This window comes from Microcebus murinus, chromosome 18 (genome assembly GCF_040939455.1).
Source record: "Microcebus murinus isolate Inina chromosome 18, M.murinus_Inina_mat1.0, whole genome shotgun sequence".
Lineage (NCBI taxonomy): Eukaryota > Metazoa > Chordata > Mammalia > Primates > Cheirogaleidae > Microcebus > Microcebus murinus.
Window position 1 is genome coordinate 26,369,169 of NC_134121.1, and position 141,471 is coordinate 26,510,639.

At 55.5% G+C, this 141,471-nt stretch overlaps 1 protein-coding gene across 1 annotated transcript; it reads left to right on the top strand.

Annotated features, from left to right (window-relative positions):
• The first annotated feature begins 64,008 nt into the window (after nucleotides 1–64,008).
• TMEM132E (transmembrane protein 132E) lies at nucleotides 64,009–120,417 on the top strand. Its single transcript, XM_012790760.2, has 9 exons — nucleotides 64,009–65,561; nucleotides 107,549–108,482; nucleotides 110,199–110,345; nucleotides 110,656–110,848; nucleotides 111,548–111,691; nucleotides 114,066–114,271; nucleotides 116,106–116,397; nucleotides 117,276–117,467; nucleotides 118,293–120,417. Exons 1-9 carry the CDS (start codon nucleotides 65,495–65,497, stop codon nucleotides 119,346–119,348), a joined length of 3,231 nt encoding a protein of 1,076 aa, XP_012646214.1. The 5' UTR covers nucleotides 64,009–65,494; the 3' UTR covers nucleotides 119,349–120,417.
• The last annotated feature ends 21,054 nt before the right edge of the window (nucleotides 120,418–141,471 follow it).

The following is a 141,471-nucleotide window of genomic DNA, read 5'->3' on the forward strand; positions in this document are numbered from 1 at the left end:
GGTTAGGGGGAGACACCGGTGCTGAGCACCCACCTGCACCCCCACACCCTCCCACGGCTTGTCCCCTGCCTCTGTGTGGTCCTCACTGCCATGGGGCTAGGGGGACATCAGGGGAACCAGGGAGCCCCAGAGCCATGGCAGGGGTGGGAAATAAGGGAAAGAGATAGAAAGAAAAGCTGCATCAGAGAAAGAGAGACAGTGCCTCTTTGGAGGTCGCCTGTCCCTGCAGAAGTGGGGAGACATAGGATTATGGAGGTGCCACAGAGCACCAAGTCAGGGCAGCAGGCACCTGTGTCCCAGTCCTTTAGACGGCAGCCGGAGCCATAAAGGCTCCTAGAGGCAAATTATCCCCCCATGCGGCAGCCTGGCCCCCAGCAGAGACAGAGCCAAGCAGGAGCCGATTACTGCTGACAAGCCGGGTTTTTTTTTTTTTTTTTAAGCCTTTCTCTCATCCTCACTCTCTTAAAGATCCATTCCTGCCACCAGCCGGTGTGGTCTCCAAGGGGAAGCTCAGAATTCCCAAACACCCACAATAATCACCTTGTTTTTATTTCATCTGGGGGATGAGCACCGCGGCTGAGCGAGCCTGCAGGCTCCCCATGGAGCCCGGGACCTGGGGAGATGGGGTCAAGGGACACACGTCTCCTCCTCCTTCTCCCAGACTTGGAATTCTCTCGTTTCCTACCCACTTTCTGGATCCCAGAACCGCCATCTCCACGTCGCGCTGGTCCCTTCCCAACCCCGACCCCCAGATTGACCCAGTCCTCAGCGACCCTGGCCTTCGACATTCAGCTGCTCCGGGCCTGGAGAGTGTTTTAATTCTACACGCCCTGCTTGTCTTCATAAACAAGCCCTGTTGGCTTCCCAAGGGCCTTCCCTGCACAGAGCCTCGCATGACTTCTGTTCGGAGCTGGGAGGGACCTCAACTGTCAGCCCACACCCCAGGCCGGGCTTCCCTAGCCTTCGGAGGCGCAGCCTTCGGAGAGCTCTCAGTTCTTGGGAAAAATGACAGCTGTGTGGGCCCACCCGGCTCCTCTGGCAGCCCAGAAAAGGCTTCATGGAAGGGTGGGAGGGGCGGGAGGGCTGGGAAGATTGAGGAGCCCCAGCAAACCTGGGGTGGGGGAAGTGGAGGGTCCAAGACTGTTTCACAAGCAGAAATTAACCAGCTCTTACCCTGTTGCAATAAAATTCTCTGCTGGTATCTTCCACCCATCGGTCTTCGTTCTGCCCCCCCTGGGGCCTCTGCAGCAAGTTTCTGTTCTTTCTAATATGTGAAGATGGTACGAAAACTCCCCAGCCTTTTCTCTCCCCCAAATTCCAGTTCCTTCTACTTAGCCCCAGATGGCTCCGGGTTCAGACGCTTCACCACCCACCTCTAGTTTGTCAAAATCCACCTCCAAGTGCAGTGCCTAGAACCAGACAAGGGTGTCTGTCCCACACAGGGTGGGTTATCACCTCCTTTGCTGCGAGCACCATACCTCTATAAATGCTGCCTAAGAGTTTTCTAATTGTTAGCCAAAGTTTAGACTGAGCCCCAGCCACTGACCCCAGTCACAGGACAGGGAAGAAAACTCCCCAGAAGTCAGATATTCAAGGAGCCCTAAAGTGAGAGGAGAAATCCCAAAATGCTAAGGTTGGCTTTGGCACACGCCTCCTTCCTCACCCCCGTTTCTACTCCTGCCCGCTGTCACCCAGACCGCCCCACCCACCCCTGCCTCTTCTCATCCCATGTCAAATAACAGCATGACCTTGGGCGCGTCACTTTGCCTCTCCAAAGCTCTCTTTCTTCATCTGAAAACGCGGCAATAATCTCCGAGCTGCTTACTTTGCAGGGCCTGCGTGAGACTCGACTGAGATAATTAATGGATGAGAAAGCACTTTGAAAGCTATTCAACACTGCTCAAATGAAAGGCATTATTTATTTCTTTATTCATGTATTTATTAATCTTGCATATGACCCTGCGCTGAGAATTCCACAAAGGGAAAGAAACAAGAATAGCTCATGACTGCCCAGAGCTTAAATCCCAGAAAGGCAGACCCAGGGGGACCTTGGAGAGCAGCAAGGACAGCCTCTTTAGCGGGGAAACTGAGACCCAGAGAATAGTAATAACCAATATTTGCCAAGCTGTTTCTAAGCACTTTTGAGGTATTAACTTATTTAAGCCTCCAAAATCCCATGAAGCAGGAACTATGATTACCCTGTTTAGAAGATGAGGAAACTGAGGCTCCGAAAAGTGCAGTGACTTGTCCCAGATCACGCAAAATGAGAATTCAAGCCTGGACCGGCTTAATCCAGAGTGCACGCCCGCGGCGCCGTGCAGCGTCACCCAGCGTGTGGAGCAGAGGCTGCGGGCCAGGCTCCTTCCGTTCCAGCTGTCCCCACACTGAACACCAGACTGGCCGCAGAATAGGTGGGGCCAGGGAGCAGCGCAGAGTGGCCCCGTCCCGGAAGACCCCCCGTCACCCTGCGTGCCCAGCGAGCCCAGTGTGCGTGTGGCTCAGCTCGGCAGCAGGAGCAGAGATGGGCGGCCTGGAGCGAGCGGTATTAGGCCCAGCAAGCAGCAAAGAGGCTGCTAGAAACAGGGAGAAGCTGGAGAGTAGAAAACAGGCTCCCCAGAGACAGGGACACCAAGAGGGGCACGTGAGGTGGCAGGGGGTGACGGGGCAGACATGGAGCTGCTCTCTGTCACCCTTGGGCACCCACGTAATACACTCTCCCGATGCCTCTTCTATCAGTACTGCGCTGCGCTGGAGGAGGGGTGGGGAGGGGAAAGGGTTAAAAGTCACCCCTTGCCAACAACAGCATTCCTTGTGCTTGGCCAGGGACCTCCCTGGGCCTCAGTGTCTGCACCTGTAAAATGGGGACAGGTGGAGGTTCGAGGTACAGTTTCAAACAGCCCTTCTCAGACTCCGGTGTGCCTCACGAGCGTTCACCTGGGGACCTCGTTGCCAGCAGACTCTGATTCAGCGGGGCTCGGGTAGGCTGAGTGTCTGCATGACTCGCAAACGCCCAGGTGCTGCTGCTGGTGCCGCCACAGCTGGGGGAACACGAGTTTTCAACCCCTCACCTGTGCTTAGCAAACGGTGTCAGCTTCCTGGGGATGGGGCACTGGCAGGGTGCAGCTAGGGGGGTGTGGGGCCCAGGATGTCCCTGGGGACTCCAAGGCTCCAGGGAAATCACGCTGCTTGAGACTTCTCCCTTCTGCCCAGCCCGGCAGCTTTTAAATGTGACAGTACTTTATTAAGGGGTGCGGTCCCACAACCCCAGCCTTTTTATGTCATACAAACCAGCTTGCCAAGAACCTCAAAGGTGGCCTCAAAGGGACCTCATCCCCAAGAAATGTTAGCTTTGAGAGTAAAGGAGGCAGAATAGAGGGTCCCTAAAGGATAACCAGATGGGAAGGGGGAAGGGCAGGGCTCCCCACCTCCCCTAGGCCTGGGGGAAGGTGAGTCGAGGCATCACAGACCGGGTGGTCAACCCCGGGGCTCGGCCCTTGGGCCTCTGCTCACTCTTTGAGACGGGATGCCCCGAACGTGGGCTGAGCCTGTCCCTACCTGCTATGGGGCCCAAGAGAGAATCTAGGCCTGCTTCTGAGTCCCTGCCACCAACCCCCGGTGTGACCTGGGCCCAGGCGCCTCCCCTCTGGGGGCCCAGGGACACTCGAGGGGGATTCGGTGGTTTCTGACCTGCTCCGAGCCCTCACTAAGTCGTAGAGAGGAGGCCGGAGAGGGGAGCGTGCACGCAGGGGTGCAGTGGGGGCATGGGGACAGAGAGCCCAGACATCCGAAGAGAAAAGGTCCACTGGTAAACTTCCAAATGGAATGACTTGGTGAGGAAACGGCACACAGCACCATAACAATTAAAGTAACTTACTATGAAATGCCATCCTGTTTTGTTTTATGCTAGTCCCAAGCCACCCCCCTCCCCCAAGCCAACCTAAGTCAAGAACAGCAACAGCTGCGGTAAGAGCAGAGGGAAGAAGGAGGGCGTGTCCTCTCCTCAGCACCAGCGTGGGGCTGGTCAACCCCACCTGTCTCCACCAAACCAGGCAGGACCTGGCCGGACACCCAGGTGGCCAGAGAACCGGGGCACTAGCGCCCTCTGTTGGGTGAAGCTGGACACGGCTTAGCCCAGGAGAGACCCCAGAGATGGGGTCCCCGCCAGGCCAGGGCTGGGTGGGGTCCAGCCTCTTAGAAGGTTCTAAACCGAGTCAGCTGCCCATCCCATGCCCTGAAATCACAGGCACCTCTAGAAAGGGACGCAGGACTCAGGAGCCACGGGCAGAGTAGAAAAGAACCAAAAAGACCTGGGTTCCGATTCTGCCCTCTCTCTCACCAACTGGGAAGTGGGGCAAGTTGATTCAACTTTCTGAACCTCAGTTATTTTATTCCGTCTGTAAAATGGGGATAATTCCACTTGACTCGTAGGCGTATTGGGAGGATTAAATGGGGTCATCCATGTCCGGTATCCTCAGTGCCACCAAGAACTCCAGGTCCCTGAAACAGAGCCTGGCACTCTGGCAGGAGGCTGCCTGTCCCATCACTCTGCCTCTACGTCCCTCCCTGCACTCACAGCCTACCTCCTCCCCACCTGCTCTGCCTGGAGCACGAGGCCCAACCACAATGACAATGACAATAATAAACATTGCCCAACTCTTCGTAGACACACTGCCTTATTAAGGCTTCACAATGGTCCCAATCGATGTACATCCGGTGAGCAAACAGAGAATCTGAGACACTGCCGGGTCACACAGCAGCAAGCCAGGAGGCCTGGGCCCGCTCCGAAGCTCATGTCTGCAGCTGTGTCCCTGCACTTCCTCTGCTGCCGTGGAAAACCAGGGCTCCCAACCCGTATCTCAGCTCTGCCACTGGAAAACCGTGTGACTTGGGCAAGCTACTCCCCTCCCAGGCCTCAGTTTCCCCATCCATCCTGAGGGAGGTGGACAAGATGATCACTAGGGCCATTCTGGCTCTGGTGTTCTCTGATTCTAGTGAGTGGATGGGGAGCAGCAAGGACAGGGTGACACGCAGCAAAGTCCCCACATAACCCCACATAACTGCAGCGAGATGGGAATCTCTGATCTGGCTTTGGATGTAAATTTCTCAAACGCAGGTTCTCTCTCTTTCTCTTCCCACTTGCTGTGGCTCCCTGGGGCTTCTGTGATCAAAGTGCCTTTCTGCAAGTCTCCCAGGGCTGGCATGGCCTTGGAGGAGGGGAGGAGACCGTCAGACACACTCCAGCTGAGCCGAGAGGACTCACAGGGAGACCTCCAAGACACTGCCTGCTGGCTCGGCCCCAGGACGACCCCTGGTCACCACCCCTGGCCTGGGGAAGGTCTCAGCAGGAGAAGGTGCCAGCAGGGGACAACGATGCCAGGTGGGGAAAGGGGTGCAGGAACCCCGACCTTTACAAATGCAGACCATCCTTCTGCCCCTGAGGTTACGAAACCTCTCTGAGCCCCAGTTCTCATTCATGAGATCAAGACAGTCGTCCCTGGCTACCTGCCAGGTTTGCTGTGACGATGATAAGGTGCACGAAAAGCACTTCACAGTGGCCGGTGCATAGGAAAGGCTCACCGAAGAGCCACCCCTACCCTGGCTTCCCCAGCCTTCCTGTCCCCACACTGAGGCTCCAAGCTCCCAATCTCTAAAAGGCAGTAACGTTGTCCACCTCTGAGGGTTGATATAAAAATTATGTAGTGAGCATATGCACGTGAGGCTCAAAAGGCGGAGCTCCCTTCCTCCCCTCCTGAGTCTCAGCTCCTGCGTCTGCAGGGGGTGCCCCTAGCCGCCCCACTCTGCATGCTCAGGGCAGGAACTTTGTGCATTGCTGGAAACAGCACTCAGAACAAGACGTGGCAAGTATGTACGTGCTGAATGAATGCGTGCACGGAGACCCATTGTGCAGACGGGAACATCTAGGCACAGCTTCCGGAGTTCTGGAGTTCTATGTTTGGCCCATTGCAGGATTTACTGTCGGGAGTGGACAGCACCACAGGGGTGCTTGGTAATGTCTGGCCACTCGCAGCTGCCACTGATGGGCCACCAGCTGACCTCCTGGGAGCTGGGCGGGAGAGAGCTGGCAGCGCCAGCCTTCCGCCTCCAAGCATTATTATTGCACAGGGACCAAGAGGGTCGAGGCCTTTCTCTCGCAGCTAAGTGGTTGTGGGCCAGACAGGCAGGAGGGTGGAGGGCCAAGGGAGAGGGCTGTAGATCTCCGCCTCGAGTGTGTGTGGTGGCTGCTGCGGTGGCTGCTCAGACTCCTGGGAGGGCCCATCCCAGGAGATAAGCAGGCCCATATATCCCCGCCACAGCCTCCCGCTCAAGGCCAGCGCCATAAATCCCGGGGTGGAGCCGGCGCTCCCTGGCAGGCGTCTTTCCTCCCGGGGCCCAGCAGCTCTGCACGCAGCCGGCAGGCACCGGAGCCCGTGCAGGAAGCATAATCCGCAGCTCTGCATCCATCGGATCCATCACCAAGCCCAGGGGAGGAGCCTCCCTCCCTCCCGCTCCACGCAGGCTGAGACAACTGCCTGTTCTCACCTCCCTCCGAAGCCGAAGCCGGGAGTTTAATTCTCCCCGGGGACCAGGACTCTCTGGCTTCCTGGAATGCTGCTGCGGCTGCCTGCCCGTGTCCACCCGCTGGGTTGACGCTCCCAACCCCGGGTGCAGGAGAGGCAGCAGTGCTCTGGCACTGCACAGAGGGAGGGCAGGGGCAAGGGAAGAAAGGGGGGCCCGGCCAGGAAGGGGTGGGCAGGGCTGGGGGCCCAGAGCCACAGACTCCTCAGCCGGCAGGCGGCTTGCCCTTGGATTTTCCCATCTGTACAATGGGTCTCCGTGCATGCGTTCATCCACTCCACGAGCATGTCGAGTCCGGTCTCGTTCTGAGTGCTACACCTAGCCGTGCCTGAGCAAGCGCACACGCTGGTGAAGGACACCAAGAGCGTCGAGGTAAACACCTAGAGAAGATGGATTATTTTTGATAATAACAGCTATGAAGAAAATTGGAAGGGTGTCGGAGGAGAGGGGTGGCTGGGGTGGGGGCCCCACATGAGCCAGGCTTCAGGCCAAGTCTGAGGAGGTGGCATTTGAGCGATGGTCTCAGGGGCAAAGAGGAATGGCCGAGCCGGGAGGTGAAGGACGAGCGTTCCGGGCAGAGGCGGGAAAGAGCGTAGCAGCCAGGGCAGGAAGGGAGCCAGGGCCCCCGGAAGGTGGCAGGCGGGTGTCTAGGAAATGAGGCTATGGGGGGAGGCAGGGACAGGCCACACAGGGCCCCGTAGACCACGGACTGCGAAAAGGAATGTGGGTCGTACACGCCATGGGAGGCCATTGGAGGGTTCTGAGCGGGGACATGATCTGATTTAAATCTGACGCTGCTCCCCGCGTCTGCTTTGTAGCGAACAATTCGGAGCAGGCATAGGGGACGCCCTGGGTGAGGGAGGCCACATCGTGGGTATGAATCGTTGACCCAGATGAGCTTAGAAAGGAGGCAGGTGGAGTGCAGCACGAAAAGGGCAGATTCAAGGAAGACGGGCCAAAGAGCCAACGCCACTCCAGCTGTGCCAGGCCAACCTTCCCTTGTCTACTTTACCATTCAGCACACATTTATCTAGCATCTTCTGTATACCAGGCAATGGGGTATCGGACAAGAAGAAGATGTTATCTCTGTCCTCAAGGAGGTCCTGGGCTCGTGGGAGAGACAGACACGGACTGCAAGCGGTTGCCCTACCCAGAGAGATCCGGGAGGGCTTCCCAGAGGAGGTGACTTCCAGCATATACAAGAGAGGCGGTCAGGACAGAAAGGACATATAGTTAGATCCGAGGCCTAGACGCCAGCCCACCCTATCAGTTAGTATCAGTCACCAGCCTGCCTGGAGAGGAACGAGGCTCCCGCTATAGCCGGCACCGACATCCAGATTCCAGGCCCTGGTTCTTGAGTTTTCCAGCCGAGGCCTCAGAAATCGCAGAGCAAAGTCCCTCGCCCTGTGCCCTGGCCCGACTCCTGGCGCACGGGATCTGGGAGCATGAAGCGTGTCCTTTCACACGGCTCTGTTTGGGGGCAACGTGTGAGCACAGGCAGCGTGACTGGCACGGCTCCCACTGTCTGCCCTTGTCTTGAAGTGCAGGTGCTTCAGACTGACCCACCGGGTCGGTACTCCCCGACCCGGCCCTGCCTGCCACGCGCGCTCCTGCCTGCCCTCTTCCCCTCTCACGGCCTGCGCTTCTGCCAGGTGGAAAGGTCTCGAAGCATCTCAGAATTCAGCCCGGAATTCGCTGAGAATTCAAACTCTGAAACGTGGCAGGCTGCGCACTTCAGATGCCCAGCAGGCCCGGCCACCCCACCTCCAGTCCTTCCTCGGTCACTGGGCGCCCTTCTCGTGTGAGCCTAGGACACCCTGCACCCCCAAACAGCGCTGCCACTCGCTCCACGGCCATTGCCTGTCCTCGTGGCCGTCCCCCTCCCTCGGCTAGGAGCTCTGTAGGGGCAACCACTTTGTCCCTTTCACTGTCGAGTTCCCAGCACGGCGCCTGGTACATACGTGTTAGAGAAATGCACAGCTGAGCGTAAGAATGAGCTCCCCCTCACCAGGAGCAACCAAGCACACACCAGGCGTTTCCTGAGCCCCTCCTATGTGCCGGGCACTGCAGAGAGCGCCTTCCCGTCTCTCATTCACAGTAAGGCTGGAGAGTGCTGGCAGTGAGGGAAGAAGCCAGTGCCGGGGCAGTCAGGAGGACAGCCGTCATCCAGGGAGACTTCCTGGAGGAGGCGGCCTTGGAGCTGGGCCTTGAAGGACGGGCAGGAATCTAATAGTTGGGCACAGAGGGAACAAGTGCAGTCAAGGGAAGCAAAGGGAACTGCCTGGGTAAAGCCTAAGGCAGCGCCACACAACCTGCCAGTCCGTGGGCCACACTGGGAGTAGCCTGGTCTCGGTGGAGGGACCAGGACCTGGAAATGGCTCGGTGCCAGGGCATTTGCACAGAGGAAAAGTTGACTCCACAAGGGAGAAGCCACCCTGTGTGCCAGCATCGAGTTCCTGAGAGAACGCAGATGGCAGCTATTTGGAGCTGGGGGCCAGGAGCAGAGTTCGGGCGGGAGCCAGAGTCCCCAAGCCAGAGCCGGACGGAGATGCCCTACGCAGAGGCCACAGGCCCCAGGCAAGATGCAGCTGCCCCTGCGCACCCGGCTCCTCCGCAGGCCTCGGCCACGTCCGTCGCCCCCAGGCCGGGGCAGTGGCATCTGACCTTCCTGCAGTGGACACTCCTTTGACGCGTTCCCACGGGCACATGGCTGCCACGCTGACCTATAACCTCACAAGTCTGCAGACCCGCGCTCTCCCCAGCCCACAGGAAAGCGCCAGTGGGGGCTGGGGACGCGGAAGGGGAACTGAGTCTAAGGCAGTGCGGAGCTGGGAGGCAGGGGGGCTGCAGGGTTAACACCTTGGGGAGGGCAGGCGGTCGGCTGAGACAGGCCAGGGAGGGCAAGGCGGCAGGACATGGTCCTGCTGGGCCAGGGGAGGCCCAGGGAGAGCTCTGGGCACCAGGCAGAGGACACTCCGGGTGTCTCGGCCTCAGTTTCCAGGTTGTGCAGTGAGAAGCTGCTCCTCCGGCCCTGCTTCCTCCCCCGTGGATCCAATGGGGAGGGCTGCAGTGAAGCCCACCGGGCCTGCATGAACGCCAGGCTTGTGCTCATCGCAAGGCGTCTCTGTACGGTGCGGCAGCAGCTTGGAGAAGCACCAGCCTTCCAAAGAGAGAGAGAACAGACACACTGATAATGGCGGCAGAGGAGCTTGGAGAGCATCTGCAGGGCTGTCACCAGGACGGGAGGGGAGGGAGCAGGCTGATGGGGAGAGGGCATGTGCCCGCTGCTCCTGGGGGCTCCCACAGGGCCTCTGGGCTCCTAGCAAGCCTTCCTCTGGAGAGGTCTGCAAAGCATGCAGCATGGGCAAAGCTAGGGAGAAGCTGAGAGCAGGAGATTGCTGGAGCATTTGCATAGGACAGGGTGGGGGACATTGCCCGCCCCAGCCCCACCCCCGACTCCGCCTCTTGCTTGCCCCACGGTGCTCACAACACGTGGGCACCCACCTATTCCCAGGGCACGTGGCTCTGTGCCTCCCCCAGACAGGGAGCAGAGATCTAAGGCCCCCATGCCATGGTGTCTGGTCCACAGATGAAGAAACTGAGGCACAGAGAGATCAAAGAGTCTATCCCACTCCAGAGCTCCGTTCTTAGCTACTGTGTTATTCTGAGGTCCGGAATGGATGACTGAAGCCAGAATGGAGAAACTGGAATATTCCGACCTAAGGGGAAGTCCCCTCCCACAGGGAGAGGCGGTCCTCTGGCTGGACTTAGAAGTGGGGTGCAGCCAGTGTGGGGGTGCAGGGGCATCACAGGCGGCAGACTGTGGTGCGGCAAAGCTGGGCTGGGGGTAGACGAGAGGCAAGTGACCATTCCTAACAGCTGCCATGGATTGACATTGACTAACAGAAAGCGTCCCGCTGAATCCACGCGCAGGTTCATAGAAAGGACTCATTCCCTTTTTGACAGGCACTCAGAGAGGTTAAGTGACTTGCTTCTGATCACACAGCTGGGACGCGGCAAGCCAAGATTTGAGCAAAGCCCTACCTCCCCACCCCTGCCTCGCCACAGTCTACTCTCCCTCTCAAAGCACCTGCTGGCCTTCCTGCCCAGATGGAGGGTGGGCAGGATTTGGGTACATGGCAGGTGGACACCACAGGAGGGTCTGATTCCCGCCCCCAGGGTGAGGACAGCAGGTGGCAGTGCCTCAGAGCCCTTAACAAACACACCCACACGCCCCAGGAGGGCCCCCTCCAAGCAGGGGCTGGAGAGCAGGGACGCCCTGCCCCTGGCGCTGGAACTGCGTGCCCTGACCACCAGCCAGTCATCAAACGTCACTGCGTCTCTGGCCTCTCCGTGCGTGGGAATGCCCGGCAGCATCCACTTTGGCTCACATATCAGTTTTCCGATCTGATAAAAGATGTCTGTGTCCCAGCCACCTGCTAGAGGGGACACATCCTGCATCCAGAAGCTCAGGGGGACGAATGCTGTTCAAAAATCGTCATTCTTCAAATGCGGGTCAGGGGCACAGGGCAGAGCTCGCCCCCTGGTTCTGAGCTGGTGGCAGGTGCGTGAGCTCCACGTGGGGTGGTGACGTCACTCAGCTTCCTCTCCACACCCCCTGCGGCCCCACAGCCGAGCAGCCCCCCAGCTCTGCCCCTTCTCGCCGGGGCCCACCGCCCCTTCTGGGGACCTTGGCATCTGGCTGCATCCATCTCAGCCCCCCACCAGTGTTCCGTGTTCACACACCTGTTACTCGGCTCACAACACCTACTATGTGCCAGGACCTACTATGTGGGGACACCGGTGCGAGGCCCTGCCTACCACAGCGAAAGACACCATTCCTGCCTTCCAGGAGCTCACGGTGTAGTGGAGACGCCATGAGGCTCCACAGACTTGGGAATGAACATTCTAGAAAGGCGTGGTGAGGCTTGGTGGGAGGACAGGGAGGGGCCTCCACTGCAGCAGGAGAGATTCGAGTTCCATCTGGAGGGATGGATAAGAGCAAGCTCCCTGGCCTTTCCCCTACCCAACGAGGCCCAGCGTAGAAAGCCCCCCTTGATGTCCTTGTCCCAAGCCAGTCCCAGTCTGCCCTGTGTTTTCCCCATGTCCTCACAGCACGTGCCTACCCGCTTATTAGAACTCAGCAAATGGCTCCTGCAAGGCCCTTGCCTGTGGCCATGCGGCGCACTGCTCAGGGCCTCCATTCCCGGGGCGGTGGGTGAGAACAGCACCCCCTAGAGTTTTATAGTGCACAGCCTGCACAACTGTACCTGGCGGCCCTGGGGCCATAGGTGGTGTTTTTCCTCGGCATCAGCCCCACCAGCTTTCCCACAGTGGGAAATCAGATTACTTAGTCCTCACCTCTCTCCACCCCGCCGCCCACCCACCACTCAGCTCCTTCCCCACTGCCTCATAGACCCCTCTACTTCCTTCACGCCTGGCCTCAGCTGTCACTGGCTTCTGCCAACACGGCTAGCCGAGTGTACACTGATGGCCGCCATAGCCCTGCTCCGTCTGTGTGCTCAGGATCCTCCTTTGAGTATGGTGGTAAGAACTACGTTGATGCCGGAAATTAGGGCGCGCCAGCACGTGTGCGTGGACTCAGCTGGAAGGGGGAGGGGCGTCGCTGATCACCCGCTGCGTGCCAGCCGGGAGCGCCGTGCGGGCTGCTCCACGCATCCAGACAGAGACTATTTTGAGGAGGAAAAGAAAGAGAAAATTATTTCAGCTTCAGTGTTGAGGATAGAGTGGACGGGGACCGAGCCTGGGGGCATTTGTCGAATGCACACTTGGAATACTTACATGGCGGAACATCTCATGTTCCACTTCCTCCCTCCCCCCCAGCCCTTCTCTAAGCGTCGTGTCCTTTGGTCTAACATGAGCGTGTCTATGCGTGTGGACCGAGGCGGACAAACATAGCACCGGAGCCTGTCATTTGTCCTCTCTGGGCCCAGCGTCCGCCTCCAGGCCGTGCAGGCCACGCGGGAAGGCATCGGAGGCTGGCAAGGAGTTGCTGGGCTTCCCCATGCCGTGCCCCGCGGGGCGCCCGTCCCTCACTAAGCGACCTGCATTAGCTGCTCTCGCAATCGGCCATCACTGCTGCGACCCCAGCTCCTCCCCTCGTTGGAGTTCTCGCCTCAGCTCGACGAGGAAGATGAGGGTGCTGGAGCTGCACCAGCCCCGCCCCGTGCCCATCTCCTCGGACCCCAGCCAGATGGCAAGTGGGGTCCGGGGCCGGCCCTCTGGGAGGCGTCCCGGAAGCACTAACCGGGACACTGGCTCTGCCAAGTCCACTTCCCAGCAAAGAAATAAGCCCGGAGCGTGTGCACGGCTCCCGCAAGGGTGCTGAGGGACTGGACGGTTCGAAGCCATCCAGTGAAATTCCCTATGTAAATACGATTCCCCAGGGGAATTCGTGGCAGCAAGGGAGATGTCGTTCAACTGACTATCTAACAAAGCTGTTTAAAGAGGGAGATAGCAGGGATCATGTTTTATGTATTAGCCGTGAAAAATTCTCTTTAAGATTTGTCTCAGTCATCCTCGGAACGCCGGAGTTCCGATAAAGGGCCAGGCTTGGTGATGTATGTTTTACGAGGACACGCACCTCCTCCGGCCTCCGCTGGCTTCGCCCCACCCCCACCCCCTTCCCTGATCACGTCCTCAAGAGATACATTGGTCCTGCCCATCCCCTAAATGTTCCAAGGCAAACGGAGCATTTGTTTTTCGTGCATGTGTTAATAATTCAAGCGTCACACCAAGTTTTCAGACTGGATTTGCATCCTAGGCCGGATGTAGAAATGTCTGGGTCAAACATAGTTTAAAGAAAAATTTCTTTAATTAGTTTCTTTTGAACACTACACAAAGGCCTGGCTTGATAGCCAGGCGATTTATTGCCATCTTGACATTGCTTCCGTGTTTATCAGTTAAATGGCTCTGTTGAGTTGGAAATAGGACATCTCGCGGGGACCTTGCCTTCATGTGTGCTTGTTATTCTGCTCCTTGCCTGCTTCCTGGGAGGCTCTGGGCATTGTTCTCTCCAGTTTGAAGGTGGAGGGGGTTGGGGACTGGCGGGTGGTCGGCCCAGCCTGGAGATCAAAGTAGTTTGGCCAAGTTCAAGGAACAAAGGGAAACCAGAGTGAGAGTCAGAACTCAAATCTCCCTTTGCAATCCTGACAAGTTGCCTTATAACCCCAGGCTGAGTCTTCTCATCTCTGAAATGGGCACAGTGATGATATACCCTTGACCGCAGGGTGGTTGCAAAGATTAAATGAGATAATGAATATCACACGCCCAGCACGCAGCAAGTGCTCGGTAAACTGTAGCCATTAAGATAATGATAATCATTATTAGTCTCCTCTCAAGGAGTTTCCTGTCTCCATTCCTGAGGTCTCGGCATTAAAACCCTCTCCAAGGCCTTCCTTATGATGCAGAGGAAACCTGGCTCCCCTCTTGAAGGAAAAGACGAAGTTCTGACAATTTATCATCCAGCCCAGAACTCAACTGTTCACGTGCTCACAAATCTCCTGAAGATCTTGCTAAATGGGAATTCTGAATCAGTAGGTCTGGGTAGGGCCTGAGATTCCGCATTTCTAACAGACTCCCAGGTGATGTGACATGCTATGGCTGGGCCAGGGACCACACTCTGAGTAGCAAGGGGTAGCCACAGGGAGCCATTTATTCCTAGGTAGGAGGGTGGTGCAGGAGAGAGGAGCAAGATGTTGGTCTTTTTCTTCCTCCCTTTCTTCCTCCCTCCCTTTCTCCCCTTCCCCACCCTCTGTAGGAGGAAATGCTTCACTTTCACAGCCTCCGCCCAAAGAATGGAGAGCTGAGAAATGACCTAAGCCAGGACAATTCAGCCATTCGATCATCCAGTGGGGCCCTCCTTCCTTACATGTCAGCAAGCAGGGACTGCTGCGTACACATTCTGCGCCCGACCCTGCACACACAAAGAAAGCCAAAGAAGCAAGACTCCCTCCGAGAACCCAAAACCAGAGAGAGAGCCCTGGATGCCTGTAGGACTCTGGGGCAGAGCTTTGCATAGCCATCTTTCGGAAACTCGGGACCAGTAACGAGATCAAAGCCACCAGATAGGTCAGAGTGGATGCTGTTTCCATGGCCACTGACCAAGAGGTCAGGGGGGTGCAAGCTGCTTCCAGGAACCGTGAGAGGCCAGGGCAGGAGAGGAGTCACAGCAACACTGACCGGGACGGTGCTGTCTGGGGGGAGAAGGGGGTGCTGGGGACAGGCAGGCCATGGGCCCCATCCCTGTTCCTCACGTCATCCCTGACCAGAGAGTGACAGCACCTCCTTCCCAGGGTCTCGGGGACTGGTGAGCGAGATCCTGGCACCGCCCCTCTCCTGGGTCTGTGAGCTCCCTTCCCCATCCATCTGAGGGAGCTGGGGATTTAGTCTGCAAGTGACAGGGTGAGCAGCACTGAATCATAGAGGGCTGGCTCTTTTGTTTATTTCCCATGGCGAGCCTGCCTACTCAATAATTCAATTCAACAAGCGCTGCTGCTTAAACCTTCCCTGGTGCTAAGGGCTGTGCAGGGTAGGGGGGAAGGATAGAAAAAGAAAGATTCCGTTCCTGCTCTCAAGGAACTTCCTGTCTTGCCAGAGCGGAAGCTAGATGCCCAGAGAGAGCCCTGCTCCCCGGACGGTGCCTGTCAGCGACACGCGACAGCAGTCACAAGGGCACTCGATCAGCTGCCGGTACGGTGAAGACCAAAACTCAGTTCTATTTGCTCTGCAACATGGTTCAAATTTCCCAGATTTTTATTAAGGAGGAAAACACAAAGATTCTGAGAGGTGTCTGATGAAAAGGCCACAGTATCAGAGACAGCCGAGCGTGGCCTCTGAGATACAGCCGCCACCGGTCCCTGCGTCCCCACTGCATCCACGCACAGGCGTACCCCGATGCCAGGTACATTGAGATCGATGCTGTAATTATGGCACCCAAAGAGCCCGGATGTTTTGGTGACCGTCGCAATCTCACATATTTCATCCTGTTGTCTGCTTGGGTACCCGAGCGCTTGCCGGGTCAGACGTCCTGATGCGGGGCTGGGAAATTCGGTGGCCTCGGTGATAACGGACAGTGACCCACTCCCCCTGGCTGGCTTATTTCGGGGCACCGAGCAGAGTACGGCATCATCCACTGCTTTCCTGTCTCTCCGGGCTGGGTTCTCCGGGAAGGCAGGGCCTGTGTCTTTTATTAGTGGAAATTCTGTGTGTCCAGGGACTGGAAGGTAGATTGATTTTCAAATCAAAAGACAACTAGGCCGGGCGTGGTGGCTCACGCCTGTAATCCTAGCACTTTGGGAGGCCGAGGCGGGTGGATTGCTCAAGGTCAGGAGTTCGAAACCAGCCTGAGCGAGACCCCATCTCTACCAAAAATAGAAATAAATTAATTGACCAACTAAAAATATATATACAAAAAATTAGCCGGGCATGGTGGTGCATGCCTGTAGTCCCAGCTACTCGGGAGGCTGAGGCAGGAGGATTGCTTGAGCCCCGGAGATTGAGGTTGCTGTGAGCCAGGCTGACGCCACGGCACTCACTCTAGCCTGGGCAACAAAGTGAGACTCTGTCTCAAAAAAAAAAAAAAAAGACAACTAAATAACGAAAGGCTCACTGCATCTCGCATTGGCACATGGCTGAGTAGAAGGAGAAAGATAAAAAAGGAAGGGAAGGAAGAGGGAAGGAAAGAGAATGGAGGAGAAATAGATCCCTCCCACTTGGGAAGAACTGCTCCTCTGAGCAGGTGGGAGTGGCGTGTCTATTTACTAGGAGGCTAATGAAGCCGACTCATTCTGGAAAGTTCACAAACCTCTGCCTTTCTCCTCTGTCCCAAGGCTCCCTCCAGTTAAAGATTAAAGTGATCACGACAGTGATGCTGTTTCGTATGAGTCCAGAGGCGCCTGGGGCTCTCAAGCCCCACGCGAGAGGGGCTGGCCTGAGAGCTAGGGTCCCGGCTACAAACCCAGCGCTGAGCCCTCCACGAGGCCAAGCAAGTCATAACCCACTGTGCCTTTCTGAGCCTCAGTTTTCCCATCTGTAAAATGAGCACTAGAACTGTGACCCCTGGGTTTCTAGCTCTGCTCCCCACAGTTGTAAGGGAGACGCCGCAGTGGGTGGAAATGGGGAGGCCCAGGCAGGTGGAGGCCCGGCCCCGCCCACCACTGTCAGAACAGCTTGGCTTTGTCTATACATAGACTGGGCTTCTGCATAAAGCTTCCCTTTGAAGAAAAGGTTTCGAGGCTAAAAATAAATTGAGAATCACTGGATTGGATGCCTTTCCGCTTTGACATTCCACTTCCCGCCCTTGAGTCTAGTTCTCGAATGCCCGCTGCAGGCTGGCACCATGCTGGCCCAAAGGGGTGGCTGGTGAGCAAGGCCCCATCCCACCCCTCAAGACCCACAGTCTCCGAGTGGGGACGATGCAGCCATTCGGGGTGCCACCACCCTTCAAAGCAGCGGCAGGTACGCAGAGAGAGGCAGGAGCCGGCTCCTGAGGGCCCTCACCCGCCCCCAGGCAAGCTGGTATCCAGACCACTGCTACACCGGAAATGACACACAGGACATGAAAAGGACGAGCTTAGGGATTAGAAGGTGGAGATGCCCTGACCGCTGTCTCTGATGCCGGGGATGCAGCCCCACAGGCATGAGGACAAGAGGACATCAAGTGGTCACCACGACGCAGAGGCCTTACCTGAGCTCTTTATTAAGTCTTGTTGAACCTGCAACCTGAGCATTCTTCTCCCCCTTGTACAGATGGGAAAACTGAGGCTCAGAAGCGTGAAGTGACTTTCTCTCTGCCCCTGCTTTCCGCTCTCTAAAGTCAAAGCTCTCCACAGCCTGTACTAAAGATCACCTGGTCTCTCTTGGGCCCCGCTGTGGGGTGCAAAGGGAAGGGCCATTTGTCCAGGGTGGGGATAAAGTGTCACCAAAGGGTCAGCATCCCCATGAGGCCCACAGTAGAAATCAGAAAGAGACCATTTGAGAAGAGGTCAAACTGAGGTGGTGCTCAGCTTCCCCCTTGATGCCCTCTGCTTCCTATACCAGCCTTGGAAATATGAAGTCTTGTACCGGACACATGGCACTTCTCACAGCACAGGGATGGGTAAGGGGGTGTCGCTCCACGTGTCACTAGGGTAATTGGGCCCGGCTGGCCGGCTGAGGCCAATCTCATTTGTCCAGGGCCCAGACAGAATTCCCCAAAAAGGGTGATTTTTCAAGTGCAACACGCTGATCCTCTGCCATGCCCGTCCCTAGACAGAGTTAAGCATTAGGAGTGAAGCTGACCCGAGTTCCAGTGCTGGCTCCTCCACTAATTCCCATTTGACCTTGAGAAAATTATTTATCCCTCTCTGAATTTTGGTTTCTTCCTATAGATAATAGAAATAGGAATATATTGAAGGGCTATTTCTTTCTTTCTTTTTCTTTTTTGGATTAGTGCACGATTTCTAATGTAATCTTTGTTTTCTGCTATCTTCTAATGCTCATAGTTTAAGGGTAAAATCATCATTCAAGACTTTTGAGGGTGGGTACAGTGGTTCGAATCCGTAATCCCAGCACTTTGTGGGACTGAGGTGGGAGGACTGCTTGAGGCCAGAAGTTTGAGACCACCCTGGGCAACATAGCAAGACCTCATCTCTACAAAAATAATAAAAAAAAAACTTATCTAGGTGTGGTGGTACGCACCTGTAGTCCCAAGCTACTGGGGAGGCTGAGGCGGGAGGCTGAAGTAGGAGGCTCGCTTGAGCCCAGGAGTTTGAGGCTGCAGTGAGCTATGATTCTGCCACTGCACTTCAGACTGGGTGACAGAGTGAGACCCTGTCTTCAATTAATAAATAAATATAAAAAGACTTGAAAATCATCTGCCCCTTTCCCACCTCCCATCTCTCACCTCTCTAAGACAAACACAACTCTAACAGCTTCATTGAGATATAATTCACATACCACACAATTCACCCACTTAATGTGCACAATTCGATGGCTTTTAGTATATTTGCAGAGCTATGCATTTGTCACCACCATCAATTTCAGAACATTTTCATTACTGCCCTGAAAACTTCACCCCGCCTGCAGCCATCCACTCCGGGTGTCTCCATCCCCTCCCCCACCCCCGCCCCTGGCAACCCCTAATCCACTTTCCATCTCTATAGATTTGCCTGCTCTGGACTTGCCCATAAATGGAATCATACCATGTGAGGGCTTTTGCGACTGGATTCTTTCATTTAAAATAATATTTCCAAGGTCCACTCGTGTTGCTGCATGTACCGCTACTTCGTTTCTTTTTGAGCCACTTTGTAGCTATCCAGCACCACATTTTATTGGGCCCCTCATCGGCTGGTGGATATTTGGGTTATTTCCGCTTTGGGGCTATCAGGAACAATGCTGTACGAACGTTTGTATACAAGCCTTTGTGTGTGGACAGATGTCTTCATTTCTCTTGGGTGTATACCTAGGAGAAGAAATGCTGGCTCATATGGCAACCTGTGTTTAACCAGCCAAGGAACTGCCGCATGGTTTCCCAAAGCATCTGCACCGTTTTCGTCCCCACCAGCAGTGAATGAGACACGGGGTTGTTCTTACGAGGCTTCACTGGGGCGATGTTTATAAAGCTCCTAGTATGGTGTTTGGCAAGCAGTCAAAGGAAGAGTAGTCCCCCTGTCCCTTTGTCATCTTAATATACCAGTGTCCTTAACACTTCTAACTTTTCCTGACACTTAACCTAAACCCACCTGCTGATCTTATTCTGAATCCGGGACAGAATGCCTCTCTCCAGTTTATTACACATTTGCATAGTGATGGTTCTTTTATGTTGTTGTTTTAGACAGAGCACTCTATTGCCTGGGCTAGAGTGAGTGGCGTGGCATCAGCCTAGCCCAATCCTCCTGCCTCAGCCTCCCGAGTAGCTGGGACTACAGGCATGCACCACCATGCCCGGCTAATTTTTTCTATATATTTTTACTTGGTCAATTCATTTCTTTGTATTTTTAGTAGAGACGGGGGGGGGGGGTCTCACTCTTGCTCAGGCTGGTTTTGAACTCCTGACCTTGAGTGATCCGCCTGCCTTGGCCTCCCAGAGTGCTAGGATTACAGGCGTGAGCCACCGCGCCCAGCCAGTGAAGGTTCTTTTAACCAAGTCAACCCCATGCACCAAGGGGGCACTCCAGGAGCCCCAAACAGCACCTCACTTGCTCATCTTGCCAACATGACTGGGAGGGCCAACCTTGACTTAGCTGCACTCCACACCGGCCGCTCATACTCCTGTTATCTTGTACACCGGCACTGTCCCGGAGCACTTGGAAGCTCACATCCAGATCAGTGTTATCCTGATTTCTTGGCACTAGGGTTCCAACTCAGAGTCCCGGACCTGTAGATAAGGCCCGCTGAACAAAGCTAGAATGGAATTCCACGTATACAATCCCAGCCCTGACTATTTAAGGCTCCCTCCAACACAATAGGAGGCTGCAAAATGCTCTAAGATAAAAGCACATGAAAGATGCAAGAAATCGATACACACAGGAGAACCGTGGCGTGGGAAATTCACTCTCAGGCAGCCTCTTCTCGACTTTGGACCCCGGCACCTTTAGCTGGTTGCCCTCGATAGCTTACCCCAAGTCTCTTAGAATGCCTCCTTTGTAGTAGCTGGGTTTATTATGGTTGAAAGTCATAAAAACCCAACTTGAGAAAGCTGAAGCTAAAAGGGGACCTGTTTGGCTCATTCAATAGAGACGTCTGGGTGTGGGAGGAGGCCACGACTGCAATGAAATCACTGTGCAAGTGCCTCTCTCTGACTTCAATGTCACTGGCCCTTTCCTAGGGTTCTCCATGGGGTTCAGCAGGTCCGACAGAAGGGGGAAGGGTATGTCCCATGCCCCAGATATTTCTAGGCTTAGCAATCTCAGATGACAGGGAAAGTGTTTTATGCCCGAGTGTCTGTATATAAGACCCCAGGGGTAGACTCTTGACAGGTGGAGCTTGGGCCACATGCCCACCCTGAGTTTTGTTTCGAGTGGGGTCATAACCCTGGGGTTGGCAGTTTCACCAGTGCCACATGGAATGGGACAGGGGAAGTTCTCCAGTGATGAGGAGCTGTTTAGGTGATCTTGAATAGACAGACACCACAGGGCTCCTTAATGTGGCTTTTCAACCTTCCCGGCAAGCACCACAGAGCTCCCAGTGCCCAGCTCACGTGGCCTTTAGGTCTCCTTATAATACTATCTCCCACTTATTGAATGCCCAGGACCTGCCGGGCACCCCCCCTGGGTTTTCCCTAATCCCCACAATAGTGCTCCAAGACGGCTGTTCACACCCCATTCTGCAGACAACAAAGCTCGGGCTCAGAGAGGCCAAGGCAGCTGCCCAGAGTCACAAAGCCAGAAAGTGGCTGAGCTGAGATGCAAACCCCATAATCCAAATCGCATGTTCTTTCTCCTAGTCCCCTCTCCCCGCAGCCAGCTGGCGTCCTGCTAGCTGCCTGCGCAGGTGTGTTCTTTCAGCTTCCTGACAATGATGGAAGGCTTTTGAGGGAGGCTGCTCTGCCCGTCTCCTCCCCACATCCCTGGGCAGGTTGTCTCCCACCAGAGGAAGCTGGGACATTCGTTACGAGGCTAACAAGCCTGCGCATCTGTCACTCGTCACAGTGCCCGGCTAGGCTCTGCAGACTCACGCAGAAGGCCTGTCTCCTGCCAAGCGGGGACGGCAGGAGATGTTCCAGCACGGCCAGGCACTGCCCGGGCGCCACAGCAGCCCCACTCCAGCACGGCGATCTCATCCTGGGCGTCTCTGGCTACTAGGACCGTGTCCTCAGACTCCACGCTGACAAACCGACAGCAAGGACTTTGTTTCCAAGTCTCAACAGGCTGTCGAGCAGGTGCGTCCTGGAGCCGGACTGCCCGGGTTGGAATCACAACTGCCCCCGCTTACTAGCTCCACGACCTGGGGCAAGTTATTTCACTCTCTCTGTGCCTCAGTTTCCTCATCTGTAATATTGCCACGAAGTTTATTGTCATGAAGGAAGAGCAGAGGAATACTTGTGAAGTGTTTTAAACAGCGCTTCATAAATGCCAGGCATGGCCATTCCAGTGACTCAGTATACCCTTGACCAGAGGGACCAGGAGGAAGGGGAGGGGTGGCAGCTCCCTGTGCTCCAGGGGAGAATGACTGGGTCTACCTCCTCACAGGGCCAGCTGGGACATCTGAGCCATCACCCAGCTCCGGCTCCACGTTTCTCTGTGCCTGCGACGCTTCACCCTGAAGAGCTGCAGGTCTCTTACCTGCGAAGCAAAGGTAACGCTCCTGCCCTGCCCGCGGGCTACCGCAGCGATGGCTACGCGTGGACCCTAAACCATGACCACACTCGCTCCCCCTGGTAGCATTGCTGGGCGAGCACGTGCATGACAAGCGTAAGCAGGACCTTTGGGGGCCATAAGGAGGTGGGAAAATTGAGACCAGGCTCTGGGCACAGGAGTCTGTGGGGTGGGTCATCATTGTCATCACCATCATCTTCATCATCAGAGCATCAGAGCATTGTTACGGAATGCTTGATCGCCTGTGGTAATTGATGGGACCATTTGAAAATCATTTTTGTGGTCCCTGCCTTTGCCTGCGGACAATTATCCTCTACATCACTGGTTCTCAACTAGGGGTAACTTTGTCCCCCCCAAGGGACTTCGACAATGCGGAGAGACACTTTGGGTTTGTCACAACATGAGGGGGTTGTTACAACTCATAAACAGAGGCCACAGGCGCTGATAAACACTCCGAGACGCACAGCGTAGCCCCGTAGCCAAGAATTATCCAGCTCAAAATGCCAGCAGTGCTGAGTTGACGAGCCCCGCTGCTCACTCTTAATATTTAAAGGGTGGCCGAGGTGCGGCCTCACCTGGGCGCTGGTTTCGGCGCAGGCCTATCGAATGAGAACCTGTACACACAACACAGCTGGAAAGACATGGCCTGAAAAAGACACACGCATAGAGAACACACAGCCACCAAGCCCAACTATTAACCATGTGGGCCAAATGCAGGGCATTTGGGGATGGGAAAACAGAAGACAGACTGCCCGTGGGTGACGGAAGTTTGGATGGATTGGTGGAACACTAACACGAGCCAAGCACCACGGTAGGTATGCTTCACACAGATTATCTCATTTATCTCCCAAACAACCACAGGTGGTATGATGCATCTTACTGATGCTTACCTGGTGAAGACTATGGCGACCATGGCCTTCCTATTTAGACATAGGTAGAACTTTCCAGAATCTACCTACTGCCATGTAACCAGATTATATAAACAAACGTTTCCTAGTGTGCTTGCATGTAAAACCTTATTTAGGGTTGTCATCTGATAATAACTTTTCCTTTCTCACTCAAGTGGAGGCATATTTTTATATGTGCAAAGAATGCAATTTTCTCCTTTGTTTTCTCTTAAAAGATCAATAAACATCTTGTTTGCCTTTAACAAAAGTTGTGTGAATTCTCTATAATCAGCATTTAGTTCCTTTTATTTAGGGGCCATGTCCAAGGTTGACAATAACATTTAGTAACAGTGGGTCTTTATGATCCAAAAACTCCATGGCTGCGGCACAGGGTTGTAATAATAACATCTACTATTTATTAGACACCCGGGTGTTTGGGATCGGCTCTACATCAGCACCTCTCTAATCCACCACACTTGCGCCGTTCATCCTTCTCTATTCCTATTTTTCTGAAGAAACTAAGGCACAGACCTGGTCAAGATTAGACGTGGGGGGAGCCTGCCTGGCCCTGAAGCCCAGGCTCTCTGCCTGCCCCCACCCTGCCTCTTACTCGGATTGGTCCCCAGCACTTCCTGGAATGCTCAAGGTTCTCACTCTAACTATTCTAATTCCACCCCGGAGACCTGTTTGCCCAGGTCCCCTTCTCCCCTCCATCAGCGCGACTCACTTTCCCTCCACCCCTCAGTTACCCCCCCGCCCCGGGCTTGGAAGATGTGGCACAAGGACTTCAGTGCTAAAGGCGATGATTGTTCACCTGGATCAGGGTCCGCTGACTTCTTCTGTAAAGGGTAAGATGGTAAATATTCTAGGCTTTGCAAGATAATACAATCTCCATCGCACTCGCTCAACTCTGGGATCGTAGCAGCAAAGCAGCCAATAGGTACACAAATGGGTAGAGCTGTGTGCCAATAAAACTTTATTGACAAACACAGGTGGCAAGCCATGTTTGGCCCCTAAGCTGCAGTTTCCACCCCCTGCCCTATGTGATCTCTAGGGTTTCTTCCTGCCCTGGTGTTCCGCGCCTTTTGTGGGGGAGAAAGTCCCAGACTAGAGATTGAATAATGGTAGTCTAAGGCCACATCCAGCCCACCGACAGGTTTTGTTCAGCCCAGAGTGGGGTTTCTTAATGATGTTTTAAAACGTATTCGAAAGCCGAGACCAGTATATTGAACCTGCGTGTCACACTCCCCAGCTTCAGTAACTGTCACCGTTATATCAGTCCCATCTCATCCATCCCCTGGCACACATCTTTCTGTTTCTGAAATATTTTAAAGCAAATCTAGACATCACATTATCTCACCCGTAAATACTTCAGTATGTCTCCCTAGCAGATAAAGACTTTTTAAAAACATAACCACAAAACCATTATCACCCTAACAAAATGAAGAATAATCCCTGATTAGCGTCTCGCATGTCGTGCATATTTAAATTTCCCTAATTGTCTCAAAAATGTCTTTTTACAGGTGGTTTGTTTGAATCGGGATCCAAATAAGGTCTACGCACTGTATTCACGCAGAGCTTTTAAATTTTTGAATTAGTTGTCAACATGTGAAAATCTGGATTTCGCATAAACATCGGGTTTTCAGCTTGTCATGGAAAAACCCTGGGAGATCTGGCAACTCTGCAGCCTCATTCCCCGGCTGCGGTAGCACTGGGAAGCCAGCACGTATTCTAGATGGTGGCTTGTATTCTCCCGCCCCCACTGTGCCCCCACATTGTCACCCCTCCAACGACCCCCAAAGGCATCGGACTGTGCCCTTCCTACTTTTGACGTTCCCACCTCCCCTCTGTCCTTGCTTATGGTCACTTGGGCCATTCTCTGGCCCACTTTCCCCTCCACCCACCTCTAGGCTGCCCTTTTATCATTCCTTTTCCTCCTTTAAGGTAGACTTTCGGAGTCTACCTGATGCCAGGAGGAATCGTGTAGTGCAGGTGGGCAGAGAGGAGAGGTTCACCCAGAGTGATCAGCCAGCCCTCCAGTCCCTCAGGGTGGCTGCCTACAGGGCCCCAGGAAAGCCCCCCAGTGCCCCAGCACCCTCCTCGCTGGTTCAGTGGGTGCCTGAAGCTCACAGAGCACAGAGCCCTCACTCCTTGTATAGAAAGAGAACACTCCTGCTTCGAATTTGCTGTGTGACCTTCTATAATCACTCTCCCTCTCTGGGCTCCAGATGCCCCTTCTATACAATGAGGGAGTTAGTTGGGGGCAGGGGGAGGGAAAGCTTGGGGAAGAGAATAGTCCAAGTTGAGTTCCCAGCTGGGCTATGAACAATCTGTAGCTAACAACCTTCTGATGCTGGTGATTCTAGTGGTCATTCATGCCCTCTTCCCCCTTCACCAGGATGGCCAAGGGGGAACAGAGAGGGGGAGAGGATCTGGTATAGACCAAGAGCAAAGCCAGGAGAGGTGCCCCCCCAAGGGCTGAGGAGGAGGAGGAAACAGCACACACCTCTCTTTCCCCCTCCACCTTCTTGGCCCACCCTTGTCTGACTGGGGCACACATCGGTTCCTGATTCTCTTCCCCCTGGGTACTGACGGGTCCTGTCTGGCCATGGCACATGCAGGACATCCACTAGGGCAGGAGGGGGACTAAGGCTGGATCCGAGCCTGTGTGGGTTGTCTGCATGGGACAAGGACCGGACGGTGGCGGTAGACTCCGAGTCTGAAAAGCAAGGCTCAGGCAGTGCCCACCCTGGGGCGTTCCGTCAGGCAGAGGAGTCCAGCTGCAGGGAAACCAGGTGGCAGTCCCAGCCCAGTGGGGGAGTCAAGCACATCAACACACAATTACAAGATAATGTGATAAGTGCTAGAATCAAAGCCTACCTCAGGCACCTTGGGAGCACAGAGGAAATGATCCATTTGTTCATCCAGTTATATGTGCCCACCACCTTATTCCAGAAAGAGTTTCAAGAGGCCAGCAAAGCCCAACAGAGAAAACGAAGTGAAAATGAAGTAAATGAGCAAAGGGATATGGTATAGGAAAAAAAAAAAACAAAAATAAAACCAAGGGCAAAGTTAATACCCATAATATCTGCCAAGAGTTCTTACGTTTTCTCTAGAACTGAGCCACAAATTTGCCTCTGAGCTTCCTAGCAGTCGGTGCAAAAGGAGAAACTCTCGGAGTTGTAAAACTCACAGCGTTCCTGAAAATAAAGCTTGGAAATATCCCCGGAGAAGCTCAAGCAATCCTGAAGCTGGAACCAAAGAGAGAGTTTCTTCTCCAGGGAGTTCTAAAGAAGAGCCCCTAAAACTTGGGGAGGAGTATATGGGGACTCTCTGTACTATATTTGCAACTTTCCTGTAAATCTGAATTTATTCCAAAAATAAATGCTTATGTAAAAAAGAAGACAGGTAGAACCCAATTGTTGCTCCAAGCGTTCCCTCCACACTTGGAGGGGCTCAGACACAGATTGGTGTTATTCACATGTGTGACTCTAGGGGGCGCCATTTACACGGTCACGGCACCTGCACACAGTAGGTTCTCTAGCCGGAAAAGGCCAGCTGATAGAACTCTTGGGTGATCAAAATGGACACTTGGGGGCATCTAGAAAGGGCTGTCTATAATATATAAAGGATGTGGACCCTGAACTGAGGGAGTACCCAACCGGTAATCCCAGATGTTTACGGATATCTTAAACTACCTTGATAGGCATCAATAATTTGACATTTTTGTCTATGTTTGTTGGTTTCTGTAAATGTCGTGTCCTTGGGCAGCGACAAAGTCGCAGAACAGAATATACAGCAGGATTTGCAGAACCATGACAAAGTTTGGGCGAACCATTTTGAATAAGCAATTAGACTCCAACTTAGGCTCTTTTTTTCTTTTTCAAAACTATTAACTTTAAAGTGACACAACAATTTATTTTTGTTTTTTTTTTCAGTAAGAGGATAGCTGCTCATCACCAGAACATTACCCAGGACATCTGACCTTAATCCCACAGGGAAAACAAGACGACAGGCAAGAAATGGCAGGAACAGGAAAGATGTTTATGCTGAATTCTGAATTTTGTCACATACGGACGTTGTCACATATCTGTCTCCTTTGAGTCAGATTCAAAATCCCTAGTTGATCTCCAGACCAATGCAACAAACCACAGCCTCAGTCTGGGCCTGGGCCACACAGGAATCACAGGATTCTTAACTAAGAACATGATTCTTAGTATGAAAATATAATCATTTTGTAAAAATGCGATGGTGCACTGTTTAGCTATGCCTTTGTAGTAGGGATACATCTCCCAGAGATTTCCATGTCCGGCCACCCTCCCCCCTAGAAAAGACCCTGGGTAGTGGGATGAGTGAGAAGTGGTCTCTGTCACAGCCACGCAGTCGATACAACAGCAAGCTTCCCAGGCTCTGCCTGCGGAGATCAAGGAAGCCTTCCCGGAGGAGGTGGCTTTGGGCTGAGCCAAGGATAAGCAGGAGGTTTCCAGCCCAGTAGGGGAGAAGGTGGGGGAAAGGATGGACTTCCAGGCAGTTGGGAAGGCAGAAATACCTTCCATTTGCCCCTTTTGATCCACTGTCTCCCTGCTGCCGGATTCCCACCGGGTTTGGTGCAGGGGGTGCTGAAGATGGTGGTGGTTCCTCTAGCTCAGCCGGCACTGACCTCCTGCTCTAACTTCCAGTGGGGGGACGAGGGGAGGGCGTCCAAGATGGAGCTTACAGTGGACTTTGGTTGGGAAAGGTGGACATGGGGATTCCGGGACACAGACACTCCTGCCGTCCGTGTGGAAGAAGATGCTGGAAGCCTTTCCCAGGTGAGTTGTAAACAAAGAGCCCCAGCTAGCCTGCTCACCAAGCCTCCTAGGCATGCCAGCCTGGAGCCACAAATCCCACCACCCATCCTGACCCACCAGGAGGGTGGAGGTCAGAGGTGGACAGATGTCTACCCGGGGTCCGATCACAGGTCCGAACGGGTCATTTGTTGCATTTGGCATTTCCCCAGAAAGGGCTGGAAGGCTTGTCCAACACAGCAGAGGCCAGAACAGGGCCAGGGACAAGGCCAGAGCCTGTGGTCTCCGAGCAGCTGCTCAGGAACGCTCACATCCTCCTAACCTTGGGCGGGTGGCATCTGTCCAGGCGCTGTCAGGGACAGCGGGTCACAGAAAGATTCAAAGGCCAGGAGAGTGGTGCTCAGACTTTTGTGCACATCGGCACTCAGGGAGCTTGCTGATGACATGAACACCAGGACGGATCAGGGCATTTGTGTGGCTAGCACGCTACCCGGGAGGCTCTGGGGGACACTAGAGTTTGAGTCCGTGGGCCAGGACATTCTGAAATGGGATTAAAGAGTGGACATCTGTTTGGTGGGTGTTTATTATTGCCATTCTACTATTAACATTGTTGAAGAATTGAATTGTATAGCAAGTATTTGTGACAGTCAAGTAACTGAATGATAATAAGTACCAATAATGATAATATCCTATGACTCGTACCTACTGTGTACCGGGTTCATTACATGCATTAAAACATATATCCCTTACTTGGGAGGCTGTAGTGGGAGGATTGCTTGAGCTCAGGAGTTCGAGTTCAGCCTGGGCAATATAGTGAGACCCTGCCTCAAAAAATATATATATATACGTATATATACATATATCTCCTTATATAAGTAAAATGCCATCTATGCAAATGATGGAATATTATTCAGCCGTAAAAATGCAGGAAATTCTAACACACGCTTCAACATGGATGAACCTTGGACACATTATGCTAAGTGAAATCAGCCAGTCATAAAAGCACAAACACTGTATGATTCTACTCATATGATCCCTAGAATAGTCAAATTCATAGCAACAGAAAGTAGAATGGTGGTTACCAAGGCAGGGGGAGGGGGGAGGGGAGTTGCTGTTTAACAGGGACAGAGTTTCAGTTTGGGAAGGTGAAAAAGTTCTGGAGCCGGACGGTGGCGATGACTGCACAAGAATGTGACCGTACTGAATGCCACTGACCTGCACACTTAAAAATGGCCAAGACAGTACATTTTATGTTGTGTATATTTTACTACAATTTGTAAAATTCTTTCAGTAAAGCTAGGCTAGGAAATGAACCGTGAACTTCAGAGTCAGGCAGGTCTGGGCATGAATCCCAGCTGTCTCGGTGATCTTTGGCAAGCACAACTCAACCTCTCTGAACTTCCACTTTCTCTTCTGTGACAAGAGGAGGGGCAAGAACGCACATGTCCTGGAGTGCATAGGATGACAGTCATTCTACGAACATCACCTTAGGTAACTGTCCCCCAGCCACGTGAGGTGGTGGGGAATCGTTAGCCTCCTTTTGCTAAAGAGAAGGTTGAGCCTCAGAGAGGTTGTGTGATGTGTCTAAGGTCACACAGCCAGGAAGTGGAAGAGCCAGGGCTCAAGATATAAATATAACTGTGAGCATAAAACCGGGCTCTGTGTTCCACACGCCTTGATTCTCCAGATGCCTACTGAATCACGTGCAGAATCTCACCTTGGATTGGAAGACTTGGAGGGCACAGACCCGAACGCCCGACGGAGGGACTGCTCTTCAGGTTCTGATGTAAAATGTATTGTTTTTGAGGCCATTACCTAGCATCTCTCGGTTTATGGGCCTCTTTTATATTTACAAGTCCTATGAATGTGCAATTGAAATAGACCAAAAAATGTGCCTCTAGAATCGCACGTGCTCAGAAACCAAAGCAGGATGCACTGGCGAAGGGAGAAGTCGTTCCAAAAGCTGAAGTCTAAATTATGGGACTCAAGTCGAAATCTCAGTTCTCAGAGTAAAGTTCAAAATACACGGAGAACCAGGCAAGACAGCAAGTATTGTTGCCAAGAGAAGGGGATGGGACTTCAGCAGGAGAAAAACAAACCCAGTGAAGTCCTGAGATGCTAAATAGCTGGAGTCTCCCTGCCACCTCCCTGCCAGGGGTACCATGTGGAGCCCCCCGATTCCAGGGGACCCCATTCACATGTACTGCCCGAAAATACTAATGGCACCCCGGTAGGCCATGCTGTGTGCCAGCCTTCTCTGCCTCTGCATCATGAGGATTTCTAAGATCAGACATGGCGAGGGGTCAAGGAGGATGGTGACCAAGGATGTGGGAAGTGTCCCAACTTTCTCAGCACTTGGAGCGCAGATTATAAAAGGTGGAAGGAACATAACCACCATGGATGAAGCACCCTCGCCATGCTAGGCCTTCACCTGTTTGGTCTCCTTTAAGCCTCAGCATCTCCCATTTTAATGACAAGAAGCCCAGAGAGGTTCAGTAACTCGGCCACAGCCACACAGCCGGGGTTGGTGGTGCCCCAAATGAAACCCAGAGCGGTGACTGCCCACCTACCCTGCTTTGTCCAGCTGCAGCTGAGAGGACACTGACCCAATCTGGACATGGATCCAGCCGGGCCAAACCAGGAGGAAAGAGCCACTGGAGGCTGCTGGGAAAAGGAGATTTAGCCTCTGAAAGGCAACATGCAGGCTTTGAGGTGAAACAGAGGGAGGCAGGGACCCAGTTCCTCCAAGCCCTGAGCACTGGGGGAACAGAGTTGAGCAGTGACTGTTGATTAGCATTGGCGAAAGCTAGCCGCTGCCCACTTTGCTGAGTCTCTCTCCTGCAGGTCTCGCTGAGGGACGGCCAGGCTGTCCCCTGGGTCCTGAACATCCTGAGATGGCTCTGCCGGGGCATCGGGGGGACCTGGGGGTATGGACTGCAAAGCTGTCCCAGGCACTTGGGTCCAGAGGGAGCCAGTGAACTCAGCACTGGACAGGAAGGGAAAGGGACTGGATTCTAGTCCTTTCTTGGCCCCCCTTGCACCTGTCTTTGGGCATGTCACCTCCCTCCCCTCTCAGAGACCCAGTTTCTGCCCTCCATACAGGACAAGGAGGTTGACTTTGATGAAATGTCCAAGCTTTTTCTGTCTCAAATATCCTTCAGCCAGACGGGCCAGCATGGCACCTCCTCCAGGGTGGCTTGGTCCGGGTGGCTCGGATGTGTCCCGTGTCCTCCCCACTTGCATGCTCTGGGGCTCAGGCCTCATGGTGAGAAGGACAACAGGAAGGGAGCAAAATTGGCACCTCCCCCCTTCCCAGTACCTCCCTACCTTGCTGAATTTTTAAAAGTGCCTTTACTCAGAATTCATCAAAGATTCATCAGGCTCGGGATTGGCCCAAGTGTCTGCCTGTGGAGCCAAGTGGGGGGTGATGGAGGGAGGGAGGGAGCCAGGAGGCCACAGGCCGTGTGACTATTAGCACTGCACTGTCGCTGCTGCGGGGGGGGGGGGCTCCCCCCAGGCCTGTCTGTGCACCCCTGCAGCCCCGGTGGGGAGGGGCCGAGGCCAGGGCAGTGGCTGCCTGGGGAAGCTTGAGCCCACCCCGGAGGCCTCCCCTTACCTTCCCCAGAGTGGGAGTCAGAGCCGGCCTGTGTCCCTGGCAGGGAGGTGGGGACGATCGGTGCGGAGTGGGTGCGCCCCACGCTCTCTAAAGTGAGCGTTCACAGCTGTGCAGGGGCGCTGGGCGGCAGACAACTGACTGTAAACAGGGGATTCAGCTGTGGGGAGGGTCTGGCAGCGCCAGCCTGGGCAGATGCAGGGGCAAAGGGAGGTCATAGCCCACGAGCTCTGTCCCAGGCTTGCAGCAGCTCCTCCCTCCTCCACCCTGTGCCCTTAGCTGCTGCAGAAGAGTCTGTTTAGGGAACAAGGGCACTGTTCATTTTTAAAAGTTTGCAAATTATTGAACAGTCCACCCTTCCCTTTTGCAGAAGGAGAAACAGGCCCTGCATAGAGAAGTGACTTGCACGAGGCCGTTCAGCCATCAGCGGCAGAGCTGGGACGGGAGCCCAGGGCTTCCGGCTCCCAGGCCAGCAGCTGCACGCCTCTCCATCAGCTTCGCCTTGCTGATGCCTGGTCCCCAGACCAGAGGTCAGCTTGCCTGACCACAGGAGGACATTCTCCAAGTCAGCATGGCCAGGTTGGGTGCGTTGAGTGGATCTTCATTAGATGCCCATGATGGAATGTTCTAGATTGTGTATGTATCCCTTACAGGTGCCCCTGGCTGGAGTTTTTCTGTGAAGCAAAGTGAAGTCCCTCCAGCCCCAATGGATACTTGGGTTTCAAGAGACCTCAGAGCACTGGGTCGTCTGGTCCAACTCTCTGGTTTTTCGGAAGGGGAAATTAAAGCCCAAAGAGTCGTGAGTCAGACTGGCACTAGGCCTCCAGGGGCCGGTTTGCATTCTTTCTGCCATGTCAGGGGTCAGGGCACCTCCCTTTGGGCCTCTGCCCTGCTTCAGAAGTGCCCTCAGGGCCGGGCGGTGGATCTAGCACTCTGGGAGTCTGAGGTGGGAGGATTGCATGAGCTCAGGAGTTGGAGACCAGCCTGAGCAAGAGCAAGACCCTGCCCCTACTAAAAATAGAAAAATTAGCCAGGTGTTGCACAACTGTAGTCCCAGCTACTCAGGAGGCTGAGGCAGGAGGATCACTTGAGCCCAGGAGTTGGAGATTGCAGTGAGCTGTGACAATGACAGTGACATTACTTCACTCCACCCTGGGCGACAGAGTGAGATTCTGCCTCGAAAGAAAGAAAGAAAGAAAGAAAGAAAGAAAGAAAGAAAGAAAGAAAGAAAGAAAGAAAGAAAGAAAGAAAGAAAGAAAGAAAGAAAGAAAGAAAGAAAGAAGGAAGGAAGGAAGGAAGGAAGGAAGGAAGGAAGGAAGGAAGGAAGGAAGGAAGGAAGGAAGGAAGGAAGGAAGGAAGGAAGGAAGGAAGGAAGGAAGGAAGGAAGGAAGGAAGGAAGGAAAGAAAGAGAAAGAAAGAAAGAAAGAAAGAAAGAAAGAAAGAAAGAAAGAAAGAAAGAAAGAAAGAAAGAAAGAAAGAAAGAAGACGTGCTCTCAGCCCCTCCTCCCATGGGAGGAGTGACAAGGCTGGGAAGGAGGGTGGGCCCTTTCGGGGGGTATCAGAGAGGCTTGGCTGGCTTTCAGCACCAGAACACCCACTGAGGACGAAGCCAACACAACAAACCTCGATAATCATGTTTTTAATAATCGCCTGGAGTTTGTTTAACATACAATCATGGCCGGCAATAAATTCAAATTAAAAGCCCAACCGGGAGGCCTACGTTAAGCTGCCTGGTTGGAAATAGAACAGCCAAGGGGGTGGAGGGGGGAGAAGAAGAGGAAGGGTAGGGCCAGGAGGAAGGGAAGAATCCTCTTTAAGGCGAGGATGCAGAGAGGTGGCCTCAAGGAAGCGAGCAGGTGCTGGCCCTGCCCCGGCTCCCGCCCCAACCCTAGCACAGAGCTTGCTTTCTCTTTTTTTTCTTTCTTTCTTTCTTTCTTTTTTTTCTTTTTTTTTTTTTTTTTTGAGTCAGAGTCTCACTCTGTTGCCCGGGCTAGAGTGCCGTGGCATCAGCCTAGCTCACAGCAACCTCAAACTCCTGGGCTCAGGCAATCCTCCTGCCTCAGCCTCCCGAGTAGCTGGGACTATAGGCATGCACCACCATGCCTGGCTAATTTTTTCTATATATTTTTAGTTGTCCAATTAGTTTCTTTCTATTTATAGTAGAGATGGGGTCTCGCTCTTGCTCAGGCTGGTTTTGAACTCCTGACCTTGAGCGATCCTCCCGCCTTGGCCTCCCAGAGTGCTAGGATTACAGGCGTGAGCCACCGGGCCCAGCCATGAGCTTGCTTTCTTAACCCAGAAGGGTTTCTCAACAGTTTGAGCAGAGAAAATTCCAAAACCTCGGAGCTGTGGAAGCGACAATATTTATTCCCTGCCCGTGGGCATGCTAGCTCCACAAGGGCAGGGACCCTCCTGTCCCAGGCGATTCTGTTCCCCAGCCCCTGGCCCCTCACAGGCAATCTGCAAATGTCTATCCGATGGACACCTGAGCAAAGGAGTGAATACAAATGAATGTGCCCACATCCATTTATTCATCCATTTGGGTTTTTGTCTTTTCCTTTCGGATATTTATTGAGCACCCATAGTATTTGGGGAAACAGAAGTGGACAAGAGTCCTGCTATCTGGGAGCTCACTGCCGAGGGACAGATAAAGAGATAGACGACTCCAGCCCCTGGGGTCTGTGCTGCCCTAACGGGCTTGGCCAGGCCAGGGGCGAAGGTCAGGACGAACGAAGGGTTCCAGGAGCACTTTTCTTAAAACTGAGTCCTGAAGGGGAATGAAGTGTTAAGCAGCCTGGCAGGAGCCTGGGCCCAGGTGCGGTGGGTGATACTGAGCAGAGACCAGTGTTGCAGACAAGAGGAACAGCACGCGCAAGGCAGGGAGCGAGAGAGGACGTGGCATGGCCAAACCGCTGAGAAGAGTGCGGTGGGGCCAGGGAGCAGAATTGTGGCCGGAAGAGGAGGAGGGAGGGAGGTGGACAGCTGGCAGGGCCAGATCATAGAGGGCTGTGCAAGCCATGCTGAAGAGTTTGGACTTTCTCCCGAGGGCAAAGGAACTTACGGAAGGGTTTTAAGCAGGAGGGTGACATGACCGGAATCGCAGTTCAGAGAGATCACTCGGGCCGCGGCGTAGAGAATGGATTGGCGGTGAGGGCACCTGGGGCCGGGCAGAGCCGTCAGGGGGCTGCTGCGGGGACCCAGGGAGGGAAAGCCAGGGACAGCCAGCAAGGGCCAGAGGGCCGGGTGACTGAGTAGGCAGTGAGGCAGGGAGGGTGTCCGGTGACTCCCAGAATCTCAGGCAAGTGGGCGATGGCTGGTGGCCGTGCCACCAAGGACAGCAGCAGAGACACTGGGTGAGCAGCAGGGCCTCTCGGGTGGCACTTGCCCCGGTGCCTACCGCTTCCAAGGGAGGACACGGTCCCACAGGTCCCTCCTACCGCAGGCCTGCACGTCTCCCTCCTAACCGAGGCTCAGTTGTGAATCCTGCAGTGGCCGAGCGGCACTGGGCCTTAGAGAAACATCTAGATCAACCCTTCATTTGACAGTCTTGGAAACTGAAGCTCGAGAAGGGTGGAGGCTCACCCAAAATCACCCTGCGAGTTCCTGGCGGAGCTGGTAACAGAGCTCGGGTGTCCCGACAGGGAGCAGAGACACCACAGTGACTGCGTGTTCCAGATGTCCTGGGGTAGCGCCAAGCCCAGACGTGCCTGTTCCCTTTGCCGCACTTGGTCTTGTGGGACCTGTGTCCCCACCGTGGGGTCAGAAAATACTCAAGTGCAGAGCTCTAAGGCCATATTATCTTTTAGATTCTAGCCAGGGGGCGAAGGAAAGAGAGTGGGGTGTCAGGAGATCTGTTTGAGCCCTGCCCCTTCTGCTTGCCCATGCTGGGCAACTTCCTGACCCTCTCTGAGCCTCAGTTTCCTTATCTGGAGCAAGGGAATCAAATGGATTAAATAAGAAATGTACACATGAAAGGCTTTGTGAACTGCAAAGCACTGTGGATAGAACGATGGTTTCTTATTTTCACTGTTAACTCCTTTAACAAATATTTGGCCTGTGCCTGCTCCTCCATTCCAGACATGCCTCAAAACACCACCACGGGGGACACAGAGATGACTGGGACGGCGGCTGCCTGTGGGAACTGTCTGGCTGTCCGCTGGCTCTGGGCTCTGGCGAAGCCAGGACAGAGCTGGGTGCTGGCACGTGTCAGCAGGTGGTCCTTCCTGCCAGGGTCCCTCCCGCTACTGCCTTGTGTCTCACTCACACTGTCTCCTCCACCCAGAGTTCCCACTAGAAGGGGACTCCTCTCAGGCTCCCCAGTACTCATTCAACAAACCTTTAGTGTATGCCAGGTGCCACGATAAGTGTTGGGGTCCCTGCCCTCTGGGAACTTACACTCTGACAGGCCTGGAGGCTCGCAGGCCCCATCTGTAAACAGCTCATGGCACAGCCCTGCTCTAAACCCTCCCATCGAACACCGGCCTCTGTCTCAGGGTCCTGTCCACCATAGTGACCTCATGTGCCAGCACTGCCCCTCCCCCGTGCCACTCCAGCCACTTGTTCTTTGAATTTGCCAACAGTGGACCCACCACAAGGCCTTTGCACTTGCCTTACCCTCCGCCTGGAATGTTCCTCCCCAAATACCCACACAGTTCCCTCCCTCACTTCATTCAAGTCTGCACAAATGTCCCCTCCTCCGTGCCCCCCCCAGCCACCCTCGCTAAAAGAACCCCAATCTCTCTCCATCCTCCCATTCTGCTGTGTGTTTCTTCAAAGCACCTGCTATGACCTCTCTTTTAGATTATTTAGATTAGATTCCATTTGTATTTGTTTATTTGTTTGCCATCTGTGTCTCTTGATGCAATATAAGCTGCCTGGGGTCAGGGATTTGGTTTTGTTCACGGCTCCCACTCAGTAACTACAACAGGGATCAATAAAGATTGATTGATTGAGCGAATGAATGAATGAATGAATGAACGAACCCATGAAGTCAGTACTCGTGGTCTTTGTCCCATGAGACGAGCACCGACCGACTGCATCTCCCTGACTCTCAGATGCACTTTTCAAAAATGTTTGCCCATTTCTGAAATGCAGATACATACATTTGAAGCTTGGTTTCGTTTCCCCCCAAAGCTATTATTAAATCGATGGTGCATCTCACGATCGATGGCATCTTACAACTGAGGAGATGCACAAAGACTCAGAGAGGGCAGAGATTCATCCTCCCCAAGGAGACTTGGTGGAAACTTCCCCAGGCAGAGAATATTTCCCAGAGCTTTAAGGAATGAGTGAGCACTTTCTGCAATGAGATGGTGGAAAGAGCATTCCAGGCAGGGGAAGTAGCCGGTGCAAAGGCACTGGGGTCTGGAGCAGTGGCTGTCTGTTGTCCACAGTCTGGAACAGCCAGAGTGGAAGATGTTGAGGGTGGTGACTAAAGATGACACAAGAGGCCATTTAGAAAGGGCCTTCCCTGCTCCCCCAAGGGATGTGGGCTTTTTCTAGAGGCAGGTGGAGGCCATGGTGTGAGTCGCTCCCCATCTGCTCTCACATCGACCCCATATCAGACCACACTGAAAACCATCCCTATGGATTTAGTAGAAGAGGATGAGTCTTAAATCCAACAGCAAAACTGAAAATGGACGTTTTCCTCCTTTCTCCTAATTATTCAGGTTATTTGCCACTAGCCCCTGCTGCCACTGGGCTTTCAAAAGCTGAGCCCACGGGGCATGGAACTTGCCCTGACATCCCCTAGGAAGCCTGGCGAATGGTAGCAAAGGCTGATCCTCTGCCCACTCGGGAGTGATTTCCCTCCTGTTCTGGAAAGCACAGGCAGAAGGAAGCAGAGGCCCCAGCTCTGTCCTGACAATACCAGCTGCCAGGCACAGTGGCAAGCCCATCACACCCATTATCTTCTCTCCCTGCAAGGTGTGTAATATTATTGTCCCCATTTCACAGGTGAGGAAACTGAGGCTACCATTCCAGCACCTGCAATTGCCTGGCCCATATTAGACACTTTATAAGTATTTGGTTTTCCCATAAACATGAATTGAGCACCTCTTGTGTACAATGCCTTCCACCAGGGCCTGTTCCCAAATGCTCATGCTGGTCCTTCTGCATAGAATCCACTGTCCCCTCCACTGCCTGGACAACTCCACGGATGCTTCGAGATGCTGCTCAGACGCCACCTCTGCTGTAAGGCTTTGTCTGACCTCCCTGAGCAGGACCCAGTACTCTGTTCTTGGCTTCCCTCTCCCCATAGTATGGCATGAGGGGTTCACCTCTCAGCCTCCCCTTCTTCCAGGGCAGACGCTGAGCCTAGTGTACAACCGGGCACATAGTAGGTCTTCAAAACACATTGGTTACGTGTGTGAATGAACGGATGAACAACCGAGTGATCGACAAAGGCGCTGCCCTAAAGGAGAGCAGAGTCTAAAGGGAGGAAGGGAGCCAAGCTGAAATGGGGGTCAGGGAAGGCCAGCTTCGCTTCAGCCAAGCTCTGGAGTGTTCTGGGCTTCCTCCAACCAGGGTCAAAAGAAGGATGAGGGAGGCTTTGAAATGAGCCACAAATGACTTCCAAAGAAGGAGAAAGGGGGGGGGTGGGAATGGCCAGGCCAGCTTGCCTGGGCAGCAGCCACACCTGGGAAGCAAGGGGCAAGGGAGGGGGGCTCATTTTAGCAAGTGGAGCCCACCATTCATGCACCAGCAGAACGGAAGTAATCTTTGGGCTTGCAGTTAATTTGTTCTTGTAATGCACCCGTCTTGCTGTCAGTGATTAAAGTGGGCTTTGCCCATTAGCTCCTAGCACTCAAGAAGGCAGCCGGTTTCCCCGCCCTCGGCCTTAACAAGAAGGGAATGGGTGGGCACTTAGGTGTTCAGAACTGGGGGGCTGTTAACTTGCCAACACACACTAGCTCAGGGGCATGTGTACCCCTGTGGGCGTGCACAGGGAAACTTAACCGCAGGATGTTTTGAACCCAGAGGTACAAGTCCAAGACATTTAAATGTGAATCCCACCAACGTCTGCACACGTGGATGGAAAACTCTCAGTGGTTCCTACATTCATAAAAAGGCCAAGCTGAAAAGAGCCTCCGAGATGGTTCAATCCAGGGCTCTCTTTTGACAAACAAAGGGAAAAGACCAGAGAAGAAAATCAACTTTCTTGAGGCCACACAGCACTTTGATCCCGGAGCCAGGTCTCCCCATAGCCATAGTCTTGGGGGCCTCCTCCAATATGAGCGGGAGTGTCGGTACAGGGCTGGGCACCACAGAGACAGAGCTCCCCGGAGTCCCCCAGGGTCTGTCTTCTTGTCCATTTTCCGCTCCACCAACCCCTCTCCTAAACAGACACCTAATGAAGGCATCACAGCTCAGCTCACAACAGTCATACCCCCGCCATGTGTGCATCACTTTACAGTTTACAAACTGCTGTCCCTCATTAACTCGCAGTCTCGAAGGTAGGCAGAGCTGGTATTACTTTAATCCCCATTTTCCAGATAAGGAAGCCAAGGTTCAGAGACGGTAAGGGATTTGCCCAAGCTCACAGCTTGAAAAGATAAGGCCAAGATTCAAAGCTAGGCCTCCCAAATCCAAATCCCAGTTTCCCCCAAAGCCGCTCTGTGCTTGCTGGGTGCAGAAACCAAGGTTTATTCTCCTAAAATTGCATTTAGAAACACGAACACAAAGAAGCGCACACAGACACCCATCGCCGCAGCACATGTGCCTGAACAAACAAGCGAGGAGGGGACGCGTCCAGGGCAGACGGCCTCCCCGCTCACGCACTCCCCCCCCAACCCAGCCAAGCCTGGCCCCAATCTGCTGACACTCTGGGCACTTAATAAGCAAAAACATCAAGTCACTCAATCAATAAGCTCAGCTGTCAACAACAAGCGAGGGCTGAGCACTCCTAAGAGCTAATAATGCTTTGAGCTATAAACATGGCCATTAGCTGGGCTTCCGCCCTGCCAGGCAGGCTCTGTCGCTATGGGCTGGGGCACCTGCAGCCGGGGACCACAGCATTTCACGGTCGGTTGAACCCACTAGCCTGCCCAGGCTGGGCTCCTGCTGCCACCTCTCTGCCCTGATGTCCTCAGGTACACCTGCCCAGGACACAAGAAGAGGCTGCCAGGCTGAGGAGCTCCAACTGGATCCTTCCAGAATATGTGGAATCCCCAAGGGGTTACCACCTCCAGGAACCCTGACTTTGAAACCTGTCCTGTCTCCACAACCACACAGAGCCAGCCCTGAGAGCTGCCAGTAGCTGATGTTACACACCCAGCCCCTGAGGGGACCCTACTCAGAGAGGATGCCAGACTGTCTGGGCTTGAATTCAGCTTGGCCACTTACCAGCTGTGGGACCCTGGGCAAGTTACTCAACTTCTCTGTGCTTCAGCTGCCTTATCTGTAAAAGGTGATTAACCACCCTTTCCCAAGGTGACCATGAGGCTACTAATGTCATTGTGTGCCCCTAGCAGATTGCCTAGCACATAAAGGATGTCTGAGAAATAACACAGAGGAAAGTGACCACAGAGCCACCTGTGTGGGTGGGAGAAGCCAGCATTGTCGAAAGGGGGAAACCATTGATGCCAAACATGGTCAGGCAGCAAGCAGAGAGTCTGCTCATTTCCAGCACTTTCCTCCAGATGATCTCTGACCTTAAAAATTCTGCGCATCCTGGGCAGGTGGGGGAGGGGAGGGATTAGCAGGCCTGGATGGCACAGGAAGACAGTGGCTGGCCAGGGTGCTAGCCCTGGATTAGGGTGAACACTGAGGCCCCATCACGGATCCTAAATCCGGGTGCTAGATTCCACTACTGGCCTCTCCCTTAAATGAGTCTCAGCCCCAGCAGGGAGTTGCAACATCTGAGGGTTGTCCTTAATTAGTTGTTCCAGCATATAAAATCAGGGAACATGTACTCCCCCAACTTCCCAGAGGAAAATAATATGCCTTCCCAGTAAGTAGAATTATTTGAAAGTGGTGTCAAAACAAAAGGCATTTTTTCCCTCTCTGAAATCTCTCAGCATTTCTGACATTCCAGTGGCTTCCTCTATCTGCCTGCCTGCCTATTTCTCTGTCTCAGTCTCTGTCTGTCTCTTTCTATTCCTTTTTGTCTCTCTTTATCTTTCTGTCTCTCTTTTATCTCTAAGAGGCAGTGTGTATGTGTGTGTGTGCGCGCATATACATGCGTGCATGAATCTTATTTCTCATACGATTATATCTTTTCACCCAGTTCAGAATTCCTTAAAACTTCCAAATAAGAGTTAACACCCCCTAGCTCTCTGGGAGGCCGAGGCGGGCGGATTGCTCAAGGTCAGGAGTTCGAAACTAGCCTGAACAAGAGCTAGACCCCGTCTCTACTATAAATAGAAAGAAATTAATTGGCCAACTAATATATATAGAAAAAATTAGCCGGGGCATGGTGGCACATGCCTGTAGTCCCAGCTACTTGGGAGGCTGAGGCAGCAGGATCGCTTGAGCCCAGGAGTTTGAGGTTGCTGTGAGCTAGGCTGATGCCACGGCACTCACTCTAGCCTGGGCAACAAAGTGAGACCCTGTCTCAAAAAAAAAAAAAAAAAGAGTTAGCACATATGTGCCAAGGTTAATGGGAAAGTGTCCGCTAGGTATGACGGTTCAGGACCATGGACAGAGTTCGGGGGCTGGGACCTCCGACAGCTACTTGTCTGGAGGTCATGGAAGTGGGGGGGGCAGGAGGAAGAATCTGGGGAGAAGCTCCTGGAACTGCAAGGGTGGAAGGGTAGAAGCCTGGATGAGTGTGAAAGGGCAGAGAGGAGAGCAGATGAGGCACCCATGCAAGGAGGCGGGAGTGAGCGTGAAGGGGTGAGGCTGGGCTCAGGCGTGCCTGAGTATAAAAGGGAAGGGAGCGAAATGCAAATGCTCATGAGTGTGTAAGGGAGCTGAGTGGGTGTGAAGATGAGTAAGAGGGGCGTGCAAAGGGGCACAACCCAGAATAGAGCTGTATGGGCTTCAGGCTGCCAAGCATCTCCCTCCTCCCTGACTCCTGGGAGGCGGAGCGAGGCCCAGGGCAGTGGAGGCTGCCAAGCTAAGCCCCAGGGAGCAGCCGCAGAGCTGAGCACCCCACTTGGGGCTCTGCCTGTGGAGGGAAGGCAGGGAAAGGAAGCAGGCCATTCCACCAGGCTGGCGGGTAAATATTTAAAGGGCTGTTTCCACGTGTATAAAAACTTAGTGCATCTGCTAGGCAGTGTTTGCAGAGGCTGGGAGGGGAGAGCTGGACCTGGGCCAGCCGAGAAGCCTGTTTAAACCCTCTAACTCATGGCTCCCCAACCCACACTGCGCCGGCCTTCTGGCTCTCAGAGCCACGCAGGGCACTCTGCCCACTGGCACACATGCTCGCACACACCAGCACCCTGCCTATGGCGACATAACTACACACACACACATGCATGGCTCATTGGTTTCCACACAGATGCACATGCGAACACATGTGCAGCCACAGCACCAGATGCACACAACAGACTCACACCCAGACAAATGCAGATAGCACCCACATGCCAGCTCTCTCTCTGTCTCTCTCTCTCTCACACACACACACACACACACACACACACACACAGGCACATTGTATCACATATCACAACCAGACCGCATAGCTCACATATCATTACAAATGCATCCACACTGGCCCACATATCTCACGTGATAACTCACACACTCAGCCCACATGGTATCACACCCACAAATGTACATATAACTCAAATGCACAGAGACCAATAAACACAGATTAAGCAATATTACAGGTGAGCCACACATCCACAGAAAGTATACAAGATCTCACACAGGGATCTTGTGTGAGATCAAATACAGTCATGCACCACATCGTCATGTTTTGGTCAAAGATGGAATGCACATACAACGGTGGCCCCATAGCATTATAATAAAGCTGAAAAATTCCTATTGCCTAGTGACATCATAGACGTCCTAATGTCATTACTCGAGCGTGATACTGGCGTAAACAAACCTACTACACTGCCAGGCATACAAAACCATCGCACATGCAACTACGTACAATGCATGATACGTGATGATGATAATGAACGACAATGTTACTGGCTTATGCATCTACTACACAGTACTTTTTAGTGTGTATTCCTGCTGAAAGCTTTCCTATAAAACTGCATGCGGTGTTACGCCTGCAGTGGCCTCATACATCTCGTGTTTATCGTGTCTCTTGATTGCATCACTTTCTCTTGTGCTTGATTTACTCTCGGGTTGTTTTGTTCAGCGTGGCCTCTAAGTGTACAAAACCCACAGCTGATATTGCCAGTAAGAGGCCACGTCTAGTGATTGACCTGGAAACAAAATTAGAAGCGATGAAGGACTACGAATGTGGAAAATCAGTGATGGTTGTGGCACACCAGGCATGCAGCAGCAGTCCCCAACCTTTTGGGGCACTTTTTTGGACTGGTTTCATGGAAGATCATTTTTCCATGGACGGGGGGGTGGGGGGGATGGTTTCAGGATGACTCGAGTGCATTGCATTTATTGTGCAGTCAAACCTCTCTGCTAATGATGATCTGTATTTGGAGCGACTCCCCAGCACTAGCATCACCGCCTCAGCTACACCTCAGATCAGCAGGCATTAGAGTCTCATAAGGAGCCACAACCTAGTTCCCTCCCATGCGCAGTTTACAGCAGGGTTTGTGCTCCTATGAGAATCTAATGCCCTTGCTGATCTGACAGGAGGTGGAGCTCAGACAGTGATGCGAGCGACGGGGAGTGGCTGTAAACAGAGATGAAGCTTTGCTTGCCCACTGCTCGCCTCCTGCTGTGCAGCCCAGTTCCTAACAGGCCACAGACAGTCTCCGTCCACGGCCTGGGGGTTGGGGACCACAGCTGAAGAACAAAACCAAAGTGATGGAAGCTATTAAAGCATCTGCTTCATTGAAGGCAATGCGACTAACAAAAATTTGAGAAGGGCCTGTTTCTCTCAGACATGGAGAAACTTCCGATGATCTGAATTAGAGACCAGGCGTATCCCTCTCGGCACCATGATGATCACGGCCAAGCCAAACAGTGTGTTTGCAATGCGGAAATAAAATGCCGGACCCAAATAAGATGTTGAATTTACTGCTAGCTCTGGGTGGTTGAAACTGTTTGAGAGTCATTATTTCTCATATAATGTGAAAGTGAGAGATGAGTCAGAGTCCTGATGTGAAAGCACCTGAAGAATTCTGGGAAACTCTAGATAAGCTGAGTGTGGAGGGAAATTACTTGCCAGAGTAAATCTTCAACGTGGATGAAACCTCCCTCTCTTGGAAACAGATGCCTGAAAGGACCTCCATGCACAAGGAGGCCAATCAATATGAGGCTTCAAGGCTTTTAAGGATAGGATGACAGTCTTGTTTGGGGACAATGTTGCAGGCTACAAATTGAAACCCTTTGTGATCTGGCACAGTGAGAGCACCAGGGCCTTCCAGCATACCAATATGCACACCCTGCCAGTGGACTACAGCAGCAATAAGCAGTCCTGGATGGCACAGCTCCTCTTCCAAGAAGCCCTCTTGAATTGCTATGGCAGCAAAAATGAAGAAGTACCATGTGGAGAGTACCATACCTTTCAAGATTCTTCTTATTATTGATAATGCTCCTGCACATCTGGCTTTCATTGGTGATCTTCATCCCAATATCAAAGCGATGTTTCTTCCTCCAAACACCACCTCTTCGATCTAACCCCTGGATCAAGGATTGATAGCTTCTTTGAAGGCTGCCTATCTGAAGAGGAGCTTTGCCCAAGCTATGGCACAACTGAGGAAGACACTGAGAAGACACCAGTGCAATTCTGGATGTATCACAACGTCTTTGACTACATCAAGAACACTGCATGAGCTTGGAGACAATGTCACCAAGGAGTGTAGAGTGTATGAATGGCATCTGGAGCAAGACACTCAAGAGGTTCATCCATGACTTCAAGGGATTTGTCAAGGATAAGGAGATTACAAAAAATCAACAAGGCCATGGTTGAGATGGCAAACGACTTTAACCTGGGTGTGGATGAGGATGACATTGGGAAGCTCCTAGAGGCAGTTCCTGAGGAACTGACTAACAAGGAGTTGTTGGAACTTAAACGAGAACACACAGCTGAAGAAGAGGCAAGAGAAAAGGAAAGCGCAGGAGAAGAAAAAGAAACACTCCCAAGGAAAGTCACAGTGAAGGGGTTAGCAGAAGCTTTTGCAGACCTCAACCAGCTCCTTAAGAAGTGTTAAAGCAGGGACCGCCACACCAGAAGGTCGTAATTGACAGAGAGAGGTGCTCACGGTGCATCACCTGCTTACAAGCAAATCTATGATGAAAAACTGAAACAAACCAAGCAAACCATCATGCACGCATTTCTGAAAAGAGTAAGATCTCCTCAAGAATTAGCCTCAAGGAGGTGTTCCAGAAGAAGACACTGTTATCGCAGGAGACGACAGCTCCATGCGTGTTATTGCCCCTGGGGACCTTCCAGTGGGACAAGATATGGAGGTGGAAGACAGTGATATTGATGATCCTGACCCTGTGTAGCCCTATGCTAATGTGTGCATTTGTGTCTTTGTTTCCAACAACAACAAAAAAGAAATGAAAATTTTTGAAAAATTGAAAAACACTTATAGAATAAGGATATAAAGAAAGAAAACTATTTTTGTACAGCTGAACATTGTGTTTGTGTTTTAAACTGTGTTATTTACAAAAAGAGTCCAAAAGTTTAAAAAATTAGAAAGATTTTAAGATAAAGTCACAATAATCCAAGGCTAATTTATTATCGAGGAAAGAAAATTTTTTTTATTAATGTAGTGTAGCCTAAGTGTAGAGTATTTATAAAGTGTACAGTAGTGCTCAGTCATGTCCTAGGCCTTCACGTTCACTCATCACTCACTCACTCACTCACTCACCAGAGCAACTTCCAGTCCTGCAAGTTCCATTCATGGTAAATGCCCTGTACAGGTGCATTGTTTTTTATCCTTTGTACCATATTTTTATTGTACCTTTTCTACATTTAGATATGTTTAGATACACGTATATTGTGTTCCAGTTGCCCACAGTCCTCTGTACAATAACATGTACAATAACATGCTGTATAAGTTCGTAGCTTAGGAGCAATAGGCTATTCCATATAGCCTAGGTGTATAGTAGGCTACACCATCTAGGTTTGTGTAAGTACACTCCATAATGTGCGCACAGCAACGAAATCGCCTAATGATGTATTTCTCAGAACAGATCCCCATCATTCATGAAGCAGCACATGACTGTACAGTCTTCAAATAGCATGTCGCTTATACACATACCTACATGTACACACACAGACATTTAACACTTATGCACCTACACAGCTCACACATCATCACAAACACAGTGTATTCATCAAAGGCCTCAGATGCATCGTGCAGCATTGCACACTACCTCTCACATGCAACTCACCACCACCTGGGAGGCTTCAGACTCCCCATAAAATGTACAGGGTAGTGGTTAAGAGACTCCCTCTGAAGTCAGCTGGCCTAGTTCTGCTATTTACCAGATGATCTTGAAGGGGGTCATGAGAATTATAACGAACCTAGAATGGTACCAAGCACATGGTAGGCACTCAATAAACTCTGTCTATAATTATCATACAGTTTCAAATGTTTACTGTTCCCATTTCACAGGCAAGGAAATTGAGGCCCAGAGAGTGATAAGAATGATGATAAAGATGGTGGTGGTAGAAATAATGATAATGATGGTTATGATGGTGATGATGATGATGGTGGTGGTGGTGATGATAGTGACTATGGTGATGAGAATGACATTGATCATTATGATGGCCATGATGGTGGTGGTAATATATATATGACAGCAGATATTTATTTAGCACTTAAAAGAGCCTAGCACTGTTCTAACTGGATTCATGCATATTGTCTCATTTAATTCCCATAACAGCCATACGACATAGACACTATGATTATCTCCATTTTGTAGTTAAGGAAACCAAGGCACATAAATGTTAAATCACTTGCCTCAAGTTGCATAGTGGGTAAGGGTGAAGAATAGGGTCAGCCTCCAGTGTCATTGCAGGTTACATGGGCACTGCCCTGCCACCTTGCTCCCCCTTTTTTCCAACCACCCACATATGAACTCGAGGACCCTTGAGTGATATTTGGGGTTTCTCCCTATGACTGTTACTCTACCTGTCTGCAGAGGCATTTCTCACTGAACTGGGAAGCCCTCTTCTCTGGTTTGCATTCTTTTCTAGGAATCCAGGCCTTACCTTTAGTTCAAGGCAGGGGAACCCAAAAGAAATAGAACCAAGAACCCTGAATTCCATTCCCAGGCCCGTGAGTCAAAGAACCACATGGCCCTGGCCAAGTCCCTCAACTTCTCTGGCTTCCACCCTGCCCATCTGTGAAATGGGAATGACTGCGTCTTCCTCAATGGAGTTGTTTCTAAGACTGGACAGCTTCGGGGCATGAATGGCCTTTGTAAACCGTGAAACTATCTGCAGACATTGACAGCAGCGTCAGGGAGCTGGGAAGCTCACAGAAACCTTGACTCTCAGTTCCTGTGCTCAGAGCAGCACCTGGATCTCTGTTTGGCTTTGTTGGAAACTCCACAAACCCTGGGGTCCTTCTGAAGAAAGTGCTCAGGGAGAGATAGTCCCCCTGCTCTGCCAGCAGGGGCAGAGCCTTAAAAGCAAAATTGCCTACACGACTTTTTCTAGCAATGAGGAAAAGTTACATCTCAGGGTGGGCTCTGTTATACTGCAATAACAAATAATCCCCCAAATCCTACGGGCTAAAAACCGCATTATTTCCGGCTCAAATTAAATTTCATCACCAGTCAGCAGGGGGCTCTGTTCAAGGTCATCACTGGACCCCAGACTGATGGAGCAGCCAACACCATGCGTGTTGCCAGTCACTCCAGAGGGTCTCACTTTGACAACGAAGTGCTTAGCCTGGAAGTGACACATGCAAATTCTGCTCACAAAGTGATGAGTCAAAACTAGCAAAAAACCCCACTCAAGGGGACCAGGTAGAGCAATCCCACCATGTGGGGACAGCTGGAAATAATTGGGTAGCAGCGGTAACGATGATCACAAGGAGGAAAGAGATAGCAGCTATGACCCAACACCAGGCAAGCACTGTTCCCTGCAGCCAGAACTGCTGGGGTGGATCAAGTGCACCCAGTCCTGTGCAACATTCCCTCCCAAGACGACATTTCGGGGAGTGCATGGACTATGGAGTCCTAGGGGTCTGGATGTGGAAGCTCACTTTGCAATCACGCTGTGTAACTGTGGGACAGTTATGAGCCTCAGCATCCTCATCTGTTAAACAGGGTAAACTCCTGCCCAAAAGAATGTTGGAGAGAGAACGTCTATATCATGCCTGCCACCATGCCTGGCACATAGAGGGTACCCCATAAATGGTGGCCATTATTCTCCGAGGGCACAGGCATTGAAGGGACCTACCCTCTCCCCCTGGCCCCAGCCTCTGAACCTGGCCTCAATCTTTCCCACCCCAATTTGTCCCTGCTGTCATCGGGTATCTGCAGCCCTGTCATGCCTTTAGTGAGGCTGGCGGATCCCTTGCTGGGGTTCCCACCCCCATAGAAGGAGAGAGGGGGGTGCTGACTACTTGGCAGATGTGTGATCCAAATAAAGCCTCAATGCCTTGTCTGCATGCTCATTATGAGTCAAACAGTTACCCAAAGGACCTAGAGACTGGAGGGTGAGAAAGAGAAGGTCCAAGTTGCACAGATACCCCCATCCTGAGCCCTGCCTCTGCCCAAACCTCTGGCTGCCTCTGGCCCCAGAATGACTGGTGGGAAGCCCCAAGCTCAGGTGGGTGGAGAAAAAGGTGGGGGGGCTGTCCTTCCCAAGCCCATCCTGTTTCAGCCTCCTCATCTTCTCCCTCTATTCCTTCTCCAAGCACGTGTCTACACCCCCATTGCTCCAACTACCACCGTTAGGTGGGCAGCTCCCAAATCTCTCTCTGGCCCAAACGTCTTTCCCAAGCTCCAGGTTCACATGCCCCTTGTCCTCTGGGCACCTCCATATCCAAGTCCACAGACACCCCAAGTTCAGCCTGTCCAAACCTAACTCACCTTCTCCCCCAGCCCACCCCAACTTGCTCTTCCTCCCACCTTCCCTATGTCAATGCACGAATGTTTGAAGACACTCATTTGTTCAACGCAACTTTAATGCCCACTCCATGGCCAAGAGCTGGGGATACTGAGATGAAAGAAATGGTCTCAGTCTTTGGCAAGGTCTCAGTCTACAGGGAAAGACAGACGAGAACCAAGTGAGTTAATTGCAAGGGCATTTGGGGAGGAAGAGAGAGTGATCTACTCTGCAGGTGAGGCAGAGGGTAGGAATACTTCCCAGAGGAGGCAACCTGAAGGATGCATGTCCTGGAAGAGGTGGGAGGCAGCATTCCAGGCAAAGGGAACAGCAAGTGCAGAGCAGTTCAAGTTCAACAGCACAGAGCATCCGGATAGCACAGTCCTCGGTGGCTAGAGCATCAGTGCAGAACCAGAGGAAAGTAGTGAGTGGGAGAAACTAGGTGCAAAAGTGAGCAGGGGACAAGTGAGAGTCACTTTGCTTGGTCCTAAGAACGGACTCATGGGGGCGTGTTGGCAGGAAGACACGAGCCAGGCTTTCTCACCAGGGAGTGCGGGATCTCTGGGGAATCCCCCAGCAGAGTCCAGGTTCAACTAAACCTCCCAGAAGTGGGAGGCCCTTTCTTTTACCTTACAGAGTATGCCTCCTCTAAACTGGTGCTGGCCGTGACTTTCTCATTTTCCTGGACTCTTCCATGAACATTATTCCTTCTGGAGCCTTGGGTCACCTGCCCTACAGGTGAGGCCACCCCAGGTCCAGCCGGCTGCAACCCAGGCAGACCCGAGGATGCCCCCGCAGTGGGGGGTGCGCACAGATGAGATCGATGGGGGGTGGCGAGTGGCCTAGCTACCTCCATCCAGGTCTAGTGCTGCAGCAGGTCCCCGGGGCCCTTATTCTGGGGGCAATGGGAAGCCATAGCTGGGTTCTAGAGAAGGAGGGGATAAAGCTAGATTTGTGAGTTGAACCGATGATGGGAAGATGCGCTAAGTGCTTGGCAGTGTGGCCAGAACGTTCAAGGGGGAGGCAGCCCTGGCCCTTCTGCCCATAAACTGGAGGCCCTGGGGTGCAGAGTGCACGAATGAGGGCTAGTTGCTAAAGAAAGTCATTTCCCAGACTGGCAGGAGGCAGAGCTCGCCCATTCCCACCTCTTCATGTAGATAAGGAGCGGGAGTCTTGCTCAAGGTCATTGTGTGAGTGCCTGAGCTCAGCTGGAGCCCAATCTCCAGTCCAGTGTGGCAGAGCCTCTGTGGCTGAGAGCTGATAAGGGACCCTTGTAGGAGGGAAGAAGTTATTTCCAACTCTCTGCAAGGAGTGGGGGCCCCCTCCACAGCCTGCTTGTGAATGCAGCCCAAGCCTGTAACCCCTCTGCCTCCCCATCCCATTTCTCTGGGTTTTCTAAAGTCAAGGCCAGAGCAGCCAGATCAGCAGCCCTGCCACTGTGAGGGCCAGGCACAGGGAGGTAGAGTCCCTAACATCCTTGCTAGTGTCTGAACATAAACGTTCTGCAGCCCCCAATTCAAACATGCAGATGTGCGTGTTACACACACACACACACACACACACACACACACACACACACACACACACACACACACGAGCTGCCAGTTCAGCCAAAGCCCTTCGGAAACACTCAAGGCTGCACTGGCTGCCCATGTTTGAGCCAGCCCTCCCTCTAGAACTCCAGCAGGGGGTCCTGAGCAGAGACCACCACACAGATCAGTTGTCCCTGGGTCCTGCTCAAAGGCTTGCTTTTCCTCCCTGGGCTTGTTGCCTCTTAAATCTCCAGTCTGACGTGTCCTCTGTCCCTTTGTTGCCTTCTGTCTCTATTTCTCTCTGTATCTTCCTGGATCTTGATGAGTCTTTCATCTAGGTCTTCCTGGGTCTCTCTGGGTCTCTGCCTTGGTCTGCGTGTGTCTATGTCTCTGTCTCTCCATCTTTTTATATCTTTTTCTCTGTTTCTATGACTGTTTTTCTGTGGTACCAACTAGCAGGGGAGAAAAGGCCTTTAGACGTCATCAGGCCCAAACCTGTACTTCCAGAAATGAGGAAATCGGAGCCCAAGAAGAAGAGACTTGCCATGAGCATATGACTAGTCTTGTCCTACTATGGCTAAAGCCTCTCGTGTTTTATCAAAGCTAGAGTCTTCCTTGACAGTTTGTGCGGATGCCAAGTAGAAAAAGGAAGAGCAGGATAAGGAGGGCAACGTGATTCCACAGCATCCAGGTGCAGTGGGGAGAGCTTTGGACCAGTAGATGAGAACTTGGTTCTGGTAACAGTTTCCCCAGGAACACGCTGTTTACCTCAGGCATGTCACTTGCCCTCTCTGAGCCTCAGTCGCCTCCTCTGTGAAATGGAGATAACTAAGGCAACCATGGCTGCTTCACAGGCTTAGTATTAATTTCTTATTAGAGGAGGGATGTGGACATGCTCTGGAATAAATTGTAAAGCATCCAACAGGAATGGAGGGCAGGACAAGGATGGTGACTGATGACTCGTAATGGTGATGATGCTGGTGACGATAATGATGACAGTGATGATGACGATGGTGATGGTGGTGATGATGGTGATGGTGGTATAGTGGTGATAATAGTCATAATGGTATTTAAGGTAGTGGCAGTGGTGATTGTTGTGGTGGTGATGGTGGGGAGAGTGGTGATGATGACTGACAGGAGTGATAAGGGCAGTGATGAGAGCTGTCATGATGGTGGTGTAAGAGTTGTGATGATGGTGACTATGGTGATGACGATGACGATGGTGATGTTGACAATGATGGTTATGCTTGTGGTGATAGTGGTGATACTGGTGACGCTGGTGATGCTAGTGATGGTGGCAGTGATAGCAGTGATGAAGGTCATGATGGTGACGGTGGTGATGCTGGTGATGATGGTGATGGTGATGATGATGATGGTGATGATGGTGATGGTGATGATGATGATGGTGGTGATGATGGTGATGCTGGTGATGATGGTGATGGTGATGCTGGTGGTGATGGTGGTGATGGTGATGCTGGTGATGCTAGTGATGATGGTGATGGTGATGCTGGTGATGCTGGTGATGATGATGGTGATGGTGGTGATGGTAGTGATGATGGTGATGATTGTAATAGTGGTGGTGATGGTGATGATGGTGATGACAGTGGTGATGATGGTGATGGTTATAGTGGTGATGGTGGTGATGATGGTGATGATGGTGATGGTTATAGTGGTGATGATGGTGATGGTGGTGATGGTGGTGATGATGGTGATGATTGTAATGGTGGTGATGGTGATGATGGTGATGATGGTGGTGATGGTGGTGATGATGGTGATGGTTATAGTGGTGATAGTGATGATGATGGTGATGGTGGTGATGATGGTGATGATTGTAATAGTGGTGGTGATGGTGATGATGGTGATGATGGTGGTGATGGTGGTGGTTGGTGGTGATGATGGTGATGGTGGTGATGGTGGTGATGATGGTGATGGTGGTGGTTGGTGGTGATGGTGGTGATGGTGATGGTTGGTGGTGATGGTGGTGATGATGGTGATGGTTATAGTGGTGATGGTGATGATGATGGTGATGGTGGTGATGGTCTCAATGATGGTGGTAATGAAGGTGACAATGGTGATGGTGGTGGCGAGAGTTGAGATGAGGGTGACAGTAGTGTCAATGGTGATCATGTTCACAATAACAAAATGCAGTGCTCTGGATCCAGCCTTCTGTGACCAACAGCAGTGAGTGTGCTTTGGAGACAGCAACACCCCCTCCACCTCATACCCAGGAACTTCTCCCCACCCCGTAGCAACCTAGGCCTCCCGTCCCACCTTCCCCTTCAAGTCAGCCAAACCTCAGGTCCAGGCTGCAGACCCCTCAGCCTTCCCATCTCCTCCAGCCCCTTCTCTGCAGGTGCCACTCCATGCTGAGCCCGTGTGTGTCACCTCCTCTCTACAGCCGAGGCTCCCCTCCCCTGGCCATGTCCCCAGCCTGTCCTGTCCTCCCACTCGGCCCTACACCCAGACAAGGAGAGCGCACACACTTGCCACAGCTGGAACATACCTAGAATACCTCACATCTCCCGGCCTCGGCCTCCTTCTCCTCAGCAGCGCCCTGCGCTCAGCTCCCGAGACAAGAGGCGGATGGACAGAGCCCTGCCCTCCGCCCGCACACAGCTCTCCCTTGACTCCTGCAACAGGACCACTCTGGGACGTAAGAAGGTTGCTCACAGGGTGGCACCCAGCCTAGGTCTAGGCCTCAGTTTCCCCCTCATGGGAATGACCCCTTCGTCTCTGGAGACTATGAGAAGAGTTTCCTGCTGTGCACAGATGGGGGGGTCAGTGGTTTCTAAACTCTATTAGCACCCTGCCAGTCCTCAGCAGGCTGGAGCCAGAGCAAAGAAGGTGTAGGATGGACAGCGCTCTGTCTGTTTTTTTTAAGCAGCGAGATATTTTAATATTTAAAATTGACAAGCTTTTAAAAAATGTCCACTGTTTTTTTTTTTTGCATATTTTCAAAGCACATTTATTTCTACTGCAGTTTGCCTTCCACAGTCCATGTGGTGATGAGATGCTCACCCAACATTTCTTCCCAGTTTCTTTTTTTTCCTTTTTTAATTTTTTCCAGCATATTATGGGGGTACAAAGGTTAAAGTGCTCTGTCTGTGTCATGGGACAATCGCTCCCTCTCCTTAGCACAGGGAGGGCATCAGGACCAGACAGCAGATCAGAAGGGATTAAGAGCAGGAGGGAAACAGAGCTGTCAGGCAGCACTGAAGGCTGGAGTTTGGAGCCCCAGTATCCTCAACCCAGTAATAGCTCCCATTCATAGTGCCTCAGTTTCCCCTTTATAGGATGCATAGGCTCCAACAGATGCAGAAGCTTATTGGATGTCCTTACAGCAGCAGGGGACAAGAGTTGGCAGCTTCCCATGGCCCTGGCCTCCCCAGGGTCACTCCCAGCCTCCCCCCGCGCCTCCATGCCCTGCAGTGGCTGCATCTTTGACAAGCGCCGCTCAGGGATCAATCACTCGCGGCACAGCCAGGCCCCGGCCCCTGACATTCCAATTAAACACTTCACTCTGACCTTGGTTGCATCATCTCGGCTTGGAATAACGTCATCTATCTTCCCCGGACGGACGGAGCCCGTGGGCCAGGCAGGGGGAACGGGCAACCACCTGTCCCCAGAGCCGGCCTCATCACCACAGGGACACATTTCAATCAAGAGGAGCTGCGGCAGTGGCACTCTCAGGACGGAAAGCCGTCAGCCTTCCCAGGGACAAGCATCCATCTCTGCGGGAGGAGAAAAACAGCCTCGGTCCGCCAAGGGGAGCCCCCTGTGTGTCCCTCTGCCCTTCCCACGAGTCCGCTGTCCGCAGTCAGCCAGGAGTGGGGAAAGGGACCAAGGGCAGGGTGGATGGCATCTGGTTAGAGGTGGGGACAGCTCCCAGCAAGAAGCGACTTTGCCCGATGGGGGACACCCAGCCCTTCCTGAAGCCTCCCCGACTCTGAGCAGGGAGACAGAGCCCCTGCCTGTAGCCTCCTCCAGACTGATGGGAGACAGCCTCGTTTGGGGGAAGTCCCAGGCGGAGCAGGGGTCCTGCCCTTGGGAACCCCTTTTCTGATGGGGAGACACAGCCCTGCCTTCTAGAAAGCCAAGCCTGAGAGACACAGGGAAGACACAGCCCTGTGTCTCCCTGACTGCAGAGACACAGCACCTATTTTGGGATGCTCCATCCAAAGGGGTGACATCATGACATCCCCACACCCGTCCCCCCACCATGGAGGCCGGGGAAACTGAGCCCCTGCATATGGGGCTTCCTAGAGGAACGTTTGTGACCTTTGGCATCAAGCAGACCCGACCTGAGTTCCAATTCCAACGCCATGCCTTCCTTCCTGTGTGCCCTGGAACCAGTGACTCAGCCTCTCTGAGCCTCCTTTCTTTACCTGGGAAAGGGGACCAGACTTGAGCAGGAAGTGAGGACGTGTATGTGGAGCACTGAGAGTGTCTGGCACTGACACCCTCCGTGGGGGCAGCAGACTCTAGGCGAGTCAACTCACAGGCCAGGGAAAGGAAGCAGCCCACGTCCCTCGGGGCAGTGACCAAGTCAGCATCGGGGACCAGGAGTGGGACCCCGACCTGCCACAGCCCTCCGTGGGCCGCCAGATGACGACACAGGGGCCAGGGGCCCAGGAGGCATACTGCAGATGACCCGGGGAGCTGGATGGTGGGCGTAGAGAGCAGGACTCAGCCCCAAAGCAACTCCAGCTTGAAAATTTAGAAATTATCATCCCAGAAGCAACAGAAGAGGTTCCTCGAACGCCCCCACTTCCAAAGAACCATTTCTGAGCTGGCACTGTTTCCTTTGGGGTTATTTTTAGTCTGTTTTCCCAGTAATGATTCTTTTGGGTGGATTTCTGGGTTGTAGCTGCATGCTCTCTGGGAGATGGGAGCGGTATCCATACAAAAAAAAAAAAAAAAGAGGGTTGTTATTCATAGTAATTCAACTGGATTTGTAAAGTTATTATTAAGCATTTGTCACCACAAAAGTCACTTTGATTTGGCTTTCCTGAGAGCTATTCTCCCTGCCCGGTTTTGCTTCCTTGTCTTACATGGGAGGCCAGGCGTGTTTAGGGGGTCTACCCAGAACACGCAGAAGGAAATGGAGATGCCTCTTTGCAGGAAGAGGAGTCAAACCCTTTGAGGCTTGCATCTCAGAGGGAGAACATGATGTGGGTAATAATGATAGCAAACACGCACACAGCTCTTATCACGAGCCACTCGCTGCTCCAGATTGCTTTGCAACACTACAAGGTAGACACTACAAACATCCTCATTTTACAGATGAGGAACTGGGCACAGAGAGGTTAAGTACGTTGCCCAAGGTCACACAGCTAGTAGATAGCAGAGTCGGGTCTTGAACTCAGGCCCTAGGACTTGGGTTCGGAACCACCCACCAGGCAGCCCCTGGTAACCAACTGAGAGGCTCTGAGAGGCTGGTGGTGAGGTTCTATTCTGTTCTGCAAACCAAGAGCATTGCTCCATTTGGCCAGGGGAAGGAAGGGGGATCTCCAAGTGAGGAAAACACCATGCAGATGCCCCTGACTCCCTTTCTCTGTCCCCTGCTGACGGATTTAGACACGGATGTGGGAAGTGCCAGGAAGATCAGCCCTAGAGGGCATTTATAACCACCAGTCCTCTGAGCGAGTGGACTGGACACAGGCTTTGGGAGCGGACAGACCTGGGATCGAATCCCAGCTCTGCCACTTTCTAGCTACGTGAACCTGAGCAGGTGACTCTGCCTCTCTGAGCCTCAGCTTCCTCCTCTCCAAATGGAGGCAATATTTACACACCACCCAAGGTACAGCGAAGATTCAAAGAGGCAATGGGTAGAAAGCACCTGAGACAGCGCAGGACACTGGCATCCAAACTATCACCTCGTTTGCCGTTCCGTCATTCATCCATTCGCTCAGTAAACATTTAGGACCATTCGCTCCGTGCATAGAGCTGTGTTCAACGTTGTGACAGATTTAACGATGAACGAAATGTAATCTTTGTCCTTAAAGATTTTATAAGTGAACAGGGAAGGCTAAAACAGAAAGCAGGTGAATTCTAACTGTGGGGCAGACAGTGATTGATTCCATCTGGGGTGGTTGAATCAGGCCTCGTGGAAGAGCCTGCATGAGGAGCCGGGGACGGAGGGACAGGCGTGCCAGCGGAGAGTGGCATGGCAAAGGGTACCACGGCACAGTTCACTGGCGAGAGCGGCTAAAAGGTGCGGATGGGCTGGAAGGTATGTGGTAAGCCCCACATGCAAATTTGGGGTGATCCTGTAGGCCATGGGGAGCCATGCATGGTTCTATAGCTGGAGGAACACACAGAGGCTGAGAATCAGATGTGGGATGTGGAGTGGGCAACTGAAGCAGGATTGTCAACTTAAGGGAGAGGAAAGAGAACTGGGGTTTTGAGCCCAACTCTGAAATGGGCTCCCCGTGTGAAATCGGGTGAGGCACCCCCTGCTCTGCACCTTGTGTTCCCTACCACGCCCCCCATAACACTTCTGGGTTACCCGGATGGCCTGGCCCATGTGGCCATACAAGTCTTCCCTTCCTCGCAGTGGACCAGGCTTCCTCCCCAGTCCTCGCTGTGCCTGGCTCCCTCCCTCCCCTCCCCAGCAGTCCAGACTGGCACTGCCACCCAGCGCAGGAGCCCTGGGCACTGCCAACCCCAGGAGCCAGGCAGCCATGCAGGAGGCTCTGAGGAGAAACCAGCCCCTGGCTCTTCCCCTTCCACCTGCACCTGGCAGCCAAGTTGGCTCACGAGTGAGAAGTTGAAGAAGTTGTCACATTCCTGCCATTTAGCTGCCGGGCTATGGCAAAGACAGTGTGCCTGCTCACTCTGCCTGTGTTGCTCTCTCTGGCTCTTGCTCTCTCGTTCTCCGGCTCGTGTTTGGCCAGTACTTTGTCCTGGAATTAAGTAAGCTGTGTAGGGGGTGGGGTGGAAAAGAGGGGGGAGAGCAGAGCCCAGCCTGCATGGCCCAAGTCCAAATCCTCCCTTGGCTGGGTGCCCAGGGTGGTCCTAGCTTACTGCCCACGTGGGCCAGAGGGAGGAAGGGAGAGGGACAGCTAGAGTCAGCGCTGGCCATCGGGTGGGGGTTGGAGGGAGCGTGCTGTCTGAAGATGAACTGAGGGTGCAGATTCTAGGGAATTGAGAGCAATAGGCCCTGTAAACAGACAGTTCAGAGGGTGACTCATTTTGCAGAGATGTGGGGTGGGGGCCCATGCACACATGCACATGCTAATGGATGCTTTATAAGCATCCTGGTGTCTTTGGCCCTGAGCAGGGGAAGTCGTGCGACTGAGTGCAGTAACCCCGAGAGTGCACGTCATCACAGGGACAGACCTTTGTCCTGCCCTGCCTGCCTCTCTGGCCCTGTTCCTAGCTCCACCCCAGCTCTCAAATGCCCCAGCCACAGCTGAAACACTCACCATTTCCTGATCACACCCTGTCCTCCCTGCCTCCAGGTTTATAAAAGCTGCCCCTTCTTCCTGCAATGGCCTTCTCTCCTCTCCTTCTTCTCCCCACATCCCCTGGCCCACACCAACTTGTCCTTCCGTCAGCTCAAAAGTCACCTCCCCCAAGAAGCAAGAAGCCTAGGAACCCATGACCTAGGCTGAACTAGATGTCCCTCGCTCCAGCCCCAGGCCCCTGCTCTTCCCTCTTTGCAGCACTCACTGCCACTGTGCATCGTAACCCCGTGCGTCTGCCCACACGACGATAAGCTCCTCCAGGGCAAAGACCACCTTATTCATCCACCAGAGCTCCAGCTGCATAGTAGGTCATTCATAATTCGCTTCTTCAATAACCGCTTAACTAAGTGCCCAACAGATGTCAGGCAAGGGGCGTACGACAGGGATGACACACATAGCACCTGCCTTCCTGGGTCTCCTCTCTATAGAAGGAGACGGGAGAATCAACAGTCTGATAGATGCTTGGATGGAGGAGACACGGACTTACAGGTGCATGGAACAAGGACAGGGGTATGGGCAACGTCAGGGAGAGCTTCAGAGAGGAAGAAATGCCCGAGACGAGGCTGAATGAGTGAATGAGTACAGAAATGCAACTACTAGAACTGGAGTCCAAGGTCTGAGCTAAACCAACATCCACACTGAATCAGGGCTGAACCTCTGAAATAATGACCTAGTGAGCTTCCTTCCTTCCAGGGAAGAGAAGATTGGTTCCCAAGTCCAGAGCAGGGCTGAGCCAGCTGGTGAAACTTCAGGGATAGGCACACAGTGGAGCTGGGAGCCAGGCCCATCCTTGCATGGGGTTACATTCCTGTCTGTGTCCGTAACTGGCTGTGTGACCTTGGGCCCGTCCCTAGCTCTCTCTGGGCCTTGAATTTCTTATCTGTAAGTATAGGAAGGAGGAAGAGACTGATCTATAATGAGAACATGACCCCATTCCACACTGCATTCCTGTGCAACGTTATTTGGAGATAAGATTTACCATGTAATGATGACGGGGTGCTCAAGATACAGAGAGAAACTGAGCAGAAGACAATGTGGTCAGGACGTGAACCCTGATGCCAAAGCCTCTGTTTGTCCATCTTCTCCATGAGGCCATATAACAATTTCACAATGTGTCTGGGATGACTTCACAAGTCAGGGAAGACCCCTGAGCTGAGACATGAAGATGGGCAGGAACAAAGGCTTGGGGAGAGGAATGGACCTGGCATGAAGAGGAGGTAGTGGCAGGGAGACCTGCCTGGCCAAGACACAGGAGTCACGCCGGAGGACAGCAGGCAATGCAGGTGCCTCTGTCCTGCAGAATTCAGCAGCAGGAAGCAGGGGAAGAAATCAGAGCCCTTGGGTCGCAGCCCAAGCCCCACCAGTCATGGCGAGGCAGGCATGGCAGGTGGAGGAGCTCCAGCTTCAGCAGGGAAGAGGGCACAGTAAGTAAGAGCTGGGACAACCAAGTGAAGCACCCGGTGGCCTGGGCAGTGGACTCCCAGGCTCTTGCAAGGTCAGGGGAGTGAGGTGCCAGGCAGGACCCTTACGTGAATGCAGACCCAAGACCCTATTATCAGGACTGGGTAAAATCAAAGGCCCGGCTACTGAAACAAATGACTGTGGATAAATAATCCCATCAGTCTAGTCTGTGCAGCACATATATCAGGCACTGTTCTAGACACTGGGGATACACCGGTGAATGGCTCGTATAGAATCTCGGCCCTTGGGGAGCTTACGTCCTACCAGGGGAGCAAGATAAATGGATACGCTATAAAATAAAATGCCAACTGCTATGAATCAAATTAAAATTGCATAAGAGAACAAAGCAATGGAGGCAGAATGATAGTTGTGTTATTTTATACCAGCTTGCCAGGAAGGGTATCTCTGAGGAAGTGGCAGCTCAGCACTGACCTGGAGGAAGTACAGGAGGGAGACATAACAGGGTTGAGGGGGAAAGCACTCCAGGTGGAGGGAGCAAGCAAGTACAAAGGCCCTGAGGCAGGAACGTGCTTGACATATTGCCACAGGGAGGCCTTTGTGGCACCAGTGTAATAAAATAGAAGGGGGACAGTGGTAAAAAATGAGTTTGGAAAAGCAGCTAGGTGACAAATCCCATAGACGTAGTAGACCATAGTGAACAGTTTGGTGTCAATAATAGTAACTGTCAACATGCACAGAGCGTACCGTTGAGCCCAGTACTGTTGGGCAATCAGCAAAATTTGCTAATAGTTTCAAAGTGCCTGGAGGAGTTGATCTGACTATCTCCATTTAACAGATGAAGAAACTGAGGCTCAGAAAGGTGAGGTGGTTTAAAACAAGGCTGCAGAATGAGAGATGGGGCCAGAATGTGAGTTGACCATATGCTTCCGTTTGTCCTGAATGGTCCACCGAAGGCTGCTCTTCCAAGGTAACTACTAATAGCATCCTCTTTTTACTCTCAAAAGTATCCTGTTTTGGATGATAAATTATATGGTCACTGTTATGAGCTAAATTGTGTCCCTTCGATATTCATATGTTGAAGTCCCAAGCCCAGATAACTCAGAATGCAACCTTATTTGGAGATAAGGTCTTTAAAGAAGCGATTAAGTTGAAATGTGGCCATTATCATGGGGCCCTAATCCAATATGGCTAGCGTCCTTACAAGAAGAGGAAGAGACACCAGAGGTTCGTGAGCACAGAGAAATGAGCATGTGAAGACACAGCAAGAAGGCGTCTATCTGCCGGCCAAGAAAAGAGGTCTCGGGGGAAACCACCCTGCCGGCACCCTGATCTTGGGCTTCCAGGCATCAGTATTACGAGAAATAAATTTCTGTTTCTTAAGCCTTCCAGTCTGTGATATTTTGTTATGACAGCCCAAGCAAACTAATACAGCTGCCTTGCCTTAGAGGACTGAAACCCAGGCATCTGCTCGAGAAAGCCACGTGCTGGCCATTAGGGCACACTGCCCTTAGCTGCTGAGATTCTGAGCTGTGCATCACTATTGGTCCTGGAATCCGAGCTGGGAGCTCAGCCTGCAGGGGGAGGCAAAGTGGTCCAGCTGCAGGGTGGAGGCGTGGTGACTGTTAAAACAGCCGCGGTTGTGCATAACCGTGTATTGAACAAGGTGTGTACCTACCAGCACAGAGGCGTGAGTCTGTGTTGAATGCCTGTTATGCCCGGAGCCCCGTCCCCATAATCATGCCCATCCAGACATGGTAGCTCTGTCATCTATGTGATCCTGGGTCCTTACATACAGCAGTAAAAGTGGCTGGGTAGGTTACATGTCTCAGCTTTGGAATCACATACATCTGGTTTCGAGTTGTGGTTCTGTTACTTTCTAGCTGTGTGACCCTAGGCAACAAACTTAACTTCTCTGAGCCTCAATTTTCTCACCTAGAAAAGGGCAATAATAATAATATCTTCATAACAGGGTTGTAGTGAGGACTCAGATAATGCATGCAAAATGCCCAGCACAGTGACTGGCACATAAAAGGCACTCATTAATGTTAGCAATTAGTATTACTAGGTTCTCCGTATGGGTTTGTGGAAGCTCTTGAACTTCTGCCATTTGGGTCTTATCTGTCTTGTTCAACCTCTGCATTCTAGCACTGAGCACAATGCTTCACACATAATTAGAGCTCAATAAAAAATTCAAAGTATTTAATAAAATGACTGAATTAACAGGCCTGTTTTTACAGCTGTAAAATGAGAGGGCTAGCTCAAGAAATCTCTGAGCTCTGCTCCAGCTGAGACAGACTAGGATCCAGGATGATCCCAGGAATACCTCCTCCTAGTGATGCCCCACATCGGTCTGTCTTATCTTCTGTTGTTGACAGGCATCCTGAAAAACAGGGGCACGATGAAGGACAAGTGTCACCTGGTCCACCATGGGGGCTGGCCGGGCAGAGGAGGAAGTGGGCTCTGGTTTCTATATGGGTTCTCGACGGGCATGTATGCAGGGCACTGGGGCCTGAGACAGAGCCCGACCTGCTGCCCAGCTGCCTGGCAGGTTAGGGCTGTTCCAGGCATCACCCAGGAGCTAGTGAGTGAAATAACCCCCACCACCGGCAATCCTCTGTTCAGAAAGACACTCGGCCCCCAACAGAATGGGAACAGCGGAAAGATGATACTATCACCCCGAGTAGGTAAGGTGCTCACTGGGGACAGAAGAATATACATGTGCCAGGTCCCCTTTCCAGCTGGACTCCACCTGGGTTGCTCCTCTGACCTCCCCTACCCAGGTTGCAGTGGCATTGCCAGCTGGGAATCCATGACTAGGACTCACAGGTGAGGCCAAGGGCAGTCTGTTGGTGTGGTAGGAAGGGCAGAGGGAATGAAGGAACCCCTTTCCAGGTAAATGACATGCAGGATTGGAATAGTTGGAGCAACTGGTTATGTCTGCCTCATGTCAATTGCTTTTCCCCGAGCCCTAGAGTTTGCACTGCCAAGAGTAACAGGTCCGTGGAGCACTGGAGTTGCAATCTTGTGGGTATTTGACTCCCCAGGTGGGCCTTCCCCAGGCAAGGAGGAGGGGGTCGGGTATTTAGGGATCAGAGGACAATCGGACACACTGACCCTGCAGCGGGCTTCCAGTCCACGAAGGGTAATGGACACAGGAGGCTCAGGGAAAACGTGGGGCTGACATTGTAGTCTCTGACAACAGCAGGCTGCTCCTCACCCTTCCAGACCAAGGGCCTAAGTCTTCTCCATAAAATGAGCAAAAGCATGTGATGCCACATAACATCACAGCAGTGATCAATTACAAGCTTAGTGTCTGCCTTCCCTTCTAGAATGCAGGTTCCATGAGGACAAGGGCTAGTTCTGTTTTGCTCGCTGTTGTGCCTACAATGCCTGTGATGCTGGAGATATGCACCATACTGTTGCAAAAGAGAGGGACAGAGACACAGGGAGGAGAAAAGGAGGCCCATTTTCGCATCACTTAAGAGGTATGAGGGGCAGAGAGAAGAACCCAGTGTCTGAGTCCCTGCCCTCCCAACCAGAACACTGTTCTCAGTTTTCTGCTGAGAGAGTAGGCTGAAATTACTGCCCCTCCGTTGTCAACTGGGAACATGTGTGGAGAAGGGAAGCTTGGTCCCCATCCTGGGGGCAGGTGTGTCCTGGGCTCAGAAAGCATCTTATCTCTTCTCTCTAGCCATCCTCAGGCTCCATGTCCTTCCAGTGGGCGCTGGGCAGGGGTGGAAGGCCCTCCCTGCTACCTCCCTCCCCTCCCTGGAGCCCCAGGGAGGTGCGTCTCCCTGTCTCCCCCACGCAGAGCCTGATAGCTGGCTTGCTTCTCAGTGGGATGGTTAATAAGCCCTTGGGTGACATTAATTGCCATCAGGCATTAGGGGCCTAATGAGAATCATCTTCTTTGAAGACTCTAGCATCTTGCAGCCTCAGGGCCTCCAAGAGCCGGGCCAGCTCTCCCCAGGCTGCACCTCCCACCTCCAGACAGATGCGGGGTGGGGGAAGGGCCCCGTGGCTCTTCCTTGCAGGCCCCTGGGCCAAGCAGCCACAGCAGGCAGCCAGGGAGGACGAAGGCTTCCAGGAACAGTTCAAGCCCATTTTCTAAAAACAATCACTTTTCTGAATAAAAAGGAAACTCACAGGATCAAGACGGGTTGAACCCAGTCAGGTAGATGGCAGCCGGGTTCAAGCACCCAGCTGGCCTTGTTCTTGGCCTACCTTGCCCCACACTCCCAATCCGCTTGGGTGCAGAGGTACAGACGGGAGACCCTCAAGATCCACAGCCTCTGCCTTATGGCTATGTCAATGGGATTGAAGGTCCTGGCCCCACAGAGTAGGGTGGGATTGAGATCCGGCCTTTGGGAGCTGGGGTGTGATACCCAGGGATGTTATAAAATAATTGCCATTGATCCAATGCCTGGTTGACAGTTGACTTGTCGGGTCTGATCTAGGTTGCACTCTAATGGAATGGGCCTGGCAGTGGAACTAAGGCCACCCCAGCCACCCATCCCCCCAGTCAGCAGGTGCCTGGGTGAGTGTGCAAGAGGACCAGTTCCCCACCTCCCCCCCCCACGCGCCTTTAAAGGCTTGCAAAACAACCTGTAGGAAGGCACGTCCCCTCCTCTCCGCCTCCCTCCGCCCGCAGCCGAGTGGGTCTCCGCCAGCTGCGCCCCAAACCCAGCCAGCACCAAGCTAAGCCCGAGAGCACCGGTGCGGGCCAGGAAGAGCAGGGCGCTGTAGCTAGGCTGATGCCCATCCGGGTGCCCCAGAGAGCCCCACGTAGACTCTGGGGGTGGGGGTAGGGTGCCCCCTACCCGCGCCTCTGGCAGAGCGGCTGCAAAACACCTCCGGCGCTCGGTGGGGGAGCGTGCATCCTTTGAAAAGGGACCTCGGTGACTGCGGTGGCGTCTACCCTGGAGAAACACAGCCTCCGCGGCCGGCCGGCCCCATTTGGGTCCCGGCGCTAGCCTGCATTGGGGGGTGGGGGAAAAACATAAAACAGGGGCGAGCGAATCGCGAGGTCTGCCCTTGCTCGAGTCTCATTAAGGAGCCGCGCGCGCCCCCAGGCTGGGAATGCGGAATGGACACGTGGACAGAGGAGGGGGAGCTGGGGGTGGGGGGAGTCTCCGTGGCGCGCGAGCCGTGGGCCGCGCGCTCCGGGGCCACGTGACCACGGGGAATCGGGGAGGGGAGGGGAGCGAGCGCGCCGAGCTCGGCGCCCGCTACTGCCCGGGTGGGCGCTGAATCCCGGACGGGGGAGGAGGGCGGGCGAGCGCGAGTGTGTGTGTCTCTCTCTCGAGTCATTTACGGCGGAGCAGCAGGCGCGAGCGCCGAGGAGGCGGCGGCGGCGGCGCGGCTGCTTCGTGCAACTGTGGCTCCCCCCGCCTCCTCTTCGATTTTTTGCTCCTTGATTCTTCTTCTCCCCCCACACACGTCCATGGGGAGCCGGCCCCCCTGCCGGCACCTCCTCTCCTCCCCGCCCCATAGGCACCAGCTGCCGCCTCCCTGGCCGCGGGCTGCGCGGGTGCTGGGCGCCCCGGCCCCTGGCGCCGTGCCCGCGTCTCGCCGCCCGCAGCCCGGAGTGGCGCGGCGATCCGCTCGCCCAAACTGACTCCGAACGAGCGAGAGCCGATGCTCGGCTGCACCGAGACAGCGGGCGAGCGGGCGTCCGGGGGCAGGGCGGGGGCGGCCGGGAGCAGGAGGCGTCGGAGACTGTGAACCCCGGAAAAGTTCAAGGTTTGTGCAGGCTCCCCCCGGGAAGGCGAGGAGCGAGGCGGGGCACTTGCCCCTCTGCTGAGACAGCGAGACTTAAGCGGAGAGAGGGGTGGCGCGGAGCCGCGGCGGGCTGGCCGAGCCCCTCCATCCTACAGCGTTCACGGTCGGGAGGCTGGAGTCGACGGCCGGGGCAGGCAGGGCTCGGCTCGGGGCGCATTAGCCGGCTTTCCCGCGCCCTCGCTTCTCCGAGCCCCATCTCCATGGGGCAGCCCGTGCCGGCCGCGCCACCCTCGCCCCAGCCTCCCAGCCGCTTCCCGGGCAGGCGGCGCTGAGCCCGGGCCCTGGTCGAGACCGGAGAAAGCGGGCTGGAGCCGAGGAGCCAGACCTGCGAGGGGACTAATATCTGGCCGCCCGCCTCGGGCATTCTGTCTGGGCGTCGCCTAGGGTGGTGGCGACCCGTGTCGCCGGTCTCAGCACTACTCGGAAACTTTTCCTTCTCCAGATGGATTAAAGTTGCCTGGATTTTCTGTTTCTTTGCGAAAGAAATCATTCATTTGCACCTGACCTGGGATTTTTATGCTGGGCTGCTGCAGGGCGCTTGGAGGAAGAAAGCGGCGCCTATCCATGTGGGGTTACTACCGAAACCGAGGAAATCGGGGCTTGCGTTGCAAATCTGCACCCCCGAGCGAGTTCGGATTCGAGCTGGGCGGTGGGGCCAGGGGACTCGGCAGTCGGCTGTAGGCAGCCCCCGGGACGCCCGCGGCCACCGGCCGGACCGCACGTGCGGCTCCCCCCTCGCCTCGCAGATCCTGCAGGGGGCACCAGCCGGGGACGTGGAGACTCCTCCCGCCCCGAGCTGCGCCCCCGCCGGCTCCGAGGGTGTAGCCGGAGGCGCCTGGGACGCCCCCTCCCCGCAAAGTGTCCCCGAATTGCACTCCCTGGCCCCCAAAGCCTCAGCAGAGACAGCCTGGCGCCACGGCCGCCCTGAGTTGGATGTGACCGAGCCCAGCCCGGGGCCAAGTCGTCGCGGACTGTTGCCCTCTCGGACCCTCCCGTCCCCGCCTCGGCCATGGCCCCAGGGATGTCGGGCCGCGGTGGCGCCGCCCTGCTCTGCCTCTCGGCGCTGCTCGCCCACGGTAAGTGTCTCCGCGCGGACTCGGGTGAAGATGCGGCGGGCGCCACTGGGGGGGCACAGGGAGGACCGGGGAAAGGAGCATCCCCGACTCGCGGCCGCCGCTCCCGGCTCGGCGTCTCGGGCTGCAGCTCGAGTTACCCCGGCCCTTGAGCCCTCCGGCTGGAGCCGAGGCTGCGAGCCCGCCGAGGGGACCGAGCCCGGCCCAGGAAAAGGGTGGGGGGAGGCGGTGGCTCCAGCGCTCTCCGGCTTATAAAGAAGGGTTCAAACCCAAGAGTCTGGGGGCGTGTCCGCCCACGGAAATCTAGAGGGATCCGCTGGATCGCGTCCCGTCCCCACCCCCGGTCTCTCCCTGCAGCCGGCCCGGCTGGGGGCTCTCTGGGATCCGCGGGGCTCGCCTCTTCCCCCGCCCCTGGCGCGCAGGCCGGTGCGGCGCCGCGCCGCCCGCTGCCTGGCTTCCTGCCGCGGTCCCCGGGAGGGGAAGTGGACTGGCAGGAGCCGGGGGAGCCGCGGCGGCCCGCCCGCCCGCGGTCCTGTGAGCTGCATCTAAATGGCCGGCTCGGCCGAGCCCGGAGGGCGGGGGTCTGGGCACCGCACAGGCCGGGACCGCGGGCGGCGCGCGGAGGGAGCGGGCTCCGCGCTCCCGCGCTCTGCAATCTGTTGCGTCTGCTCCCCAGGCTCGCCCCGGGCTCCGCGGGAGAGGGGGTGGCAGAGAGAGGGGCAGAGGTTGACGCGCTTTGGCTGTGGGACGGCGGGGATACAGGTGGGGGACAGCGGGTCTCTGAACAGCCCCCGGGAGTGGGAACTCAGACCAGACAGGAGGAGGCTGCGGCGGGCCTTCCGCAAGCTGGAGACGCTCCAGGAGGCGAGGGGCGCTGACCGAGCCCGGCGAGAGCGAGCTCCGGGAGAAGAATGGAGAAGCGCTGTCCTCTGCCCCCTCCCAACATGAAGCCAGCAAGGCCTGGGGACACATTTCCCCAACCAGCAAAGGCAGGGGGAGCGTGGGGAGGGTGCCTTCGATGCCCCACGCTGAGGAGTGAGCCTCAGACAGGATGGAGAGGGGCTTAGATGGAGGAGGCAGCGCGCTCCGCGTTCGTGGAAGGACCCTCGATGTGCCATGCTTAGCTTTTGCCCAGATCTGCCCAGTCTCTAAGAGCCTGCCCAAGCCCACCGCCAGGAGCGTGCCCGAGGTCTCTAACCAGCTGTCTCTCCCACCCTGACCAAGGCACATTCTCAAGGTTGAAAGAATAAGAAAAGGGTGGGCTCGTGGGGTCTAGGGTTCTGTGGCTAGGAGGGAGAAGGGGATTGGTGTATGGGTGATTGGTTCTTCCCTGCGTCCCGGCAGGGGGTGACTCCAGGGGGGCTGTTTTGCAGAGACAGCCAACCTCAGTTCTTTATGGGAGGAACCGGCAGGGCAGCGCGCCAGCAGGGGGGCGGGGGTAAGGTGAGGGAAGTGGGAGCAACGCGAACCAGCAATCTCAGCTCCAGTGCAAGACTGCGAATGGGGAGGGGTGGGCTGCTGTGTGCGCCTGGCGCTGCGTGGGCTGCACTTGTGACCCAGCCCTGGCAAGCAGGGAGTTTCCATGCCCAGTAGAAGGAAGGGGGGGGCGCTCAGGCCTGGCTCTAGGTGTGGTTCTTCCCCTCCTCTTGCCTCTTGCTGCCAGAGTTCCCTTCCCCACGCCCAGCATGGCTCACCGCTGGGCAGCTCAAACGCTGTCCTTAGGTCCCCACTGTCCACCTTCCTGATCCCTGAGCCTGGCCTTAAAGATCTTTTCCCCTTCCTCGCCTGCCAGAGGCCTGCCTGTTCCTAAGACCCAGCTCCAGGCAGGCCTCAGTGTCCTGGCTGCGCTTCCCTTGGAGTGTTACCTCGGCCTCCGCTGTCCTTAAGTGCCAGTGCCCTCTCTGTGCCCTGGAGTCCTGGAGCGGTGGAGGCAGAGCCATGGGCTTATTCTTCTGTCTCTCCTCGCAGCCAGTGCCTAGCACATGCAAGCGCCCAGGGCTTGGCCGGGTGATTGATGGAAAAGAGGATATTTGAGGAGGGGGCCTGGGTCCCCTGCTGAGCAGGTGCTCCCCCCACCTGACTGTCAGCTCCCTCTCCAAGACCCCTTGCTGCGTCCTGAAGTCTCTTCCCCATCCCATGCCTCAGCCTCCTCCTCCTCCTCAGGGAAGGGTGCCAGCAGATGCCTAAAGCTCTGTCCCCCCGAGATAAGTAAGGCCAGAATAACAGAAATCCCAGCTCCCGAAAAAACCCATCTCCCCTGGGCCTCGCTCCTTTGGGGCTGCCTGACACCCATCCAGCCACCCCTTCCCCTGTTAGGAAGAGGGTGCAGCTCTTGGTTGGGGATTCTGGGCTCTTCCAAGATGCTGGGGGGTGGAGGAGCAGTTGCAGTTTTCTGTGCCTGGCAGGCTACTGAGGCCTCAGGGCTCTGACCACACAGCCAGACTGGGAGCCAAGTGGCCTGGGTTTGTGTCTGGCTCTGGCGCCATCGGGCAGGGTGACCTTGGCCTGTCTGCCTCGCACTCCCCATCTTCCACAGCAGCGTGGTCTCTGGCCCATCTCCCCTGCCCACTTTCTGCCAGGCCTGCTGGGCAGGGACCGTGCGAGTGGAGCCCCACTATCTCTCGGGGCCCAGCTTGGTCTGTGGGGTGGCAGAGGGGCATGCCTGACCCCCTACGCTGTTCCCAGTTCTTCCAGAGAACAAATGCGAAGGCCATTTTCTTGTATCTTTGCAGAGACGTTTGGCTCCATTTGTGGTTTTAATAGGAGTTGGGGGGGGGCAGAGTGGTGATAATTCTCTTACAGAGCTGATTAATTACATCGGTCAGTGACCCCCACTGGCTCCCCACTCTCTGTAGGATCCAGGGTACACTCTTTGCCCTGGCATCAAGGCCCTTTATGATCTTGTCCCAACCCACATCTTCACCTCCATGGTACTGCCCTCTCGACATTCTCCGCGTCCCTTATGAGAACTCTCTCTTCTCACTTCCCTGCCTTTCCGCTTTTGCACCCGCCAGCCCTTCCATCCGGAATACTCTGCCTTCAGAAATCCTTACCTAGCCTTCGAAGCCTGGTTCAAATATCACCTCCTCCAGGGAGCCTCCCTAGATTAGCCCCTAGCTTCTCACCAGCGGCCAACATGCGCCAACAGAAATATTTGGACTCTTTTGGGGGCTATCTTGGCACGTTACGCTACTTTCCTAGCACTCCTCACAGGCTGCGTATATTTGTGTGTGACAGGTGTGCACAGGCATGTTTGCCCATGTAAGCACCTGACCCCCACGTCCTTGCCTTTGGAGCAGAAGCCATGCCCTCCACAGTTTTGCCTGACACTTCGGGGCTTGACCCATACCAGGCGCTCAGAAGGAATGGATGGGGTGGGAGGACAAAAGGCAGAAGGGGGGCAGGGAGGGAGAGAGGAGAGCAGGCCTACGCCGCGCCCCTTGAGTGGCACTTACAAGATCCACGTGTCTCAGGTGCCATGTCACGACACGGTCGTGCAGTATCCCGTGTCGCTCTGAATACGTGACCTCAAATACATGTGTCCTCACCTCCGTGGTCCCCAGCCCGGCAACCTTGAGTTTCCCCTGTGGGTTGTTGTCCCCCGATCACCCAAGCGCTGGTCCCCTTTGGAGAAGCAGGGGGAGCACAGCAGAAGGGCAGGGGGAGCACCAGGCCTCGGGAGCCCCTCGCCGCCTGCCTCCCCTCTCCCACACCCATCTCCCTTCCGGCCTCGTGGAGCCGTTTGCCACAACACAGCCTTGTTAATGTTTAAGACCAGTAGGTGGGGATGTGTTATAAACTTGGTGGCAGAAAATGAGCTTTATTGGAATCCATTCTGAGGACAGCTGGGTGCTGCGCTGCAGGAGGTGAGGCCGCTGTGGAATCTCAGGGCCGGACCTGGGCGTCCCCCCAGGCCCCTGCTGGGGAGAGGGGTGCTGTCTGGAATGGATAGACCCTGCGCCTGAGGTTGGCAGCCAGTGCTGCTGCTGCTGCTGCTGCAGGCACTGAAACCCAGGGAGGCACCCACGCCCGCCACCAGCGTCTGGCCCAGCTGCCTGGGGCAGGGGAGTGTGTGCTGGGGGCAGGGTGTCACCTAGTCACCCTGCCTATAACGATGTCCGCAGCACTGAAGGAGATCACAAAACCACCGGATCCAGCCCTCCTGTGGATGAGGAGATGCACACGCAGGGGACGGGCCGGGCCAAGGTCACTCTGCAATTTAGTTCTCCCAATCAGGACTAGCACCAGAGCCCAAACGGGGTTCTTGGCTTGGCCGTCTGCCCCGGCCCCTCCGCAGATTCCGCCACATTTACCATCCAGTGTCTCTGCAGCTTCTTCCAGAGACACGCGTGAGGCCCCAAGCCAGCCTCTGGTCCCGCAGCCAGATAATCAGTCGGTCACCAATAGTGCTGCTGAGTTTGCAAACCTCACCAATCACTACAGAAGAAACGGGGAGGGGCTCAAGATCTGACCCCCAGCTTTCTTTCAGGATCTTGACGTCCAGCTGGGGCGATGAGACAAAGGCCCGGGTTCTTAAAAATTCAAAGCAGTTTGGAGTCGCAGAGTGCTCCGGCTACAGGACGCCTGGGTTCCAACCCTGGCTTTGTCATCCGTTTACTGCGTGGCCACAGGACTTTCACCTGCCTCTCTGAGTCTTGATTTCCAAGTGAGCGGGGATGGTGCTCTCCAAGGCCCCTCCTGACTCTTCTGTTCCGTGGCGGAGAGGCCCCTTCTTACCCCTGTGGTCCTCCTCTGCCCACGCCCACGCCCCTCCGCGGACGCCTGCAGCAGATGCTAACAAGTGGATGCCATCCTTCCTCCCTGCTTCCTCCCCGGCGTCCTCCTTCCTCCTTCCTCGCCCGTGCTCGACACAGAATTTTAATAAGAGATTAGTGAACCAGTTGTGTGTGTGTGTGTGTGTGTGTGTATTTTTACGAACATAAATTTCTTTCAAAATGTCCCTTCTCTGTCTTTTTAAATGAAAAGAAGAGTGGGCTTCGGTATTGCCAATGCAGCTGGGTGTGCCGTGTCCGGCAGTCCCCAGGGATGGATAGGCCGGTGTATCACGGAACGCCAACACTCGGTGAGCTACCTCGCCACCGGTCTCTAGGGGACAAATGGACTGCCCAGGGGAGGGGGGCAGACAGGGGACGAGAGCCAGCCAAGCCAGCCGATAGAGTAGTCTGAGGACCAATAAGCTGAGTCCAGAAGTCGTTTTCTCCTTTGGCTCTCTTGTTTGCCCCTTTGAGCTCCTCCTCCTTCCCAGCACGCCTCCTCCCCCACCAGCACACACCTCAGCCCCAGGCCCTCCTGGCTAGCAGACAAACCAGCAGGATGAAGTGGAAAATGAAAGCAATTACCTAGATAATTCAATGCCTGTTGCCGAATGAATGAATGCAAGACTGAATAATTCAGTGCAAAATAATAATAATAAGGATAGAAAAAGATAATTGAAGAAAATCTCTTTTTGCCTAAATTACCTAGATAATTATCTGCCCTTGGGAAGTTCTGCTTTTTATCAGACTTGAATCCTTCCTGCTGTATCCTCACCCACACCTTTCTGGCCCATGAGGATGGGCCATTGATTACTCTCTTCCCTGGAATGACTTTCCCTGTTCAGTTCTAACTGGGGGCAGTAGGCAGGATGTGTGATTGCTGGCAGGATTTTCAGCTTGTCTCTGTTTCCCTGGGCCTGTCTCTCCTGATCCTTGGAGCTGGGAGCATGATGCACCCAGGGTTACCAGGATGGATGAGGTGACTCAAAGAATGGCCCAGGTTCTCAGAGGTAGCCAGGAATGAGCATGGGACCCCGCAGGGCAGTCCCCTGGGCCTGAGAGAACAGGCAGCCACGATACCCCTGCCCTTAACCTTAACGATCCCCCGACCCAGTCCTGGAGGTGGCCAGCTCTTAACAGAATCAGTCACAGTCGCACTGAGTGACAACCTTTCTCTTTTTTTAAAGAAGACAAAGGGGGGAGGAGAAATGGTCCCTGCCCTCGAGCAACATGCAGTATGACAAGGGGGACACAGTCCCATCTTCAGAGAGGCCCCACTCTGATGAGGGAGGCACAGCTCCAGCCCTGAGAGGTGGCCTTTGGTGCCTTGCGTGGTGAGGGGCTAACGGAGAGAGGTGACCACCTTTGCCGGGAGGTTGCAGGACCCCTCCCTCCTTGCCCCTCCAGCCCCAGGGTTGTTGGGGAGCCTGGCTCCGGTCCAGAAGCGTGTGTATTCGTGGTGGCTTGGGACAGGTGATGTGGTGGCCTTGTCACAGTAGGAGAGTGGCGTCGGCGGGGGCTGGGCGCACAGGCACACGCTCACGTGCGCACCTGCTCGGTCACGGTCACGCACGGCTATGCTTGAGAATTCCGTCTCTGCAGTTGAGATCCGCCATCTCATGGGATTCCCAGGTGGCCGCTATAGGAAGGCAGCTTCGTGGTCCCCATTTTCCGGAGGGCACAGCTGAGGCTCAGCAGAGTCCTGTCCACACCCGCTCCTGAAGTCGGGTTTTCTGACCCTGCATATGGAGGTCTTCCCGCCGTACCCCGCTGCTACTCCTGCAGACAGGGAACCAGCACAGATGGGCCAACAGCCACGTGGGCCCATACGCCTGGGCAAGGCCGGGCTGGCCAGGCCCACTGACCCCTGCCATCCCCTCCCCCGACCGGGAGCCCTTCTCTTCCCCCTGCCCTCAGGCTTCTTCCAGTTCCCTTGAATAAGCCCTGCTTCTTTCCATGTTACGATCTTTGTACATGCTGTTCCCTCTGACCAGAATGCTCTTCCACCCATCCCCTGCTCAGCCTTCAAGCCAGAGCGTACCCACCACCTGGAAGCCCGCCCTGATTCTCAGATGAACGAGGACCCGCTACCCCCTGCAGCCCACTGCAGATTTGCCGTGTTTTTGATTACGCACTGCCTGCTTCCCTGCTGGCTGAAAGGGACGGCGGGTGATCTCTTCCCTGTCGCCGTATTCTCAGAGTCTGTCTGGGAGGGGATGTCTGGCATGAAGTAGGCGCTTGATGATTTGCCCGATGGATGGGCGAATGAAGCGCCGTGCACATACCTGCACACACAGGCACCTTCCTTGTCACTCGACAGGTATTCAGTGAGGGCTCACTGTGGCCAGGCACTGTAGTCAGTGAACACAGCAAAAATCCTGGCACCCGTGGAGCCTACATTCTTGTTGGGGGGGGTGCGGCGGGGGGCAAATGCAGACAGTGAATAATATAATAAATACAGTAAATGAGCAAATTATGTACGAGGGCTGTCCGGAAAGTATCCAGCCATGCCACCGTTCTTGCTGTGTTAGCAATGGCTGGATACTTTCTGCACGGTCCTCCTATGTTCCAAGGCAGCAGGTGCTATTAAAAAGCAGGGGAAGGGGGTGGCGGGTGAGGGAGACTGGGCATCCTAAGAGGTGTGTGAGCATCGGGGACGGATGCACGTTATTCACATTATCAAAGGACCGTTTGATAAAGTGTCCTTGAGCAAAGACGGGAGGGTACAACTGGGTGACTATGACAGCTTTCTGGGTGGAGGGGCCAGGCGGGATGGGAGCCCCAGGGGCAGAGGGCTAGGCCATCAGAGGAACTGCAGGGAGGGGGAGGGGCCAGAGCCCAGCCAGGCAGGGGCGGGGAGGGTGGGGAGAGAGGGTGAGAACAAGTGACTTGTAGGGAAACGGTGAAGCCAGGTGCCAGCTGTCTTCATCTGCTCAGGGCATTCGGGACACTGAGCAACCTTCAGTTTCTTTCACAGATTCTGACTTTGTACTAATTATCTACCTGTACAAAAACTCAGCTCCCGGGGTGGCAGGGATCACACGCGCTTGCTTGGCCTGTCTGATTTCACACCACTGTGATCTGGGGAGTGTGACAGCGGCAGGTCTGGAGGCCCCTGTGTTCAGGGTGGCAAAGCCCTATCTCCCCGAGTCCCTGGGTGGTCCCCCCCACAGCCACTCCGGATTACCTGTTGCTTTGACCTCGCTGCCTGTCCCTGCCCTGCTGCAAGTGCCTTAGCTGGGGGTCCCTCCTGCCACTTCCCTGCTGCCACGTGACCACTGCAGCCCACGCCTCTTAGCCAAGGAGGTGACCTGACCCTAGTCGACCTACATCCTCCCCTGCTCTGCCCCTCCTGGGGAGAGACCGGCTACTAAGGCCTTTGTCCAATAGGAAGGAACTCTTGGATTGGAAATAGGAAAAATGGCCATTTTCTCAGCTGCCAACATAGCAGAGAAATGATCTCAATTTTCTGTGGCTGTTCTCGGCAGGAGAAAAACGGCCAGCAGCCAGCCCCATGCATAAGAGGTCTGAAATGCTGGGGACGGGGTGGGGAGAGAAGGAAGGGGACTGGAGCGGTGTGGAGGGCTGGGGTCCCCACTGGGGCACTGCCAGCCCCCCCACCCCACCTGGAAAGTTCTCCCTACCCCCAGCCCCCACTGACCACAGGGCCTGTGTCTGAGCAGCCATTGCACTATCTGGTTACCTCAGTGGTCACTTATTAGCTGAGCACCTGCCATGTGCCACAGCCTGTGCTGGGCACCAGGAATGGTCCCCTGTTCTGTCTGCTTGGTCCTGGCGTTCAGAGCTTTCCTCCTCCACCTTGCGTTCCCCTGCACTCGGCTCTAAAACCAAGCCGCCTGGCATCCTCACTGTCGTGTCTGCACAGGTTGTAATAAAATGCAGAGTCATGACACGCTGGAAGGGATACAGAGTGTTCTGGAGGGAGGGGGCAAATCTCCAGACTGTTAGAGGGGTCAGGGGAGGCTTCACGGAGGAGGCACCACCTCAGGAGCCCTTGACCAGGATCAAGAATTCTGCTTCCGAAGACTAATCCATCAGCATCTCCCATGTGCCTGATACCCCTGGAAAGACAGAAACTCGGGGCAAAAGCGGCCGATGGCCGGCTAGCTCTGAGAGTCCTGGCTGGGGAGAGCCATGCTGGCGGTGAGGGAGCAGCAAGTTACCGTGCTAAACGCAGGGCACGTGGCTGATAATGCTTTACCTGCGTCATCTTTAAAGACACCTCAGAACTTTGACCCTGTGTTCCTTGGAGCACTGGGGAGCCATTGAGTGTTATGGAGTGAGGGAGTGACGTGATCAAAGCAGGGTTCTCCGCGATTAATTGGTCGGGGGCGATGGGCAGACTGGAGCGATGCTGAAGGGGAAGCTGTTGCAGCAGCTAATCTGAGATTGGGGGTCCTGGGATGGGGGATGGCCGCTGGAAGCCATCCAAGGTACCGCTGCATGGCGAAGAGCCCGCTGTTGGGGCCAGAGGGGCGGAGCCGAGTGAGGTGCTCGCTCTGCCACTGACCGGCAGTGTGACCCGGCGTTCTGCTCCTGGGTCCCCACCTCTGTGAGACCGGGTGGCAAGCAGAAGGTACAGAGCCCGTGCGCAGTCTCAGTGCTGGAAGTGTCTTTACTGCGGTAGCAGCCACGGCCTGAGAGCGGCAGGGTCTTGCTGAGGCTCACGGCCGGTTCTGGCCCCTCTCGGTACAGGAGCATCCTGGTGGCCCAGTCAGGCGTCCCAGAGAACGCGGCCGAGGAGGGGAACCTAGGGAGAGAGGACGGGACATCCCTCACGACTTTTAATGGAGGCTCAGCCTCCCTCCGCATCCTTCACCGAACAGTCAGCCGGAGACCGAGGGGTCAGATCCGTGCAGGAGTCACTGCCGCCGTGTGGGCCCCACAGGAAGGTCTAAGGACCCGTCATGTCAGAGAATGCTGGCGGGTCTTGGAGTCACACAAATGCAGGTTCGGGTGGCGTGGGCTGCCTGGCCTGCCGTAGTGTCTCCCCTGAGCCTCAGCTTCCCCATCTGCAGAATGGGAGAACAGCATCAGCTCTCAGGGCCGCCCCACGAATGAGATCCCAGAACGAGCCGTGTGTGCTGCTGGAGGGCTCTGTAAACAGGGCCTGCTTCCTTCTTTTCCTGCCTGCAGCCCGGCCGCTGCTGGGAAGCACGTGTAAGACAGTGCCAAAGACTTCCGGGAGAGCTGCTTTCTGGTGGTTGAGTTTCTTGTTTTGTTTGGGGTCTTTTTTTTTTTTTTTTTACCCTTGATGCCTCCTAGCAACATGCTGCTTGTTTTAAAAACAGCAGTGGCCAAAGCTGGTCCCTCTCCCTCCCTCCTTCCCTCCCTCCTTCCTTCCCAGGAAAGCGGCCACAGGCGGCACCCTGCATTCCCAGTGCATTCCTGGGTCCGGCAGCTGGCCCCCACCACAATGCCGAAGGTGTCCCCAGCTGCCTGCCCAGGCTGCAGCTTCCTGAAATTTGCATCTTGTCCACAACAGCCACTAAGGTGTGCCCACAAGCTGAAGGCCACCAGGCCTTCCTAATCTGCAGCCCGAAAGTGCTCGGGGACAGGCACAGGCTCAGACCCTGAGGATCCCGGACCCAGGGCTGCCTCCTCCACTCCTGGCCGGGTGGCCAGGTGACTGTGGGCATATCACTCTTCAGTCTCAGCTTCCTCATCTGTAAACAATAAGAAGGAAACTCTTACCCATCTTGCAAGGTTGTTGAGGGCGGGGTAACAGGTCATGCACCCGCCTGTTCCGGTCAGTGCTCAGTAATGGTTACTGCGATGGGTGACTCTTAATTGTATCGTTGGGAATCACAGAACCCTTAGGAGTCCCCTCGAACAAGCCTGATCCACCCAGGGGGCCCCCACTTACCCATCCTCCCACGATGTTCTTCCTCCACCGCTGGCATTTTCTTCTCCACCACTTCTTTTCTCAGCCAACTGCATACCCTGGGACAAACCCCTCCTCCCAGGGAGTTTAGTTTCCCTGTTTTTGAAATAAAGGCCGCTGAGCTGAATCAGCCCTGTCCAGTAGAAATATAACGTGAGCCACATGTATAAATTTGGCCAGTTTATTGCATGATAAAGAGCAAAAAGAAACAGGCCAGATTAATTTTAATAGGCCGGGCGCTGTGGCTCTCGCCTGTAATCTTAGCACTCTGGGAGACCCAGGTGGGAGGATCGCTTGTGGCCAGGAGTTCAAGACCAGCCTGAGCAAGAATGAGACCCCGTCTCTACTAAAAACAAAAATCAGCTTGACCTGATGGTGTCCCATGCCTGTAGTCCCAGCTGCCTGAGAGGCTGAGGCAGGAGGATCGCTTAAGCCCAGAAGTTTGAGGTTGCAGTGAGCTACGATGACCCCACTTCACTCTCTTGTTGGGGCAACAGAGCAAGACTGTTGAAAAGAAAGAAAGAAAAGGAAATTAATTTTGATAGTATGTTTTAACCAATATACCCAAAAGGTTGACAGTTCAACATGCAATCGATATAAAAGATTATGAAAGAGATATTTTGCATTCATTTCTTTTGTATTAAATCTTCAAAATCTCTCATGTGTTTCCCACTCACTCGCCAGCAGCGCACCCCAGTTCCAACTTGGCCACATTTCACTTGCTCCGTGCCCACATGTGGCAAGTGGCAGCTGAACCAGACAGCGCAGGGCTGGGGGCTCCACCCAACTCTCCCGTTGGAGGCGTTTTCAGGGCCCTGGAGTCAGTGCGTGGGGACAGGTGAGCTGAGCCCGCGCTCCTTTCTGCAGTCCTTCTTGGAAACCCCCTGCCCGGCTCAGAGCCTGCTCAGCCGTCCCCAGCCCTGGCATGATCTGTACTGGCCACCGCGCCGCCCATCCATTCCGAGGCAGCAGCTCCCAGGGTGGGGGACAAGAGTCCCCAGCTGCCTCCTCCCCCTTGGCCAGGAGATGCTGTACCCCACAGGCCGGATTGAGTCACCCTCCTGCTCAGAGCCTCCTCCTCACTGGCAGTGACAGCCGCAGCCCTCGCCGCAGCTCGCAAAGCCCACGCTGCCGCCCTGACCCAGTCTCCCCTCCCACCTGCTCAGCCCCAGTCACACTGGCCTCTTTGCTGTCCCCACTTTGCTGGGCGTGGAGCCTCAGGGATCTGGTCCTTGCCGTCTGCCTGTCCTTCCTCGCCCCCCCCTCCTTCCTCGCCGCCCCCCGTAGGCGTGACTCACCCCTCCTACCTCCTTCGTGTGTTCCCTCAAACACCTCTCACCACTGTGCCCCCCCCAAGCCACCCTGACTCTGTCCCCTCCCCGTGCTCCCTCTCCTTCACCTGTCACACTGCCCGGTGGTGTGTCCCGTCAGCATGGAAGCCCCTGGAAGCAGTGTTTGGTTCACTGCTGTCTCCCCGGCACGCAGACTGGTGCCTGGCACAGAGGAGGGGCTCAGTACCTTTGTGGGACGAATGAATAAACCGTTGAACCTGCTCCTTCCCGCTCCCTGTCCGCCCAGGGGGCCGCTAGGAAGACAGATTGGGTAGGAAGTGATTGAGAGGAACCAGAGAGGGGAGACTCAGAGTGCCTTTCTCATGGAGTTGTTGTAACGAAGAAGTGTGTTAATGCATGTAAAGTGCTTGGAGTGGTGCCTGGCTTGTAGGAAGCGCTGTCGTGTCACTCAGCGCATGTTTTTGAACATCTACTGGATGCCACCGTGGCAAACACTTGGCGTGCAGTGACAAAGACACAGGTGCTGGCCACTATGGGACGAGGGTGCAGACAGTGTCAGTGCAATGTGATCAATGCCAGGGTGGCAGAGGTGTCGGGAGAACAGGAACTGGCCTCACCTAGACTTAGGACAGGGACAGGTGAGGCGTCCTGTCATTTTACAGCGACCACTGCCAAAATCTACGTGAACTGGCGACTGGAGCTCCGGCAACACCATGGGGGCCGCTTTGTCCAGAGCTTCCCCTACGCGGCCACTGCAGGGTGCTGGAAAGGGTGCAGCCTGGAAGTTAGGGACCCTCGGCTCTGACTCCGACCAGCGGGGGGAGTCACTTTTGTTCCCCAAGCTTCAGTCTCCCTCACCTATCTGTAAGGCGAGCTAATAGCAGCGCCTCTATCTTAGCTCACTGGGCTTCAATGAGCTACTGTATGGGAACCGCCAACACGTGTGCCTGGGTGCTCATTAAATAGGAGATGCTATGGTCACCCCCGTCATTAGTGCAAGGCAACGGGAAGACCTCCTTACGGGGCGCCCTGCCTGCAGGAACTGCACCGACGGCCTGTTTGCGCTCCGAAACCCTCTGGGGACTATGGCACAGAAGGGTGCTCAGCAAGGTGAGAGCCTTAAAGTCAAAGAAACTAGGGACAGGGGAGCTAGGAGGGAGCTTCAGGCGCCTCCCGCGTCTCGCCCTGTCTTAAAGGTGGGACAGCTGAGGGCCAGGGAGGGGTGCTCCCAGCCCAGCCCACACAGCAGTCAGGGGCGGTGAGGCCGGCCAGCACCTGGCCCCAGCTCCCAGGCCAGTGGGCTCGTTGCTGTGCCGGCGCCAGTTTCACGTGCAGGTGTCGGTGGTGGGGTGGCAGCACAGCCAACGATGGCCGGAGGAAACCGGTTGGTGCCGGGTGTGGCTGCCCCCGTCCCCAGCTTCCCCCAGAAGCCGTGTCTGGGGGACATGCCTCAGTAGCATGGTGTTTGCACGGAGTCACCAGGTTCCATCTCCAATAGTCACATGGCAAGCAGCGTGAGGTGCGAACTGTGGGGAAGGCTTTGCTAAATGTAGGGTTGGTTTTCTTATGTTTCCCTCCGTGACTCTCTCTAGGGCCCCCACCCCTGTCCACGCATGACCTGCGTTCCCCGCAGGGCAACCAGTCTGGGCCTCTGACCCCAGCCCAGTGAAAGCCAGTTGTGTCCTTGTCCTGTCCGGGCTGTGGGCGAGAGGGGTGGGTATTCGAAGGTCAGGTTGTCGCCCCTTGAAGTTCACGGCTGTTGCCCACCACGACCGAGGCGTGCGGAGCCCTTGGCGGTTTACAGAAGACTGCACGTGCCCTGTCACATGTAAACGTCGCCCGTGACATGGGTGATGGTGAGCCCGTTACACAGATGAGAAGGCCGAGGCTTAGAGAAGGGTTAGAGAAGTGGCTGCCCAGGTCACAGAGACAGGAGGTGGCAGAGCAGACTCTAGCTCGGGACCCTGTGCCTTCCACTCCCCTAGGGCCCTAACCACCTGATTCTGCCCTTCCGGGTCTCCAGGCTCCTCCTCCGGCCCCTAGTGTCATAGAGGGGGTGTCACACCCATTCAGCTTGGCCCCAGTGCCATCACCTTCACCCCTGCAGGCACCCCAGTCACAAAAGGGGAAACTGACACACAGCGTGGCTGACTCATCCACCGGAGCCTATTTCCCTCCTCGTGTGTCCCAGCCCTGGGTAAGTGACATGCTATTTAAAGACTGTGCAGTCATGTCCTTGGTCCCTGGCTTCCCCCGCCCCCCCCCACCAGGGTCTCCCCACCCTGATGTGTGGGACAGAGCCCTGCAGCTCCGCCCCCCACCCCAAGAACACAGCTTCTCCTCCATGTCCCTGCAAAGCTCATCTGCATAAAACCATCCCTGGGCTCTGCCTTTAAAAGTCTTCATCTTTTCTCTTCTCCCTAAACGGCCCCTAAATGATTTCTGTAAATTGCTCTAAGTAGCTCAAAAAAAAAAAAAGAAAGAAAGAAAAAGAAATAATATATAACTCAGTGACAGGCTGCCTGACCGGAATGTCGATGGCTCTTCTGGCTGGCCGGTCCGCACCTCCCAGCCCCTCCCCGCCGGGCGCAGCCCCTCTGCTCCAAAGCCGGGAGGGGAGCTTCGCCTCCAGGTGGGAGGCTGCCCACTTTGGGGCAAGTAGCCCCCATATCCAACCGGAGCTCCTCCCTCAGGGACAGCAGTATCGTGCCCTTCCCCGAGCAGAGTAGCCACCACACTGAGGACTTCCCCAGGAGAGGCCGTGCCTGCCCCATCAGACAGGGGGTTCCCTCTGGGCAGGGCTCCAGGAGTGCTCGGGAGCCCCTCTGATCCTAAATGTCCTAGTCTGCACCCAGTTTCCTTACAGAGCCTCATCTCTTTTGCTCTGGATTGGAAATCTAAGTCCCAATTCCTAGACTTTTTCATTGGTTCAATCAAGCATGCATGCATACATCCATTCTACAGAGCTTTCCTGAATACCCAGTGTGTACCAGACAGTGGCTGGGTATGTGTCCCTCTGCAGATTGGGCCCCTTTGAGGAGCTCCTGTGGCCAGGGCCCCCAGGCATGGCCGTGGTTCTCCTGGGGACAGGGCATCCAGCCAGAGGGCCGGCACTGAGGCGGCATCCCCCGACGGACGTGAGCCCAGCCTCAGCCCCTAGCACCACCATGCCCTTCATGGCTACAGCCTCTTTCCAGTGTGGGCCCCTGAAGGGAGAAGAGGGCAGAGGTGGGAGGACCCCGCAGCTCTAGGGAGGTGCCTCCCCTGCGGCCCTGGCCTGGCCCACCCCTCCATCCCCGATCTGCCCCCACGCTCCTCTCCACACTTCCTGCCCGTGGAGCTCCGCCATCTCCTGGCCACTGGGAGCTGATCACCTGCTGGCAGACCCCAGTCCCAGCAGCCCAGCCCCTAAAGTGATGGTGCGGCCTTGAGCAAGTCCCTTCCCCCGCCGGGCCTCAGTTTCCTGTCTGAGATGTGACAGGATTGGACTGAATCGGTGATTTTCTAAAATTTTTTTAACCAGTAAAATACACAATATATGCTGCATATAATAGTGTACGATGTAAAATATGTATTAGACATGTGTTATAATGCAGATAATATGTGATGCAGATATGGCACAAATAAAGCAGAGCTGCTGGTTGAAAGGAGAGTGGAGGTGCCCCCTTCGGTCACATCTGTCCCACCTGCCCCTGCCGCCCCATCGCAGCCCTGGAGACCCCCCAAGGAGCCCAGAGAGCAAGTCCTTAGTCCTCCTCTCCCTACGGTGGCTTCCGTGTGCCACTGAGGGGGCTGGGTGGTGCTGTTGATGGGGGCAGCCCCGTCACCTCTCTGCCCCCGGTTCCCTGGGAGCCCACTCTGTTTTCCAGCAGGGGTGAAGCCCAGGAGAAGGACGGGCTCTTGCCTGGACTGTGGCATGAGTCCAGCCCCTGATCCGAAAAGCAGGTGTGAGAGACGCTCAGAAGGTGGCAGGCGGAGCCAGCCCAGCCCTGCCCCAACACAAGGCTGGATTGTGCTAGATGAGATAAGCCCCTTTGTCATCCTCCCCACACTCCCTTTGAAGTGCAGAAGGTGGAAGGAGGAGAACAAACACAGACACAGCCCTCTGCTTCCTCTCCGATTTAATTGGAACCCAATTAAGTGAGTAATTGTTACAAATGGGAAATTACCTTCCACCAACCCGGGGATGTGGGCCTGAGCTCACGTAGGCCCGTGAGACCCAGGCTGGGCCGGGCCCTGGCCTAGCCGTGCAGGGGTCCCCTGGGGTGGGGAGGTATTGACCGCCCAGAACTCTTGGTCCTCCCCCTAGAAGTAATGCCGCTAGAGGAGACGCCAGGCGATCTGGTCCAGCGCCTGCCGCAGATCCTGTCCGCTACAGGAGCGCCGGCTCAGACACCCACAGTCGGCCACCCTTCACTGACCAGACGGGCTCGCCTCGCCAGACACTTGCTCACAGGAGCTCATCTGAGACCAGGCAGGTGAAAATAAGTGGCACAGTGGAGGCACGGACGTGGGCCCCAAGGACAAACAGAGAGGGAGGGACCCAATGGGAACATTGCAAGCCTTAGGCGAAAACTTTAAAAATGGAATGGGGGTGACACTCCAGAGCAGGTCTCTTCGGAAGAAACTGAGAAGGGGGTTTCTTCACAGCGAGAGGGTAGACGGAGGAGAATCAGAGCGTGGAAGATGAATTGCCCACACTGGGGAGCATTCCAGAAACCCGCACAAGGAGCACCCACTGGGGCACCTGGTCGTGTTGCTTGGCCACCCCCTGTCCAGTGGTGGAGGTGGTGACTTGTACTGTCACGGTGCACCCTGTCCTCACTTTGGAGCAGGTCTGTCCGATGGCCCTTGCACTGGGGCTTTCAGGGTGTGAAACCCTCATTGGTGACACTTGCAGAACGAATGGCTGATGTTGCTGCTTGCACCGGGCGGGTTGGAATTTTGGTAACCTGGGTTCAGATGTGGCGAGAGGGAACACTTTTGTAAGAAAGAACAACTCAGGCCGCGGTTCTCGGTCTTGGCTGCACACTGAGGAGCTTCTCAAAAGTGACAGTGCCTGGGTGCCGGCCCTACAGATTCTGAATTTGCTAATCTGGGTGCATCCTGGGCTCCCAGGTGATTCTAATGGGAAAGCGAGACTGAGGCTCACTGCCGAGCAAGGCTTCGAGTGTGGGGGAGCTGGTGGCGGTGGGAGGCAGATCGCCTGCTCGGACCCACCCCAAACCTGTGTAACTCTGTAACTCCTCCCAGCACTGGGAGAGACCCGGATGCCCCAAGGCTGGGGGCCCAGGTGGGAAGGGGGACTTGGAGGCCCTAGGAAGGAGGAGGAATGTAGAAAAGGTGTGGAAGATGGGCCTGTCCTATTTTTAAATGATTTGCAGGGGAACTTTTTTCCATCTCCTCTCCCCTCTCCCTCTCTCTCACTTAGTCCCCTGTTCCAAGACACATAGCAGGTGCTCAGCAAATATTTACTGAAGGAATGGTGGGTGGAATCTGTTTGGTGGCCTAAACTGGGAACATAACCAAGTGGGTAACTACAGCCACTGCTGGACTGCGACCGATGACTGCTGATAATATTGTCTCTATAGGGAAAAGTGTTGAAGTGTGTTTCCAAGTTTTAATAGCCAATTTCCACTGAACTTTTGATAGGCAGCCCATTTATAAGTTGGAATGGGTATGTGGATTTTGTGTGTATGTATGAGAGAGAGAGAGAGAGAGAGAGAGAGAGAGAGAGAGAGAGAGAGAGAGAAAGAGGAGGAGGTTGATTCTGCTCTCAATGCACCTAGCATGGGCTCCACCCTTGAGGTCTGCCCTGACGTATCCTGGCAGGGCCACCAGGACTGACCCCAGTGGAGCATTTATGGAAATGGCAAAGTAGAACGCAGTCACAGGGAGGAGGGCTCGAGTGGCCGCTGAGGACAGAGCATCTGGGAGAAACCAGAGCAGACTGACAGGTCTAGGGCAGGCAGAGCCCTGGGCCAAGAGTGGCAGGAATTGGAGTGTGGCCCCGGCATAGCTGGGGGCCCAGGCAGGAGCTGTGAAGCACACAGAGCCTCAGGGCGCTTTGCACGTGGCCTTGCCCAGATGTGCGAGAGCAGCCCTGGCACATCGAAGGTTCCCGGCAGGAACGTGATGGATGCAGCTGGAGAGGGGAACTGTGAGGCAGAGGCCGTGGGGCCATGGGGACCAGGAGGTCACCAGGAGCCCGGAGCTCCTAGGCCCAGGTCAGCTCACAGCAGGTGCTCTCTCGGTGTTGGCCATGGGAAAGAAGAAGGGCGGTTCCTGCCAGGGAGCAGGCAGAAACCGGGAGGGCACTAGGGCGCAGTGCAGACTTTGGCAGTAACAGGAATCCTGGGGGGGGAGCATCGCCAGGGCTCTGGCTTGCACCCGCTAAAGCTTTTAGGATGTCCAGATTTGACTCTCACCCCAGCATCGGTGAGGAAATCAGTGAGAAGCTGAAAGAGAGAGAAACAGAGTGGTGCCTGGGCAGGGCCTGCCCTCTGTGAGCCTCTCGAAAACCCAGGAGGCGGGTGGCATCTCTCAGGAGGAGCTGTGGCCAGTCTGCCCCAGTGAGTCCCTTCCTCCCCAAGGGACAGCCATTGAACTCAGAGTGAAAGGCTTGGAGGAGCCCCTCAGTCCCTGACCGCTCTGGGAGCACCAGCCTCTGGCGGGAGGCTGTCTTTGTCCCTGAAGTCCCAGCCCTACTTCCTATTGATGGAAGACTCCAGAGAAGTGGCCATCCACAGGGGAGATGGCCCTGGTGGCCTTGGGGAAGGGGGCTGTCACTGACCACACAGGATGACAGTGATTAAATGCACCAGCAGCTGGGCCATCAGGGTCCACCCCGCTGCTAATTTGGGTCAATTAAGCCAATTTGTCTTTGTTGACTTGAAGTCCCTGCTCTGTAATGGTTCCAGCCCCTCTGGGGCCTGGAGGGAAGGAAAGTGGGAGGGGCTGCCTCTCCTACTCCCAGCCCAAAGCCCTGGGCTTAGGGACCACCTTCCTCAACCTTCTGACCCCTCCCATTGCACGGCCCCAGGGCCTCCACAGCTGTCACCCCCCCCACCCCCCTGACTGCCCCGGGGTTAATCTTATTCCACAGATGAGCCACTAGGGCTCCTCCAGAGAGGGTACTGCTCCAAATCAGGGAGAGAGGGGAGCTGAACCAGTATTTGGACTCACTGTCCAGTGCTCCTCTCTCTGTAGCTCTCCAATCTCACAGGTCACTGGGACCGTGGTCTGGCCCTATGGGAGCCCTGCTTCCAGGCATTCCAAGGAACACAGTTTGAAAACCACTTCCCTGGCCTATCACGTTTCTCCTTGCACACACACACACACAAAAGAAGCAGAGATAAAACTTGGTGTCTCTAGAGAGAAGCCAGCCACCTCTGCGTTGCCTCCCAGCCCAGGAGAGGACAGCCCTGGGCCCTGGGAGCCCGTCTGAGCTTCAGTGTCCCAGGGCTGTGGGACATGAGACTGCCCGGCCCGCAGAGGGGATTGGGGCAGCAGCATGCTGAGCACAGGCCAGTGGCCGGGCAGACACAGAGCTCTGTCCAGTCAGGGGCCCCCGCACTTCTCTGGGCCTCAGTTTACCCATCTCTAGCGCTGCGGGGGCCAAAGAGGCAGGTTGAGCAGGGCCCCTGGAGCCCTCACGTTTGCAGAGTCGGCCTGAGGGGGGGGGGGTGTTGGGGTAGAGAAAGAGGAGGCTTCTCTTCCTTCCAGCCTAGAAGATTGAGCGCTCCCTCCCTGTCTCCACTCCTGGGGGTGAGAGCAGGTGGGACATGTTGTCCCTTGGGGACACTGGCAGGGACAGGAAGATTCAGAACTTCAGCGTCCCCTGCAGGAGGCTGCAGCTCAGACTTCATCCCAGGGAACCTTCTGGCAGAGGGAGGGCTTCATCCAGGCAGTGGGGGTCAGAGGGGAGGGAGCTGTGGTTGCGGAGGGAGGAGAGGACCAGGGGCCGAATTAGTGGAGCTTCCCTTGCGGCTTTCTTGACCCCTCTGTGCGGAGGGCAGGAGTGGGGAAGTGGGATGGGAGTAAGTGGACCATCGCTGCAAAGGGACACATGAGTCACCTCTGCGGAGATCTTCCTGGAAGTGCTGGTGTGACACACCGAGCCAGCTGCAAGGGCCTGGGCCGGGAAGGGCATCGCCTCCAGGAGAGAGCTTCCCAGAAACTGCGTCCCCCTGGCCTGGGCTCCCTTACACGGGACGGGGCATGTCCTGGGCTTAAGTCTCTGGCGTGAGGTCCTCTTTGTGGCTGCATCTAGGCTGACAAAGGTGGGGTGAGCGAGAGTCTGGGTGTGGGATCCTGGGGAATGGAGGAGGCCCTTCCCTCCCAGTCATCGTCTCCCCGCGGATACGCCAGTGTTTCCTCTCAGACGTGTGTGACCTCGGGTTCCCCAACTGGGAGGGGATGGAAAGCTGGAAGGTGACGGACTCACGGACCACCCAGGGCCCTGGGGTGGAGGCTGCCAGGGCTGGAAAGGACCTGAGGGAGGGGCTGGCTAAGCCGTCTCCTGTTATCACTGATGGGGAAACTGAGGCCCAGATGGCATCCCCCGGCCAGCACACTGTGCAGATGTACTCCATGCAGGCCAGCGTCTGACTCCCGGGCTCACCTGAGCACTGCTGTCTGGATCGTATTCGATAAACCTGCACGCAGTGCCAGGTGCCCTGGGAAGAGGGGATGTGTGCTGTGCCCATCCTGCCCAGATCCAGCAGACAGGGGACACGGCGATGTCGGGCAGCCATGCTGAGTGCACCTTGGCCTGGATCCTGCAAGGACCCTCCTTCCCTAGTGTGGTCTGCAGCAGGTCCTCCTCTGGCCAGCTCTGTCCCCTGTGTGTCCCGTGCTGGGGACCCTGTCTTGTCAGCCTCATTGCAGCTCCTCTTCACTGCCCACCATGCTCAGGGATGTGCCCTTTTGGGCACTGCACTCCAGCCATTGTGATCACGCTCAGAGGCTTGAGCCCCAGCTGGCCATCCTCCCTGTCCCCTAGGGGTGTCCCACAGGCCTCACCAGCCAGCCTCTTCATTCACAACTGCTGCACCTGCCAGGCCCTGTCCCTCCTTTCGTTCCCCCTGCCTCACTCAGTGGCTGACGCAAGTAACCTGCCCCATCATCCTGCACCCTTTCCTGTCCCACCTGCTCCCTCCCCACACCTGGCCTCCAGTCTGGGTCCGGTGGGCTGTAGCTGCCACTTACTGAACCGGGCATTGTCTAAGGGCTCTGCCCGTCTTAACTTGTTTAATCCTCATAACAACCGTGCTGGTACGGTCTTCACTTTGCAGGCAGGGAGAGGGTGGTCACTTGCCCCAGGTCACACAGCACTGATAAGCGTGTAGCCAGGCCCAAGCTCAGGCACACGGGCCCTCAAGTCTGTACTCTTCAGAATGGCTTCTCAGGAAGGGTCTCCTTCTTCACTGCCACTGCCTTGCTCGGGCCACAGCATCTCACCCTGGACCATGGCAGCTGCATCCAGAGTGCTCTCCTTGGTCCCAGTCTCTCCCCTGCATCCAGAGTGCTCCCCCTGGCCCCAGTCTCTCCCTTGCATTTGGAGCGCTCTCCCTGGTCCTAGTCTCTCCCCTGCACCTGGAGTGCTCCCCCTGGTCCCAGTCTCTCCCCTGCATTTGGAGTGCTCCCCCTGGTCCCAGTCTCTCCCCTGCATTTGGAGTGCTCCCCCTGGTCCCAGTCTCTCCCCTGCACCTGGAGTGCTCCCCCCTGGTCCCAGTCTCTCCCCTGCATTTGGAGTGCTCCCCCTGGTCCCAGTCTCTCCCCTGCATTTGGAGTGCTCTCCCTGGTTCTAGTCTCTCCCCTGCATTTGGAGTGCTCTCCCTGGTCCCAGTCTCTCTCCTACATTTGGAGTGCTCTCCCTGGTCCCAGTCTCTCCCCTGCATTTGGAGTGCTCCTCCTGGTCCTAGTCTCTCCCCTGCATTTGGAGTGCTCTCCCTGGTCCCAGTCTCTCCCCTGCATTTGGAGTGCTCTCCCCGGTCCCAGTCTCTCCCCTGCATTTGGAGTGCTCTCCCCGGTCCCACTCTCTCCCCTGCATTTGGAGTGCTCTCCCCGGTCCCAGTCTCTCCCCTGCACCTGGAGTGCTCCCCCTGGTCCCAGTCTCTCCCCTGCATTTGGAGTGCTCTCCCTGGTCCCAGTCTCTCCCCTGCATTTGGAGTGCTCCCCCTGGTCCCAGTCTCTCCCCTGCATTTGGAATGCTCTCCCTGGTCCCAGTCTCTCCCCTGCATTTGGAGTGCTCCCCCTGGTCCCAGTCTCTCCCCTGCATTTGGAGAGCTCTCCCGGGTCCCAGTCTCTCCCCTGCATTCGTAAGCGGTTGAAGGACTGAATAAAGGAATGAATGCATTTTAAGGAAGATGAAGTCCAAAGTCTAATGAGAATGATTTATTATTAATAGTAACAGCTAACGTTTATTACTGAGCACTTATTCTGTGCCAGGCACCCTGTGAAGCGCTTGCATTTCATCCTCATGGCAACCCATGAGCTGGATGCTACTGTTGTCAACACGTTAAAGGACAGGTGGCTGAGGCTCCTCGAGGTTAAGCAACTTGCTCAAGGTCACGCAGCTGGAAAGGGGCAGGACCAGGATTTGAAGGCAGGTTTATCTGAGTCCAGAACTTAAGCTGGAGACGTCTGCTGCCTGTCACCTGGCTGCCCAGCGCTGTGCAGACAACCGGGTGATCCTGGCGGGCCCCCCATCCTCAGGCTGCAGGCACTGGGAGGAACGAACGTGCTTATCCTCTGCTGCCGAAACAGCCGCTTGTATTTCCTGATGTAATCAGCTGTGACGTTTTAAGTGAGCGGACTCAGGTCCCTTGTCCCTGACTGTCACACGGGCAATCGTGGCCCTCAGAGCGTGAACCGTGTGATGAGTGAGGCTCAGCCCAGCTTCAACACCGTGAAGCGCTTCAAAGCTGGGCCCAGAAAAGGTGTTTCCTTTTGCAATAAGGAGGCCAAGTGTACTCGGCACCCTCGGCTCAGTGGCTGGGGCCGGGCAGGAGGGGACAGCCCAGGCTCGGCCAGCTCCTTTGGAAGGTCGTCCCTTGCCATCCAGAGTAGGCCCCACTAAGCCAGCCTCCCCCAAGTGTCCCCAGCATCACAGCAGCCTGACCCGTCCTGCCCTGTGGCTCTCGTGAGCTGTGGCCTTGCCTACAGGAAGGGGGAAGGGCCAAGGTGACCCCGCAAAGGCCCCTAGTCAGCACCAGGATTCTGTGCATCTAGGAAAGCAGATTTATTAGTCAGCTATTGCCATGAAAATGCCACATAACAAACCACCCCAGCATGCCATGGCCTGAAACAATGAGCATTTATTTCTTGTGAGTCCGCCAGACGTCTGGGGTCTGGCTGGCTGGACTCCCAGCTGCCGGTTGGGCCCCGGTCTGTCTGTGTCTCTCTCTTCTTCTCCCGACCGGTACTACTTGAGATTGTTCTTTCTCACGGGGAAAAGACCCAGTTGTGCGGGCACATTTGCAACCTCCAGGTGAGTCCCATTCACCTAAGTCTCACTAGCCAAAGCAAGTCCCAGATCAGGAGGGAGGGAAGTGTATTATTCCACCACCGTAGGGGCCAGGGCAGGGGTGTGGCTGTGTCGCACTCGTTCAAGGCAGTGAAGAGGTGAGACCGGAACTTCAGCCTACTGGTCAGAACTGGGAAGGGCCTGAGAGGTCACAGGCATAGAGCTCAAGGCCCAGGGAGGGGAGGGGACTTGCCCAAGTCCCACAGCAAGGCCTGGGCTGAGCTGGGAAAACCACACATGCTCAGAGTTCTGGATTTGTTCTATCACACAGCTCTGCCTCTCCTTCGCTCTTGGGGACTTCTGGGAAGCCCTGTCCCTGGGAAAGGGGTGCCCAGGAGGTATGAGACCATTGTCATACTCACACCTTGGTTCCTGCTGGGCCACCTGGGACAGGGGCGGTGGTGTGCCATCCCTGAACCCCGCTGAACCCAAGACCTCCACTAATGAGCAGAGACATGGCTGTTTGGGTCTCCCCAGCCCCAATCCCATCTGCCCTCCCTGGCTGCACCTCCTCTGCCCAGAAAACAGGACAGGAACCCTCCTTTCCTCCCTCAACCCGCTTCCTCTCTCCTCCTTTCCTGGCCTCCTTCCTCTCCCCCTCCGTCTTCCAGGCAGCCCGCAGCAGTCCCTAAGAATGGCAGCCTCACAGACTCTCCCAATCGGGTGGTGATCCAGGCCAACTAGCCACCTATGCGGAACCCCCTACTCAACATCGCTGATAGAGATCAATCAGCCTCAGGCGGCTGGGATCTTTCTGGGGACAGGGAGCTCTCTACCCTACAAGGTAGCCCCTCCCATGGCTGGGCAGCTCTGACCTTGAGAAATTACTCACTCATCTTTAGTTCTAACTCTTACCTTCCCCCAAATTCCATCCACTGGCCTTAGATCAGATAGTATTTGTCAGCTAGGGACTGGGATACAGAGATGGGGGTCACAGTGCACCTCCTCCAAGGGCCCGCAGACCACAGGGGAGGCAGACAAGGACATGGCAACGTGGCACAGGGTGACAAGTGCTCCGGCAGGGAAGGATGGGGATGATGGATGGCTGTCTTGGGGAGGACCCCTAGCCTTCCTGGGGTGGACAAACAAGTTTCTTCCCAAGGAAAGCCCTGTTCTTCGATTCACAGCACGTTGGACACCAAATGTGCGGGGTTTTCCCCTCACACCAAGCAATTCTCCGATTCTCTGTGGACGCCACGTGAGTGTCCTACAATTCAAGTCAATTCTGATGCCAGCTGCCCAGAGTCAGCGCAGACCCCACAGATGATAAGGGCTTGGGTCCCCAAGACGGACCCCCAGCTCAGATCCAGCTGCAAGTATCGTGTGCCCAGGGTGCCACACTTCTGTCCTACTCGGCCACAGGGCTCCCACGACACCCTCCTCAGGCTCAGTAATTTGCCATAATGGCTCTAAGAATTGAAGGCAACATTGCACTTACTATGACCAGTTTATTATAAAGGATATTATGAAGCTACAAATGAAAAGCAGATGAGGAGGTCCATAGGGTGAGGTCTGGAAGGGTCCCTGGTGCAGGAGCTTCTGTCCCTGCGAAGTTGGGGTGCACCACCCCCTGGCACATGGATGCATTCTTCTCCAGCCGCGAGCTCTCCCAACACTGTAGTGTAGGGGTTTCGTGGAGGCCCCGGTATGGTGGCACGACTGATTAAATCATTGGCCATTGATGATTGACTCCATCTCCAGCCCCGGTCCCCTCCTGGGAGGTCAGGGGGTGAGCCTGAAGGTTCCAACCCTCTAATGCAGGTTGGTTCCCCTGGCAACCAGCCTGCATCCTGGGGGAGTCACCTCATTAGCATGAACCTAGGTACCATTGAAAGGGGCTTATTATGAATAACAAAAGACACCGCTCTCACCTCTGTCACTCAGAAATTCCAAGGGTTTTAGGAGATCTGTGCCAGGAGCCGGGATGAAGCCTGAATATATATTTCTTATTATACCATAATATCACACCTCCCCGGGACACCCTGCAGAGGCCTTGGTGCTCGTGAGACCTGGGTTTGAATTCCAGATTTGTCATCTATTAGCCGTGATCGTGGGCACGGCTAAGCTGTCGTCTTTCTGTATAAAGTTGGGATAATGAACACATTCTCTGCTTGGAGAAGGGAAGGAGCTACATAAAGCACTTGGCACATGGCAGGAGCTCAATGGATGGGAATGCCGTTGTTATTTTTGTTAATTTAGCAGCCCAGGATGGAATGAGCATGAAGTGCATCTGCGCTCGTGGAGTTAAAGCTTTGACCTTCCACGTGGGACTGCTCACGGCCTCCGCAGTGGAGTCCGCAGAGGACTGGTGGGCACGTGACTCTGTTCTCTGCCTTCTCGTCTTTTGCTCGCAGAAATGACGATGGAGGAGCTTGGCAACGAGCCCCAGCGTGGGCTGTCCAGACCACATCAAAGCTATCTTTCTATCTGGCAGAGACAGGGGAGCAGGTGCCCTTAGCGTTGGAGAGGACGTCATCTCGTGTGGCCTCGTAGGGAACCCCATCTGATACCCGGAGTCAGGAGGGTCAGGGCAGTGAAGGTGCCTCCCGTCCATCCCTCCCAGCACACGTCATTAATCAGTCACGGCTCTCTTCTTCCCAGATCATCCTCAACTCTTAACCGGCCTGGCTCTGGAGCAGTCAGGACAGGCTTCCTGGAGGAGGTGGGATTTCAGCATCTTTTTAAATGGTGGGTGCATGGCATTAAGCAGACGGGGCTCGAAGAAAGCATGTTCTAGGTGTGGAGTTTGGGGGGTGCCTGCGAGAGTTGGGGGTCCTGCACTCAGCTCTGAACATGGCTTGGAGGAGAAGCCTCCCAGCACCCTCACCTTGGTGAGCTTGGTGAGGAAAGTGAGAAAGAGGACGAGATGCACTAAAGTGGAGCGAGAAGAGGGAGAGAGGAGGAAGAGGAAGGCAGCAGGGAGCAGAAAGGCCATCAGAGAAGGGGTGGCGCCTGCCAGGGGTCTCTGGCCACTTCATCTCAGGATGCCCGGAGCAGAGCCCAGAGCGGGGAGCTCTTTCCTCCCAGGGCCCGACAGACTGTTGAGACAACGTGAGCTCAGGACATGAGTTTCAGCACTTGCTTCTCAGCCTGTGCGTCAGCCCCTTGCAGTGGCAGCTTCGTCCCTCGGCCCTGTGTCTGAGTGCATGTGCTATGTGTGTATGGGACAGAGGCAGTGGGGACAGGGGCAAGCACCATCTCATGGCGTCACTCCCCTGCTCTAGAACCCTGGTGGTTCCCCACTGCCCATGGCATGCGACAGACCCCTGAAGGTATAGGCTGCATCATTCATGCGACAGCCTTTGTGAAAATCCATGACAACAAAAAGCAGACCCTGGGGGCCTGGGACCCCTCTGCAGAGTCCCAGAGCTCCAAGGAATACAGTTTTGAGAACCCTGTAATAAAATCCACAGTCCCCTTAGCCTGGAGTTCAAAGCCCTTTGCTCTCTTGGTGCCCACCTGCTGGTCCAATCTCATCTCTCTGATTTCCCTGTCACATGCCACTGGGTCCAAACCTGCCCTTAACCCCTGGCCCCATCTGCCACCCTGTTCTCTCTACCTGGAATGTCCCCTACGCCTACCCAGGTCCCACCACACCCAGGCAGCTGTTGGCTTTCCACCCATTCTTTAAGCCCCTGCTACCCAAATGACTGTCCCCCTGAAAGCACTCCTCATGTAGGCATCTGGCTCTTCTTAGAACACCCCGGGAGCCCTGCAGTTCTGCGAAGCCCAGCAGCACTTCCTACCTTTTAGCGTGGTTATTTATGTACTTGTCTGGTCTCCCTGTTAGCCGGCAAATTCCTTAAGGGCAGAAACTATCTTTATCTCTGTCTCCCTGGCAGTCCGCAGCAGGGTCTTGTGCAGAGAAGGGGCTGAATAAATATTTATCTGTTGAATGTCTTTACGGAGTGTCAGTCACAAGCCCTGGTGTACCAGGCAGTCAGGCTGGATGGCGAAAGGCCCAGTCCCTGCCCTCAGCAAGGCCTCCATCTAAGAGAAAGCAGAACAAGCAAACCGACAGTCGCAGTACAGAGAAAGAAGCCTTCCTAGAGGAGGTGACATGGGTAGAAGTCAAAGGACAAGTGACACCCACCAGGTGGAATGTGTGGGGAACAGCACAGCAGACAAAGGGAACAGCATGTGCAAAGGCACAGAGGCAGGGGATGCTTGGACCTAGGGGTGTGGGTGAGGGAGTGGGAGGGGAGACATCAAGAGCAGGGGGCAGATAATGCAGAGCACCGTGGGACAAAGGAAGCCCTGGTGGGGACTCCACACTGGGAAGGAGGAAGGTCAGCATCCCTTGGGGAAGAGGAATGGGCTGCGGTGAGGCAGAGTGGTGGGCAAGAGAGGGGGGAGCTGTGAGACCTTGGGCAGGGTTTTTCTCCTCTCGGCCTTTGTCTTCTCATCTGGAAAGTGGGTGGTTTAAACCAGAGGGTCTCAAAGTCCCCTTTCCAACACTGAGTGAGAAATGCTGAAGAAGCATCAGCCAGACCACTGTCAACCCATCAATATGATGCCAGGAAAAGCCAGGCACAGCAGGGCCCAGGCAGGGCAGGGCAGGGCAGGGAGGGCTCCAGGGGGGAGACCAGGCAGCTGGGGCATGGGGGGTGCCATGTGTGAGCCAGGGTCTGTGAGGAGCACTCTCTGTGTTCCCAAATCCATTCTTTACAACAACCATATATGGGTAGGTTCTGTTAGCCCCTTTTTCAGATGGGGAAGTTGAGGCTCAAAAGATTAAGTGTCTTGAATAGATCCTCTAAGTCCTTCCTGGCCCTGCAGGCCAGGGCTCCCATCCCCCACCACCCACCCCCATGGGAAACGGGCCCAGGCCTCTGTCACCCTGCACAATCTATAGTTCCCGTTTTAGGCCCTGGCACCACCCTGCAAGGCAGAGAGGGAGGGGAGGGTTAGTCCCGTTACTAGGGTGGCCAACTACCCTGGTTTGCCCGGGGCGGAGGGTCATTCACCATTAAATCTGTAACGGTCCCCGGCAAACTAGGACACGCTGGTCACCCTGCTCATTCCACAGGCTGCAAACCGAGCCCGAGTCAGCCGTTGCAGGTGGCAGTGCCCCAGTCCCCCAGTTCACCCCTCTCCCAAATGGGGCGCACACCCGTCCAGCCTGGGGCCAGCTCAGGAAAGGGGTTCTCCTTCCCTCCACTCAATCCTCAAGGCTTCGTGGGACCTGGCCGCGAGTGGGGGGACGGCTGAGGACACTGGGAAAGCAGAGAGCCTGCAACCGAGTCAGGAACACCGAGAGAAGGCTCCAAGCTCGGAAGGTGACAGTCAGGGGCCACCGAGGAATGCGGGTTCCTCCTCCAGGGCCAGACGCCCACCCTGATGGCTCAGCATGTGCCCTGCCGACTGGGGGAGGGGGTTGGTTCAGTCTCTTCCCCAGTTGGAAATCCCCCGAGCAGGGCCCTGGTTTACACGGCCCAGACATGGCGCCCTGGAAAGACCCCCCACCTAGGGGGGGAGTCTGAGTGCCAAACCCCACGCTGCTACTAAACCTCTGGGACCTCGGACACATGTCGTCTTCCCTGTAGGCCTCAGCTGACGTGGGCATCAGAAGGTAGATGCAGACGGTTCATCTCTCAGGAATGGAGACAAAGCGCTGTGCGCCAGCGAGAACGTCCTACCTTCCTAGCTGCTCACCTCCAGCTCAGGTGCAAGAACGCAGCTCAGGGGACCCATATGCCTGGGCCCCGGCGTCCAGGCTCCCATGCGCCCATGAAGTGAGCCCAGAGCCAGGGAAATCAGGGGGGCCCCTGGGGCCTACCCCCAGCCCTGTGTTTTGGGCAAGCCTCCCCTCTAAGCCTCTCTGAGCTTCAGTCCTTTAGCTGGCAAAAACAAGGCTGCTGTTTCCCTGGGGTTATTGTGAGGACGGGGTGACACACTCAGCCAGTGCCCCGACCTGTAGGGCCCTGCGCCTGCCCTGGCTGCCCTGGCTGGGGGAGGGATGCAGTTCCCCAGCTCCCCCCAGAGCCTCGTCCCTCCCGAGCTCCAACCTCTCCCCCAACCCACCCACCCACCATGCTCTTGCTCCCTCTCTCTCTCTCTCTCTCACACACACACACACACACACACACTCATACTTTCTTTTTCCGTTGCTTGCGGCTAATTGTTTATTAGGAGATGCAGGCGGCTGCGCCAGTGGGAAGGCTCAGCTTGCTCCGCTATAATTAGGATAATGCACATTAGTCATTTAGTGTAACTGGAAGAGCGGCCCCCTCCCCCACCCGCCCCTCCCCCGCTGCTCCTGCTCAGCTGGCTCAGCTCCCAGGCCAGGCGGCAGGTCTGCAGATCCCCCAGGTCCTGGCAGGGCCCAACCCTGACCCCACCCCTGGCCAGGATGGGGTGTTCCTGCCTCTGTTCTCTCTCTCCAGCCTCACCTCCTATTTTCCTCCTCTGCCTCCCCCTCCGCTTTCCTTTGGACCCCAGCTTTCTCTGGCTCCTGCTTTCAGCCCCTCTCTCCAGCCTCCTCATCCTGGCCTTATTTCTGGAGGGTCTGTTCCTCCCTCAGCCCTCCCTGGCCCCCGCGGTTAGGTAGGTCAGCAGAGCAGGTGGAGCCTGGGCTCCAGGCCCTGGGGGCTGCTGGCAGCTCTAGTCTCCTATGCCACCATGGGGGTCCCAGACCCCGTCCCTGGGGCCTGCTCCACTGAGGCTGCCCTCCTTGCTGCCCCATCCCCTCTTGCCTGCCCTGACTCCCCCACCCCCTTTCTTTGCTGAGGACTAGGCTGGCAAAGGCAAGCCATGGGCTCCATCAGGCCCATCCCACGAGCACTTCAGGGTGGCTTTGTCACCTAGTCCCCGATTCATTCATGGCCATCCTGAGACTCAAGAAACCGGGAGGCGAGGGTGTTCAAGGGTGAGGGTGGGGGCTCCCACAGTGCCAGCTGGAGCAGGGAGCCCTCCGTTTCATGTGGCCTGGCTTAGACAGGAGCAGCGGGGCGTGGGGAGTATCCATTAGTCCACCAGGAACAAAAGGCTATTCTAACAGTTTCCTTTTGTCTCTAGCTCCACACCCACCAGCCCACCCCAGACCTGATGACAGATGACCACCCCCAGCCCTATTCCTCCATCCCTGAGCTCCCCACCCAGACCTTCCCATCATAAAAGGGACCTCAGACAGAGCCCATTACAGCTGGGCAGACCAAGGTCTAGGGCCAAGGATTCACCCTGAGCTTGTGGCTGGGGGCAGAGTGAGGACGGGGCCCCTCCAGATTTTCAGAAATAAAAGAGCTGTTCCGGGGTGAGGGTTGCCCGACTGGAAATAAAAGCCTCTTGGCTTCCTAAGCCAGTGGGAGCCTCTGGTCCCGATCCTGGGATCACAGGTGCAGACAGACTAACAGACAGTCACCACGTGCTCACAACTCAGGGCAGGCTCACAGCGCAGGCATGGGGACAGCCCAGGGTCACTGTGCACTTGGAAGGGGCAGGGCTTCTGTCCCCAGATCTAATACCCCTCCTCTGCCTGGACTTCTCCCCCCAGTAGCTAGGCATCCGAACTCCAGGACCCTCCTGCCTCTGAACCCCTCCAGCCCGGGACACGGCCTGGGTTGTACATCTTCTGGGCCCTGCTCCCAAGAGGTCCACATCACTCGTCCTGGGCCGCCCCCTCCCTCTCTGTCATGGGCCCTGTCCCTCCGTGCCTTGTGGAGCTTACAGGGTCCCACGGGAGCAGAGGCTGGAGGGGAAGGGAGGGCCCTGCCCTGCTGGTCTCCCAGGACCAGGGAGGCTTCCCTTGGTCTCCACTTGGGGTTGCTTCGCATCAGGTGACAAGGCTCCCGGGCCAGCGGACAGGTGCCCTGGGACTGGCAGGGAGCTAGGAAACAAGAATCCCAGTTTTTCAGTAGGTCTCGGCTACCACCTTGCTCTGTACTTCGAGCAAGTCTTCCCTCCTTGGCCCTCGGTTTCCCCAGGAGCAGGAACAGAGAACCAGTTCTAACGTGCAGGGACTGTCCCCGCAGTGGCTTCCTGGGGTCCTGTGGCCGCCTGTCCTCCTGGTACACGGGCCCTTCTTCGGGCTCTTGGGAAGCAGGTCTAGCCCCTGAGTTAGCTGAGCTTGGTTCATTCTCTCATTCAGCCAACACCTAGTCCTCCCCTCCCCCACTCCTCTGCCCAGGTCTCAGATCAGCAGCCTCTGCTCTGATGGGGGCTTTCAGGCTGAGGGAGCAAAAGGAATGGCCAGTTTAGGACAGATACCCCAGGACAGGGGTACAGCAGGGTCCCTGCACAGCAGTGCAGACACCAGTATAGACTGCGTGTGTGTGTGTGTGTGTGTGTGTGTGTGTGTTAGCAGGCATGACCTCCCAGGGCCACCCCAGCCATTCTTTCATCCATTCATTCTGCAACGCTCTATTCTGCACAGACCACTGGCGACACTGTGTCAGTTGCCAGGGATGAAGAAGACAGCAGGGCCCCACCCTTAGCGGCAGGCAAGGCAGGCCCCAGTCCAAGCACAAGAGGGGTCGTGCTGGGGTTCAGATGCAAGGGAGAGGGGAGTCAGTGGCTCAGTCTTGGGGGTCTCTGGGCCCTGACTTAGATGCTGTGTGGGGCTCCCTTTAACGATGGTTGTATAACACTGAAACGACTGCTGCCACTCACAGAGGGTCACCTGTGTGCCAGGCACGGCCGAAACACTTCCCAGGCCACCCTATAACACAAGTGTTCCTTTCTCAAAGCAACCCAGCGAGAGAGAGGCTGTTTTCACCCCTGGGTTTAGGAAACTGAGGTGTAAGGACGCTTAGCCACTTGCCCACGATCCCACCCAAACCGTCCTCACCCTGTTTCCTCATCTGAGAACTGTTGGGCGGGGCTCTGACATCCCCTTAGCTAAGAGATGGGGAGTTCCCAGGCAGATGGCAGGAAACCAGAGCTGCTGGAGCAGGCAGGGGAGATCTCCAGGGAGGGGATTTAGGACGAAGTGGGGGAGGGGACAGCAGGAGGGCACCCCTCCCCCAGCTGACTTGCTCCAACATTGGGTTCCAGCCAGGCCTGGGGGTGGGGCGGACGACAGCACTGGGAAGCTGTTCCCAGGATTTACGGCCTGCCAGGAAGGTGAGCAAGAGCCATGAGGGTGGGGGCTGCTGGCGGCTGCAGGGGCTCTTCCTGCCCCCAGCCTCTGGGCACATGCACCTCGGCTAGTCCATATTCACTGGTGTGGGTTCTGCTGCCCCCAGCCCAGCCCAGGCTGCGGCCCCCAGGGTCCTTCAGTGTTGGGGACACAGGGGGAGAGGAAAGGGGAGCCTCCTAGCCTGCATTGGAGGAGCAGCCAGGCTGGTCCTAGAGATGGAGTCTGCAGCTTCACGGTCTGTAGCTTTGAGCCGTTTGGGAAAGGTGTGTGGCAGATTGGAGGAGGAGGTGCCACAGGACTGGGGGTGGGGTGGACACCTCTGTCAGACCGCAGGCCTCAGGAGGCACCCGTTCCTCTGCCCCTTGGTGTTGGCCCCCTTCTGCCCAGTATGGCAGCTCCAGCCTTGGGTGGAGACATGCCTATGTGCCCCAGCCTATATGGCCTCTTTGTGCAACTTAGAAAAACACAGAAGCAGCCCCGCACTAGGCCCAGGCTTGGTGAGCGGAGCTGGGCTGGGTTTCAGCTCCTGCTTGCTCCCTGAGCCAGGCATCTGGTGGCCAAGACACAAACTCTTCAACAGCACAGGGTGGCCCATTACTGGTGGCTACGGGAGGCAGTGTTCAGGGCTCACTGGGCCGGGCCCTCACCTCTCCTTTATCCAGGCGACCCCTGCACGGTCCAGAACCCACCAGGACTCCCCGCAGACACAGCCCCACCCACGTCTAGGTCACCCCTATGGCATGCAGGACCGGGACTGCCCTCTTCTCCCAGGTAAAGAGAGGAGGGGAACTGCCCAAAGACACGCAGCAGGCCGGTTGCAGAAGCTTCTAGGTTGCATTGTTGGGCTCCTCAACAGCTAGGCCTCTCCCTCCAGCCTCGCTGCCTCTTCCGAGGGCCGAGGGCCACTGCTTCGTGTGCCTGTCATCTCTGTGCTTGTCTTATGTGACTTAACATAGACAGAGGATATGCCATGAGCCAAGCAGTGCACCCAGTGCTGGAGAAAAGCAGGTCAGCACTCTCCTCGCTCAGAGCTAAATAACCAATAGGTGTTGAGTGAATGAATGAATGAATGAATGAATGAATGAACAAATGAACACTGAGCACCAACTCTATCAAGAACTTACAGCAAGCAATTTGCTTATTTAATCATGGCAACTCTATGAAATAGGTTCTGTGGTCCTCACTTTACAGGTGTGGAAATTGAGGCTCAGAGAGGTTAAGTAACTTGCTCAAGGTCACATAGCCAGGAAGTGTCACAGCTGGGATGTGAGTGTGAGTTTGTGTGACTCCAAAGCCACACAGTCCTTTCTTCCTTCCTTTTTCTTTTCTTTTTTCTTTTTTTTTTTTTTTTTTTTTATTCTTGAAACAGCTTCAAACACTTTCCTTCATTTATTTTGTTTGTTTGTTTCTTGGACACAGGGTCTCACTCTGATGATGCCCAGGTGAGAGTGCAGTGGCGTCAGCCTAGCTCACAGCAACCTCAAACTCCTGGGCTCAAGCGATCCTCCTGCCTCAGCCTCCCGAGTAGCTGGGACTGCAGGCATGCGCCACCATGCCCGGCTAATTTTTTCCTATTTTTTTTGTAGAGACGGGGTGTCTCTCTTGTCCAGGCTGGTCTTGAACTCCTGGCCTCAGGCAATCCTCCCATCTTGGGCTCCCAAAGAGCTAGGATTATAGGTGTGAGCTACTGCACCCGCCACTTTCCTTTATTTTTAATGACATTTATTGTTCTCTTTCTAATTTTACAAGCAGTATACGTTCATTGCAGACAACTGGAAAATACATAAAAATGTAAAGTAAAAAATAACAATCACCTATAATCCCCACCCCCTAGAGATAACCACCATTAGCATTTTGATGCATTTCCCCCCAGTGTCTGCCTCTTTTTATGTAAAATCGGTATTATGCCATATAACCAGTTTGACACCCTGCTTTGTCAGTTCACAATACTTTGTGAGCATTTTCCCATCTGATTACTTTTTTTTTTGGAAGTTTGATCTGTAATGGCTGCATACATCCATTTTTATGCATCTTCATTCATTTAAGCCAACTGTGCTTTTGGACACTGAGGCCATTTCTAATTTTTTACTAATAAACATAACATTGCAGTGAACATCTTTCTGTATAAATCTTCGAGAGGGTTTCTGCTCATTAGATTCCCAAAGGGGGATTTCCTGGGTCAAGGAGCACGATCGATTTCATGGCCTTTAAACATGTTTTGCAACTGCTTTCTAGAAAGCTTGCTTGGTCGACCCTCCAACAGTGGAGCAGGTGAATGCCCATTTCTTTAAACCCTTGGTAACACCAGGTATCACTAACCTTGAAAAAAAATCAGCAATTTTTCTCAAGACCTAGGTTTTTCCCACTGGAGCACTCTGTGCTACAGTAAATATTTGGTATTTGGTTAATAATTCCCCACTTGCATATGGTTAGTAATTAGTCATTAATTGGTTATTAATTGGTTAATAATTCCCCACTTGCATATGGAGACATAGGGCCCCAGAGAGCAGAAATGACATGCTAGGTAAGACCCACCAATCAACCGAGGAAGAGCAGGACCAGAACCCGGGCATCCCTCCTCCCAGCCCAGGAGCCTTCTAGGCACCCCTGGCCTCAGCTTCCTCCACTGCGGCTCTGCTGGGTCAGGGTGTTTCCCCAGGGCCAATCCCTCCCTCCCTCTCAGATCACACCTCTCCTATGGTCCTCAAGGTCTGGGCTGGGGAGGGGTCACTGGGCATGGCCCATCCCCAGCCTCTTGATCACAGGCCACGTGGCCCCTAGGATCTTCATCACCTGCACTGATCATGACTCTCGCCCCCTCTCATTCATTCATTCATCTATTGGTAGATTTTACAAAAAGACTTATTTGGCATCTATACAGGCCAGGCACTGTTCTAGGCTCTGGACACTTGTCATTAACTGTCAGCATCCCCAGAATGACAGTGTGCGAGTCACACATGTCAGCATCCTGACCAGCCCTTCCTTCCTGCTTAGCGCTGTCTTCCAAACTTCCGTCATGATAGCAATGGCTGGGATGCTTGCTGAACACACAGATCGCCAGGTCTGTCCCCTGGGAATTCTGACCGTACAAGCCTGGGTCTGTCCCCAGGCCTTGTTTGCTATTGTGTCGTTTGCTCCGGCTGATTTCGCCTATTCAGGCAAGTTCAGGAGCAAGTGCTCAGAGCACTGACATGTGGCGTGGCTCGCATGCACGTGCCGACGCGCTCCCACACAGGTGAGCGGGCCAGGCCCTCTCCCAGACAGCACAGAGCCCCCAAGCCCTGCTGGCACACCCGCCGGGGCCCTCAGCCTCAAACTCACCAAAGCTAATGACAATTTTTTCCCCCGATTTGCAAGCGATTAGTTTTAATTTGGAGACAATTAAGAGATAGAAGCAGGAGGCATATGATCTTGATTAGAAACAAGGAAATGGCCAGAGGCACCCCTATACCCAGCCTGCTGCCCCCCCCAGCCTCCACAAGGGAAAATTCATTTATGCATTCAATGGGGGGGGCTGGCCTCTGCATCTGGGGAGAAGGTTGTCTGTGGGTGGCCAGAGGGCCCCTGCCATGCTCCCGGACACCTAGGACAAACCCGAGATGAAGAGGGAGAGGGCTCTGTCCAGCCACTGGCCCTGAGCAGGCACCCCTGGACTCATAAAGGGGTGGAATTGGCATTTGTTAAGCACCCACTGTGTGCTTCGCCTTGTGCTATGCAGAGCTGGTCCCACCCCCATGTCCAGCCGTACCCCAGTCCAGCTGGAAAGGCACGGGCAGGATGTGCCTTCTGGTGGCAGGGGTGGCCCTAGAGGCCTCTGCACAGGCACAGGAGCACATGAGCCCATGGCCCCAGGGGAACAAGCGTAGATGTGACTGAGACAGTACCTTGATCATGTGCGTCTCGCTGGCACCAGGGCCAGGCTCCTGACCCGTCAGAGCCAGAGCTGGCCGAGCAAAGCAGTAGCAGAGAGGAGGAGGCCCTGTCCGCCTGCAGTGGGATCCTCGAGGCATCAGGGGAGGCTTCAGGGAGGAGGTGACGCCTGGGCAGGGCACGGAAGCACCCACACCCTACCCCCTGTGCAAGTCTTCTCTCCGGTCCTGGTGGGCCGATGCCCTTCTCTGGGGCTGAAGCCTCTGTTCATTCCTTTGCCTCTTGGTTGTGGGGGGACGGGGCTGGCCCAGCTCATGCGGGAAAGGGCACCTGCTACGCTCAGTCTGGCAGGGGCCGGGTGCTGGGAACAGACACCTCAGTCGCCATCATCATCCCCACGGGCAAGACCTGCCTGAGCCGGCCTGTCTTCCTCCCCCCACATGGCGTCTCCACATCTTACGGGGGAAACTGAGGCTGTGAGGGCTAGAAAGAGCCGGTCCCCATGTATAAGGGTGCTAGGGCTGCCATAACAAAGTACCACAGGCCGCGAGGCCTAAACAACAGGCGTTTCCTTCCTCGCAGTCGTGGGGGCGGGAAGTCTGCGATCAGCGTGTCGGGGGTTGGTTTCCGGTGGGGACTCGCGTCCTGGCCTGTGGACGGCCGTCTTCTCCCTGTGCCTTCACATCGTCATCTTCCCCCTGTAGGCTTGTGTCCCAGTCTCTTCTTATAAGGACACCGGTCACGTGGGGTTAGGGTCCACCCGCACAGCTTCATTTTGACTCAGTCGCCTCTTTACCAACCCCGTGTTTACCTGCTGGCACGTGCGAGACACTAGGGGTTAGGACTTCAGCGTATGAACGGGAGGGGCACCGCTTAGCCCATGACGCCCCATCCTGAGCTGGAGAAGCCCCCTCTGTCAGGGATGGTGGAGAGGGAGAGGTCCCGGGGCCAGACCCAAATGCTTCCCAGGGCAGAGCCCGGCCACCGGCAGGGAGGCAGTAGTAAGTCCGGTCTGCAAGGTGAGCTGGGGACAAAGCGGAAGTGCAGAAGGCGGGGGCTGCAGGCTGGGGAGCAGAGTGAGCCGCCTGCCGTGGGGTGCAGGCGTGTGCCCGCTCCGTGTGTGTCTGTGTGTGCACGCTCCCCGGTCCGTCTGCAGGACGTGGGCACCCCTCTCCTCTGAAGCACCTCTCCCAGCCTCTGGACCCGGCCTCACCTTGGTCTCTGTGTTGATGATCACCACCCCCCCACACACACCCTTACCCCACATCTGGCTTCCTTCAAGGAACCTTCTAGCAGCGTGTCCTCCCCCAGCCCGTACCATGCTGCATGTCGTCTGGAGGGCAGAGCTCTGCGCCAAGACGCAGGCTTGTGTGCGTGTGCTAGGGCGCACACGTGTGCACACACTCAGGCACACGTTGGTGTGTAAACACTTGACTCAGGGACCTGCCGCCCCAGAAGTCCGGCCTCCCCACTCCCCGGCCACAGCAGAAGGCTTCTGGGCCCTCCCTCTCCTCCCAGGGGAAGCTGAGGCCCAGGGAGTCACGCGGAGTCCCTTAGGCTCCAGCGTGAGTGAGAGGCAGAGCCGAGATCAGCGCTGGGGTCTCAGGGACCAACCCCACCCTGCTCTGCCGCAGAGGAGATAGAGTGACTCGCGGTGGTGATGGGTGGCGGGTGCCCTGGGTCACAGTGACTTAAAGCTGAAAGTTGTGATGCGTAAGGTCAGCCTTCTAGCTCCCCCTCCTCAGTGTCAGCTGTTGCCTTATCTGCAAAATGTCCTTATCTGGAAACTTCGAAAGAGTCCAGAGCCCCTATTACCAGGGCCAAGACTCTCCCCGCCAGGGGCTGCCCAGGCTCCTCTTGGATGCCTCCCTGATGAGCAACTCATTACCTCCATGACATCGTGGTCCGTGTCGGGCAGCTCATGCAGAGATTTTCATTCTTTCGACAAAAACGTGTTGAGGGCTGACCGTGCGCCGGGCCGTGTTCTGAGCACCGGAATGGAGCAGGGAGCAACTTGATGTCTGTGCCCCCACGGACCGTAATTTCTAGTGGGCAGAAACCACAGATTCGTGCATAGAAAGTACAGCTGGGTGGTGAGGAGTGTGATGAAGAAAATAAACAAAGAAAAGGGACGGAGAGAGATTGGGTAGGGGCCAGTGTTACTTTAGATAGAATGATCAGGGCGGATGTTCCTGAACAAAGAATGGGGTGGAGGGGAGTGATCAAGCAGAGAAATGGGGAGACAAACAAGTGAGTATCAAGGGGAGAAAATTCTGGGCAGAAGGAACCGCACATGCAAAGGCCCTGAGGCAGAAACGTTCCTCGGCGTGTGCAAAGAACAGCTAGGGTGGTTTGGATGGTGCAGGTGGTTTGGTTTTGCCAGACCAGCTCCTTAGCCCGGGGACAGGGGCATGCAATTATGCCCCCCTAACCCCTCACTCACACCCTCTGAGTCTGGTGCCCATCTGGTGGCCCCTGCCCCCACTGTGCCTCCAAGGGGTCCAGATGGTCAGTGGGGAAGTTGGAGCAGCGAGAGGGGCAGAGGGGACTAAGTGCCACTTAGTGGCTCTGGGGCCTCCAGGGGATGGATAACGAGAGCCGGGTCAGTGTGCTGACCTTCCATGTCCCCCACCCTGGCCCCCCGGCCAGCATAGCGAGCACTTACGCCTCACTGACCACAGCTGCCCTTCTCTGAGCCCAGAGGGACAAGCACGGGGCCCTCCCCATCTCAGCCAGCCCCCTGCTCCCACAGGCCCTGGTCCCCCCACCCCTGCCCTGGGCTGCTCTATGGCTCCCAGAGCATGTCCTCGTCTCAATAACCCCATGAGGTGGGTGGGGCTGAGGTCACCACTGCGAGTTTGGAGGTGGGGACAGGCTCAAAGTGGGAAGCAACTTGCCCATTGAGTCTGTGGCTGGGAGAGGCCTTGACCTTGAGCCCCAAAGCCTCTGTCTGCCAGCTTCCTGCTGCTTCTAAGGCAATTGGTTCACTGCTGTCCCTGGCTGGGGCCATTAACCTGGGTTCCCACATGCGAGCCTTGGGGCCAGCAGACCTGTGTGGCAGCGATTCCAGGCACCAGCCAGGAAGGCTCTCCCTGTCGCTGCAAACATCCTCTGTCCTTATCTTGGACTCCTCTGCACACCCCCACCCCACCATCAGCCCGGCGTCTCTGGCCAGCAGTTCCCACGGCTGCTCCTAAGGGCTGCTCAGCGGGTACCATGCCTCTTAAAACAGCGGACCCCAAGGGCCTCAGTCGTGCCTCAAGCCCGTCGCTTCGTTTTCTTTTAAACTGCAGACTTAAAAAAAAAAAAAAAAAAGGATATAGACACTGCAGCCTCAAGAGCAGGTAATTTTTAGTTCGCTGCTTCTGTGGGGAATTGGGTGTGAAAGTTTGTGAAACTGTCAAGTTTCAATGACAGTAGCAAAATGATAAATATGCGTAAACTTCAAATAACATCTAGTTACTGAGTAGGAGTCTGTTCTTTGGGACAGAGGTCTGTGCAAATAAATCACTCAGTGTGTGGACCGGCTGGGATTGCTGGATGCAAGTCCCCGCAGATAAGTAACTCACACACAAGGCAGGATGGGAGGTGCCCTCAGAGAAGGACAGAGCTCTGAGGACATTCTCAGGGGTTGAGGGCGCATCTTGGAGGGCTTCATGGAAGAGGTGGTGTTGGAGCTGGATGGTGGAGGAAGGTTCAGGCTTGGATGTGCGCAGGTAGGAAAGGAGAGATTTCCACGCAGAGGGTGCAGAGTGAGAGAAGGAGGGGGGAGGTAGGGCAGCATCGGTGAGCATGGTGACAGTGAACTCCCCATTGACACTGCCAGCAGGGGACTGGGACGGGGAGTAGTACTAGGGGGAGAAAACCCTGGCCCCGAGTGCCACACTCAGCTGCAAAGTGACTTTGATTTTAGGGAGAGGGTCTTTTAAAACACACACCTGCATGGTGTTGCACAACTCATAGAGTGCTTTCCTATTCGATTCTCAAAAACGAAACAAAGGACAGCCCGCATCCTGCGAGATCAGCATTAGTATTAGCGTCCTGATTTTCAAGTTGGGGAACGTGACTCAGGATGTTCATGGAAGATCCAGAATAGGATCTTAAACCTCAAACCTCCGCGGTGGGCACTTCTTGTTCCTTGATAGTGTCTAACAAGTTTTAAGCTGGGGACGAGAGGACAACAAGGTCTGATTTGGGTCCAGAATTTGAAAGACTATTCTGGCTGCGATGTGGGGGAATGCCGGATATGGGGTGAGGGGAGACCCAGCGGCCTGTGTTAGGTTGTCGCAGTGACAGGAGTGAAGCCAGAACTGAGTGGCCAGGCACAGTGGCTCACGCTTGTAATCCTAGCACTCTGGGAGACCAAGGCAGGCGGATCGCTTGAGGTCAGGAGTTCGAGACCAGCCTGAACAAGAGCGAGACCCCGTCTCTACTAAAAATAGAAAGAAATTAATTGGCCAACTAAAAAAATATATATAGAAAAAATTAGCTGGGCATGGTGGCGCATGCCTGTAGTCCCAGCTACTTGGGAGGCTGAGGCAGGAGGATCACTGGAGCCCAGGAGTTTGAGTTGCTGTGAGCTAGGCTGACACCAGAGTCAGCAACCTGGGAAACAGAGTGAGACTCTGTCTCAAAAAAAAAAAAGAAGTGGGCCAGAGGCCTGGGGTGGGTGGACAGGGGACAGCCAGAGAGGGAGTTGCTAGAACTGGGCAGCTTCCTGGGTGGGTGGGGTTGGGGGGAGCCCAGAGGAAGGAGGAGGCCAATACTTAGGTCTGGCAAACTGAGGATAAATTTCCTGTTTATACAGTGAGTGGCGAGAGGGAGCAGGCGGAGAGACAGCTGGTGCAGTGGTACAGGGCTTGGGTTGAGAGCCAGGTGGCCACGGGTTTGAATCCAGGTGCCGGCCCCCTTTGCCCATGTGACTTGGGTAAGTTACTCAAGTGTCCCGCACCTCAGTCCCTCTATCCTATCCGTAAGATGTGACAGTGGGCACTCAGAGAGGAAGTTATTGATAGAAAACTAGCTGAGTCGGTGGAGATCATAGCGTAGGATTGATCCGAGGATCAGAGGAGCCGAGGCCTGGCCAGCACTGGGCGCCGGGCCGGGGTGCGGGGATCAGAGCGAGAGCTAACTCTTCCCGGCACCGGAGCCCACTCTCAGCCCTTTGTGCGTGCCGCTTTGAAAGTCCGCACAATGGCCCTTTGAGGCACAAACCATTTTTAAACTCATTTTACAGGTGAGGACACCGGGGAATAAAACCCGGATAAAGCTTCAAAGGCTTTGCGATGGAATTAGCGTTACCCCCTCGTCACAGACAAGCGAAGCTGCGGCAAGAGGGTACTTAACACAGCACCAAAGGTGGCGCCAGGCAGAGAGCCCGGGCAGCCCACCCAAGGCCAGGGAGCCACGCTGAGCCTGTCCAGCTTGCGCTGCGGACCGCCCTCTTTGGGGGTGGGAGGAGTGGAGGTTGGGGCGCCCTGGGGCCCCTGCGCGGCCTCGCCTCACCACTCCGGGCCTCCTCTTTCCTCTGTCTTGTCCCCAGCCTCCAGCCGCTCCCACCCGGCCAGCCCCAGCCCACCCGGGCTGCACGCCAGCCCGGTGCTGCCGGTCAGCTACCGCCTGTCGCACACGAGGCTGGCCTTCTTCCTGCGGGAGGCGCGGCCCCCGTCCCCTGCGGTCACCAACGGCTCCCTGCAGCGCTCCGAGCCCTTCGTGGTGTTCCAGACCAAGGAGCTGCCCGTCCTCAACGTCTCCCTGGGGCCCTTCAGCACCAGCCAGGTGGTGGCGCGGGAGCTCCTGCAGCCGTCCAGCACCCTGGACATCCCCGAGCGCCTGACGGTCAACTGGAAGGTGCGGGCCTTCATCGTGCGCGCGCGCGTGCCCGCCTCGCAGCCCGTGGCGCAGGTGCTGTTCTACGTGGCCGGCCGGGACTGGGACGACTTCGGCGTCACCGAGCGGCTGCCCTGCGTCCGCCTGCACGCCTTCCGCGATGCCCGGGAGGTCAAGAGCTCCTGCCGCCTCAGCGGGGGCCTGGCCACGTGTCTGGTGCGCGCCGAGCTGCCCCTAGCCTGGTTCGGGCCCCCGGCCCCGGCCGCCCCGCCCGCGGCCCGCCGCAAGTCTCCGGACGGGCTGGAGCCCGAGGCGGCGGGGGAGAGCCAGCAGGCGGAGCTCTACTACACCCTCCACGCCCCGGACGCGTCGGGCGGCTGCGGGGGCTCCCGTCGGGGGGCCGGGCCCGGCGGCGCGGGGGCCCGGGCGGAGAGCCCCACGCAGCACCCGCTCCTGCGCATCGGCAGCATCAGTCTGTTCCGCCCGCCCCCCAGGAGGACCCTGCAGGAGCACTGGCTGGACAGCAACCTGATGATCCGCCTGCCCGACCGGCCCCTCAAGCCCGGGGAGGTGCTCAGCATCCTCCTGTACCTGGCCCCCAACTCCTCCTCGCCCTCCAGCCCCAGCCTGGAGCATTTCACACTCAGGTAGTGGGGTTCCCTGTGGGGGGCTGGGTGACCTTCCAGTTTCAACTACATGCCTCACCCATGGGGGGTCTCCCGGCTGGATCCCTGCTGGGCATCCTAACCCCAGCTCTTCCGTTTATCACTTGAGCACTCGGGAAGACACCTCCCTTTTTTGAGCCTCAGTGTTCTTATCTGTCTAATGGCTACAAATATGCTTGGCCTTACTTATGGATCGCATCGACATGGCATCCTGGTAAAGAGGAAATATCACTTGTTCCAAGTGTGGGCGTCCAGGGCTGGAAGGGCCCTGAGACATAAGCTGGTGCAACTCTCCCATTTTATTGATGAGGAGACCAAGGCCAAATGGAGATCAGAGATCGGCCTCTTAGCTGGGAGCCAAAAGATGAAGAGGAGTGTGTGTGTGTGTGTGTGTGTGTGTGTGTGTGTGTGTGTGTATTGGGACATCTTCCCAATCCTAGAGTTGGGAGAAAATTTTTCAGGGCTCCCAGCTCTTTCTATACCTTGAGAAGGACATAGTTCACAAATTCAAAAATGCCTTAAACTGACCAGGCGAGGTGGCTCACACCTGTAATCCCAGCACTCTGGGAGGCCAAGGCAGAAGGATGGATTGAGGTCAGGAGTTCAAGACCAGCCTAAGCAAGAGTGAGACCCTGTCTCTACTAAAAATAAAAAAAATTAGCTGGGCAACTAAAAATAGGAACAAAAAATTAGCCAGGCATGGTGGTGCTTGCCTATAGTCCCAGCTATTCAGGAAGCTGAGGCAGTGAGACTCTGTCTCAAGAAAAAAAAAAAAGCCTTAAACTGTATCGCATCCCCACAAAACATAATGATGCTTCACAGTAGGAATCCACGGTTTGAGTCATGCTGGGTGATTCCGAAGACATAGGAAAGGCTCCACCAAAATGCACCCCCAAGCACTACGCATGGGACCTGACACATCACCAGTGGCCTCCAGCTTCTTTAAGTATTGCCGTCTCTCCTGAGTGTACTACCTTAAAGTTCAAATATTCTTGGACAGGGTCATACCTGATTTAGTGGTTGATACCTGAATGTGGATATCAGTTAAATCAGTCATCAGAGATCTTGGGCTGCATTAATAGCAGTAGAGCATGTAGAATTAGGGAGGTGATAATCATCCTGCGTTAGTTAGTGTTCATTATAATTGAGTGCACCTGAGGTTGTATCTAGTGTAGGACACTACACTTTGTGTGTTCGTAGTTTTCCAGAGGAGGGTTGCTAGACTCTGGAGTGATTTGAAACTATGGCAAAAAACATTGGGAGGAGCTAGAGAAGAGTCAGAGAGCAGCTACACGCCTCTCGGGTTTTCTGAACTGTAACAGCTAAGTTGGAGGAGAGCTGCTCTCTCTCACCCCGCAGCGCCCATGGCTGTTACATTTCAGCTACGTACAGGGAAGATGGGCTTTCTGAGAAAGGACTGTGATGTGTGCAGAAGTACTGAGTCCCCCGTCGCTGAGGTATGCAAGCAGAGATCAGGCTAGGTCTTGGCAGGGATATGGTAGAAGGGGTTGCAGCTTCCACTGAGGGCCAGAGGTTTCAGCCACAGTGCCAGATTTCCCCAAACACCGAGTCTAGGACTCAGGGGAGCTTAGCTCATCTGCTCTCCCCACAACCCCAACATAGGGGTGGTGGCCGGGCGGGCAGCCTTTGGGCTCTCGCCTGACCCCTCTCCCTCTTCTTCCTCCCACTGCATCTCAGGGTGAAGGCCAAGAAGGGCGTGACCCTTCTAGGCACCAAGTCACGGAGTGGCCAGTGGCATGTGACCTCGGAGCTGCTGACGGGGGCGAAGCACTCGACAGCCACCGTGGACGTGGCCTGGGCTCAGGGCACGCCCCTGCCGCCCTGGTGAGCCTGGGGTGGTGAATGTGCCACCTCTTTGCAGGGCAGCCACCTGTTGGGATGGCGGGGGACGGGGATTCTCGATGCAGGAGGCTGGACTTACGGAGGGCTGGGACTTGGCCAATGGGGACTCTGGGGTCTGGGCCCCTGGCCAGGGTCCTGGGGCTGGGGCACCACAGAAGGGCTGGAGGAGGCTCGGAGGGTCCCGGTGGGCAGCGGCCAAGGAGGGGCAGCATCCCCCACTGAGGGCTTCTGAGCTTTGGGGCTGCTCCCAGCCCTTCCTCCACTGCTCTCCTTCCTTCCCCAACCCTGGCAGGGAGGGCCAGGGCCCCCTGGAGATCCTGCAGCTGGACTTTGAGATGGAGAACTTCACCAGCCAGTCCGTCAAGCGGAGGATCATGTGGCACATCGACTACCGCGGCCATGGCGCCCTGCCCGACCTGGAGCGGGCGGTCACCGAGCTGACGGTCATTCAGCGGGACGTGCAGGCCATCCTGCCCCTGGCCATGGTGAGTGGGCAGGTGACTGTGCCAGTGGGCGCCTATGCATGCATGCGCGTGGCAGGAACGTGCACGACGGAGAGTCCGTACAGAGGGTGTGTGCGTGCGAGACTGCCTCCTGCGCCCAGGGGTGCGTGCGTGCAGCCACGGGAGGCAGGCGCTGCTCTGTGCCTGGCGCCGGGAGGACAGCAGATGCTGAGGGGGGCAGAGGTGGGAGAAGTCACCATGGACGGCCACTTGGGAAGTTTGCAGGGGGAGGTGGCCATGCAGTTGGGTCTTGAAGGTCACGTGGGAGGAAGGGCTCCAGAGATGAGGGGAGCACCCTAGGCAGGGGGTCATGTGCGCAAAGGTGCCATGGGGGGGATGTGAGTAGTCTGTTCAAAGGGGCAATGGATTTAGAGCGTAGTGGGGCGGCAAGGCTGGAATAATCGTCGGGACCAGCCAGGGGGACATGGGACCAGCCCAGGGCACCCTGAACGGCCAGGTGAATGCATGAGACGTTACTGTGTGAGTCCCGGGGAGGTGGCAGGGCCGGGGAAGGGCTGTGTCCTGGCAGCAGAGCGAGGCAGACCCTGGGCTCCTGCCGCAGGCCAGGCGAGCAGACCATGTGAGAAGGCGGGGAGGGGGAGCAGCGGTAGCCAGGCCTTGGCTAGCGTGCCCCAGGAGAGAAGGGACCACAGGCAGAGTCCCTCTCCTCCCTCCCTGTAGGACACAGAGATCATCAACACGGCCATCCTCACTGGCCGGACAGTGGCCATCCCCGTCAAGGTCATTGCCATCGAGGTGACTGGCCTGGTCCTAGACGTCTCCACCCTGGTGGAGTGCGAGTCTGACAACGAGGACATCATTAAGGTAGGCTTCCTGGAGGTGGGGGCCCGGGGGAAGCAGGCCCTGGCCTTCGGGGAAGCGGAACCTCACGCTGGAGTCCAGCGGCTCACTCTTACTCGGCCTTGGAGATGGACTCGCAGCTGCCCTGCCGGGCCACGGGCTTTCCCTCCCACAGCACGGGCTTTCCTCCTCCTAAGCTTCACCGTGCCTTTCTGGAACGTTCATTCCCAAGTCTCTCGCCCCCCATGACTCCCACAGTGCTCCCCGCCCCTGGTCCTGCTTCGGTACTGGAGCCTTCCTGTAGGAACAGGGAACAGACCTCCGCCAGGCCAGAGGGGAGAAGGCAGTGTCGGCAACTTGAACTTGACCCCGCAAGTCACTGTTGAGCCCTGGTGGGCGACAGACATAGGGCAAGGCAACAGGGGGCAGGTTGGGGGAGCAGACCTGTCTGCCCCCGGGTGCTGGAGGTCAAGGTGAAGGAGTTGGGGCCATGGAGGGAGCCCTGAGAAGCACGAGAGTCAGGCCCGGAGCGCAGGTTGTACACTGGCGGCCCCATCCCTGGCACACGCGCCCCAGCCCCTCAAGCTCCTGCAGGCCCCTCCCAGCCACCAAGTCCCCACCCCCGAGCGTCTGCCCAGGAGCGGCTCTGGCCCTGGGTCCTCCACAGCCCAGCACACAGGACACTCTTGTGACTCCCATGGCCACTTTGCCACCTCCCCAGCAGGGCTCCAGGTTTGTTCTTTCCCTGCCTTTGGACGGTGGTCAGAGGCAACTGGGGAAGGAGGAAGTGGAGTGGGCAGTGACAGACGATGTCCTGGTACCTGTGGGGTGGGCACACCAACTGGCATGCCAGCGTCCAGCAGGTGCCACAAGCAGCGGATGAGACAGCTGGATTTGTTTCCTGTTCGTGTCAGCAACGCAGCTTGAAGGAGAGTGGGGACAGGAGGATGCTACAGGTGGCCTCCTGCTCACTCACCACTCTCCGTGCCCTGCCTCTGGGTCCCTTTGGGTCTGGGGGCACTGGGGGCCACCTCACCCATCCCTGATCCAGGAGGGAGGCCCTCCAAGGAGTCAGAGTAGATGGCCTGGTGCACCCTATCACCTCCGTCAGAGAAGCCACCCCGAGGTGTGCGGGGCTCGCCACTGCTGGCGGCAGGGACGGGAGGAAATGGGCTTGCTCCCGAGGGTGTCACTCGCACCTTCTCTGCCACCCAGACTCCCCGCCCCAGCCCCAGTGCAGACCAGAACAAAGTCACGATGGCCCGAGCACCAAAGGGAATGAGTGAAGGTTCTAAATGGTTACAGATCCCAACGAAATACACCCAGGTTCTTTATGGAGTTTGCCACATTCTAAATGGAATTTGTGGGCCTGCGGATGGAATTCTCTGCTTTCCGGAGTGGGAACTGAGCATTTCTGGCAGGGCTGCTGTCCCCACGTCCCTCCACCCACCACTCCAAGGCGATGAAGGGAGCTGGCAGGGTTTGGGATGGTCCGAGGGCTCATCTCCAGGGACAAGCCACGGTCCCGGCCCCTGCCGCTCCCCCGCGGAGCCTTCAGGGCATCAGCAGCCCACTTCTGCGGGCCAGACTCGAGCTGGGCGCCCACGGGCGTGCACCGGCAGGAGCATCTAGATGCATGTGCACACTGGACCACCTCCGGCTGTGCCAGGTGTGTGCGTGGGCACATGTAACACACACGCCCACCTGCATTTGCCCTGAAGTACTGGCAGTGACACCTCTGTGAATGGGCACAGGTGTCCACCAACAAATACTCAGCAGGCATGTGGTTTCCACCCAGGGAACCTCTAGGAACACAAATCGGTATCCAGGTGGGCATGCATTTATAAAAGCCACATCCGTTGGTGGCAGCCATCCACCCATCTGTGCTTGGTTCTCTGGTCCTGAGCTTTCCTCTCCCGCCCCCTCCCCTCCACACCCGCCTAGAGCAGCCCCCTCACCTGAAATTAACCAGCTGCCCGTTCTCTTGGGACAGCTGAGCCAGAGGGCCGTGGCGGAGGCCGGGGTCTGCCCCCACCCCATGCCTCCCACCACGACTTCCTCTCAGCCCAGTCCAGCACCCCATGTCCCCCTCTGTACGATGGAGGACTCCACCTGCCAGTCACCTGGTTCCAGGCATGGAACGAGGTTCCGTGTTCCAAGGCGTGGCTCTGAGCAGCCAGAAACAGCCCTTATGAAAATGTTTGTACTTGGGCTTCTTGCCTAGGAGCAGAACCTCCCCCAGTGGGCACTAAAAGGGTGATCTCTGGAGAAAGAGCAGAAGCCGGGATGGGGGCCGGCACCTCCTCCCACCTGGCCTCTCCCCTTCAGCCTCCCGGGACTCCTCCGCACTGCCCCACCTGTAGGGCCAGACATGTCATCTGCCCCTCCTTTTCTCCAGGTGTCCAGCAGCTGCGACTACGTGTTTGTGAGCGGAAAGGAGTCTCGAGGGTCCATGAACGCCAGGGTCACCTTCCGCTACGACGTCCTCAGTGCCCCCCTGGAAATGACAGTCTGGGTCCCCAAGCTGCCCTTGCACATTGAGCTCTCGGATGTCCGCCTCAGCCAAGTGAAGGGCTGGAGGGTGCCTATCCTCCCCGACCGGAGGTACAGCCCCTCCCGCGCGGCACACGCTCAGGATACTCACAGGTGGACACTGTGTAGGCACTCAGTCTGATCTGTATATGTGTATAAGGCCCTAGGGACATACAGTCTGTAGGTCGGTTATGCAGTCAACAAACTTTCACTGAGCAGCTACTGTGTGTCAGGCACTGGTGGGTATTTAAGAGGTTGGGTAAGTGTGGCCGGTGCCAGACCCGGCCAAGCTCTCAGTCCAGCAGAGGAGGGAGCCAGGTACACGACCCACAGTGTCAGTACGTGGGAAGCCCCGTGTGCCCCAGGGAATCAAGTGGCACCAGGAGAGAACCCCCTCTTCCTCCAGAAGAAGTCAAGGCAGGCTTCCTGGAAGAAGCGACTCTGAAGCTCAGTCTTAAAGGACAAGTGGAAAGGGGTTGGTTGGGGAGACAGAGAGAGAGAGCAATCAGGCAGACACGCTGACACAGGAGCACGCACACCTGTACACCCGTGCCCCAGCCTAGGCACACCAAGGGCACACTGGTGAGCACATGGGCCGGGCACACGGTGACTCACGCCTAGGCTCCCTTGCGGGGGTGCAGGCTCACACACCTGAGTGCCCAGGTACGGGGTGCAGGCATGTGCACTCACCCCACTCCACTCACCCACTCGGAGCTGCTGGAGAGAAAGCCCAGCGGGGAGGAGGAGACAGGGACAGTGGCAGGCAGCTCAGAGCGGGAGGGGGCGGGGTTGGAGAGAGAAGCAGGTGGTGAGTGGAACAGGCGGCCAACAGAGACTTGGGCTGAGTTCAATTCGGCAGAGATTTGGAAGAGCAAGGTAGTGGAGAAGAGAGATGCTGAAACTATATAACGAACACATGAGTCACCTAGGGCTCGGGTTCAAATGCAGACTCTGATGGAGGGGCCTGGGGCACATGCTGCGACTCTACACTTCCGAGCAGCTCCAGGGAGATGGTGGCACTGCTGTGAGTAGCGAGGATGTAGTCAGCTCTGAAGCCAGACAGCCTGCTTTGAATCCCGACTCCCCTATTTACTAGCTGTGTGAACTTGGATAACCTTTCTGTGCCTCAGTTTCCTCATCTGTAAAATGGGCACAACAACGCCTGCCTCATAGGACTGTTGTGAGGATTAAATTGGTTGACACAGGTAGCAGAGCCCTCTGTGTGAGTGAATACTGTGATCCTTCCCAAACACTAACGAAGCGCTAACCACAGAGAAATTTGGACTTTCTCTCCCGACCATACCTTCCTGGCAGTGAATCTCCTGGCTTTAGCATCTTTTGCAATTCACATCTGAGAATCTCCCAAATCATCAAGTCCAGGTTCCCTTTTGCTTAACGGTTTATTAGTTTATCTCTCTCCTCTCACAAATTGCTAAAAAACAGCAAGAGGAAACCAGGCTGCACTTTCCACTCCTTGCTTGGAAATCTCCTCCTCTAAATATCCGAGACCGTCCCTTACAGGTCCCGCTTCCCACACAAGCGCAGGACACGATTCAGCCGAGCTTCCTGGCAGTCTCTGCCGCGGCACCTTTGCTCCCATTCAGAGCTTAGAGCGGTGCCAGGCGTGTGCTCAGTGCTGAAGACGAGGTAGCAGTTGCTGCTAGCATGTGGTGCCAGCTATTGCCAGGCATGGGCTAAGCCCGGCAGAGGCAGGGAGGGACAAGGGAGGGTCAAGGAGGTGCCTCTGGAGGAGAAGACGGGCTGGGACTGCTGGCTCCAAGCTCAGAGATGGATGGAAGGCGGGAGCCCGAGGAGAGGCTTGCTGTCTGCAGAGCTCCCACCCACAGGGCGCAGGGGGCAGCCAACAGGACGGGGGGAGGAGCCTGAGTCCACATCCCCACCCCAGGTCAGCCCGGGAGAGCGAGGACGAGGAGGAGGAGGAGGAGGAGCAGCGGCGGCAGAGCGCGAGCCGCGGCTGCACCCTGCAGTACCAGCACGCCACCCTGCAGGTCTTCACCCAGTTCCACACGACCTCGTCCGAGGGCACCGACCAGGTGGTCACCATGCTGGGTCCCGACTGGCTGGTGGAGGTCACTGACCTAGTAAGTGACTTCATGCGGGTGGGCGACCCCCGAGTGGCACACATGGTGGACAGCAGCACGCTGGCGGGCCTGGAGCCGGGCACCACCCCCTTTAAGGTAGGCACGGGCTCCGTGCGTCTCGGCACAGCGGGGCAATGTCAGGAGCCCTCTTTACCTGGGGGCGGGGGGGAGGCCTCTGGGAGCAGCCCCAGGCGGCCCCCAGAACACTCTTCCCCCCTGCGCCTCTGTCTGAAATCCCACCGTCAAAGGTCAAGCCCTTTCAGCTTCATCCTGTAAAGGTTCTCACTCCCAGCCGTAGCGACCTTTCCCAACTTAGCCTCCCCGGCGTGGGAACTCGCAGGCAGAACCTCCCTGACAGCAAGCCCTAGAGGCCAGGAGAGCAAGTTTGGGGGTCTGGGAACTCAACTTTGACCTTCCCAGACTTATTTCCACCCTGACAATTGGGTGTCTGGGAGGAATCATTCACCTAAGAAATTTTAAGTAGTGACCCGTGGGCTGGAATCTGCCTGCAGACATATTTGGCTTATATTAATAATTGACAATTGATCAAACATTTAAAAATTGGGAGGTTTCTTTAAAAAAAAAAATCTAGGTTTCTGGTTTTACAAAAAATAAACCTGGCAACACTGGGGCCGTATTCCCATCTAGCAAAAATCAGCTGGTGGCCCCTTCCCATGAGCATGCGTTCCCCCGTTTGCCCCAGTCCCCACCACTCCCTTTTGTCTGCCTGACACTGAGGTTGCACATCGTTGGCTATTTTTCCCAGCGTGGGGGTGGTTGTTTTCCTTACAGTCAGCCCGCCTCCCTCCTCTGTGTTCCTGGCTGCAGAGCTAAGGCAGAGCTGAGGTCCCCCCCCCAGCCCGCCCCGCCCCTCTGGGCCCCTCTCCCAGCAGTGCTGGGATTGCTCCCTGGCTGGGCATCTTGGGGGGGGGCTGCCTTCCTGGCTCTCTCCCACCCCTGCCCCACCGTCTCAGGTGGTGTCCCCACTGACGGAGGACGTGCTCGGGGAGACGCTGCTGACGGTGACGGAGGAGAAGGTCAGCATCACGCAGCTGCAGGCCCAGGTGGTGGCCAGCCTGGCCCTCTCCCTGCGGCCCAGCCCTGGGAGCAGCCACACCATCCTGGCCACCACGGCCGCCCAGCAGACCCTCAGCTTCCTCAAGCAGGTAACTGGCTGCCAGGTCCACCGGCCAGGGTGACGTCTGGGGTGTGGAAAGAGAACCTGGGGACTCTGCCTTTCCTTTGCACCACAGGTCCCCAGATTAGGGTTTTAGGTGGTGGAGGATCTGTCCACCCTCTGCGCCTCCTGCTGAGGGTCTCCCTCCTGGATTCACAGCGGGCTGTCACCTCTGCCCCACGCCTAGGAAGTGCCCTCACCCATCTCTGCAGCTCCAACCACATACCCTGGCCACTGGCCATAGCATGAAGGTGGAAAGGTGGCAGGTGGGGGCCTGGGAAGGGAGAAGGTGAACATCAAGCACCAAGCCAAGAGTCAGGACCCAGGGGTCCTCTGTCCCTAACTTGTTCCACGACCCCAGGCAATCGCTTCTCTATCTTATCTGCAAGGAAGACAATTCTCAGGTTTTGGCCACAGAGGAGGCTGGGAGTGGGTGTATAAAGCAGTTGCCGATTTTCCGATGGGGGCTGTTGTGGAGCTATGGGGCTATTCCTGCAGCAGAAAGGACTTGAGGTAGACCCAAGGCAGAGCTTATCTTCCACTCATCAAGGGGAGGGGGTGAAGTGGCTAGGAAATCCTGAGAGCAGTACGAGGCCTGGGTACCCTAGCCTGCTGTTTACCCTCCCCGAAACCTGCGACTGTCACTCATACAGCAGTTCCTGAGTGCCTGCCACATGCCGGGCACAGTTCCAGTGCTGTGGGTACAGCCCGGAGCTGGAGATGCTCCGTCCCTGCCCTCAGGGAGCTCAGGATCTAGCAGGGAGGCCAGCTGAACCGGCCTTCTGACACCTGTCCGCTTTTCCTCCTCCTCCAGGAAGCCCTCCTGAGCCTCTGGCTCTCCTATAGCGATGGCACCACGGCCCCACTCTCCCTCTACAGCCCCCGGGACTACGGGCTGCTGGTGAGCAGCCTGGACGAGCACGTGGCCACTGTGACGCAGGACCGGGCCTTCCCGCTGGTGGTGGCAGAGGCGGAGGGGGCAGGGGAGCTGCTGCGGGCCGAGCTAACCATCGCCGAGAGCTGCCAGAAGACCAAGCGCAAGAGCGTGCTGGCCACCACGCCCGTGGGCCTGCGGGTGCACTTTGGGAGGGACGAGGAGGACCCCACCTACGACTACCCGGGCCCCAGCCAGCCAGGGCCTGGCAGGGGCGAGGACGAGGCCCGGGGGGCCGGCCTGCCTGGCTCCGGGGCACCCGCCCCCGAGGGCCCGGGCCCAGGCACCGCCAGCCCGGCCGCGCCGCCCACGGAGGACTTCCTGCCGCTGCCCACCGGCTTCCTGCAGATGCCGCGCGGGCTGACCGACCTGGAGATCGGCATGTACGCGCTGCTGGGCGTCTTCTGCCTCGCCATCCTCGTCTTCCTCATCAACTGCATCGTCTTTGTGCTGCGCTACCGGCACAAGCGCATCCCGCCCGAGGGCCAGACCAGCATGGACCACTCGCACCACTGGGTGTTCCTGGGCAACGGGCAGCCGCTGCGGGTGCAGGGGGAGCTCTCGCCGCCCACCGGCAACCCGCTGGAGACCGTGCCCGCCTGCTGCCACGGCGACCACCACAGCAGCGGCAGCTCCCAGACCAGCGTCCAGAGCCAGGTGCACGGCCGGGGCGATGGCTCCTCGGGCGGCTCGGCCCGGGACCAGGCCGAGGACCCCGCCAGCTCGCCTACCTCCAAGCGCAAGCGGGTCAAGTTCACCACTTTCACCACGCTGCCCTCGGAGGAGCTGGCCTATGACTCGGTGCCTGCCGGCGAGGAGGAGGAGGAGGACGAAGAGGACCTGGGGTGGGGCTGCCCGGATGTGGCGGGCACCGCGCGGCCCGCTCCACCCCCAGACCTGCACAATTACATGTGCAGAATCAAAGAGATTGCCTAGAGGCGCCACCCGGGGAGGCAGGGACACCCCCCATGGGTCTGCTCTGGGTGGGACGCAGCCGCAGCCGGGACCCCCACTCACACTGGCGCGGGGCAGCTGACTGGTTTCGCACTCCCTGCCCCTGCCGCTTTGCTCAGTGCCCGGCGGGTGCCTCTGTGTCTGGTCCTCCTGCCACCCCATGCCGTCACCTGTCACCCCGGTCTGCCCCCTGCGGGTGGAGGGCTCTTCCTCCAGTGGCTTGCGGGGAGGAAAGCGATCCCAGCCTTTGTTCTCCCCTTTCCAAACCTCCTCCCGTCTCAGGCAACCCCTGCCCCAAGGGTGAGGCAAGGAGGCCAAGCTTGGGGCGAGGCAGGCCCACACTGTGCTCCGGCCCCCGCCTCCCGTGCCCCCCGCCATCCCCCCGTGCAGGGGGTGCTGGGGGGGTCTCGTGTCACAGGCTGCACAAAGACTTTTCTCAAACCAATATTCAGGGATTTCTGTCCTGCAGGGTGGGGAGGCGGCGGCTGCCTGCCCTGCCGAGGATCTTGCTGTGGACAAAACATCTGGAGGTAGGGGGACAGCCGTAGCATCTCCTGGCTTCCAGGTGCCTCCCAGGATCTGGGAGCTGACTCTACAGAGGGGTCTGGTGCCAAGCCAGGCACCTTCCTTCCTGAGTTCTCAGGACTCCCTCCTCTGCCCCAAGGGCTCTGGGCAGGGACCCGCAGGGGAGGAGTCCTGGATCCAGCTGTAGCCAACCGCACCCCGGAGCGCGAGACCTGGGTGCCTCCGCCTCCCCTCCCCCGCAGCGGGGGCCACACTACGACGCCTTAGCCGCCCCTTGCTCTGCGAACACTCCTCCCCTCTCCGTAGCAGGGCAGGCAGCCAGCCACGCCCCACTCGACAGAATCTGGGGGGCAGGGGGCACCAGGGAGTGCTGTGAGGGACTCGAGGGGGGACGAAGTGTCTCCCCTGCCCCGGCCCACAGCCACTCTTCTCTGGGGTTCTACCCACCACTGTGTCGGATTTTTCTTAAATAAACGGAGGCGGTCAGACTGGAGGTGGGGGCAGCAGCTCCCGTGCACAGACGGTACGTGGCGGCTGGCTCTGTCTCTTACTTGCGTGCACACACACACACACACACACACACACACTGCAGGCTCACCACGGGACACAAGACGGGGACGGCTGGACTGACCAGGCTGGGGTCCTGCCTTTCCTCCCCCCACCATTCAGGTCCCTTAAGCCCCACTGGTGCTGTGGGAAGCCCACGTCCAGGGCTGGAGGAGTCGCTGACCCCAAAATGTGCCCCTAGGAGGAAGCACCTCTTCTAATTGGCTCAGAGGAAGAAAGACCACACCTCGGCCTGTAGCGAAATGACTTGCAGCTCGGGGGAGGACGCAGGAGAATAAGGAGAGAGGTGGCAGGGCTGGTGTGCCCACCTGAATTCCTCCCCTTTCCTGCAGCCCACCTCTCAGAGGGGGTCCCTCCCCCGTGCCTTCTGGGATGCCTCCCTTCTCCTCCTCTGGGCGCTAGCGGGGGAGGCCCAGGGGCTGCCAGGTGCAACAGCCAGGCAGGAGAGAGCACAGGCGTGTTGGGGTGCACCTCTGCACCAGGGGTCATGGGCTGCCACCCCACGGCACACTTGGCCCATGAGTGCACACATGGTCTCCTGTGGCCCTGGGAGACCACTCCCCAGCACAGGCAGCAACCCAGGGGGTACAGGAGCTCCAGGCCTGAGGAGGGCAGGAGCCTGAGCCAGGCTTCCTGGCCAGCCCTGGTGCCCAGGGACATGTGGCTATAGCAACCACCTGGGAGAGGGAAAGCAACAGCCACCTGCATCTGTCCCAGGAACAGCTGGTGGCAGGACCTGGGTTACAGTGGCGCCTGCCAGAACATGTGCTGCCCACCAAGGAACGAAACCCGGTCTTCCACAATACCTGGTCACGCAGCCCCTGGGCAGGTTAGGGACTAGATGAGATCATGTATGGGAAGCGCTCTGCAGGGCTCCTGGCATGCACAGACAGCAGCACACCATGGATGGACTTTGCTACAACCAGGTCTCAGTGTTCGGGCAAGGCATGGTCTGAAAGGGAGCTAGCGGTTGACAGCTCTGCCCAAGACACGTTTGGCAACAAAGAACAGGTGTAGCTTCAGTAGCAAGGGGAGAGAAGGGAGCTGCAGGACAATGTCCCCAGGGCAGAACCTCAGGGGGGCTGGGCAGGAAGGCTCTCGAGTTCCCAGAACACCAGACACCCGCCATTTAAAAACACACACCGACTACGTGCTCCTAGCGGGGCACGGGGGTCTCGGTTGTCTTTCTTAACCTCCTTGTGCCTAACACGATGCCTGGAATTGGCAAGTGCTCAACAAATGTTTGCCTAGCGAATTAAAATCCAAATGCAAACTGCAAATGGCTTTCCAATTATCCCATGTTTGGGGACTTTGGCATATTCTACCACCTTACACCCTATCAGTGTGGAAAATCATGTGATCCAAGTCACCCCCTTGGGGTTCTTATAAGAGAGAGTGGAGATGGGCATAGACGTTAGTCAGGGAAGAATATCCCAGCTTGGGGGCATGCACGGGGTGGGGTGGGTTGCTGGAGTTAAACTTGGAACATGGAGCCGTTTGTTTATTCAATATATTAAGTTCCTACCATGCACTGGGCCCTGCCGGGAAGTCTGGGAGGCAGAACTGTGGGCCTGCCTTCCAAGGAGCCCCCAGCCCTGTGCGGAAAACGGGCAGGTCAGCTGCCACCTGTCATCTGGGCTGACAATGGAGCTTGGCCCTGGTTGAAGGGCCACGCAGGAGGAGGGGAGAAGACCTGCTTAAGCTGAGTTTGCTGAGGACAAGGACAGGGACCTTTCAGGAAGCAGGTAGCCAGTGCAAAGGGCCAGGGGCTACACACTCCACACCCCGCGCTTTCCTTTGCTGCCATGACTGTGCACCTGCTTTCCATATGCCTGGAATATGAGTCCCCTGTGATAGAAGAGACACACACACGAAAAAAATAGATTCAGAGATATGAAGGCCAGCGAGGAGTGGTAGGTTCCACACGGAGTTGGCAATCGGGCTTAGACTTGGGGCTCAGCTGTTTCCATCTTGCTGGGTGAAGGAAGGAGGGTGGCGGGGCCCGAGGGTGCTGCAACGGAAAGGATGAGGCGCTGAGCTGGGCAGTAGGAACAGACAGCTGGGTGCAAACAATGTTCAGGGACAGGATCCGCCAAATGCTTTGTCCCGGTGGGGACGACGGGGAGGAGACAGGAGCTGTGGCTCCACTGCGGAGACCATTTCCAAATGAACTTGGGAGACCGGGCGGCCCCAGGAGGAGAGTGGATACTACCACCGTGGTGTTGGCCGGCATCCAGGCTTTCACAGCAGAGAAACTAGGACCTGGAGGGGAGGAGCAAGTGGCCAAAAGTCCCATGGCAAACCTCGGGACAGAGCCAGAGCCGTGCCGGCTGCCCTGTCCTGTAATTTGTGTCTCTCTCTCTTCATCCCTCACCCCCTGTCCAAACGGGAGAACTCAGAAGCAATTGCTGGAAGCGTCAACTCCTGACCCTCTCGGAGTTCAAGCGGGAGCAGGCTTGGCAGGAGTGAGGCGGGACATTAAGTTAACAGCCCCTTTGGAATGGCCCTGGCACCGCACGCCTCTTTAGAAATTTGTCTTCGACCCCGAAAACGAAGCGAGGGACCTTGTAAAGAACAGTTATTGACAGAGAGCTGCTCGGGGAGCCCCAGGGAGGCAGGCCCATGAATCAGCTCGCTAGCAAAACGAGGTTGCTCAGACAGCCGGGCGGAGCGGGAGACACGGACAAACGGCCTGGAGCAGTCCCTGCCCCACTGCTTGCGGCCACCCAGCCGGCACTCGGCCTGCACCGACCCCGGACGCTCCACTGCGCCTTCACCCAATATTGACCGGGCACCCACCGGCACCAGGCACCCTACTCCCCCAGGAGAAGGCTTCGGGGAGGGAGACCTTGGAGCCAAATTGATAAAACTGAAAATACAATAAATGGACCAGAAAGGACAATTCTCATTTGAAGGGACAAAACTTTCTAAGACAGGTTGGCAGGGACTGCTGGGGTCTGACGGAGCATTTGCTAGGTGGTGCCTTCAGCCAGCACATCACCAGTTCTGAGCCCTCGTCTCCCGATTCGTGCAAACCAATCAGCACGTCTAGGTGGTACTCCCCGGCCTCCCTAAGAGGCCCTGCTGCTTCAACGCTCGAATTTCTAGAAAGTTTTGGAAGACAGGAATTACCGCTGTTTTATAGATGAGGAGACAAGCGCAAAGAGAGGGCAAGTAATCGCCCAGGTTCTCCAGCTTAGAAGTGAGCTGTGGGCAACTCCAAACCTGTCTGCTTTCTGCTACGTGCTGACGCACCTGATGACGTTGGCAAGTGACGGGGGAGGAGGTTGGGGAGATTTGCAGGCGGGAGGGGAAGTGGGAAGGGTCTCTAAGGATTTGAAGTGCTCAGTGGTGGGGGCAAGGCTGTGGGACCCCCCTTGAGGCACTGATGGTAGCTAGCGTTGGGGGCAGATGGAAAACCATAGGTGCTTGGTCTCTGCCACTGCTAGACAGACCACACTCCCTCCCCGCACTGGGATCGCCACCCGCAGATCACTGTCACAGGAGACAGGCATCCGAACTCTCAAACCAGAGCAGCAGCAGGCCCTCCTGAGCAAGGCACTGAGCTGGGCTCGTTTGGAGAGCTGGTGCACAAGCAGACATGCCTGGCCCTTTCCCTTGGGAAACTGGCTGTCCCTTTAGCTGCTGGGGCTGAGCAAGAGATACTGGGAAGCTGAGGCCATCCCTTATGGCCCTCACCCCTGCCACGTTGGCTCAGTGAATGTTTACGAAATCCTTGCCATACATCTGCCAGAGTGCCAAGCACAGAGGAAGCAGGACTATTGAATACATAATCATCAACATTTACTGAGAGCTCACTGCATGCTAAGCACCTCATAGCCATCATTTTATTCACTCTTCACAATAACCAAGTAAGGTAGGTACCATTACTATACCCATTTTACAGAGGACAAAACTGAGCCTCTGTGAAGTTATGGGACTTATCTCATGCTACCTAGCAAATAAATCAGAGAGCCAGGATTCAAACCCAGGTGACATTGGCTCCAAGTTCCACAGTCTTCCCACTGCCCCACACCACCCTCCTCACTGGGGACTGGGAGTTCAGAGAATCGTTCTGTTGCAGTGGCAGGAGCACCAGGCTGGGAGTCCAGGGCTTGGGGGCAGTTCTCACTCTGGCATTGGCTGGTGGTGTGGCCATGAGCCTGGCACTGCCCACATCTGGAGCAAGCCAAGACCCTCAACCAGAGTCCCAGGCCAGGTGTCCTTCCAATACCTTCAGTCTTGGTGGTGCTTGGGCCTCCAGGTGGGAAGCCCTGGGCATACCCAGCCCTGCCAGTTCACACCTGCCCCCTCCACGCTGTCAGCTGTACAGCTGCTGGGGGGAGGGAGGTGGGGAATGTGACAGACCCCAAGCTTTGCCAGCTCTGCCATCCTCTACTCCATGCTGCCATTGGTAGCTGCTCATGGGGGTTTGCGGTGTGCTATATTTGTTGGGGGGCACTGTGAAGAAGCAAAGGGTGGTGGGAATGGTTAACTACCCCTTACCATGTATACCAGAGAGGCAGTGAACCCCAGGGCTGAGACAGAGCCTGGAAGCTCAAGTTGTCTGTCATCTGCTTGCTGGGAGTGCCCAGTCTGATGCAAGAGGCCCAGATCCTGTTCTAGGGGAGCCCCCAGTCTGAGGAAGAGGAATAGGCCCTGTCCTACAGTGGCTCCCAGGCTGGGGGTGGAAACAAGGCACCTGCCCATAAGGAATGCCCAGTCTGATGGGGGAGACTGAGCACACCTGAAGAAATGACTTCACACATTCAGAGAAATATACAAATAGGTGCCAAGTGACTTATGCATGCACTCTGAGCAGAGCCAACAGAGCAGTGCAGAAGCCAGGCAGAGCATCAGAGAGGCGGCCTGGGGGAGGGTGGAGCTGGTGTGGGGGAGGCACTGGGAGGGCCCACCAGATGGCTGGGGCGTTGGACACAGCCGAGGATTAGGAGGGGGCATGGATTTAGCCTGGCCGGAGGGATGGGGCCTGGCTGAGAGGAGGAGTGGGTGTGGGGAGGGGGAAGAGGTGACCATCCCTTAGGTCTCAGAGGACTGGCCCTGGAGCAGCCCTGGGCTGCTGAGCAGGAAGCTGCCACCACCCAGCTTTGGAAGAGGCCTGGGAGAGGGTCCCACCCCTTCTCATCTTCAGGGAGAAAGGGGAGCCTGGTGCACAAGGAACCCTGGGTTGGGCAGGGGGCTTGGCTTCCCATGCCATGGGCACCCCAAATTTCAGTGGGACCTTTCCTGAGTCTCTGGCCCTCTTCTGTGAGACAGGGATCTGGATTAGTTGTTCTCTGAGGTCCCTCCCTGGACTGGCCCTCAGTACCCCAGGCAGGAGCCTGGCCATGGCCCCCTCTGCAGAGTGGGCTCAGCTGGAGGGTGAGGCAGCAGCTGCAGGGCCCTTAAGGCTAGATCAGCAGGCCTGAGCCTCAGATTGCCACTGCCTTCCTGGGTGACCTTGGGAAGTTCCCCTAGCCCTCTTTGGGCCCCACCATGGGGCCAGAGGGGCCTTTTTGCTCCTGACCTTCTGCAATTTCAGAATGACTTTCTTCCTCCTCCATTGCAAACATTTCCAGCATGCCTCTTGCAGTTCTACGGGGGCAGGGGCATTGGGGCTGGTCCTGTAGCTTCTCCCGCAAAGGCGGGGAGGGGGGGCCCAGCAGCTAAGAGAGTTGTCAGGGAGCACAGGGAAGCTGAGCAGGTCCTGGGCGCGGCCTCCACGCCCCATCTCCAGCCCAATCCCTGCTCTGAGAGCCAACTGCCCCCGACAGACCCCACCCAGACACAGAAGTGGGGGAGCTTAGAAGGTTGAATGGTGGAGGTGCCAAGGGAGGTGCCCCTTTCCTTCCCTGGGTCCCCCTCCCCTCCTCGTTATTTACCCGCCACCTCCATCTGGACGCACACTCCACCCCTCCAAGAGGCAGAGAGAGCAAGCCCACCCCTTCCTTGGTGGGATGCAATTCATCAACCCTGATGGGAGCCTGGAGCATGGGAAGGTTCCTGTGCCAGGCCCCCTCCCTGTGCCCCACCTCCCCCCTACACACTTGTACACCGAGTCCTCCTTCCAGAGTCGCCTCCCCTCCAGGCTCGGTTCCAGACTCATCGCTGGCAGGACGATGCTCTATCATCAAGGATGGGAGGCAGGAGCTGGACTATGCTTAGCCGCCTGGGCAGAGACCACATCCCCGGGGATTGGGGACAGAAGGGAACAGGGGGAGGAAAGAACACTCCAGCGGCTTCAGTGGTGCCAGGGCCACAGGAGGACCCTCCGTCCCACAAAGCACCAAGCACGTCTGGCGATGATGAAGTGCAGCCTTCGTCAGAAAGCAGGGAGCGGGCCCTGTGGGTGCTGGGCGCACGCTCGCAGGGCACACATCGTAAATGCACACTCTCTGAGCACCCTGCTCACACCTGCCCCACTTGCAGGGTGCACACAAGGGCACATGCCCCTCGCACACACATGCATGCACACCACGTATGCACACTCACACACATGCATGACGCCTGTTGGAGCCACACAGCTTCAGTGCAGTAATAACCAGAGGCAGCGAATGCTTAGCCCCTCCACCCACCACCTGCTGTGGGAAGGCTGAGGTCCCCTGGGGTGGCAGCCAGACCCAGGGGTGGGCCCGGTGGAGAGTGGCTGGAGTGAAGCCAGGCAGCCCTCCAGGCTCTAGTGTGGCCGTGGGGTCTCTGCAGAGGGGGGCCTCCTTGTACAGGAGCTTGTTGGAGGGACGGGTAGCAGCCCCATACTTCAAACAATACATAAATGGTCTCACTGAGCCTAGAAGAATAACCATTTGCATGCAAGCCAACATGGAGTTAATGACAAAGATTCTTATCTGTTCATTAAAGCAGACCAGAAGTCCCTCTATTTGGAAATGCTTTGCAGTTATGGGGACTCTGTTATTAACTCTAATGAAATGATTCATGTTGGGCCAGTGCCTGGTGAGGTGTAACCTGGGGAAGAGCCCTCATTCTAGGGCTGCCCCATTTCTCCAGGCCAGCCAAGGAGACTTCTGGGACGAGAGGGGCAGAGATCCAGCAGAGAGTCTTGCCACCCCTGCCGTCTGCGGCTGGCTGGGAGGAAAGGGCACTTGGGTGACTCAGGTTCCGTGTGGCCCAGCCGTCGGGGGCAGCAGGGCCGATGGCTCCCTGAGCTTCGGTTCCCCGTTGATGAAATGGGGATGACATAGCACCTACTCACGGGGTTCTCGTGAGGAATAACTGAGTTATTGCATGTGAATAACAGACGGCATCTGGCCCACGGCTCACCTCAGTAAATGCGAGCTGTCATTTTAGCATTTTCCGAAGAAAGATGAATTCTCTAAAGCAATGCGACAGGGAGATCTGACCGTCCTCCATCGGATCCTCCAATTTTTTCTTTTAATTTTTCATTTTGGGGCTGGGTGTTTAGAAGCAGGACTTCCTTGTGACACTGAGTCTTCTCTCAGGGGTACTTCAAAAATTTGGAAGAGATATTGGAAGCCCCCGAAAGAAAGATATTGATGTTTTGCTAATTTGGGCGGGAGGAGTTTCAGGCGATCGGTCTGACAACGTGAAAGGGAGCTGACTCCAAGCTGGGGCCAGGGAGAGCTACATCGAAACCATTCTTCAAGACAGGTTCTTTCCTGGAATTATTCTAGAACGAGGGGGCCTGAACTGAGTCTTTTGTGTGTGGCGGGGGAGGAGAGGGTGAAAACATTGATCTTCTCGGCCCAGGTGACACTGTTCAGACAGGAAAGCTTGGACAGGGCAGCCCCTGGACACTGGGCTTGCAGAACCAGGCCTTCAGCTAAGCAGACCTTATACAGCCTCTCCCACACCGAGGATCACCGTGGGCCCCGGCGGCCAGCCCAGCAGAGATGTCCCTCTGTGGGCAAGGGGGTAGGACCCCAACCTAGCAGCAGGGGCTCATCTCGGCCGGCCTTCCTCTGGGCTGTGTTCGTACACTGGCTGGCTGCCACCTCTGCCCACTCCACCCTTCCATTCCTCTCCTCGTCCAAGGCCTCCTGCACTCCGTCCCCCTGCCGGGCTGTGCAGTGGGACACGGAGTAGCAGACACACCAGCCTGGGCCCCTTCTGGAGAAAGGAGTTTCTGTGGGTGGGGTGGCCAGGCGGAGAGAAGAGAGACAAGCGGATTATGAGAACTGGGACTGTCCAGGAACCGCCAAGCGTCCCTGAAGTGGGGGCTCCCTCTCCACGATGCAGGACACTGCCCAAGAGCACCACGCCTCATCCACAAACGCTCACTCCCAGATGAGCCTGCTGGGCAGGCTGCAGCCCCCGGCCTCGGGGGTGTCCACCCATATGTCCCAGGAGGTGCACAGACTTTGGTCCGGGCTCCCCTAGGCAGGCCTGGGAAGCTATGTCCCCTCCCAGACCCAACCTACGCTGTTGGCCCCCAAGTCCGTTTTGTGGAAACTCACATCCTGAAGAGTTGATCCCGGACCTGAGGACCAGTGGGGAAAGCCAGCCATCTGATCTCTGCTCAGCTGTCCCCTCCTTCTCCCACCCCGCTACCCAAAAGAGCAGCCCCGGGTCCCTCTCCACCCCTCCACCCCAAGGCTGAATCCTGCACGCACCTACACCCACCCTACATCCTACTCGCTAATGTGCTATGTCTGCCCCACCAGGATGAAGGGGCTCCAAGAGGACAGGGACCTTGTTTTATTCAACACTGTACCTTCCACATCTGGCTCAGGGCGTGGCATATAAGAGGGACGTCATATATGTGCTACATGAATGAGATCCACACTGAGTCAGGGAGGCGGGACAGAGGCCCTGCATCCTCCCACTGCGGGGAGGGTGCCGAGCTCCTCCCTGATGATGTGCAATATCGGGGAGCATCTCCCTCTCGAGGGGGAAGGGAGCCCCCAGCATGGCAAGCTCCTCGGGTCCCCCCCCTCCAACCCAGCACCCAGCTCCACCCTGGGCGGCCCTGGGTCTATGAGGCAGCTGAAGGCATCCTTAGGCTGAGGAGGGCCCCACACCCCACTGCCCACAAGGGCCCAGGATCCCAACGGCAGTCAGCCATTGGAGGAGCCAGGGGGGTGAGAGGGGACTTATAGGCAGGGAGGACATGGCCTGGGGAGGGGACTGGCAAGGTGTCTGAATTCAATCCCAAGAGCAGGGCTTCTTTTTTGTTGTTAATTTTTATTTCACAATATTAAAGAGGTATAAGTGCTTTTGTTACATGGATGAATTGCATAATGATGAAGTCAGGACTTTTAATGTGCCCCTCACTAGAATAGCGTACGTTGTACCTGAAAAGTCCAATTTTATCCCTCACCTCCTCATCTTCCCCCTTCTTAGTTTCCAATGTCCCTGACACCACTATATGACCACATACACCCACCGTCTAGCTCCCACTTATTACTGAGAACACGTGGTGTTGGGTTTTCCACTCCTGAGATACTTCACTTAGGATAATGCTCTCCAAATTCCATCCAAGTTGCTGCAAATGACATTATTTCATTCCTTTTTATGGCTGAATAGCACTCCATGGGGTGTGTGTGTGTGTGTGTGTGTGTGTGTGTGTGTGTGTGTGTGTGTGTGTGAATCACATTTTCTTTATCCACTTCTCAGTTGATGGACAGTTAGGTTGATTCTATATCTTTGCAATTGTGAATTGTACTACCATAAACGTTCAGGTGAAGGTGGCTTTTTTTATAAAATAATTTATTTTCCTTTGAGTAGATACCCAGTAGTGAGATTGCTGGATCACATGGTAGGTCTACTTTTTAGTTCTTTGAGAAATCTCCTTACTGGTTTCCACAGAGGTCCCACCAACAGTGTGTAAGCATTTCTTTGTCACTCCATTCATGTCAAAATCTTTTGTTTTTATTTCTTTTTAATGTTGTTTGTGCAACAATGTCACTTGCCAATGCTTTTTGATTTTTTAACAATGGCCATTTTGATGGAATAAGATGATACTTCATTGTGCTTTTAATTTACATTTCCCTGATGATTAGTGATGTTGAATATTTTTTTCATGTTTGCTAGCCATTTGTCTATCTTCTTTTGAAAACACTCTGTTCATGTCTTTTGCCCACTTTTTAATGGGATTATTTGTTTTTCTTGCTGATTTGTTTAAGTTCTTTGTAGATTCTGGATATTAGCCCTTTGTCACATGTATACTTTGTGAATATTTTCTCCCATTCGATAGATTGTCTATTTATTCTGTTGATTATTTCCCTTGCTGTGCAGAAATCTTTTAATTTAATTAAGTCCCATTTATTTAATTTTATTGTTGCTATATTTGCCATTTGGGTCTTAGCCATAAGTTCTTTGCCTAGGCCAAAGTCTAGAAGAATTTTTTGTATGTTTTATTCCAGAATTTTTATGGTTTCAGGTCTTACATTTAAGTCTTTAATCCATCTTGAGTTAACTTTTGTACATGCAAGAGATAGGGGTCCTGTTTCATTTTTCTGCGTGTAGCTATCCAACTTTCCCGGCACCATTTATTGAATGGGATGTCCTTTCCCCAGTGTGTGTTTTTGTCTGCTTTGTCAAAAATCAGTTGGTCATAGCCGTATGGTTTTATTTCTGGGTTCTCTATTCTGTTCCATCGGTCTGTGTCTCTACCTAGGATTACAGGCATGAGCCACCACACCCTGCAGGTGGAGGCTTGTGAAAAGGCTTCAGGAGTCCACAGCCTCCCGAAGTGGGGTAGAAAGGGAACGTGGGTGTGTGCACTTGCACACTGGCTTTTCTGGATTTGATGTGATTCTCAAAGTGGCCTTGACTCTAAAAGATTGAGAACTTAAGGTAAAGTACGGAGAAGGACTTAAGTCCAGTCCAAGCCCTGCTCACCTCTCCTGGCCCTTCCAGGGTCCCAGCCAGAGCCCCCTCACCAGGGCACACCTGAACAGTAAACAAGGCCAACCACTCATCTCAGCGGGGAGTGGAAGTCGCAATCAAAATAAAATACAATCTCTAACCCCAATCTCTAGCCCATATTGCATTCCCAGACAAAGTGGCTGTGAATTGGAACATGATGATTTTATTTGGGAGACTCTGTACTCCCAGTCCTTCTGCTAGAAGAGAATGAATGAGCAGCAGCTTTATTTCTTCTCCACCGGGAGCCTAGGGAGGCTGAGGGGGTGTCCAGCCGCCCCAGTAGATGGCCCCTGCACTGCACCCACAGCCCGCAGTGGCCGGGCGGGGGCAGGAGCCGAGCTCAGAGCCCAGCCTAGGAGAAGCCTGCCCTTGTCTGCTCGGGCTCTCCCAGTCTGTGCCTCAGTCAGCCATGAGAAGAGACTCAACCTTCTCATCTGGACAGCTATCGGGGTGTGGGGTATGTGGGGGAGGAACAAATTCCAATGGCCAGACAGGAACGGCATTAGTAAGGCCCCAAACTTCCTTCTGGACAACATAAGGAGCGCTCATGCTGGCCAGGGGGGAAGCCCAGACCCCAGAAAGGACCCAGAGGCATGAGAGGGCCTGGGGGGTTTTGGAAACTCTCAAGGGTTCTCCCACTGAGCTCGGTGAGCAAGCTGGGAAAGGCAGGTCAGCAGGGTGGTACGAAGAGTCTGGACCTCATCCTGACCCAGTGTGCACCAGTAGAGATGTTTCCACGGAGAGCGGCTCGAGACAATTAGACCGGCAGGCTTGAGAAAGATGGCTGTGATGCAGCGGGGAGGAGGAAAGACAGGAACTGGGAGAGAGATGAAGCTATGCTAAGTGCCAACTCAGTCCAGGAATGGAAGTGCTTTCCCAAGCAGTGCTCAGGGCTCCCAAATCCCTCATGCAATTATTCATTCCTCTATAAGATTCCCTAAGATCCAGGCTCCCAAGAGTCTCGGTGACCTGGGATAGTCACACCCTCTAGCAGGAAGACAGGGCTTTGGAGTTTGACAGCTTTGAATCTTGGTTCTGCATCTTACTTCCTTTTTTTTTTTTTTGGACAGAGTCTTACTCTGTCGCCTGGGCCAGAGTGCAGTGGCATCATTATAGCTCACAGCAACCTCAAACTCCTGGGCTCAAGCCATCCTCCTGTCTCAGCCTCCCTAGTAGCTGGGACTACAGGCGCACACCACCACACCCGGCTAATTGTTCCATTTTTAGTAGAGACCAGCTCTCGCTCTTGCTCAGGCTGGTCTTGAACTCCTAAGCTCAAGCGATCCTCCTGCCTCAGCCTCCCAGAGTGGTAGGATTACAGGCGTGAGCCACCATGCACGGCTTTGCATCTTACTTCTTGCATGCTACTCCAGATCAGTATGTGATTTACATAACCCATCAAATGGAGCTGAAGTTGGCTTTCTCTCAAGGCTGTTGTGGTGATCAATGATCTTTCCCACACAGTCTAAGGCACACAGTAAGTGCCCAGTAAATGGCAAGCATGGGTATCATGTCTGTAAACTCCTGCACAGGCTTAGTAGTCTGGAATCCCCAATCCCTAGCACTGGAAGGAATCCATTCCAATCTGGGCAGAAAGAAGCCCAGGTCAGTAGAGAGGCTTTTCCAAAGTCCCAGAGTTTCACTGATAGAGCAGTTGGGATTCAAATCCAGGTCTTCTGACCGCTGTTCCATCTTCCGTCTTTCCAGCGGCCTCAGCCCCGGGCAGATCTGGCCTTCAGGCATTTAGTGAAATGACCACGCTTCATCACGCTGTAAGAAGGTGAGGTGATCAGGTCTGTATCCAACGCCTTCTCTTAGCCTCCCCCCAGATCGCAGCCTCTTCTTCTCCCTGTCTCGGAGCATGTTTCCAAATGCCATCAAGGCCCAGGCCCGGAGCTGCTCACGGAGCCACTGGGGGCTGCCTGGTGGAGCGGGCGGATCAGGGGAGGGAAGAGGCCGCCCCGAGCAAGGGAGAGATGCTAAATGTTCCTCTTGTCACCAGCCTGTCCCCTGGGCCCCGGCTCGGGGCTGAGGGATGGGCCTGCGCTTTGTCAGCAGCCCCAGTGCACGATGGATGTGGAACCTGGGAGGATGGTGTCGGCAACACTTGGCGAGATTCATTTTCCTGCTGCTGCGGGAGAAAAATGTGGCCTCCGTGTCATCCATCTGCTCCGCAGCCAAGTGGTAAACAGGCGAGCCTCGCAGGGAGCAGCGGGGCCGGCTCCCAGGCTCCTGCAGGCCTGGGGGGCTGGGAGAACGCACCCAGGTCCATTTCCTTTGGTGCCCAGGATGGCAGGACTCCTGGGGCGGCCCCGCCAGCTGGGACCCTTGGTGCAGTCTCTTGTACCTTCAAGAACCTAAAGCGAGGAAGTCAGATGGACCACAATCCTGTATCCTGGTGGTCCCCACCTCTGCGATGGGTCCCCTGAGGCTCCATCACGCTGTAAGAAGGTGAGGTGATCAGGTCTGAGGCCAGCGCACACGTCGCTTCCTCCAGGGAGCCCTCCCAGATCCTCCCAGCCTTACCGCTCAGTGCCCTTAGCAGTTATCTTATCCTCCAATTCCTTTAGGTAGCTGGATAGGTTTTATCTCACCTCCACCCCCATAGCCAGATAATTTCTGAACCTCCTTCCCTTCACCTTCACTGGTAGTGAGCTGTCTGCATTCCAGTGCAATAAAGGGCTGGGCCGGAACATGTGGAAAAACGAAGTTCACAGTTTCCCTCCCAAATCCGAAGCCACCTCCTAGAAGGGGCTGTCGAACACTTTGTGCTTCCAGGGAGGCAACTGGGCACCCCCAGCGGGTTTGACTCATCTTCTCCTCCCCTCCCCCACCGTCTGTCGTTTCCTCCTGCAGATGCCTCCTGGACAAGCCCCCTTGCTCTCTACAGCATCCAAGTGCTTTCATGCCTCTCCCTCTCTTGTCTTCAGGCCTCAGTGGCTAAGGAAGGTTGATGCTATGATGATTTCCCATCTAATAGAAGGGGAAACTGAGGCCAACACAGAGACAAGTCTTGCCCAGAGTGATAAGAAAGCAAAGCAGGGACTAGGGCTGGATTCATCCCCAAACTTCCGAAGCAATCCCTTTGCACTTTCTTAAAGTTCCTAGCACCAGCGTGAGGCCCCTGCTGTCTCCTTCAGCCCACTTCAGTGCCATTTCCCTCTGTCCCCTGGGGACAGCTACGACACCCTCTTCCCCAGCCTCCCTGCCCGGCCTCCCTGCCCGGCCTCCCTGCCCAGCTTCCCTAAGACAGCCTTTGGCCTTAGAAACATCTTTCTCATCTGTCTCTGACCTCCGCGGAGGCCGCCCTCCCCCCCTCCCTCGCCCACACAGTGTCCCTTGGGGGAGTGCAGGGGTGAGGTCTGTGCCACCCGGGGGAGCAGCCCTCTCAGTCTGCCCCCTGGGACGCCAGAGCCTTCCCACCGCCAGGACTGTCCGGGGAGCTGGGAGGGAGGGCTCGTCCGCATGGACGCACGCAGCACACTTCGCCAGAGCCCCGGTCTTGCCCCCACCCCTGAGCCCCAGCCCTCCTGCCCCACTGCGCACCATCAGGAGATCTGGGCTCAAGCTCCCCTCCTTCAACGCCCCCTGTAGCCAGAGGCTGCAGAGACCATAGGGAGAGGAAGAGGAAGAGGAAGAGGACCACAGCCCTGCGCAGCCCCCAGGATCCAGCCCCACCCCATTTGACGGTGGACAAGCTCTTCCCCTTCCCCATCTGCAAAAAACTCAGGAGATTGCAGCTTGGGCGGGGTCTCCTTTGGAGAAGCTGATGGAAACCACAAAACCCCAACCCCCAACTCACACACACCATCTTTCTTTAAAAATTCCAACTTACACAGAATGTGATATGCTATTTAGTGGGAGTAGTTGGCCCACTGAGGACCCCCTGACCATGGACTCCCCTTGAAGTTCCATGGAGGCCACTTTCAGAAGCCCTTGGTTCCACAACCCAGGACCGGCCACATGGAGAGCAGTCCTTCCCTGTCCCCTGGCGGCCAGCCCCAGAACAGGCGAGGGGAGGGGCGCCTGTCCTCTGTCCCTGCCTGGGGTGTTGTCGGAGCTGCAGGGCCATTGCTCACAGAGCCAATCTCTTGCCCCAGCGCCCGCCCACCCCAGCCCCTCCTCCTGAGAACAAAATTAAAAGAGATTTGTCCTCCAGCGGGGACAGCTCCTCTCTCTCATCCAAGTAGTGACAGCTTTGCCAGGTGGTGGCCCCCACTCTCAGATGAGATTGCTGGGTGAGAGCCCCCGCCTGGCCCCCTGCCGTGGTCCTCCTGCTGTCAGCAGCCCTCCCCGCCCAGCCCCTCCCTGCAGCCCTCTCCTCCCGCCCCACTTCCAGCCCAGGAACATCTTAAATGAATTCAATTTAAAACTTCAGAAGCAATCCCTTCCCACATCTTTAAAGTTCACGGCCCCAGCAACAGACTCATTTGTTCGCGCTCTCATTCAACAAGTAGCTCGGTTTGTCACCTCTTTGCTGAAGCCAGCGGATAGATCCCTCGGAAACCATGTCGCCCTGCGCCCTGCTTGGAAGTCGGTCTCAGAGTGAGTGCTTCCTTGAGGCCTCTGTCCTCAGGGTTGAGGGCCGGAGCTGCTGGCCTCTCTGTCCTTCCCCCCTGGCTATAAGTGACTCTAGAGCACAGATTCCCTGGATTCATTTTCATAACTCCTACCTGTGCCTGGCCTACAGCAAGCACCCAAAGTGGCTGACTGCATCTGCTGACCGGGGTCCACTGGGTGTCACGCACCGTGTAGACCCGAAGGGGCTGACCAAGAGCAACATACCTAGTGCAGGAGGCAGACGCAGCTGTGGCCATCCTTCCGCAGGGCGAGCGGGCCCCGCCCCCACACTGCGCTCTGCATCCACTTACTCCACATCTCTGGCCACACTGGCCATGCTCTCCGGAGCTGAAGAAGGCTCCCCAGGCAGGCAGGGGACCCAGCTCTCCTAGTTTCCACCACTACCCAGGACACTGGGGCCAGAAGAGAGAGCTTAGTGCTAGCTCTGCACCTTGAGAGGAGAGGATTGTGGGAAATTCCCTCCTGGCCATTCTTATAAAAGATGGGGAGGGCTGGGCAGAAGAGGGGAGGCAAAGAGAACCATCCCCTTGGTCTGCTCCTGACTACTTGCCCACTTTGGTGAGAGGATATGACCCCAAATGCCATAAGGTCAGCAAATTTATTGCCAAAAACAACTGAAGCCCTCAGAATGAATCTGGAGGGCCTGCTTCGGGAGATGTTCCCAGCCCCCCAGATCTCTGCCCCTAGGGGACTTACAACTACAGAAGCCTGGACAGAATCCCCACTGTACATGGGGGTCTCAGTTCAAGGAACCCCAAGAAGGAGAACCACTCAGACCCAGGCAAAAGGGGCACCTACCTGGGGGGGGTTGACAAATTTTCTTAAAGGACCAGATAATAAATATTTCAGTCTTACAGACCAAGATAGTCTCTGTTTAAGCTACTTTGCCCTTGTAGCTCCAAAGCAGCCATAGACAATGTCTGATATGCACGACACTGTCACGCTGCAGCCCATAATCCTAAACATCTACTCTCGTGATTAACACTGTCCAGGCCCCGGGGCAGTGCTTTTCCACGTCTTTTGTTCGAACTTCTCAAAATAAAAAACAACAGAGTCAGAATGCTGGGAAGGTCTCTGGGACCTGCTGCTGCTGACATCAGCCACCACTTCAGAGTATGGAGAGGGTACGAGCAGCAAAAGCCCTCAGGTAAGAAAGAAAATGAATTAATTAGCTTTTCAAATCCTTGCTCTTTGATGGCATGAAAGCAATAGATTCTTGAAAAGGTAGCATTTCCAAGTAATACCAAGTGTCCATTCTCTGGCTGTCTCCCTGTTCCAATTAATGATTCTGAATGTACTCGCGAGTTATCAAATTATTATTTGTAGCATTTGCTACAGTTGACATTTTACGACATTAGCAATTCATATTAATCATATGGTATAGATGTAGGTCTAGATGCAAAAAGTACCATGCTGATTCATCACATTAACAAAAGATTGGACATTTAATGCTAGAGCAGTGAACAGTTTTATTGTCGTAAAAAATATTCAATAGCATTTAAATATCTTTTCAAAAAATTAAATAAAATTTCAGCTATATGTAAAGGGGTTTTTGTTTAAAATTTTGATGTTCATTAATCATAATGTGAATTATACCTTTTAATTTTAATAGATCATTTTTTGTACTTTGTTGAAAAAGTATATGAGATCAGGCTGATGTTTCAATTTTTGACTCTTATTTGAAATTAAATATTTCATGAAAATACCTTCAAATTTTGGACACAATAAAATTGCATTTTACTTTTTAATCCTTTATCTGAGCTGTCTAATATGGTAGCTGCTATATACATGTGGCTATTAAGCACTTGAAATGTGGTTAGTCTGAATTGAGATGTGCTAAAAGTATAAGATACACACTGAATTCCAGAGATCTAGTATAAAAAAGGGACATAAAATAGCTCATTAACAATATTGTATATTGATTACCTGTTGAAAAAATAACATTTTGAGCATATTGGATTGAATAAAAATGTTATTAAAATTAATTTCACCTGTTTCTTTTTACTTTTTAAAAATGTGATAACTAGCCACATTTGTGATCCTCATGTTTCTATTAGAGAGGGCTACTTTAGATAATTATTGTCAGTACGGCACAACTTACATAGAAATCCTAATTTTATGAATAACAAAAATGCTGACTTTGTTGATGTAATAGCAAAAATAAATACATTTTATGGTTTAAGTATGTGACAATTGAAGGATTAAACACATCTATTTTTGTGTGAATTTTAACACTGATTTCTTCTACATTTCTCATGAATCTGATGTCATTAAGGTTTTTGTTGTACTTGAGGTATAATTTACATACAGTGAAACGCCCCCGTTTAAAGTATACAGTTGGATGAGTCTGGATCAGTGTGTATGTACATCCATTCTACCAACACCCCAATCTAGAAATAAGACAACTCCATCATCCCAGGAAGGACCTTCTTACTCCTTGTCAGTTAAACCCACCTCCCGGAGGCAACCAGTTTTCTGATTTTTAAATCAGATTTTTAGATTTATTTTGTCTGTTCTTAAACTTCATCTAAACAGAATCATGCATTATCCATTCTTTTGGATCTGGCTTCTTTAACACGTCTTTATGTTATTACTCATCTAGATAGCAGCAGCCCACCAGCAGGACACCAGGCCGTGCACAGGAAAAACTCAATTCAGTTGACTTTGATATTTGCCACGAGAGCTTTGCACACACTCTGATTTTGTCATTAGGAAGGTATACTTGCCAAGGGAGAAGCAGAAAACATATTTTGTTTGCCAGTCTGTTTGCCGAATGACCGACTCTGCAGTATTTAGACATGTGGTAGGTGGGCCTCCCTTTTGCACCTTGCCCTGGGTCCCTAGATGGAGATAGGCAGGGGCCAGCCAAGGATGGGGAGAGAACAGGGGCCAGGGCTGCAAAAGAGCCTTTTCCCTGCCAGCCCCGGCCCCTGGCCCGGGATCCTCAGCTGACTGGGACAGTCCCTCCCCACAGAGGCCAGGGAGCAGAGATCCAGGAGGGGCAGATATTAATGAGAGGAGGGACACAGGAGGGACCCCAGGTGCCGAGCTAAAGCAGGCACTACCTGTCCCATCGACAAATCCTTACGTATCTGTTCATGGTGTGCTGTTTTAGGGTTATAATCAGGAGAAAATAAACAAAAATGCATCCCCCCTGGCCTCATGAAGCTTATAGACTAGTAGAAGAGAAAGATACTCATCAAACAGTCACATCCACAAGGGATAACACTTACGGGATCCAGCCCAAATGTTCTTGATTGACACACGAGCCTTTATTTCTCCTGGACATCCCCTTCTCGCTCTTTCTTCCACCTGCAGAAGTCCCTACTCGCTCAGCAAGGCCTGGCTCCAAACGCCTCACCCCTGAGAAGCCTTCCCTGGTGTCCCCCATCTGCATTGCCGTGGCACCGACCTCTCACTCCCGCTGTCCCAAGCATCATGTTGCATGGCACCGTTGCCTCTGCAACCGTACCTCCCGCCACTGAGGGTGTCTCTTTTAGGGGGGGCAGTGAAAGAAGAGGGCATATGCCTGCAGGCCTGATTCCACCACCTAGATGCTCTGTGACCTGGCCCAGGTGAATTACCGTCTCTGAATCTCAGCTTCCCGGGCTGTTACTTCACATAGCTTTCGTGAGGATTAACTACATCTGCAAGCACGTACACACACCCATCCCTCCCTCCTTTGTTGGAGAGACCCAGGACCCTGTTGAATAAGGAGTTGATCCCCCTCACCTGGCCCCCTAGCCTTGGTGTCCGGGCTGTCAGGGGCCTCAGAGCAGACAGGCAGCGAGGATGGGGAGGGAGCGGGACAGAGACAAGTGGGGGCTCAGGGCTCCCCGGCTTCCTTGGCTGGCAGAGCCACTGAGGGAACTGGTTCCCATCTGTAACGTGCCAGGGGTGGGGAAGAGGTGGCTGCTCCGAGCAGCGCCCAGGCTTGCAGCCAGCTGCCAGTGTGGTAGCAGAATGAGCCCAGAGCAGCTGGGATCCAGGTGGGCACTGCCAGGAACAGGCCCTGCCAGGAACAGGCCCGGGATGCTGGACCATCGCCCAAGGCCACTTTCCCACTGCCATCTTCTCCCCGTGCCCGGAGTGTGGCCACCACACTGCCAACAAGCCTGGTGGCCCCCAGCCCCTCCACTTCCAGAGCAGCCTGGGACATTGCCAAGCCAGCCACCAGTGGGCCGCGACACCCCTGCCTGAGTCCTGAGAGCAAAGCCCCTCGTCCATGTCATCACTGAGCTCTGGGCCCTGAAACGTGATGACAGGCTGTCCTGGACGGAAGTCCCTACCCCCAGATAGAGAGGGCAGGGCGAAGTCCTAATCTTGCACTCGCTGGTTCCTCGCTGGCCCATCTTTTATCCAGCTGCTGCGTCCCTTCTCTGAGTGTCCATTTTCTCATCTCTGAAATGGGATTAGTAACCTCTGTCCTCCTCTCTCCCCACAGCTGTGATTGCAAAATATGACCACACAAGGGGATGCGTTTTACACACAGGCTGACTCACCGTGTCACCTTGGCCAACCTGTTGCCCCTCTGCAAGCCTCGTTCTGCATGAGACAACACTAGGACAGGAAATCATACAGTGTCCACCCCCGTGCCCATCTCAGAGGAAGGAGACAGTATCTCTTAGCCACAGCTGCTTGGGATGATCAAGTTTTCTTTTGTCTCCATAGAGAAAGCCAAAGCTTGGTTCCCATCCCCCATCTCCATCCATCTTTGGGGATGTCCAGGAGAGCTCCCGTGTCCTGGAGGAAGTCCAGAAAGCTCCTGTCCTGCAAGATAAGTCTCAGCCAGTTGCCAGCTCTGCTCTCCAGCAGCCAGGCTCAGCTGGGCGCCTTCCCCCTGCCCCACGCCAATTACCACTGGCCCTGCAGCTCCTCTTGCCCCGCCGGCTCTCCCTTCTCCTGTCACTCCTTGCCTGTTCCTCCGCCTCTGTCTTCTTCTCTCCAAGATCATTTCATCGAACAGGGATCCACCGAGAGCCTGCTGAGGCCCAGGCCCTGGACTAGGCATGGGGACACACAAGGGAATGAGACACAGCCCTGCTCCGCGGGGCACATGGTCAGAACTGACCCCAGCAGGCCCAGGATGGGGCACTACCTTACAGGTGTATCAGCAGAGCCAACATTTACTGAGTGCTCACCAGGCTCCGGGGACAGGGCTGAGGGATTTATTAGAATCTCACAGCGCTGTGCATGTTGGGCTGCATTGCTGGAATAAAATGGGTCCGTTACCATCTCAGAGGTGTGAACATTGAGGCCCAGAGAGGCTGCCACTCCTTGCTTGGGGCAGTATGTCTAACAGGCGGCAGAGCCAGAGCTAAGCCCTTGCTCGTCACCTACTACCTTACACCACAACCACAGCTGCAGGATGAGGGGCTATCAAGCGTGCCTGGGAAGGTCCAGGCTGTTCCACGGGGAACAGCATGGGCGAAGGCACAGAGGCATGGGTGTGCATGGCAGGCTTGGGGAACACTAGGCTCTCGAGCATGGGCAGACCCACAGAGAAGTCAGAATTCATGGGGGGCGTACACATGCTCTCATCTCACCCCCTCTTTACAAGTGAGAGGCTGAGGCCCAGCAGGGCTCC

Coding starts and splice junctions, on each gene's coding strand:
- TMEM132E (XM_012790760.2), top strand. CDS start 65,495: ATGGCCCCAGGGATGTCGGGCCGCGGTGGCGCCGCCCTGCTCTGCCTC. Junction 110,849..111,547: donor CCATCCTGCCCCTGGCCATG/GTGAGTGGGCAG, acceptor CCCTCCCTGTAG/GACACAGAGATCATCAACAC. Junction 114,272..116,105: donor CCTATCCTCCCCGACCGGAG/GTACAGCCCCTC, acceptor TCCCCACCCCAG/GTCAGCCCGGGAGAGCGAGG.